Below are 105807 nucleotides of genomic sequence, written 5' to 3' on the forward strand. Positions count from 1 at the left end.
AGGCTCTGAGAGCGCCAGGGTGGGTGAGCGAAGATCTTTTATTGGTACAGCCCTTCCGCTGGTGAGAGACAGGAGCTTTCCAGCTACACAGAGCTCTTCTTCAGAACTACACTCCCCTGTTCCTGCCTCTCCTCTTGGCTACACTGGCAGGAAGCCCAGGCCAGCCCTAACCCAGCCTACAGTGCTTGTTTTGAAGAAGCACTCGCTCCTCTGCGACATAGGGTGGGTCACTTTCCTGTGCTCCAGGGAGGCTGTGCACTGAACTGTTTGCGAATTGCTCCTTGAAGGGCGGGCTTCACCAGGCTGCAAGTTTGTTATTGTTCCAGGGAGCAAAAGTCCACAGCCGAGGCTGCTGCAGCGGAGTTTGTCCCCCCCCCCGATTCTGCCTCTCTCTTCCCAGCCCCCCCACCACAAAAGCCACCGAGCAGGCTCCGAGGTGGGGCTAAGGCCTTGCAAACAGGCCACCCCTCCCCCCTTTCCAGCCCCGGGGTCCTTCAGCCAACAAACACCAGAGCCCAGCGTGTGTCGGTGCAGGGTGCAGGCGGGGGCGGGGTTCTCCGCTGTCCCGCCCCGCCGGCCGCGCCCGCCGCTTCGCCTCCCAGTGACTGCAGCCGGGAGGCGGCTGTTCGCCCAGCGCGGCGCCAGCCCCCGGGAGAGGAACGCGCCAGCCCCGGCCGCGAGTGGCTGCTGCCCACGCCGCTCCCAGCGCCTCCGCCAACCGCGGGCTATAAATACCGGCGGGCGGGCCGCCGCCGCCGCCGCTGCTGCTGCTCCCCGAGCCCCGGCAGACGCGTGAGCAGCCGCCCCGAGACCGGGTAGGTGGCCGCCTGCTGCTCGCTGAGCATCCCCCCGGGGGGCGCCCTGGGCTGCGGGGAGAGCTGGGACCCGCCCCTGGCCCCCCTGTCCCCACTGCCCCACACCCTGTTTATGGAGGGGGTCGCCCCCCCCAAAGCACCCTGCGTGCACCCCTTGGAGAGGGTGGGGGTCCCCACACCCCATCCAGCCCTGCCCTTTTCTATCCCCAGGTGCTCCCCCCATTTATAGGCGGGGCAGAGGGAGGGGTCCCCTCCCGGGATCACCCAACCCTTCCCCTGCGGGGTGGCGAGGGAGCCCATCTCCAGCCCCCGTGGGGTGGGTGAGAGACCCCCCCCGGGCCCCCTTTCCCAGCCAGCTGAGTGTACCCCAAGGAGGGGAGCAGTCGGGGCTGAGCCTGTGTCCTACCCCCCCCCCCCCCCCCCCCCCCCGCAGCCCTGGGCCTGCAGAGATGTCGCGCCCACTGACCGACCAGGAGAAGAGGAAGCAGATCAGCATCCGTGGCATCGTGGGGGTGGAGAATGTGGCCGAGCTGAAGAAGGGCTTCAACCGGCACCTGCACTTCACCCTGGTCAAGGACCGCAATGTGGCCACCACCCGTGACTACTACTTCGCCCTGGCGCACACCGTGCGCGACCACTTGGTGGGCAGGTGGATCCGCACCCAGCAGTACTACTACGAGAAGGACCCCAAGGTGAGCTGGGGAAGCACAATGTTGGGGGGGGGGGTGCACTGGGTCTGCTGGCGAGTAGGTCCCCAAGGTTCAGGGAACCCAGTCCAGGATTACCAGGGGTACATGAGCCCCAGATGTGCACCAGGGAGGGCCACTCAGTAGGTGGGTAGCTAAGGGCCAAGGGGAGCATACTGGTGTGCAAGGTACCCAGGGCACAGTGGGGAGGGGGAAGGCACTGTGAGTTTGGGACCACTTCCTTGGGCAGGTCCCCAAGTCGGGGGACAGCTGTATAAATCCCTCAAATTATGGGAAGGGTGGGTAGCTTCTGCCTCAACATCAGGAGTGCTGGAACAACTTGTCTAGTGGGGGTGCTGAGAGCCATCGAATGAAACTGCAAAACCTGTATATGATGGAAACCACTTCAAGCCAGGGGTGCCTGTGTTCATGCTCAAGACCCTCCAAGGTTCAGGAGTGGGGAGGCTACTTCATGTCTGGCACAGGGCCAGCCCTGAGTAGATGCTGGCGATTAGGAGGAGGCATTACTGTCCTATCTTAAACCCCTCATGAGCAAACCTTGCTAAATCGCTCCTTGCTCTTGCTTTGCATTCAGCTGGAACTAGATGTTTTTAGGGAGAGAAGTGATCTGCTTCCTGATTCCAGGAGCTGGATTTAAACAAACTAGGCCACTTTTACTTGTTTTGCCAGTTGAACAAAACTTGGCTGCAAACACCGATATCCAACGCTTGGAAAGAAAGTGGTTTGCTGTATTGTACCGCAGCATTTCTTCCTGTGTATTCCCGCCCCCTTTTGTATTGTCCAATGGGTCTGGTCTTCCAACAAATATCTGGAAACCCTTTTAGGGTAAATTAGTTTAAGGGATCAAAAAGGCCAGAGTCTAGCTGACAATTGTGCTCAAAATAAAAGCAAAACTAATGGGCAGTGACAGAACTTCAAAGCTGTACGTGCTATAGTACTAGAGTTTAAAACTTTCTTTGAGCATTTTTGGAACACTTTACACGAGCCATTGCAAAAGTATAAGGAGCCTCTTTTTATGACTGTTGTGAAAGTGCCGTGTTAGCCATGGTTCACCATTGTTTATATATAAACTCTCACTTTCTTATATTGCTCTCAGAGTAGCAGCCGTGTTAGTCTGTATCTGCAAAAAGAACAGGAGGACTTGTGGCACCTTAGAGACTAACAAATTTATTTGTTAGTCTCTAAGGTGCCACAAGTCCTCCTGTGCTTCTTTTTATATTGCTCTGAACTTCAACTGAAGAAGACAGCCAAGCCAAAGTACATCTTTCTTACTCCCTGGCTATATTTCTTAACTCTGATCCTTATAATGTGGCAATAAGAAACCAAAAAGTGCAGAACATGTGTAACCAGAATTGAAAAGGTAATAGACAACTGTCATATCTCAAGAGACTTGTGTAGTGCTTCCTGTGGTCTGCAGCATTGCACATACAGATGGCATTTTTTTCTAGGAAAACCCAGGCCCTGTCATTCAAAAATTTCTAGAGTAGATGAGGCTTTTAGCAGCATACATGTTCTTCATGGAGACCCAGGGACTTTAGGTACTTGTGGGAACTAGGAGCATTGTTGGATCAAATGTAGCGGAGGAGGATGAGAACTCATGTATCCCATGACCAAGTGTGACATGTCCATCCTCTGAGCCCTCGGGCTCCTCTGAGAAGGAAGGGACTGAAGTAAAAAGGTCAAGCAGTCTCAAGTGAATTGGCTTAACATTCCTCTAGGGTCATTGCTTGTCCACTTTGGTTTATACTGAACACAGAACTGCGCTTGCTAGTGGATTAAACCGTAATCCTGTTTGTGACATCATTTGAAAGCCCCTCCCAATCTATCCAGTCTAATTACGTATCACAAGGCTGACCCTACCTTTGCTCAGCCAATGATGATTTCTCATATGTCTGCTTTTTCGACATGCACCTTTGCGCTCTTTCCCACACCGTGGCTTACATGTGGAAGGAACCCCCTGTCAAAATTCACAAAACTGCCACCTTCTCCTCTTCTAAATCCCTCCTTAAACCCAACCTCTGCTGTGATGCTCACAGATCGCTAGCAGGCATTGGCTCGAGTGGCATGAAGCTGTGACCACTGTGACCAGTTATGTAAATGTACTTGTCTTTACTGTTACCTTGCCTCCCACCTGTTGCATACTGTTAGTCCTAGATTGTGAGCTCTCTGGGGCAGGGGGACAAGTCTGAGTCATTTTGTGCAGCACCTAGCACCGCAGAGCCATGATCCCGGACTAGAGTCTCTTAGCACGACTGCAATAAAAATAACAAGCCTCGGAGGAAATTAAATTTCAGGGAACAAAGACTTGTATTATTTAGACTGTTTGCATCAAGGGAGATTATATCTAGATGTTTTGTTCAGGAAGCAGGAGTAGCTCTTAAAAGCACTCTGTGCACTGGAGTCTGGTCACTTGTTTGGCGTTTTTAAAGCCTGGTTTAATTTGAAAGGGCTGTTTCATTTACGTTTTAACTCTGTTTCATAAATAGACATGGGGCCCTTGACCTGAACATGCATACCTCTCATTGATACAATGAAACTGTCGGTCACAGGTTAAGGCTCTTGGAGGAGTTCTGATACCTTGTTCAAACAAAACTCAACCTCTTCCACCCCTGGACCTACCAGGCCCCTCTCCTCTCCCTGTGTGAGCATTAATTGTTTAAAAATAGCAGTGAGGCTGTAGAACACAGGGTTGGAAGTTGTTCGGCCTTTCCTCCATGTTACATGGCATGCTTTATAATTTTTTTTCCCAGCATCCACCCTAGTTCCAGCCTTTCCTTTGGTTACATGTACAGCATATTAGCAAAGGCCTGAAGCGGTCTGTCTGCAGACTCAGGAAGAGAGTGCTGTGTGGGGTTATCTCTACAATCCTAAAGGCTGAAAATGCCTTTTTTTTAAAGTGAAATCAGTGGGTTAGGATCCCTTACCCTCTGCCCAAAGTGGCTTTAAAAATTCATAAGCCGTGCTTATTTTAAATCAAGGCATCAGCTAATAATCAGGATTTTCTATTCAAGGTGTTACCTTAATAAAGACTTAAGAGTACTCCTGATTGATGATGAGAAGCTGGTTTTATTACTCTTGGATTTAGAAGATGCCAAAATAATGTTTCTAGATCTTGAACATTTTTGAGGAGACTGTTTCTATGTTTCAGTAAGATTTGTTTTCATTTTTCTTTGTTTCAGAGAGTTTACTATCTCTCTCTAGAATTTTATATGGGCCGTACCTTACAGAACACCATGATAAACCTTGGATTGCAGAATGCTTGTGATGAGGCAATTTATCAGGTAGGTGTGTTTATATTATGGTTTAGCTGACTAATATTTAGTCACTAGGGTTGGTTTGTTTGTTTGTTTTGCAGGGGGTGGAGAATATTGTAGACCAAGAATTCAATTGATCGACACCGTTTTAAATGGCCAAAGTAAAGGTCTTGGAAGAATGTTAACTGACTGGGTGTTCAGTGGGTTGGCTACATAAGGAAATGTCTTTGCTTTTGGCACCATCGGTTGACAGGATGTTACTGCATTTACAAAATTTCAGCATCAGAATAAACCTCGGGGTAAAATTCAACTTCCCCTTTTAACAGGAACAGAAATGTTACTTGTCACTGCTGTCTGAGGCTTGTGGGCTGGTCGCAGAGTAGGCGGCGTACAATAGTTACTTCTTAGCTAACAAGAGCATGTATGTAAACTATTAAGTGTTCTCTAAATCCAGAGTGACTCATGATTGTTTAGTAAAACGGAGGCATGCTGTATATTGATTTATTACTACCAGAGCTTCAAATCTTAACATTACATTAGTCTGTGTTTTGAGCATAATATTCCAAGACTTTGGGCCAAATGCCTCCTTACACCAGGGAGAAACAACTCCATCAGCTCCGGTGGACCAAGGTTATCTCTGGTCTGCAGTTAGCAGTGTTACTCATACTTGTGGTTGTGATCCCATGTGATACAGAAAGTGATCTTAAAATCAGCCAATAAACAATCAGCCTGTATTCTACCTGAAAATGTAGTACCCAGGTACAGCAGTGTATGTAAAACATATGCTCTGATACCATGGACATGTAAATCCTAATACTAAAGAGATGGAATCCACTTAATGTCACAACTTGCTGGAGTCTCAAAATTCTGTGGTCCTGATTCTCAGAGGTACAGAGTTCTCTCAGTTCTAACTGAGGTCAGTGGAAGTCTTGGGTTCTCAGCATATCTGAAAATCCAGGCCCTAAATCAGACTATTAAACTTTGGAAAAACAGAAACTTGTCCATTAGATGGTTCTACATAGAATCAATAGCGAAGAGTGGCATAAAACTAAAACATTTAGGATGGGCTTGAGATGACTAATGCAAACCCACTCATGGCTTGGCTTTGTTCCACCATTCATCATTGTACGACTGCTACTGTCGTTCCAAAGTTTTGAAAGTGGCTTTATTCCATTCTGCCCTTCACTGTCCTTGTACTCTTAACAGTATGCTCTCTAGTGTGTGGCATTTTTAAGCAGTTACACAGCAGGAGAGAGATCCTTCAAACAAATGGCTCTCCTTTTGAAACATATTTATTTCTGAATTTTTCACTTATACTTCACTCTTTCACACTACAAAGAGAATAGCAGTAAGGTGTGGGACTTGTTTTCAAAGAGGAATGTGTTTAGATTCTTTGTTCAAATATATCTTATGTTAATGTACCTCTGGAGTTACTGGAATGTACTGTTCTGGTTGATTGGAAAAGATATTGTTTAAATGTGTTTTTGTAACATGGATGATAGGGCCTGTAAGGTTTTATTCTGGGAAATTTTCAGCCTTGGTACTTGATTATTGATATGAACTGAGTAATAATGATTTTATAAAATATTCTTTAGGTTTTTTCTCAATAACTAAAAAGTTAATAATTTAACTAGCAGTAGGTGCTAACTTAAATAGATTTTCTATAGTATCTAAAGAAGTCTCTTTGTAAAATGTAATGCTGAAATATAACTGTAATCTAGTGCAAATGCTAGGTCCCTGCCCCATAGATTGCTAGGCCTAGTTTCATGTGGCATAAACTCTTTCAGAGTTTTCATACAGAGTACAGCATTTTCAAAAATTTTCTATATGTAGGCACAGCAACTTATTTACCCCCAAATGCCTAGCAAATTTCCATGTTAGAATCCAGTTCGTGTCCTAAAACTACTTCTTAGTATGTACCATGAGTTGAGCGGTTACCTTGTTAGATCCAAGCAATGCAGGATCAGATTTGGTCTGTATTTGGATGGGAAACCTTTGCAAAAATTGTAAAGTAGTATGTGTCACATAGACTATACTGCCAGAAATAAAGCAATGCCACAACCCGGTGTGAGGGGGCACTGTGCTTCTGGAGGCACTGTCTTTTGAATGAGATCTAAGGCCGATGTCCTGACAGCTGAAGATCATAAAAATTCTCTGGAAGAATAAGTGTGTTAGCCCTGGTGCCCTGGCTAACAACCAATGAAGTATTGATGCTTTTCATGCTCCGTTACCCTAGTAGTTTCAGGTGGATAAGCTATTCATTTAACGTCCTGAACTCTTGTGTAGTGTTCTTGTTATAGGTGGTTACCATCCTCCAAAAGTAGCGGTGTTTCACCGGTGGGCGAAATGTTTCTCTTCTATATTGTGAAGTTTTGATGAGCATGTTGGCACCTTCCGATGAAAGGTGCTATATAAGTCGGTTCCTTAGTTCAAGAACAGAAAGTGCAAGTGGGCGGGGGTTGAGGGGCTTACCTTGCTATTGTCCACAGTGCCTGGAACGGGTAGGGCAGCAAAGGTGCTTTGGGGGAAATTCACTGTTGCAGCTGCAGAGAGGAGTCTGGTTAAGCTTGGACTCCAATAAACAAGTTCCTTCTTGAGCACCTGCCTGCCAGGATAGGAACAAGGGATGATGTCGCAGTGCTGAATGAATTGTGTTCAGAGCTCCTTGTAGATGGGTTCTTTCCAATAGCTCTGTTTGCATCTTCGCTCCTGTGTTTCTCCTGCTCCCTCGTGGCAGGGTGGATGTTGTAAATGTTCATTCTGTCACACGGTTCAAGAGCACCAGAGCTCATCTCTCTTCTGTGTATATTTAGCTAGGGCTGGATATAGAAGAGCTGGAGGACATTGAAGAAGATGCTGGCCTTGGCAACGGAGGTCTTGGAAGACTGGCTGGTAAGTGAGTTTCCGGGATGTTATGATTTGAGAACATACCAAGCAGTTCAGTCCACATTGGCATTCTTCCCATGAACACTAGGAGCACTTGTCTGCCTGCATTGTGGTAGTACTTAGGCTCCAACCAGGGCCACGGTGTGACAGTTGCTGGCACACATATAGTACAAGTACAGTCCTTGCCCTGAAGCGCTTGCGATCTTAGCTGTTGATGAGACACCACAAGCAGACACAACCAAGGAGAGACAAGGTAACACCATAGTCATCCCAACTAGCATAATAAGGAGCAGTCTCAGCACATAACTACCTAATTATAAGTGTAAATTAAATACTCATGCCGCCTTGAACGTTGTGGACAATGCTGGTGGTAGGAAAATGAGTTTACTATGTAGGGCACTAATTTGTCCCATCTAGGTGATCTCCCTGCCTTTCCCTCACACCCCTCCCCTAATAAAAATGATTTCCTTTCATTCACTAAGCTGTCAGCCAAATAGTTTAGATATAGTCTGTTTCACTCTTGGACTCCACCTGTCATCTTCAGTCTGGCCTCTCCTTCACAGAAGCTCACTATCTCCTCTCTTCAGCCAGGCACTAATTGTAACTTGCAAAATGTTGACTCCAGAAAGTAGAGACACTGGCTGAATAATAGGATAAGAGACATGCAGATATATGACTTTGCTATAGTCGAACCAGTGGCCCTGCAAATGCTGTCTGTAGCACAGGACTGTTTTGGAGGAAGGTGCATGTCGGGGGAGGGAGGGACGGACTACAATACTCTTGGCTCGTATTGGTGCAGTATTGCATATGGGTCTGATGGAAAAGGAAGCAGGGCTGACTTCCAGACCCCGGTGATGATCCTCAGTTGCTTGAGTATCAGATCAACCTTGGGCTTCATTGTCTACTCAGAACGCTCTCCAAGGCCAGCTGTATCTTGACTCCCATCCACACCTGCTTTCAACCGGTGTGTGTTTAGTCCTCCAAGTACTTGGTTCCGTAGCATGGGAGGTGGTACGTGTGGTGTGGCAGGCATGGAGTTGGAGCCATATACACAATGTGGGAGGCGGTATGTGGTGATGCGTGTTATGCAGACAAGGAGTTAGAGCAATGGGAAGACGTGGAATGGAACAGAGATTGACTGATGGTCTCTAAGCCAGGCCTGCATAAGCATGCTGTGTCAATGTACCATTCAGCTTAGCGTGAAGTAGGGAGCTCTGTGGTTTTTATATTTGTGATGCTTTGTAAGCTTGTTGCTTTTGGGGGCTGATGAAATCATCATGGGAAACGTCGCTAAATACGTCCCTAAATTGTCTGTCCTTAACAGCCTGCTTCCTTGACTCAATGGCGACACTTGGGCTTGCTGCATACGGGTATGGCATCCGATACGAATATGGAATCTTCAACCAGAAGATCCGAGATGGATGGCAGGTACACATAAGCAGCACCCTGCTGCTTCCCTTCCCTCCTTCTAGAAGAAAAGAATGCGTCCTTTAAACACCGCCACTGGGGGCATGGGTCACTTGAGATGTTTTGTCCAGTTTATCACGTGTTGTCCAAGTCTGAGTACTTTAGATCTCTTGGGTTAGATTAATGTAGGCAGTGAAGTTCTTCAATACAAGATGCAGCATTCTATTAACTGGAGAAACATGCCCTGAAAGTCTGAAATGTGATTTTTATTATTTTATTTTTTTTGCGAGGGGGAAGGTGGTGTTCCCCATCCCCTGTAAAAGCTCTTCTAAATCCCGCCCCCTGCAATTGGCTTATTGATAAGTATGCCTTAAATCCTAAAACATGAGTTACTCTTGCTTGTAACATGGGGAAATAGAGGGTCATTCCTCCAGCAAAATACCCTCTTCCCCCCCCCCCCCCCAAAAAAAACCACACAAACAAAACTATTTGTGATGGTTGGGTGGGGATGGGGTTATGTTGCCTCTTTCTTCCATTTCCATGTCAAGACAGAGAGAATCCTTTCTACCCACCCCTCTGCAGCCACCACATAATGCCTCAGTGGACCAAAACCTAAGTCTGCCTGCCCTTGTGTCTGTAGTTATTTAACCTGATGCATTGTCAGGCCGCACTCCAGGCTGTTACATTAGATGGCTAGTGTACAGGAACTTAAGCCTTTAGAAAAAAATGCTAAATTTGATGTTTCTACTGTTGCAAAAACATGTGCTTAATGTAGAATTATTAAAGTTTCAGCTGCTTAAGAAGGTGAGTTTGCAGGATGTATTTAATGGTAGCCAGGGGACCGGCTGGGATGCTTGGAATTTCAGCATATCAAAATCACACACACACACACACACACACACACACACACACACACACACACACACACACACACACACACACACACACACACACACACACACACACACACACACACACACAAACTTTTTTTAGAATCATCTAACCAAATTGCTTCTCCAGTGACTTCAAAGTGCCTCCCCTTGCTTCTCCCGACAGTAGTACAATGTCTAAGCCGTGGTGTCAATACAAATATCAGCTGCTCACTGACCACTGAGGCGAACATTAAAAAAAAAAAAAGTCAGAAGTCCAGGTGGAGTTTATTTTAATACCTGAATCATTCAGTCACTATTTAAAACCTCAATGAAGCTACCTTAGATTCCAGCCTGTCCCACCAAACTGTGATGGAATTCAGGGAGCTTACGGCAGCTTTTAAATCTAGCTTGCTGGGGAGCGTGGGGTTGGTATTACAGTAGGTTGTAGGGGCCCTGACTGAAATCAGGGCCTGTTGCATTGATTTAGATGGAATATTTGGGCCAGGGTCAAAGGTATTAACATAACCTAGTCGTTGTCCAAAATTAACCTGTTTGGAACTAGGTTCAGGGTTTGGTATTCAGGGACCTCAGCCCACTTAGTACCATGGCAAACATGCCATTAAAAATCCTTATAACCTTTTACTAAAGATAAATCACTTGAAATGTCAAGTATTAAATAAGGCTTTCATTTTAATAACATCCCTTGTTTCTTTTAGCTAGAGAAGTTTTTTTTTAAAAAGAAATAAACCCGTCCCACTTTTGTTTGACAAAGTCTTAGATAGTAATAACTGTCCTTTTTGGTGAAGAAACAAAAGTTTGTTGAGATGGGCTGGAGCTGTCCTTGCTTGTTTAAAGCCCAATCCAGTCTCCTGGAAGATGAGACCAAACAAACACAAGGGGAAAGAAAAGAACAGCCAAGATAGAAAATGCAGCTTCTGGCTCTGACGTTGACTTTCACTTGCAATCTCCCTGCCGGAAAAACACAGGCCCTGAAGACTTATCAGCCCCTCCAAACATGGGCAAACATGTTTATGGCATTGCTTTTAGTTGCCACTCTGGTCATATGCTTACAGCAATGTTGTAAAATACGCAGTCTTGGCCGGCTAAGCTAGACTCTTATTAAACAGAAGGCAAAAGGAGAGAGAGGAAAGAAAATAAGGTGGGGAAGGAAAAGGACACACTGAAGGGAAAAGGGGACAAAGTCTCACATCCCAGGCTGTGGTTGGAATTTAGCCAGCGACAACATCATCTGGGGCCTTCTCTGTGGCCTGGTCTGATCAGGACATCTCTCAGAATTAGGACAAAGAAGGTCCAAGGTCCCAGGGGATGATGTGGGTGACAGCCATGATAAGGCTTGCTGCAGTGTTTGTTGGCAGACAGCTGCTGCTTTTACTAATTTTTCCCAATAGTCTTCTCGTTGTGAGAGCCCCTAAACGGAGTGGTGACTGGAATACTCCATCCTCTCTTTACTTTGTTCACCAATAGGTCTAATTTGAACACACTAGTTTGGGGATTTTTTTTTTTAACCTTACCAGTTATAATTTTAACACAGTCCTTGAGTGGCATTAGTAAAAACCTTTCTAAATTACATCTGTTTTTTTGTCTCCTTTTTGCATCCTTCTTTTAAACAATTTTATATAGGTAATTGTGACAATTTATGAACATTCACTCGCTCTTAGCAGTTGAGTTTAGAGTCAGGGTAAATTTGTAGGCCCAGTTATAACAGGCCTCATTGTAATAGGCATGGCATGGAGACACGCCCAGTAAGACAGTCACTGCCCTGAAGAGTTTGTCTGCCTTGTATATCTAAAGCTGTAAGGGTGGCAGAAAGGAAGTACCATCCCTGTTTGACAGATGGGGTGCTGGAGCACAGAGGGATTAAATGACTTGCCCAAGGTCACAAGGAGTCCATGGCAGAGCCAGGACATGAAGCCAGGTCTCCTGAGTCCCGTCCAGTACCCTAGCCACGTAACCCGCCTTCTCTCTGTTATGCAGGGTTGGCCCAAAAAGCATGAAACGATTTAGAAAATGACAAATGCAATTCTATTTGGACACCAGTATTGTAGGTTGGTAATGTTGACTTGTTGGTGCTTGCAGAATACTAATCTGTTTACAGCATATCTTGGCATAGCTGTGTTGCACGGAGAAACAATGGGCCCTTTGAGTTCACCCAAATGAATCGTCTGTGGAGCAGCGACTGGCCAGACTGAGGTGTTCCTGCCTCGCTGCTCTAAAATTATACTCCGGGCTGACAAAAGACACTTCCTTGTTGAACTTTGCAGTGTTTGAATAATAAATGGCTCATTTATTTTGCCCATATTTGAAACCTGTGCGCACACTGCAGTTAAAGTGCAGTTAGATGCCAATGTGTAGCTGTAAACTGTGGGGTTTGGTGAGTAGCGTGCGGTGGAGGAACGGCACCAAGGGAAGATGCCTAATTGTGGCACTGCCATGCTGGAGAAGCCATTTATAGTCCTGGGGCTAAATTGAGCCATAATATAAAAAGGCCTAAATCTCATTGACCTCACTGGAAGCTGCACCCACCCATGCTGGGATTGAATTTGGTGTCTCGTGCTCATTGGGCAGTGGAATTGGAAGAGTGATAAGGGCAGTGCACCTCTTCCTGAGGCAGGGAAGGGTTACTTTTACATGGCCGAGGAGCAGCATCGACTGACCCCCAACAGAAGGATTGGGACGACCCAGGGCCACAAGGAGGGAAAGGAGAAGATTCTTGGGTCTTTCTCAGACAGAGAAGCCCCCCTTTCTTTTTACCCCATAAAGGAGAAAGCTGAGGTGGGGAGAAAGAAAGATGCACTTGCAGGGACAAAATATCAGTGAGCGCTGGCCTGAGTGGAAATGAGGTGATGGAGGTTAGAGATTGAAAGACCCAGGCCAATCCCACCCATCCTCCAAGAAAGGAGGTTCTTTCCTGGCTCCTGAGCTCAAAGGTGCCCATTCTTATTAGGGGACAGCTTCAATCCTTTGGGTTATGGGTCCTGGCTTCTGGCTCTTTGCAAACTGGGAAAGTCCTTTCTTTGTGACAGGCCTAGCTGTCCTCTGCCAGCTGCAGTGCTCCAGTCTTCCTGTTTCTTGTGTTAAGCTTTCACCTGGAGCTGTAATCTGAAACTCTCCTTTATTAGCATAAATCTGTGGTATCCAGCTCTTCTAATGGCCCTGGAAAATTTGTATACATTTGTGTGTAAATATATATTTATTTTAAAGTCTAGTCAACATTTCACGTTTGGCCTGGCCTCTTATCTGCCCTGCAGTTGATTATACAGAATTCCATCTGACTCATGGAAAGGGAGCAGTGACTAATTGTAGGAACAACCAGCCGTCCTCAGCGTGCAGTTTATAACTTCTTTCCTATTAAAGAGCTGCTAGTTAAACAGCAGGGCAACGATTTTTCTTCCTCACTCTTTGGTTGCTTTGTCTGAACATGGCCTTGTCCTCTACTCCTATGACCTGTATGGAATTGCTGTCTCCCCTACAGCTCTAACACAGCAGCATTAAGGCAGTGTCTAATCTATATTCTTCCATTTAGCAGCACTTCTTCATTGAGGTGCCAACCTGCTTCATTAGCAGGTCTCCAGGATGAGGTTTAAATTCTGATTAAATCTATTCCTGTCTCATCACACTCACAAGATCCAGTTGAGTTGGTGAGCAAACAGGGAACCAATTATCTTGTAAACCGATCTGGTCTTAGACTATTCTAATCTTTGTCTAGAAGAAAGCATATTAAAAGGAATGTTTCTCTGTCAATGGTCATCTGCCTCTCATGGAGCTCCAGTGCTCTTATAGCTCTAAAAATACTCTGATATATTTGGAGCTGTACGGTCTTGAATTGATGTTGAAAGCCAGGTTTTCCACAACTTTTTTTTTTTTTTTTAAGCAAGTGAGTTGTTGAAATTGGGGAAATCATTAACTGAAGGTCTTGCAAACTGATAACCAGGGTTCAATGTAGAGATTACAAAACAGAGATGCCCAGGCTAACCCATGACTGTCAACATGAGCAGTTATTGGGATGTTAAAAAACTTGAAATAAAGCCTTTTACTGGTTGATGTTGCATGAAATTAAAAATGTAACTATGTAAAGCGATCCTAAATGTTTCTTCTTTTAGTTTTATTTAAAGTGAACATTAAGGGTCAGATTAGAGATGCCTGATGTGGGTATAAGTGTCTTTTGAATTTTCATGTGCAGTTACCATAACTGGACATGCAAGTCAGGCTTTGTGCCGGAGAATGCACAGAATTCTAGATGCCCAGTTTGCACATCAGCTCACAGACTGTGCATTTTTAAAGAAAATCTTCAGGCCTCTGTTCTGACAATCTGTCCCCGAATCTCTGAACAATGTGGTTCTCCAACTCTCCTGTGCATGGATTCTCCCAAAGAAATCAGGCTCTCCAGCTAATGAACTTGGCAACTCTTTGTGCATCTATAGATCAGCTGCCACAAAGCCTCATCCAAGAGCCATGTGAACAAATGATTAAACCAATTGTAATGGAATGTTAACCTGTATATACTGGTCAGCCACTAGGTGGTACAGTGTGTAAAATGCCTTATTTAAAGGAACCTCACCCAGACCTGCCTTCCTCAGCATGCACAGTTGACAACTTCTTTAGTTAAAAGCAGGGCGGTGACTTTTGTTCCTCACTCTTTGGTTGCTTTATCTTAACATGGCCCTGTACTCTACTCCTATGTATTTAAAGCATCTTATGATTAACTCATCTGGTGTGTGCAAGCTCTGTAGCCAGACCATATCTGGCACAGGAACATGACATGGTGTCAGGAATAAACGGAGAACAGAAATAGAAGGAAAACAGCAACAAAGGTTGCAGGATCTCATCAACATGCCACTCTTCAATGCCCCAGAGAACTTCAGCTTTAGCAAGCCGTCACAATGGATCATAGAATCATAGAATATCAGAGCTGGAAGGGACCTCAAGAGGGCATCTAGTCCAACCCCCTACTCAAAGCAGGACCAATTCCCAGCTAAATCATCCCAGCCAGGGCTTTGTCAAGCTGGGCCTTAAAAACCTCCAAGGAAGGAGACTCCACCACCTCCCTAGGTAACGCATTCCAGTGTTTCACCACCCTCCTACTGAAATAGTTTTTCCTGATATCCAACCTGGACCTCCCCCACTGCGACTTGAGACCATTGCTCCTTGTTCTGCCATCTGCCACCATGGAGAACAGCCGAGCTCCATCCTCTTTGGAACCCCCCTTCAGGTAGTTAAAGGCTGCTGTCAAATCCCCCCTCATTCTTCTCTTCTGGAGACTAAACAATCCCAGTTCCCTCAGCCTCTCCTCATAAGTCATGTGCTCCAGACCCCTAATCATTTTTGTTGCCCTCCGCTGGACTCTTTCCAATTTTTCCACATCCTTCTTGTAGTGTGGGGCCCAAAACTGGACACAGTATTCCAGATGAGGCAACTTACCAAGACAAAAGCTTTGCATTCAGTGTGTGAGTGATCAAAGACAGCCAGGCAACCATGATGGGCCTAGTGAGAAAGATGGAAGAACTCAGTGGGGAGTTTGATGATATTGGACTCTTGAGAGGAGATCCAGTACAAAGCAAGTTGAGAGAGAATGCTGAACCATACAGTGTACCAACACCCCTACCAGAGAGACCTTGGAAAAGACTAGCTGCAGATTTATGCAAATTCAGAGGACATCATTACCTGGTCATTGTGGAATATTCTTGAATGACATAAGATGTTGCAGTGTCATTGAGAAGCTGAAATGCACTCTTGCTCACTTCGGTATTACAGAACAACTGTGACGGACAACAGACCACAATTTACTGCAGCGGAATGCAAGTCTTTCTGAACAAAATAAGATTTTGATCATATTACTAGCAGCCTACCTTAGGCACAAGTGAATGGAGAGGCTGAGAGAGCTGTACTGACAGCCAAGAAAATCCTACAGCAGGAAGATGCATTCCTTGCTCTTCTGAGTTACAGATCAACACCCCCAACCGCTACTGGATATAGTCCAGCACAACTCCTGAGGGGAAGACAACTCAGATTCTTTTCCAAAGTTGGACCAGTAGTTCTGTCTCCAAAGTGAAGAGAGTAGTCCAGTTGAATAAAAAGGCTAAGGGAGTTTATGAACACTTCTGCAACAGACCTCACTCCAAGAACTGCCAGGTCTAGAATCTGTTGATGGTATTTGTGTCAAATTGAATGGAGAAAATGGACAACTCCAGCTGTTGTAAAGAAAAAGAATTTTGTACCTAGATCATGTGATTGAGAACAACAATGAAGAGTTCAACAGAAACTGTCAACTTCTTCTATGGTTTGCTCTGTTGATTGTTGAGGAACAAACTCTACAGATGGCCGATGCAGAACAAAAAAACTCTCAAGGATTCCAAGTGAGAGTCAGTCGTTGCAACTAATGGACAGCCCGATGACCATGTTACACATTCAGGCCATGTGACTAGAAAACAGTACGATTTAGAGACCGTTAACGGACTGATACATTGAACAGACTATCTCGCTGTCTGAGGTTTAAAAGTGTAAATGGTAGGAACGTAGAACTTAAAGGAGGAGAGATAATGGAATGCTAAAGTATAAAACTGTTCAGCCACTAGGAGGCACTGTGTCTAAAATACCATATTTAAACAAATCTCAGCCAGCATTAAAGGGTCTTATGATGATCCCATCTGGTGTGTATAAGGAACCTGTTGACCAGTCTATATCTGGTACTGGAACGTGGCACTAGTGTGTCCCTTACTGTCCATGGCTGCAGCACCCCTTTAGTTTAGGGCTTTCTAAGATGGGGACCTCTTGGGAGGGCTTCCTTTTGAAGTATGACCCATGGGAGGGCCAAGAGGCAGGGTGTGGTTCTGCTTAGTCCTAACCTTTTAGGAGTTTATCAAAGGCATAAATGGGAGATGGAGGTCCTCTTTCCACTGGCTTTCGATGAAGGATGGGTGCCTAAGGTCTGCACCTAAGATATTGCGTCGGTATAACTAGGTTGCTCGGGTGTGAAAAATGGACACCCCTGAGCGACACAGTTAAACCAACCTAACCCCCAGTGTAGTTACCGCGAAGTCAACAGGAGAATTCTCCTGTCAACCTAGCTGCTGCCTCTCAGGGAGGTGGATTATTCCCATTGGCGTAGGGAGCATCTTCGCTGGAGCGCTGCCGTGGCGCTGCTGGAGCATCTTAAGTGTAGATGAGCCCTAAGAGAACTCTCTGCCCCATGCGTTAAGTGCTCCCTCTTATGTGTTAAGGAATCATGCCTGGGGCGTGTCTTTGTTGATCATTTTAATTAGGCTATGTCTGCGCTACAGCCTGTACCAGAAAAACTTATGTCACTCAGGGGTGTGAATATTCCACCCCACTGAGCGACATAAATTACACCGGCACATCGGCGAGAGAACCACTGGCAAAGAGCATCTTCGCCACATGCAGTGCAGCTGTAACTATTGACAGGGCCTTATAGAATGCTTGCCAAACCCTGTATTCTCTAGAAAGTGCTGCAGAAGGGAGAAGTAGACTGGAAAATAAGAATGCAATAGTTGAGGGGGAAGTGAGGCAAACCAGGAGTGTCCACATAAGACGATAAATCCAGAGTCCCCTAGGTGCCAGTCAGTGCATGGACAGAGCCTCCCCCAGATTTGTCCAAAGTTACCCCCCTTATTGCCCTTCATCTTCAACAGGTCCCTGGGTATCTATTTGCTTCCTGCCTCCTGTGCCACTGAGCTCCTGTGACCTAGCGCTGTCTGACCTTGTTACACAGCTAGAGATCAGGATATAGAAGGGGGGTAATAGCAAAAGCCACTGGTAATAATACAATTAGATTGTAGCTCTCTTGTCTTACTGACCAAAACTGACACCTAATCAGGCTGAGGATCAGGTTAAGTAGAAGACTTCCGCTCCCTTGTCTTCTGCATGATGTGACAGAATGACCAGCCAGCCCTTTTGCTCCAGCCGTGGGGTGAGAGAGAACACTCGCTCTTCTGCAGCGCAGCAGGGAAGGGTCTGCTGACCCTGTGAAATGTGCAGTTGATATAACCACCATATACTGCATTACCTTAATGCATTGTAGTGTTTAAGGTAGTTGCCTGCAGCATAGATGTATTGCTGTTGCCCAGAGTTTGCTTCAATTAAGAGATGGGGGGGGGAGGGGTAAAAGTCCCCCCGCTCCTGTAGTAAACATTTTTTTATCAAAATAAAATGTAAAAATTGCTGCTACTTCCTTTCCTCTTCTCTCATGTCCCAGGTTAGCAGAGGTACAAAGACAGTGTAGAGACTACACTGGCATAATTCAGGGTATGTCTACACTTACATTTTATAGCACTCTAACTTGCCAGCTCAGGGGGGTGAAAAATCACCCCCCTGAGCGCAGCAAGTCTGAGCGCTTTAAAGCGCGCGTGTAGACAGGCTCCCAGCGCTCAGAGCGAATCCCCTCGTGGAGGTGTATTACCAGGAGCGCTGGGAGAGCTCTCTCCTAGTGGTTGCGCGCGACCACACTCACACTTCAAAGCGCTGCCGCGGGAGCGTTCCCACGGCAGCGCTTTGAGGCTTCCAGCGTAGACATACCCGTAGTCTTCCAATTCTTTGAGTCCCAATTGCCATGTCCCTTTCACAGTGGCAAATGCCCTATTTCTATAAAAGATGAGTGAGTTCCAATTGTCCGCATATGTGGAGTCTACTTACCCTTGATATTAAGTTTTTGGCAGTAGGACAGTGATATGCAGAGTTGCCTTCCACTGTTAATACTGGAAAATAACATTTCCCCCCCCCCTTTTTTTTTTTTTTTGTTTTGTTCTGAAATGAATCAAATGCTGAGAGAAACACACAGCTCCAAGGAATAACCTGAAGCACGACTGTTTTTAAACTCCCCCCCTCCCCCCCGAATTTTCCTAGGACTGTGCTCAATATTGATAAAACCATCGGTGAACAAAAAAGCAGCCCTATTCTTTCCAGGATTCAGTAACTTCTTCACAATTCTCTGTACTCTTTAGGCCTCATCCCAGTATCTAAATCGGAAGCAAGAACTGAGGCATTTTTCTCTGGTTGTCTTTGACCCATTACAGCCCTGAGTCCACTTATTAGATTTCTCTAACTTATTCATATGCTTCCCATTCACTTTTACGTTCGTGGGCTGGCTTCCTAGCAAAGAGAAACCTGTGGGGCACAGTCTGAGCCCAGGGCAGTTGGTTCGGGCTTGTGTGACTGGGTCTGCAGAGCTAAAAACAGTAGTAGGTGCCTGGGCTCCAAGACTCCCCACACACTGGGTTTGAGTCCAGGCGCTGCTGTTTTTAGCCTTGCAGCCGGAGGCCCACGAGCCAGTCAGTTGACCCGGGCTCTGAGACTCTGCACCATGTGTCTTTCTTTGCAGCACAGACCTACCCTAAGAGCCCTCCAACTCCATCCAAACACTTGGATGTACACTCTATTCCGTGCCCTAAAAATATCACCTCTTCGATCCCAAATGTTTCCTTGTTGCATTAGTGCAAACGGTGGCATTTAGTTCGTTTGCTTCGCCTTGCACAAGATGCGGGTAAAAATGGTTCTGTTTAACTATCCCCCTTCTAGGTGGAAGAAGCCGACGACTGGCTTAGACACGGCAACCCTTGGGAGAAAGCCCGTCCCGAGTACATGCTGCCTGTCCACTTTTATGGAAGAGTGGAACACACCAAGAGTGGACTGAAGTGGGTCGATACGCAGGTACTGACGAGAGCTGGGTCGTGCACAGGCACTCCTGGGCTGTTGAAGGAAATGCATCCTCTTTTTTATTTATTTATTTTTCATAAGCTAGAAACTTTGAGTATTTTATCCTGAAAGAAAACTTCCTGCAGTTCCAGTGCAGGAAAACTGATGCCTGTCGTTCCTTTGCTGTTGTTTAAGGGACACTGTGGCTTGCCAGCAGAGGGGTCTGTTTAGGAAGGATATAAACTGGGATAAATCTGTGGTGGCACCGACATCTTGGTGGCTTATTCCTGCCATAAACTGCAAGGCAGCTCAACGTGACAGATCTGTGATTACTCCTGAATTCTACTGCAGCTCTTTTTGGCCCTCCTTAACCCGGAATCCTCTTTCGAGTTCAATACAAAGTCTGTGGAAACTGCCACAGAGCTTTGAACGTCCCACCTGCATTTAATGGCCAGTTTAAAGTGGAGCAATTATATGGTGGGAGCCTGCCACCAGATGAAGAAGCTGTAGACATCTGGGGGGGAAGTGGAGGTGGGGAAAGATATTTCTTTAGAAACTGCTCTACATGAAGGTTAAAAAAAATCTTATTACTTAATGTAATTAGTAGAAATGGAGGAAGTTAGTAAGATTCAGCAGGTTGTAAAGTAGCGTTCTTCTCTTACTGGTGTGTGTGTGTGTGTGTGTGTGTGTGTGTGTGTGTGTTTTCATCGTTTCCTTCAGCATATTTGTTCAGCTGTTTATGTCCACGGAAATGAACTGACGCTCTGTACTGTGGTCAGAGAAGAAGTCTGCAAGATGCAGCACATTCGTGTTGCTGACAGGAAACGAGCCATAATCCTCTAAGAGACCACAGCTGAGCGAAGGCTGGCCTTGCAAAGAAATTAACCAAACATTTTAAAGCGCCTCCTAGCCCTGGCCTTGCAGTCTGGGCTGATACCAGTACTGGGAGTGGGAAGGAAAACTTCACCTTCACCCCTGAGCACAAACAACCCTGGCAAAATATCTAGTGAGCTAGTAATGGGCAAACATCTGACCAGGCCTCCGTGCTGGTAACTGCTCAGCCTACAGATACCATATGGTATCTCTGCTGACAGTGCAATCTGTCTGTGTGGAGCTGGCAGGGAAATTGTGGGGGGTTTCCCAGACACCCCATCTTCAGATCGAAGTCTGAGCAACTTCTCTTTGCAGGCTGGAGAGGATGAGTGCTGATTAGCTTTCCCATAACACTAACACTCCCCCTCTTCTTCCTCCCAACCCTGTGTCCTGCATTCAAGCACTTTCCAAAATCTAGATGGTTGCAATGGGTGTATAAGGGCAGGGAGCAATGTTCCCAAGCATATTTCTAGAATATATTCTACACCCCCCCCCCCCTTTAAAGGTATAAATGAGTGATTCCTATTGCTGTCGTTGGAGACCTAATTGCAAATTCTCCCTTTTAAGGAGCGGTCAGTATTCAACCTGGTTAGCCATGACTTGCTTTTCTAACTCTATTTCTAACCGGTTTTTGTGCATTTCAAGCACGATATCTTTATGGCAACCTTGTCGGGTTTTTTTTAAGTTAGCAAGAGAATCCCACCAATGTTCTGAGCAACGAATAATTTGTATACTTAGTGGGGTGTCAAACGGACTATTAAGGGCCCGATCTACAGCCTGTTGAAGTCAGTGGAAAGACACTTACTGATGCCATTGGGCTCTGAATTCCATGTCGTTTCAACATACGCTTTCCATGGGCCTGATCCATTGTGCTTTGAAGTCAATGGGAATCCTTTTATTGACTTCAGGTGGTTTTGGTCAGGCCCCATGTGTAGCCTTGACCGACACATCTAAGGGTGTGCTGTGTTTCTGGGAATAGTAGGAATATCGCAGGAAGTCACGCTTTAATTCCAGCCTCTCCTCTATAAAAGACCTTCAAATCTGGCTCACCACAGGTCATACTGTAACCCCTGTGTAATAGGTGGTCCTTGCCTTGCCCTACGATACCCCTGTGCCTGGATACATGAATAACACCGTCAACACCATGCGGCTGTGGTCTGCTCGGGCACCTAATGACTTCAACCTCCGAGACTGTGAGTACCTCTTCTGTGAAGTATTCGCTTCGGTCTGAATCTCCCCACATCTGAGGCCAATCACATGCTTTGCGGTGAGGGGGGAGGAAGAGGCGGGCTGCCAGGGAGAGTAGTGAAATGACATGGATGATGGAATGCTGCTGGGACAAGGACTGGAACTTACTATTTAACCATCTATAAATGGAAGTTACTGGGGGGGAGGTAGTCAAGGAGGAAGGATCCAGTTTGAATAGCCCAGTAACCGGGCCTGCTCCTGACTCACCTGTTTTTGACAGTCAAGCTTGTGTTGCTTTATTGTCCGATTTTCCCCCATCTTTCTGTAATTCCTCTGACTGTTCTTAACTGTGTGCAACCCATCAAGCCTCTTGTGCAACATGCGCTTGCACTGACTCAACCCTTCCCTTGTAGTTAACGTTGGAGACTACATTCAAGCCGTCTTGGACAGAAATGTGGCTGAGAACATAACCCGTGTCCTCTATCCGAACGATAACGTAAGTCATCCAAAAACTGCTAAAGGTTTCACTGCTTGAGGCTGTTGCTCGTTCCAGTTTGACTAGTTAGCTGAAGCAAAACCTCCTCATGCCCAGACAGGGAAACAGATTACTCCTGCTCTCAGTGTTAGACTACTGGAGCAGTGGGTGTATCCGAAACGTACCAACAAAAGAACAATGCCTCCGTGCACTGTGGGCAGCGAACACTGAGCAGTTTCAATCAGCATCACTTCATGGCTTTCTTATGTTAGCCTGATACTATGTTGGGGTTCCAAACACTGCAGAGGAGTATTTTAAAATATTCATTGCAAAGAGGGACGGGGGGGGTTAAAAGCATCTAAGAAATTTAGGAGCACAAGTTTTACTGAAGGCTGTGACTTGTGCTCCTAAATCACGTGGGCACTTGAAAACACCACCCGAAATTTTAAAGAGCGAGAAATGAAGTTATGCATGTTGTAAAAGGCTGCCTTTCATAAACCCTGAATTCTTGTGACTAATTTGATCTGACAAGGCCCTTTAAAGAGAGAAATCAACAAACCCGGGTTAGGGAATACGTCTTAAATCCAAAACCAGTCAGGCTGACGATGCTCCAGCCGAACTCACCCAAGGTCAAAAAATGGCATGAGGTTAAATTCATTGTTCCTTTGCTATTAGTGTGCATTGGGTCACTTTTGTTTTGAAGCCTAATATTAGGCACCCGATTTTGAAAATGTTGGCCTAAGATGTGTTTGGCTTCCTATGTGTTTCATTGCCAGAACTCCCTTTAACTGCCTCAAAGCAGAGAACTGGCCCCAGTAGGGATGGGATTTGACATGCTGTCCAAGTAAGGCATGCTGGTGCCCTGCCTAGGAGTGTGAAGAGTTACTCCCACCTCAGTTCAGCACAAGGAGTCCATAGTTACAGGTTAAAACCAATCGCGGGGATTATAACACTGAAAAGAATCCGTACAAATGAACTTTCTTCTTGTCCTTTTCTGCCTTTTCCCTTTGGCGATTTCACGCACTGAAGGCAAGGGAAAACAAACTGGACAGCTTCCTTCTTTCTAGTCAGGTTCAGTTTTTCATTCTTCTGCATTGGCACAATGCTGCAATGTTGAAGTTGCAAATGCTGCTGGGGAAATACCAAAACCAAAAAGTAATGTCATCTTTAAAAAAAAAAAAATTACAGTTTTTTGAGCAAATTACCTAGGAAGAAGTCCTTTTAAAACCAGTCAATTTGACTGGGTTGCATAGTACAAATGTCAAGTATCAGAGAGGTAGCCATGTTAGTCTGGATCTGTAAAAAGTGACAGAGTCCTGGGGCACCTTATAGACTAACAGAAGTTTTGGAGCATGAGCTTTCATGGGTGAATACCCACTTCGTCAGACGCATGCTCCAATACACGTGTCTGACGAAGTGGGTATTCACCCACGAAAGCTTAAGCTCCAATACTTCTGTTAGTCTATAAGGTGCCACAGGACTCTTTGTCGCATAGTACAAATGGTATTCAGCAAGACAGCACTGTAAGGTTAGAACAACCCAGATCAATTAAGCTCAAACCAACTGAGAATTCAGCCCTGTTTGTACTGCATCTGTCCCTTAAAGGTTCAGATTGTGTAGCATTCCTGTCTGTTCTTGCTTGTAGTTTTTCGAAGGCAAAGAGCTGCGGCTGAAGCAGGAGTACTTTGTTGTGGCTGCCACCCTCCAGGATATCATCCGACGTTTCAAAGCATCCAAATTTGGAAGCACGGAAAGCGTTCGAACTATGTTTGATTCTTTTCCAGATCAGGTAAACATCATGGGATAATGGCCGAGTGAAGTCTGTAATGATTGAGTTTCAAAGCATGCGTTCCACTTCCTCATAAATGTTTTGGTGGTGAGGACCAACTGGGCTTCTCAGGATCTGATATGATATTTCCTAGACTAAGAACTCGCTTTCAAACCACCCAGCTTCAATGGAGGGAACAAATTCGTGGAAAGGTAGCACATTTGATGTGTCTGGAAGCAGTTAGCTGAGAGGCAAAATGAAGGATTACAGGTTTGGTTGCTTGAATTTTGTATTTTTATAGGTAGCGATACAGCTGAATGACACTCACCCTGCACTGGCCATTCCCGAATTGATGAGGGTTTTTGTGGACATTGAAAAACTGCCATGGACTAAGGTTTGGAAAATCATCTCTGTGCTTTTTCTGTTTTCTGTGATAGAGAATACCAAACGTTGCAAACGTAGCCTTGCTAAAGAGCCACTGCCTAGATAATACCTTAACTTTCTCATGGTGTATGATATAATATTGACAAGCTTCTTGGATTTACCCCTGTAATCTAGCTAAACTGTGATCAAGACCACAAAGTTGAAGAAAGTGATAGGGAGCAGGCCTTGTCAGTACAGCTTTAGGGACTTACGGAGGTCAATTTTGTAACTGCGCATTTCAAGTTTATCTTTAAGTTGTAAAATGTTTTATAGATTCTAGGACTGGAAAGGACCTCAAGAGGTCATAGAGTCCAGTCCCCTGCCCTCATGGCAGGACTAAATACTGTCTAGACCATCCCTGATAGACATTTATCTAACCTACTCTTAAATATCTCCAGAGATGGAGATTCCACAACCTCCCTAGGCAATTTATTCCAGTGTTTAACCACCCTGACAGTTAGGAACTTTTTCCTAATGTCCAACCTAAACCTCCCTTGCTGCAGTTTAAGCCCATTGTTTCTTGCTCTATCCTTAGAGGCTAAGGTGGACAAGTTTTCTCCCTCCTCCTTATGACACCCTTTTAGATACCTGAAAACTGCTATCATGTCACCTCTCAGTCTTCTCTTTTCCAAACTAAACAAACCCAATTCTTTCAGCCTTCCTTCATAGGTCATGTTCTCAAGATCTTTAATCATTCTTGTTGCTCTTCTCTGGACCCTCTCCAATTTCTCCACATCTTTCTTAAAATGCAGTGTCCAGAACTGGACACAATACTCCAGTTGAGACCTAACCAGCGCAGAGTAGAACGGAAGAATGACTTCTCATGTCTTGCTCACAACACACCTGTTAATACATCCCAGAATCATGTGGTGTTGTTTTTTTTGTTTTTGTTTTGTTTTGTTTTGTTTTTTTGCAACAGCATCACACTGTTGACTCATATTTAGCTTGTGGTCCACTATAACCCCTAGATCCCTTTCTGGTGTACTCCTTCCTAGACAGTCTCTTCCCATTCTGTATGTGTGAAACTGATTTTTCCTTCCTAAGTGGAGCACTTTGCATTTGTCTTTGTTAAACTTCATCCTGTTTACCTCAGACCATTTCTCCAATTTGTCCAGATCATTTTGAATTATGACCCTGTCCTCCAAAGCAGTTGCAATCCCTCCCAGTTTGGTATCATCCACAAACTTAATAAGCGTACTTTCTATGCCAATATCTAAATCGTTAATGAAGATGTTGAACAGAGCCGGTCTCAAAACAGACCCCTGCAGAACCCCACTTGTTATGCCTTTCCAGCAGGATTGGGAACCATTAATAACAACTCTCTGAGTACGGTTATCCAGCCAGTTATGCATCCACCTTATAGTAGCCCCATCTAAATTGTATTTGCCTAGTTTATCGATAAGAATATCATGCGAGACCATATCAAATGCCTTACTAAAGTCTAGGTATACCACATCCACAGCTTCTCCCTTATCCACAAGACTCGTTATCCTATCAAAGAAAGCTATCAGATTGGTTTGACACGATTTGTTCTTTACAAATCCATGCTATCTGTTCCCTATCACCTTACCACCTTCCAAGTGTTTGCAGATGATTTCCTTAATTACTTGCTCCATTATCTTCCCTAGCACAGAAGTTAAACTAACTGGTCTGTTGTTTCCTGGGTTGTTTTTATTTCCCTTTTTATAGATGGGCACTATATTTGCCCTTTTCCAGTCTTCTGGAATCTCTCCCGTCTCCCATGATTTTCCAAAGATAATAGCTAGAGGCTCAGATACCTCCTCTATTAGCTCCTTAAGTATTCTAGGATGCATTTCATCAGGCCCTGGTGACTTGCAGGCATCTAACTTTTCTAAGTGATTTTTAACTTGTTCTTTTTTTATTTTATCTGCTAAACCTACCCCCTTCCCATTAGCATTCACTATGTTAGGCATTCCTTCAGACTTCTCGGTGAAGACCGAAACAAAGAAGACATTAGGCATCTCTGCCATTTCCAAGTTTCCTGTTACTGTTTCTCCCTCTTCACTGAGCAGTGGGCCTACCCTGTCTTTGGTCTTCCTCTTGCTTCTAATGTATTGATAAAGTCTTCTTGTTTCCCTTTATTCCTGTAGCTAGTTTGAGCTCATTTTGTGCCTTTGCCTTTCTAATCTTGCCCCTGCATTCCTGTGTTGTTTGCCTATATTCATCCTTTGTAATCTGTCCTAGTTTCCATTTTTTATATGACTCCTTTTTATTTTTTAGATCATGCAAGATCTCGTGGTTAAGCCAAGCTGGTCTTTTGCCACATTTTCTATCTTTCCTAACCAGCGGAATAGCTTGGTTTTGGGCCCTTAATAGTGTCCTTTTGAAAAACTGCCAACTCTCCTCAGTTGTTTTTCCCTTCAGTCTTGATTTCCATGGGACCTTACCTATCAGCTCTCTGAGCTTATCAAAATCTGCCTTCCTGAAATCCATTGTCTCTATTTTGCTGTACTCCTTTCTACCCTTCCTTAGAATTGCAAACTCTAGGATTTCATGATCACTTTCACCCAAGCTGCCTTCTACTTTCAAATTCTCAATGAGTTCCTCCCTGTTTGTTAAAATCAAGTCTAGAACAGCTTCCCCCCAGTAGCTTTTTCAACCTTCCGAAATAAAAAGTTGTCTGCAATGCAGTCTAAGAATTCGTTGGATAGTCTGTGCCCTGCTGTGTTATTTTCCCAACGTATATTTGGATAGTTGAAGTCCCCCATCACCACCAAATCTTGGGCTTTAGGTGATTTTGTTAGTTGCTTAAAAAAAGCCTCATCCACTTCTTCTATCTAGTTAGGTGACCTGTAGTAGACTCCTAGCATGACATCACCCTTGTTTTTTACCCCTTTTAGCTTAACCCAGAGACTCTCAACACTTCCGTCTCCTATGTCCCTCTCCACCTCAGTCCAAGTGTGTACATTTTTAATATATAAGGCAACACCTCCTCCCTTTTTCCCCTGTCTATCCTTCCTGAGCAAGCTGTACCCATCCACACCAACATTCCAATCATGTGTATTATCCCACCAAGTTTCAGTGATGCCAACAATGTCATAGTTGTATTTATTTATTAGCACTTCCAGTTCTTCCTGCTTATTATCCATACTTCTCGCATCTAAGATACTGGTTTGATCTTGCCTCCCAGTTTTGCCCTGACCCTCCTTTCTCTCTGCCATTATAGCCCACACACCCTCTTGTTTCAGACCCATCTCCCAGGTCTCCATGTTCTCCACTTACCTGTGGGCTTGGCTCACCTGTCCCCATCGAACCTAGTTTAAAGCCCTCCTCACTAGGTTAGCTCGTCTGTGTCCAAATAGGATCTTTCCCCTCCTCGAAAGGTGAACGCCATCTTTGCCTAGCAGTCCTTCCTCGAATAGCATCCCATGATTCGAGGAAGAGTAAGCCAAAGCCCTCCTGGCAACACCATCTTCGCAGCCAGGCATTCACCTCCATGATGCATCTGTCTCTGCCCGGGCCCCTACCTTTGACAGGAAGAATCGAAGAGAATACCACCTGCACTCCAAACTCCTTCACCCGTACTCCCAGAGCCCTGTAGTCACTCTTGATCCACTCAGTGTCACACCTCACAGTATCATTTGTGCCCACATGGATGAGTAGCGTGGGGTAGTAGTCAGAGGGCTGGATAATCCTCGACAATGCCTCCATAACGTCTCTGATACGGGCCCCGGCAGGCAGCATACCTCCCGAGATGAAATGTCAGGGCGACAGATGGGCGCCTCCGTCCCCCTCAGCAGAGAGTCTCCGACCACCACTACCCTACGTTTCCTATTCGCAGAAGTGGCAGCAGACCTCCCAGCCTTAGGGGTACAAGGCTTCTCCTCCTTTACTGTAGGGGGCGATTCCTTCTCTCCTGTATCAAGAAGAGCATAAGTTACCTATTACCAAGGCGGGAGGGTTCAGAGCAGGGGTGGAGCACTGCCTGCTGCCAGAAGTAACCAGCTGCCAGTGTCCACCCTGAGCCATCTCCTCCTCCACCAGTGGTGTATCAGCAGTCCTGTGTACTGGGACAGCTACCTCAACAGCTACCACAACTCCCTTGCGAAACTCCCTGTTAGCAGCCCCTGTTAGCAAAAGCTCCCTGGTCGCTTGTGCGCTGCTTTATAAAGCCCTGGCCTTTGTGAATGCCCCGCCCACTGATTAAGGCTCAGCCAATTACCAAAGGCTTCTAACTTTCAGACCTTCCTTTGAAGCTCACAGCTTCCAACTGCCAGCCACAGCACACGGTCCTTCAAACAAACAGACTGACCAACACAAGCTCAGCACACAGCAAGTAACCCCCAAACACAAACAAACACACACTACAGACAGTCATTTACCCCAAGGGTGCTGTATTGCTCCTCCACCTGGAGAACTCCCTTGCGAAACTCCCTGTTAGCAGCCCCTGTTCGCAAAAGCGTAAGATTTCTGCTATAAAAGAATGGACCTGTTCAGAAATCAATAAAATAAATGACTACTGAAGAGGTAGTAGCCCTACATTTTCAAGAGTCTAACACTTTTGCATGTGTCAACATCAGATCTATAGATCTAGATATGCCTTTATTTTGGTTTTTTTTATATATATATGTGTGTGTGTGTATGCAACCCAACTTGTGCATTATATTATATGTACAGATGTCAATGATCCATTATTTTTATATATATATATATATATATATATATATATATATATATATATATATATATATAATGCACAAGTTGGGTTGCATACACACAAGTGCATACACAAATCCTCACACTGCGCTTGCTCAGTGGGTGTGGCACACATGCCAGTCAGATGTTCACCGATGTGTGTATTCTTTATACATACTCTTCTGACCACTTCTCTTGTGGCACTTGTAAGCTAACTGACTACCAACCATTTGGAAACTGAATCCTTTCCTGTGCAGCACAAAGCCATCTATGCAAAGATGCTCATTCTATAATATGGTAACAGCCTGTTAAATAGAGACAGCTGACGACTATAGTACTGTATGCTTCTCTAAACAAAGGCTCATTGTTGTAATGATTGTCTGATATTTGTGGCAAGGATTTGTAAACCTGCTAAAACTTCTTAGATAAAATTAGTAGTTAAAAGTGGCTATTAGGACACGTTAACTTTCTCATGCAGGATATGGAACTACTGCTGTCTAGAGCAGTGGTCTCCAAACTTTTTTTGATCGTGCACCCCTATCAATAAAAAATGTTTGAGCACGCCCCCCTGCCACGCCACAGGGCCAGCGCTACCATTTTTGCCGCTCCAAGCGCGCCAAAAAAAAAAAAGCCGCCCAGACTGCCAAAGCGGTGCTGCTCCTGCCACGCACCCCGAAGGATCCTCTTGCGCACCCCATTTTGGAGACCACTGGTCTAGAATAACTTCATCAATAATCTGCATCTTTAGAGCAGTCACTAAGCTAGGATTTATGGAACCAATAACTAGCAGCCACAGACTAATGTTCTGTTTGACCAGTACAATCTGGAACTCTCTTATATAGGAGTTTAATAAAATGCCAACTTAAAAAAAGTTCACCATTCCATATCAGAATTCATGGGAGTTTAAAAAGCCTGTTTCTTCTTATCTGAAAGAAACCAGCATAGCATTAAGGATCTGCAAAATGAGTCTTCCTGCTGGAAGCGTATAGGTGTATTGCAAGGAACTGAATTTCCCTTTGTTCAACAATGTTCTTGCTTGTCAGAAAGGCTTGTTTCATCATAGGTCATGAAGAGAGACCATTGGAGTGACCAGCATAGATTGACAAGTTGTTTATTGGTGTGTTCTCCAAGAGACCCCAAATGAGAACATAGCCCTGTTGTGCTAGGTGGTGTACATTTACCTAATAAGAGCTTACCATTTACAGAGGAGACACAGGAGGGGGCATCACCCCCATTTTACAGATGGCAAATGCACATACAGGGCTTGTCTACACTTGAAATGCTACTGCTGCAGCTGCACCACTGTAGTGCTTCAGTGTAGCCAATGGGAGGGGTTCTCCTGTCGCTGTATTTAATCCACCTCCCTGAGAGGGGTCTGTCTACGTTAGATCCGCTTAACTCTACCACTCAGAGGTGTGGATTTTTCACACCCCTGAGCGATGTAGTCAAACGGATTTAACGTTCTAGTGTAGGCCAGGCTGCAGAGATTCAATTACTTTCCTGCTATGCTTCAGGGACTCTGAAGCAGAGCCAGCCCCCAAGCACATACACCCCTACCTCCACCTAGTGAGAGGACCATATGTATCCCAGGACTGGGCCTGAGTAAAGTTTTGTCAGAGTGGGTAGCATGTGGGTGTTGTACAGGTTTGAGGCGTCCTTGGCTTTACTCTTTTAACCGTTAACCCCCTCTATTCAACGCCAGGCCTGGGATATTACCAAGCAGACCTTCGCCTACACAAACCACACGGTGCTCCCTGAAGCTCTAGAGCGCTGGCCGGTCGATCTCGTGGAGAAGCTGCTGCCGAGACATCTGCAAATAATTTACGAAATAAACCAGAGGCATCTGGACGTAAGTAACTTGAAATGAAACTGACACTCGCTCTGAGTGCCGAACGCATCCCGCTGTGGGAGGGGAAAGGAAGCATCTGGTATCTTTCTGTGCTATGCCAGGGCATGGCGGTTGTAATGGACTGGCTTCTCTCTGACATGGGATGTGGGGCTGTGGGGATCTGTGCTTAATTTTTTCAACAGAGGGTAGGGAAAAGAAGGGGGTCCTTGACATAAGGATTGGGCTAAACCACAGGCAATCCTTTTCTGTGCTTGCTCTTTATCCCAGACTGGCTGTTGTTTGATCTATCTATTTTTAACGAGAAGTCCCTCTGAGGAACATTGTTTTCCTCCTGAAATATTAAGCTCACTCTAAACAAGATGCGGCTGACCCAGAAGTGTAAAATAAGCAAGGGAGGGCTTAAATCTCATGCACAATAAGGCCTCTTTGCACTCTGGCAGCACAAAGGGGCCTTTAATGTAAATGTGAATCCAAGCCAGGATGCACTTTAACAAAATCTGTCTCTCTATTCCCGCCTCCCCTCTGCACCCCCTGTGGAATGTTTGTTTTTGCATCATGCTGTATCAGTGGCCCTATAAGAAAGTTGAGTGTGTGGAGGGGGGGAGGGAATCACAAACAGTAAATTGGTTCCTAAAGGAAAAACTGGTGAATCAAACCACTTTGCCAATGGGTAAAGGTGCTTTGCCCCAACACATGGAATATTTATTTGTGGGAGCAGGGGAGGCCGGATAATGTATTCGATTTACCAGAGAGGGCAGAGACAAGGACTTGCAGATGTCAATGATCCAAACTCTTCACAAGGCTTCAAATGCAGTAAATGATGGGAAGGAGAGAGGAGAGGAACAAAACCGCTAGAATGGCAGTGTAACAGGGCAGACTCACCACCGCGGCGCCTCCTGCTGGTTGGTTTGGGAATTAGCTCTTTCAGCAGAGCGTCTTCACTAGTGCTGTCTTGCCCTCTGTTACTTTCTCAGTCTCCACCGTCCTCAGAGTCGAACCCACGTCACTCCCAGACTGCGGTGTCCGCTTCTGGACACTGCCCTCCGGCTGTGCCCGCTCCACTGGCGTGCGCGCGCTCTCTCACTCACACACACCCCTTCTGGGGGACCAGCAGCTTCTGGTTCTACCACTCGCCTCAGTGGCTCACGGTAGTCCTCTGTCTAGCCCCTTCCTCTAAGGGCAAACTGCAGTCTGGCTTGGCCACTCATCACTGGCGGGAGAAAGCAGGGGACCCAGGCCTGCCTGCTACTCTTGGCCCTGACCCAGGGACCCTCTAGCAACAGCCACTTACTGCCCCCTCCAACTCTCCTCTACTGCCCGCTTCCTTGGGCCACTTCCCCATTGCCTCAGCACTTTCTCTGCTGCTTTGTGTCAGGGCCCCAGTATGGCAGTTGTCCACCTGGAACTCCCCCAGCCTCTGCTGACCCTGCCCAGCCCTGCTCTGTCTTAGGTGCTTCTCTAAGAGCCAGTTCTCGCTTTGCCCTCCAGGGAGAGACGGGCCGGCTCCAGGCACCAGCGGAGGAAGCACCCGCCCGGGGCGGCACATGCTAAGGGGCGGCATGCCATCCAGTCTTGGGGCGGCACAGTCCAAGCGGCTGTCTTTTTTTGTTTTTTTTGCTTGGGGTGGCAAAAATGGTAGAGCTGGCCCTGGGGAGAGACTGTGCTCCTCACTGCCCTGCAGCCTTCTTATAGGGCCCAGCCTGGCCCTGATTGGCTCTCAATAAGCCCTTCCATGATTGGCTGGGGCTCTGCGCAGCCTCTCTGGCTTGCTTTAACCCCTTCCATGCCGGAGTGGGGCAGCTCCCCCACTACAGGCAGCAACAGAACTCAAAGCAGAATTCACTTGTATCGCCATCCTGACTGCCTGGAACGTGGTGGTGGTGTTATAACTCCTGTAGAGGATGATAACGTGCAGCCATTCCTAAACAAGGCCCGTTAAACGCTTCATCCGGCCCATACAGGGGGCTGCTCTTATTTGTAGTCGGGGATGGCTGCTTTTCTTGGTTCTGATTTTGGGATTGATTGAGGTGTAGAGTGACTAAGCTTATTGATGCTCTAACGTATCCGTGATCTAGTTGCTGTGGATTTTTTTTCTTAAAAATCATTACAGCACATTTTTGAATTTGTCATCTGGACGGCACTTGAACAGAATGCAGCTGAACCCCATATTTGTTTTCCAAAATTTAGATCTATCCCCATATCAAAACTGAAGCTGTTCTTTATCAACCCAAATTTTACAAAGGTTTCAGATGGCCCCAGAGACCTTCATAGGATTGGGTTTTACCGTATAGCAGTCCTTGCATTGACCAGAACCCAGATGCTATTGGGCAGGGGGTGTGCTTTCCCTCTGCTGGCTCAGAGAGCACCTGATCTTAATTTATAACTGGCCTTTATCCCATCTCCAACCTCACAGAAAGTCAGAGCCCTGTTTCCTAATGATCTTGACCGTCTGAGAAGAATGTCCCTGATCGAGGAAGGAGGCGTCAAAAGAATCAACATGGCCCATCTCTGCATCATTGGCTCGCATGCTGTTAATGGCGTAGCAAAGATCCACTCTGATATCGTGAAGAATCAGGTGTAAGTTAGAAAAAACAATAAATATGGCTGATGGATGAATTGCAAAGTACAGCAGTGCCTGCCCCTGTTTAGTAAGATGTCTGAAATCGTGACACTCAGGTTCACCAAACTAAGATTGGCGTACAACTAAGTTAAATTCTTATAAAATGGAAAATCGTGTTTGTCTGAGTCAGGATCAAATCAGCACAGTGCAAAGCAAGAATGCAAAGCATTTGTGAATGATGCCGAGAGCAAGCCAGGATTGGCAATTGTTACATTTAACAGTCATTCATAAATAAATGTAATAGAAATAGCCGTAAAATTAGCCTTTTTCCCCTTAATTCCCCACCATTGCAACTCCCACTTCTAATGGTGCAGAAAGTGAGATTCTGACGGTAAGGGACTAGCTGAGGGCCATGCAGTGAGTCACCCATGGTCAGAGCTGGGGGTAGAATTTGTATCTTCCGCCACCTAATCTTGTGCTCTAAACACTAGACAACGCTGCCTGTATGCAGTGATACCCACTCCCATAATGGCTTTGCACTGAGCATGGAGGAATAGCCTCTCAGAATAAGACCGTTCCCTTGTCCTTGTCCTAGATTCAAGGACTTTGCTGACCTGGAACCAGAGAAGTTTCAGAATAAGACCAATGGAATCACCCCCAGGCGCTGGCTCTTGCTTTGCAACCCAGGACTGGCAGAGCTCATAGCAGAGGTAACGACAGCACCTCCGTATGCACGTGTCCTGGGAGCATGTGGGAGCAGGGCTGGGGCACAAGGCAATGTGTTAAAATGGTAACTAGCGCTTTCTGCGAGTGAGACACCGCTTCGGGAATGCTCTCTGCATCCTCACTGAATGCGGCAGCTGGATGCCTCTGCGTCTTGGGGGGAACCAACCCCCATCCCCCATGGGGCAGCACTAGATCCAAGAGCTGGAAAGAAAAGAAAAAGCGGCAACTCCACTCCAGTTCCACACGCTGGTCACCCTGTCCCCCCCTCCTCTCCCGGCCTCTCTCAGCGTGCCTGGCTCCTGGGAAACCTGCCCAGAAGGCCTTACGCCATCAAATGCCTGCTTAAAATACTGGTCCCCCATCTCATGAGATGCTATCAAGAGGGTTCCTGTGTTTCTCTTTGAGAGTATTCCTGCCCCCCCCCCACCCGTAACAATAGTCTCCGTGAGCCAGAGTGAGTGTTTGCAGGGTGCACCCACCTTGTTCTCTAATGCTGCAGCCAGAGTGAGCAGTGAAAGTGGGTTTTTTTTTTTTAATTTAGGAGCTTTGGAGAATTGAAAACTACATTGGGTTTCTTACTCCTTTTCCCTTTGTAGGGGGTAGAAGGACATGCACAGGACTCGTGCCCCAGTACACTTCCCCCAAAGGGAATAAAACAATAGCTGTGCCTTTCAAAATACTGCTACAGATTGACAAGCCCAGCATTCAAAAATGTTTGAGGCTCTGCCTTTTAACTCCCGTTTTTGGAGGGACCTCTTAAGAGCAGGGGCCTATTGGAATAAGCCCTAGTTAGGAGAGTCCTAAATCCCAAACCACTCAAGCCCAGATCCTAGGCTCTTGACCACATTGCTAGTGAAGCCAAGCTGGCAAATGTGTTTTGAAAAACTCTGCGGGAGAGGGATTTGAGGAAAGGGTGGGGGGGTTAACCTTGGACCTCTAACTCCTTCAATTTTTATAATTGGCCAACCTTTTTCAAACCTTGTTTGTCATTTTAGTTTTCAGCCTGTTGAGTTAAAATTTCTTGAACAAAAGTGCTGCCTTTAGAAAATATTGATTCCTCTGGAAGTTAGAATACCGTGTGTTCTGTATATGTCTGCATGGACTGAGCTAAATTTGCAGCACCTGTGTAAAAAGGCTATTCAGTAACTGTAGAGATGAATGTATTGAATTATTTTATTATTATTACAGAAAATAGGAGAGGACTATGTGAAAGATCTAAGTCAGCTGACAAAGTTGCATAAGTTTGTTAATGACGATATCTTTATTCGGGAGATTTCCAAAGTGAAACAGGTAAGGGATTAGGGAATCTCTGGACGAGCCATGGGATGGTGTGAACTTGGTTGTGTGCAATAATGCCTCTTTGAACTGCTCCGCAGGAGAATAAAGTCAAGTTTGCCCAGTTCTTGGAGAAGGAATACAACGTGAAGATTAACCCTTCCTCCATGTTTGATGTGCATGTGAAGAGAATCCATGAGTACAAACGTCAGCTCATGAACTGCCTGCACATTATCACCATGTACAACCGTAAGTCACTCACCCGGTGTCTGTCTTTCGGAAGGAGACAATCTGACCCGGGCATGCACTGAGAGGTACTGAAGATGGCAACAACTGTACTGAAAATGTTCAGTAATTTCGCCTTTCCTTTTTCTTTTAGGCATAAAGAGAGATCCTATGAAGCCATTTGTGCCTAGGACAGTTATTATTGGAGGCAAAGTAAGTTAATCCCACTGGCCTTTGTTTAAGGGTGGTGGTGGTTTGACGCTTTATGGGGGAGATTTTCAAAAGCACTTAAGGGATTTAGGAGCATAAAAGTCCCACTGACTTTCAATGGGATTTTCACTCTTGGAAAAATCTGCCTCTTGTGGTAGCATCTGAAAGGATTCAGCCGAGTCAGAGCCCCACTGAACTTGGCAAAGCACAAACAGGATAATGGACGGTCCCCGCCCAAGAGAGTTTACAGTTGAAATGACAAGCTAACAGGTGGACACAAGGAACAAGCGGGCTGGGGTGTGGAGGGGAAAAAGACAGGGTAACAAAAATAATAGTGTTCCACCAAACTAGCTGTGTGAGCAAAATGGCGGTCAACAAATGTGCATACAGTTATTAACAGCCTTCGCTTGTGGCTCTTTTCTAGGCTGCTCCAGGATACTACATGGCTAAAATGATCATCAGACTCATTACAGCTGTGGGTCATGTGGTGAACAATGACCCTGTGGTCGGAAACAAGTTGAAAGTCATCTTTCTGGAGAACTACCGAGTGTCCCTGGCTGAAAAAGGTAACATGCTGTACAGAGCCGTGGTAGAGGCTGCCCATGCAGTATGGTTTGGAGGATGACGTAACTGCCATTACAATAAAGCGGCCTATCTCATTGGGTGCAGTTAAGATTTTTCTTCCCCACTTAGAGCTTGGACACACTGCTGCTTGTATGTAGACCCATGAGCCAAAGCACGGCTGGTGGGGTTAACAGCAGTTTCCCTTTCAGAGTGAGTGAGTGGGGGGGTCTGTTCTTCCACTTTATTACCTGGATTGTCAAGCTGCTACTTTAACGCCTTTTCTTTTTGTGTGTGTTTTTTAAAACAAAACAAGGCCCTCCCATGGAGCTTACAACTGTAGTTTGTCTCTCATGGCCGTGTCAACATTGCAGGAGCTCTTGAGAGAGTTTAGAATCTTCTAGAGTTGGGTTATCTTGAAAATTCCAACTCTGTGCACATTGTGGTGGTAAAAGAAACCAGCAATTCAAACAGCAAGAATAAGTCTCCTAAACACGAACACAGCAGAAAAACTGCAGAGGAGAGTGGTCTCTGATCTAGAGTTCTCCAAGCAGTGTGCAATCTTACCTGGTATAAGGTTTTTATGATGATTTAGGGATGAAGCTACGGCCAGAATTCTAAGGAACTCTAAGGCCCTGCAAGTGGATCTATGCAGACCTCTGTATGGATTCAGCGTTCCAACTACCCAGAACCAGTTGTAGGATCAGGAGCCTAAGTGTGAAAACATGTATTCTGAAGGATGGATTTACAAAGTGTCCGTATTGATTAGGAAACTGCAACAGGCTGGTCTGTCCTGCCAATGTCTTTCTCAAGCTAGGTCCCCGTCTGCAGCAAACTTTTTGATCCGTGTAAATCCCTGGAACTAGGCGCCAACACAACACCCATCAGAGGACGCTAATGGATGTTGCTCTTAAACGGGGCAGTGATGCCAAGGATGGAGTCATGTTTAGACTTTAAATTGACTCAAGTGGAATTAGGAATGAAGCCAGTAGTTGTGAACCTCTTAATGCATTTTATTGGCAGTGATTCCAGCAACCGACCTGTCTGAACAGATTTCCACAGCAGGCACTGAAGCGTCTGGTACAGGAAACATGAAATTCATGCTGAATGGAGCCCTGACCATTGGGACCATGGATGGAGCAAACGTTGAAATGGCAGAGGAGGCTGGAGAAGAGAACTTGTTCATCTTTGGTATGAGGATCCAGGATGTCGAAGAGCTGGACAAGAAAGGGTGAGGTTCTTGTACAGCATTACATGAAGGAGAGCTTTGAGGGAAGGGAAAAAACAATAGACAGTCCCCTGGACTGGGCCTTTATACAAATGAAGCTTTGAATTACACTGCTGGCCAACAGCTCCAAAACTTGTCTCTTTCATCAGCAGCAGGTGATCCAATAAAAGGTATTACCTCACCCAGCTTGTGTCTCTCCTCTCCTGTTCCAACACAACTACAATAACTCTGAACTTCAGCCTTTGTGCATTCAGACTGCCGCTTGGCTCAGTAGCCCAGCCTTGGAGAGTAGCTTTCCAAGGGTAGCTCCAAAGAAAGGGCATTGCTGTAATCCAGTCTTAGAGGCAGCATAGGCATGGGTTTACCTTGGCAAGGAACAAAGCCATTAGGAAGTGGTGCAACTTCTGAATACCCTGTAGGTGGAAAGCGCTTCCGTTAAAGGGCTGTTGCATCAAAAGGACGACAGCAGTAGAGGGCGCCAGAGCACCAGACTAGTGTATTAACCACGGCAGTAAGTAAAATTTAGCTTTAGGATTCATCAGTTTTAGAATTTATAGACATTTTAAAATGGCTTGTTAAACAGCTTCCCTCTCTGCACCTCAGGTACAATGCTCAGGAATACTACGAGAAACTTCCTGAATTGAAGCAGGCCATTGATCTGATCAAGAGTGGCTTCTTCTCTCCAAAGCAACCTGACCTTTTCAATGAAGTGACCAACATGTTGTTCCACCATGACAGGTAGGAACCACCTCTGAAATACTAACTATGGGGCAGGAGATGGCTTAGTGCTATGAGCATTCAGTTCAAAATACCTGTCTTCCCTAGTACCAAGTAGAGACCCCAGCAGGGTCCATTTAGGCCTTTATCCTTCCAAGGATGTGTACATAAGAATGGCCCTACTGGGTCAGACCAAAGGTTCATCTTGCCCAGTATCCTTCTTCCGACAGTGGCCAATGCCAAGTGCCCAGTGCCCCAGAGAGAATGAACAGAGCAGGTAATCAAGTGATCCATCCCGTTGCTCATTCCCAGCTTCTGGCAAATAGAGGCTAGGGACACCATCCCTGCCCATCCTGGCTAATTGCCACTGATGGACCTATCCTCCATGAATTTATCTAGTTCTTTTTTCAACCCTGTTATAGTCTTGGGCTTCACAATATCCTCTGGCAAGGAGTGCCACAGGTTGACTGTTGTTGTGAAGAAATACTTCCTTTTGTTTTAAACCTGCTGCCTATTAATTTCATTTGGTGACCCCCTAGTTCTTGTGTTATGAGAAGTAGTGTGCGTGATTTTTCAGATGTGGCTTGAGGAGCTGAGGTCCCGTCTCCCCCATGCAGTCCATGGCACTTATCTATTTGCTGCAGTATCTTTAGCCAAAACTCTTTGGACACCAGATTTGCAATGTACTGGCTGCCACTTATCTGCCTTGCTGTCATGCTCTCCCCCGAGGTGACTGTATTTCAGAGTGCTGTATTGATGGAAAAGCCATGTCGGATTCTTTGGGAGTGAAAGGCTCTCTACAATTCTAATGTTAGAGAACTTGTTGGAATTGATTTCTGACTTTTTTTTTAATATTCCTATTGGGAACATAAAACTGATACATTTGGGCACATGCCTTTGTCACAAGTGTATACAGATGATGTTCCTCTGCTGTGAGGTTTCTTAATATACCTGTTGAATGGTACAGCCTGTAGTTCTCCTAGAATGTGAACAGTAACCAGGGTGTCACTTGCTGCTCTTTCCCTATTTCAGACCAGGAGGAGGGGGTTTCTCTGGCAGGGCTTGGATTAAAAGCGGTCTGACGGAGGATGCTGTACCTATTATGCGGGCAGCTACTTTGAAATTGTAGGCGCTATGGGACTACATAATAAATGTTAGTTCCCATGACATCTTGTCTTCCTTGAATGTCTTTGGCGTACCATTGTCTTGGATAGTCCGTACTATCCCTCTTTCCACTGACAACTGGATACAGGCTAGGATGGGGGTTAGTTCTAGGTGAACAAGTCTAAGACTTTCAAATAGGTCAGGAATACATGTTTCGTGAAGTATTTCCCTGTTTGTGTGTCAATTCTCAGCTCTAAACAGGGAAGACCAATGAGCATTATAGTTTTCTATTTAATGTTAGTCAGCTGTCACCCAGGTATTTAAAATGTCTGTAGGAGCAGGGTGAGTGACTTGCACTTTCTTCTTTGCTCCAATAGGTTTAAAGTATTTGCAGATTATGAGGCATATGTCAAATGCCAAGACACAGTCAGCCAGCTGTATATGGTAAGAATGGGGCAGGGAATGATCCGGGGGGGGCTGGAATGTGATTGGATCCTTACTGCAAAGTGGCCTTTGGGGACTTATTCCCTACTGCAAGTTAGAGCATCTTGAAAGCTGCTCTTAACTTGTGCCAGGGCCTACTGGGTTAGTCTGGTAAATCCACTGTATCTACTGGTTTGGGGGAGGTAGATCTAGCCCAGTGCATCTACCTGTAGTGACTTACCAGTTACTTGAATATAATGGCAGATTGAGTCACTGATCCTGAGCTGTGTGCAAAGCTTTTGTGTGTCCAAATACTGAACTATGAAAGTGACCTTCAGGCATGTCTTCCCTGGAACAGGATCATATGCTGTGCTAACCCTACCTCTCCAAGCTGCTGGCCTACACGTTTTTCTAAAATTGCCCTCACTCAAACTTTAGACACTTTCCCTCTTGGGTACTATAGTAATGCTGCTGTTCCCTTCAGGGCTGGTGTCCAACCATAGTCCTAGAGAGGAGTTTGCCAGTCATTTCAGGCACTCAGTAGAACAGACGCTGTGCTAGGCCTTGCAGGAATTGTATCTGCATTCAAGTGCTGTGATCTGGTCTATCCACAGAATGCTAAAGAGTGGACCAAACTGGTTATTAGAAACATAGCTGCCTCTGGGAAGTTCTCCAGTGACAGGACCATTAAGGAATATGCTCGGGACATCTGGAATGTGGAGCCTTCTGACATAAAGATTCCTCCACCTAATGAACCAAGGGATGTGGCTGATAAGAATCCCAATTGCACAACTCAAAAGCTGAAGATGTAGTTCTGAGAAGACTTTGCTGTGCAAGCTCTCTAGTAAGGATGTGGTGTTAGCATTGTTACATACATACATTCCCATAACTGTTTAGTGAATATCTTTTTATTGTCTTTCCTAACACCTTGAATGTTAGGAAACCTGAATGTTAGACTACAACTGCTTGCTTTCGGTGCTGGAATAAAAGTGCCAATTGAAATATCCAGTGCACTCACTGTAGTTTACTTAAGCCTAAAGTCAGAACCTGGGATTGCTTGTGTGGACTCCATCCAGGCTATTTTACTGTACCTGTCCTTAAGTTAGATGTTACATAAACTGTCGCAAGGAAAGTTGGGGGGAGGAGGGAGGAAAACAGACCTAACAAGTCTGTAAATACTAAGGGCTGGTCAGCCAGCAGTCAAGTGTTCTATATGCAGTGGCCATGAACAAGTAGTAATAGGCTTCCTCAGGAGCAAGGGTGACTTAGTTTCAGTATTAGGAAAAACTGACCTAAACCTCCCTTGCTGCAAAGTAAGCCCATTACGAAGTGGTCTAACTGCACTGGGCACAGAACACTGTCCTTTTGAACCAACCTTTAACAGTTGAAGACAGTCAAGTCCTGACTCAGTCATCTTTTCTCAAGACTGAGCATGCACAATTCTAACCTGTGATCACTTTTTGTTCTCCTGCGGGTTCTAATTTCCTAAAGAACTGGACTTAATACTCCTGCTGAGGCCTCATGAGTGCAGAGAGCTGGATAATTACCTCCCCACCTTAATACAACATTCAAGATCCTTTCCAGCCCTCTTCGGATTCTAAAAGATTTCATGGTTCGTGATGTAGTTAGCTGTTGGCATGGCCACCATAACTTAGTAACATCTTCCTATGAACACAGGTCAAATCACTACCCTATAGTCATACTCCAGATATTAAGCACTTTGTTCCTACTAAGGTGTTAAAGTCCAATTCTAGGCTAATAGGGCTTCAAGTGCTGACTCCTAATTGTGTAGTTAAGTTACTAGTTTCACAGATGTGATGTTTGTAAATAGCCCTGGAGAGGTTTATTGCTTCAAAAACAGCTCAAAATTAAGAGCTGCACTAAATGTAAGAGCACTTTAGAAGGAAAACAAAGCTTAAAGCAAACTATTTACCCTACCTGGGTACAGCTTGGGGGGGGGGTGTGTGTGCACAGGAGGGGGGGAGGTGTAAAGCTATGTTGGCAGTAGCTGGGTCTGTCTACACAAATGTATTCTAGTCCATTTGCTGATTAAAATCAAATTAAACTTTCTATTGTAGTTTTGTTGAAAGTCTCTGCCATGATGTGGCTTCAGCTGTAAGTGTGCCCAGGGTGATTAACGTACACGGCAGTAGCTGGTATCACTTGATGTTCTTCAGGAAGTCTCTGCAACAAAACAAGTGTAACATTAAACTATCCCCATCTAATGGCCAAGTGTTTAATATGCATCTTCCCCCTGAAAGAAGGTAAGTTCTAGAATAGACTAGATAAACTTGAGCCAGGTTGTGCAGTTTATACTTCATTGACTCTGGGGTATACAAATATGGGACTTGTTCTGCAGGGCCCCTAAGGACAGTGATCGTTACAGATACTGGGCTGAGTACTCCAGTAATTATTGAATTGCCCCTCAAAAGGAAGCAGCAGCCTACACTTGCTAGTTTACTGTGGCACAGGCCACGCTGGAGTCAGTGCTTCTGTAATACTAACCTGTGGAGTGCTGAGGGCTCCCGATGAAGTGTTACAAGAGCTAGGTATTAAACTATACCAGGGGTTCCCAAACTGGTACACAGCCCCCAGCGATCTTGGATGCAGGGTACAGGAGAGAAATCATAATGGTGGATTTTATTTATTGCATTTTCAGAATAGGTCTTCCAACTGAAGCTTTAAAACTGAATGTTAAATGCCAGTACTTAATTTACTTCATGTACCTTTGTGAACACCTACAGATGCTGCTGTACAGAGCCCTCCCTTCCAATCATGGTACAGTGCAGGTGCCCAGCAACTGTCCAATCTGAGCTCAGAACTGAACCAGGGACGTTTCTTGGTGCATGTGTTCCACTCTCTATAACATACGCCTGGGGGAATTCTGCATGTTTTGTCAACATAACACACTAATCGTTCATTTCAATTTTGGTAACTTTTCAAAATACCAGTCAGCAAGTATATCTAACAATGCCCCCAGGCGTAGTTTAAAAAAAACACCTACGACAACCCTGTTTCTATTTCTCTGCCCCCTTCCACGTCACAGCCCAGACAACTGCTCTAAGGAGGGGCTGCTCTTCCAGAGGAATCCTGCAAGCGGCGGACAAAGCAGGCAGCTGCCAAACATTATAAGGGAGCATTGCACAACTTTAAATGAGCATGTTCCCTAATAGATCAGCAATGTGACAACATTAAGTGAGGAGTTACTGTATTTGCGAGATGGACTCTGCCAGGTCCAGCAACCCCCTAGTGGTGGCCCACAGCTCTGCAGCCTATTGGGATTGTGCCTGCACAACTTAATTGCTGTGCAAATTCTACAGGGTGCAGTGATGCAGAATTGCCCCCTGAGTAAAGTGAAATATGCCCAGATGCTAACAGCAGCTCATGTTAACACACAGGGCAGAGGAGGAGAAGTGTACACAGTAGCTGGGAGATCTGGAAGGGGGTCTATAATAAGTTTAGCTGACCAATAGCACAGCTCTGTATGTCACAGGTAAGAACATGATCACTAGGCTTACCCAGGGAAGCCAGAGGACTCTTCCCAGCAGAGTGACTGGGATCTACACCAAGGGTGAGGAAAAGCAACAGGCCCATGGACTAGCATAAGCCCTTGCCCAAGGGTAAGTTTTTCTATAGATTTGACAAGGGAGAGGCAGCAGCATTATCCCCACTTGTAAAAAAGGAAAACAGACCCCAAGGGTGAAAGGACCTTGCTAAGCAGCAGCAGCCCCCATCAGAGGCTGGAACACAACACCCGTCTCCTCCTAAACGGCCCCATACTTCCCCCTTCAACAAGAATTGATGCCACTAAGCTGGGAAGAGTTCAAGTTACCATGGCCAGCAGCACTGCTAGCAGTTCCTACAGGCTCTGGCTTCCCCGTAGTCACTCGCTCAGATGTCCTAGTCTCCATCAGTTGAATTAGGACTTGGAGACTAACTTCCTGTTCAGCCGTGGAGCTAATGACAGCCCGGTGAACTGACCGATCCAGCTGTAGGGGTAATGTCGAAGCCTGTGCCCATTCACTGCTTTGCTCACCTGTTAAAGGTGCCAGTTGTGGTCTAAGGCTGCAAACCCCCTTCTACCTCCACAGCCAGCAGCTGCTAACTAGCTGGCTACAGACCTGGGCAGCTTCGAGCCCGTGACCTGCAGCTGAGAGGGACACTTGCCCACCCCCACCCCACAGAACAAGCTATTTTATAAACAAGCTTATTTGATAGCTGAAGAGTCACCTGCTGGCATTACTTACTTCACAATGTCTGGCAGTTCTGGATCTGAACAGATGTTTTCATGGGCTAAACCCAGCTTCTCTGGAAAGGCAACAAACTTGACCTTGTCTTTGTTCTCATAGGAGTGGAGAGCAATCTCAAAGAGCTTGGGGGGAGGGGGGGAAGAAGAGAGAGAGTGAGTCTCTTCTATGTATCCTTTAGAGTACAGTTAAGTGAATTCTAATGTCTTCTCTATGTAGGTAGTTTTACATGGCCCTCTTCTCTACAATATGAGCACTTAATGGATTACATTAACTCCTCTGGAACCTGGGGCAGAAGGATGGATCAGGCAAGTCACTTGCCCAAGGTCAGGCTGTGGTTGTCTTGGGAATTGAGGCTGGGTCACCTGCATAAATCCAGTGCTTTATCCACTAGACCTGCTTCTCTTCCTCAACCACCACCTAGCCCCCTGCTGATCCAGTTTCATGCACATAAGGGGTACACCCACTTCTCCCCCAAAGTAGCTAATAAAGGGGAAAACTGCACTGAAGGCTTCAACAAGAATTCTTTAGCATGCAGAAGCCTTGTTAGTTTTACTGGGCCTACAAGCTTTGGATATGGTCATTGAGCTGGAATATCAGGGTGTTTCCTTTGATAGGAGCCCCACAATCCCTTCGCCTTGAACCAATCAATTCATACACTGCCACTTATTGCAGCTGTGGTTACTTAGCTCACAGAACACGGGGCATGCTGGCTTTTTGAACACTGTGCTTACATCAGGCTTAAGTTCATGATCGTGACTGCTTTAGACTAAGGCTGTCAAACAATTAAAAATGGCAATTAATCAAGATTAAAAGTAGTTGCTGTTAATTGCACTGTTAAATAGAATACCAATTTTAAATTCAGCATAGAAGTATATCCTCTGGAATGATGGTTGCAGCACAAAGGGGCACATAAATACTTTGCAACACCAGCTACTACAATGCCATGTGAATGCTGCTTCTCGCTTTCAGGTGACATTGTAAAGAAGAAACTGGCAGCATCTCCCATAAATGTAAACAAACTTGTCTCTTAGCAATTGGCTGAAGAAGTAGGACTGAGTGGACTTGAAGGCTTTAAAGTTTTGTGTTTTGGGTGCAGTTGTGTAAAAAAAACAAGCCATGTGTAAGTTGCACTTTCACAATAAAAGTTTCACTATAGCACTTAGTATTTTTCAATTCACTTCATACATTTTTCCCAGGGCAAATTTTGTAATTAAAAATATAAAGTGAGCCCTGTACACGTCGTATTCTGTTGTAACTGAAATCCATCTATTTGAAAATGTAGAAAAACATCAAAATATAAATTTAAACTTAACAGTACAGTTAAAGCTGCAATTAATGTAGTTAATTTGTTTGGAGTTAATCACTTGTGTTAACTGCAATTGCTAGCCCTACTAGTATTACTTTCCATTTTCCAAACCATAGTGCAACATCAGGTTCCTTTCTGCAAGGTACTTCAAGAAAAATGTACCGACCTCCACGAAGAATAGCACCTTCACATTCCATGGGGGTGAACATTAAGGTTAAAGACAAAGCAGATCTAAAGGTTCCTCTATAGCCATGAAAGGTCTTTCAGAACTCTTAGAGACAAGGCCCAGACAGTTACTCACTTCTGAGGCAGCCTGGATGCCCTGCATCATGACTTGAGCTTAGACCTGACACACACTCTGAGGCAGGATTTCTCTGAACTAGTCTGCCTGCCTAAGGGTCCAGATGGACACACAGCTGTTCAGGCCACGGCAATTGTTTCTAGGTTGGAGGCAGCTGGATAAGGGGAATATTCAGTAGTTGAGGGAAGTGGCAAGACTCCAGGGTACTCGTCATGAGGGGAACTAAGAGATGTTGAAGGGGAAGAGGTGGCTATAGCGTAGCAGTGTGATAATGGGGGCTGTTAGCGCATCATACACACAGTGCACTTACCCAAGTTCCCTGTAAGCTGCGTGGCCGCGCAGCAGCCTATTTAGCACTGTGCAGGCACTCAGGGAACCCACCCAGGGACCTGCTGCAGGAGGGTGCCCCTCCCCCAGCCATGGGGGTTCAAGGAGGGGCACCCCTCCTGCAGCCCCAGAGCTGCCACAGCCAGGAGAGGTGCCTCTTCCTCCTCCCTCCCCCCCCCGGCCCAGGTGCTGCTGCAGGGAGCGAGAGCGGGGGGAGTCTTCTCTCCACACTGTAGTCCCTGAGCACCCCCCCATCTCCAGCCCCACCCCAGAGCCCTCACCCCCAGAAGGAGCCCTCACACCCCTGCACCCCAGCCCTGAGCCCCCTCCCACACTCCAAACCCCTTGGCCCCATCACATGAGTTTTGTTATGTGCACCAATATGAAGGTGATGTGTCATAGTGGTGCACATAATTCATTCCGCACATGGGTGGGAAAAGAATCGGCGGGAACACTGCTTACACCCGTAGGAGATACTGCTCTGTCATGCTGAAAGGGCTGCACTTCCCCCCCCACAATAAAAACCCATCTGTGGTGCATGGAATTTTTATGCACGGCCTTAAACACAGCACATAGGAAGTCAGAGATTCTTCTCAGTGAGCAGCACATGAAGGATTCTGTTCTACAGTTGATAAGTATAGGTGATGCCACTGCTGGTAACAGGGCCTGTTTGTAAAACAGAACAGTCTCCGACTTCCTTTGGCCTCACCTTTCCCCAATAACCTAACAGCATAAGATGTAAAGTTGGCTTGAACCATGAGAAAAGTTACCTTTCTACCCAGGTGGATGGGCAAGATAGGGTCATCTTCTGAATGCAAAATCAAAAGGGGACTAGACAGCACTTTAACACTAAGGAAAAAATAGAGTATGTTACAGAAATACACAGCTTCTGGTTATTTAACCTAGTGCTTACCAACAAGGGATCGAAGTTTGCTAGTAATATTGGTTTGAGGGGTCTCTCCCAGCCCAAAGTGCTATGCCATTTAGCTGCAGTTTGTACCTTTAAGATTTAAGAGGAGAGAGCACTGAGTTTTTAAAGCAGACAGGAGCAGAACATTGTCTGCACAAAGAGTGTGTAGAAACATCTGAATTTCAGGACACTGCAGGTACCAGAAATACCTTCCCCCCTACACACACTTGACAAATGCTGAAGACTAGAAGTCCTAAATACTATCCTCTTCGGAATCACTTGGAATAATGGACTTGACACTCAAACCCCTGGTGCTGCAGCTTGTAGCAAACGTCAAAGTGACAGAGCTCTGCAGCAGTTTGGTGGAGGAGTGCGTTCCTTCCCCCCTCAAGAGTGTGGAGGTCCAGGTAGCTGAGTTCGCTCTATGCTGTGTAGGGTGTTCCAGTCTTGGGATGGCCAGTTCACGCTTTGTAGTATACTTATGACAGAGACTCCATGGTAGGAAGAAAGCCTTAATATATAGTCGCTAGTCCTAGTGCAAAATATTTCTCAGTAGATCAGCCCTCTGTCTCCACCAAACACTTGACTATGGAAGCAAGGCTGAACATATGCCCTGGGCAAAATTGGTTTATTCTGCTTGACAGGGACTGATGTCATGCTTTTAGCTTCCCTCCCCACCCAAGTGTTTGGGTGAGTATCTCTGAATACGCAAGGCTTTAGACACAGTCCCACATGACATTCTGATAAGCAAGCTGGAGAAATGTGGACTCACTCAAACTACCATTAAGTGGCTATATAATTGGTTAAGCCAGAAAGAGTAACTTAATGGAATGATACAGATTGGAAGGAAGTCTCAAGTGGGGCTCCACCGGGATCTGTTCTGGGTCTGGTGTTATTTCACATCTCTATTAATGACCTGGAGGTAGGATTAGAGAGCACACTGATCAGATTTGCAAGCGAGACAAAGCTGGGGTGGGGGGTGCAAGCACTTTGGAGAATAGAGCTAAAATTCAAAGAGATCTTGATACACTGGAGAACTGGGCTATAGATGATTAAATGAAATTCAACAGAGACAAATGTAAGGGGCTATGCTTGGGGAAGAAAAACAAAATGAACAAATATAGAAAGGGGTAAATGACTTGGCAGCAGCACTGCCGAGAAGGATCTGGGAGTTGTGGTGGATCACAACCTCAACAGGAGTAAAAAACACAATGCTGTTGCAAAAAAATAAAAAATGCGATTTGAGGTTACATTAACAGAGGCAGAGCAGGCAAGTCACAGGAGGGGAGAGTACCGCTCTGCTGGACACAGGTTAGGCCTCAGCTGGAGTATTGTGTCCAATTTTGGTCACTGCTGTACAGAAAGGATGTGAAGAAACTGGAAAGGATCCAGAGGCAAGTGACAAAGATGATCAAAGGGATGGAATACAAGCCCTGTGAGCAAAGGCTGAAGGAACAGGATAGGTTTAGTTTGGAAAGGAGGAAATTAAGGGGGGATATGATAGCTGGCTTCAAGTACTAGAAAGTCTGCCATAAAAAAAAAAAAGAGATGGAGAAAAGTTGTTCTCTCTTGTCGCTGAAGGCAGGACAAGAGGCAATGGGTTCCAACTGCAGCACGGCAGATTAGATTCAATCTCAGGAGAAGTTTCCTGTCAGAACAGTAGGACAATGGAACAGACGCCTTGGGAAGTCATGGAAGCTCTTTCACGGGAGGTTTTCAAAAAGAGGCTGCTGTTGAGGGACGGGTGGTTTAGACCAGTGGTTTTCAACCTGTGGTCCACGGACTCCTGGAAGTCCGCAGGCTACGTCTAAGATTTCCAACTGGGTCCACACCTCCATTTGAAATTTTTTAGGGGTCCATAAATGAAAAAGGTTGAGACAGACAGACCGACCGACCCAGATGAGGGACGATGAGACTGACCTTGTCTAAACAGTGAAATCTACATCTGTCATTTTGTAGGTGACGAAAGCACATGTTTTAGGGGGTAGAAGTCTCTCAGAAAGCTAGTTAGCGAGACTAGCTAATTTCGATGGGAAAAGACAGTGTTGTAGGAAAATCTAGCTTCCAAGAGGCTGAGCCTCTCAGTGCAGCCAGTCTCAGTGATTTCTCCGCTGAACAGAAGACGGGTTGTACTGGAACCAGGAACAGGACTTTGTTCCTAGCAGCGAGCCAGTCCAGCAAGCTGACCAACATTCATGCTTCAAGCATAACAGTAGGTCCAGAAACATTACTCACTTCTCATCACTACGGAAAAACATGTCACCCAACGCCATTGAGTCGAGGATGAAGTACTCAAATCCTGGGAACGGACGGTAGATCTGTTAAAGAAAGAGGGAGAGTTCAGTGCAATACGCCACCTTTCATCTCACTTTTCATCCACTGCAAGAAAATCCCATTCCATCTGCTTCCACCAAAAGAACAAAGACGAATGAGGGAATCTCAACACAAACTGCACCAGCAAAGCCATAGTTGTGTGTAAACAAGTCTTGGGAGCAGGTCAGTTGTGCCAAGGAAAACAAAAACAAACTCCTGGCTTTTGGCTGCAGTATCAGACTGGGATAACGAGCATACCAGAGCAGGGGTGGGTGGGGTGGGGAGAATATAGGGGAGCCAGTAGCTACATGAGCTGTAGCTTGGTGTCAGACAGTCTGTTTGGGTCAGGAAGCAACAAGTTTTTCCAAGTGGACAAGTGAATTGTATCAGAAGAAAGAGCCTTTTACGGTATGTTTCAGCTTAACCCTTGGCTCTCACTGAGCCTGGGGCTGAATACTGAACTCAAGGGCAGAGGGCTCCCATCCACACCACACTGCAAAACAGTTCCCATGCCTGCATTTGTATGGAGCGGTGTCAGATGTAGACCACTGATTCTAGTCCTTGGCTTTTCAAATCAGGCCCCTCTCAGCCTCCTTCCCACAGTGCTAGCATGGGAGTGGGAGTCCCTCTTTACATTTTCACACGATGCACACAGTCAACCTGTGGAACTCCTTGCCAGAGGATGTTGTGAAGGCCAAGACTATAACAGGGTTCAAAAAAGAACTAGATAAATGTATGGAGGATAGGTCCATCAATAGCTATTAGCCAGGATGGGCAGGAATGGTGTCCCTAGCCTGTTTGCCAGAAGCTGGGGATGGGCAACAGGGGATGGATCACTTGATGATAACCTGTCTGTTCATTCCCTCTGGGGCCCCTGGCACTGGCCACTGTCAGAAGACAGGACACTGGGCTAGATGGACCTTTGGTCTGACCCAGTGTGGCCATTCTTATGTTCTTACATTAGGGTCCCTGTTGTACCTCTTAACTGTCCCTAGTTTTTCAGGGCTTTCGGTTTATCCCCCTGCACACTCCCACCCAAGGAATGGGTCCATACTTCCCATACATACAGCTTTTTCATTACAGTAAAACTGAACACGAAGAACAAAAAGCTCACCCAAGTCTGAGCACTACCAAGGTCACGTATTTACCCTGCCATTGCGACGTATCGCTGACCAGCATTTGACAAGTGCTATTTCTTCAGCACTGCCGACAGCTCTGTCTACCAGGGCTTCCCCCTCCTCACCACAACTGAGTCAGTCACTGGTTTTAAAGCCCACTATCTGGGAACAGAACATCTCCATTCCAAGTGGCACCTAAAACAAGAGCCCAGGCATGGTGTATCCTGGTGCTGTAGATCTCTTGACCAAATGACAAACATTTACCCCTCCCAAATCGACACACTAATTCATTAATAGTAAATGAGATTCTAGTGGGACCTCGTCGTGCCAGGTGCTGTACACACAGAACAATTAAGGCTAAGCAATCATCCAGGATTAGTCTAAATCCTATGCAGAGCTGAAGTTCTAGGACAGCATGCAGGGGGTTGACACATTTCAGAGCACTGCCTAAAGTCAGGAACGTGTGATTGCCATGTTACGGACAGGCACAGATTAAGTGATTTGCCTGTAGTTACACAGCGCAGCAGTGGGACCAGAACCCAGGTCACCTTGTGCCCGTTCCACTGAGACACAACAATCCTTCATGCTAAGGAAAGGCAGAATTTTCATCTACAGAATGTGTTAAGCAGCCTGACCATTCTAAGATGTCCCCCCTTCACGTGCGTTATCACCGGCTTTAATTCACCCCCCCTCCCTTACCTACTCTGCACGGAGAACGTTTACAAGACGTTCCTGAATAGGACCAAAAAGACACAAATGAGTGTTCTCCTCCCTAAGCAACACCAAGGCCCGGAAATGGGGCTACCGTGTCGTGTACCAAGAGTGAGGCTGACTCACATTCTGGGGTGAACTTGCAACCCAGGAAGGGGAGGAGTTCCTTAGAGACTGACCCACCTCTGCACTCTTCTAATCCCAGGCTGCTCTGGTAACTGGAGAGGACACCCAATAACAGACAGCTCTGGGAGCCCGTCTCAGTTACAGCAGCCTCCCCAGGTTGCCCTACAGGCCCCAGCACTGCCTAGAATCTCTGCAGCGCTCTGGGTTGCAGTCCTACCCCGACATGCTCCACCCACCACCACCCTCCCGCCCCCAGCATGCACCCTAGGCCAGGCAGCCTTATTGGCTTTCTTCCACAGTCACCGCATCACGTGAACGCCTCCCCAGCCCCTTGACACCACTCCAAGCATTTGACCCAGTGTGGAGCCAGAGCAGGGCGAGGATCTCCCCCTTGATCTTTTGTCCCTTGTTGATTTGCAGGCCAAGAGATGCTGTGTTTGGAGGCGGTGGAATACGGTATCATCTCCCATCGGACAGCAGATTTAGTGCCCACACGAGTTCATGGTGTCCCAAGACAGATTTCATCCCAGAGATTGCCTGAAGGACCTTCCCAGACAAGACTGCCATTGTGTTTCCCACTGCTGAACGCTGGTTGATAGCCAGGAGCTACACTAGGTGTCAGACATCTAAAGAACGCTCCCTTCCCAGTCCCACAAGGGAGATATAGGCAGGCTACTTAGAAAAAAAAATCTCACTGGCAACATGCACTTGCTTTCCACATGCAGCCATGCTAGGATGCAGAGAGTCTGTGGCCTTACTCTGGTAATGGGGATATGAGCTGCTGCCTCCCGAATGTTGGTGTAGGACGATTCCAGAACGATCAAGTCCACCTGGATGCCTTGGAAACAGTAAGGAGTGTGAAACGATCAGTTAGGTTACGGACCATTCAACATCCTTCACGCTGCCTCCACACACCACTGTGCGACTGTGCCTAATGCCTGACAAAGGTTGTTGGTGTCTTTCCAGTGACTGCAATGAGCTCTGGATGAGGCTCAATCGGCTTCAAAAATTAAAGAGGCTGGACAACCACTTCAAGTTACTGCAATTTCTAGGTCTGCCCTGCATGGCACTTGGACAGTGCCAAGGAAGCAGAGAGCAGCTGCCAACTCCCCTCCTATGGAGGGGGAGTTCCCAACAGAGCCAACTCCCTAGGCCACCCACCCACCCTGCATCCCCCAGCACCCAGGAAATGCCTGAAGCACAGTGCACTCCAGCAATCCCCGGCTGACAGCCCTTTGGAGCTGAACCTAGCCGATGTGGTGTAGACAAGCCCTTGGGTTGCTCTAAGTTTGGCTGTGGCCACAGCGAGCTGTGACCGACTCTTGCTCCTCTCAGCTCCACCCAGCTGATGGGCTAACCCTTGGTTATAAACATTTGAGAATTACCTTTTTCTTCAAGCAGTTTTCTTGCAACATTTGTTGCTACTCTAAGAAAGGAGAGGTGAGTCAGTGACTATGGGGGCAGTGCATTTTAAAAGGAGATGTATCGATTAAGACCAGAACTGACCATTGGGTTCATCTCACTTGACCTCCCGTATAACGCAGCCCAGTGGACTCCCCTGAACCAATTCCTGCTTCAAGTCTAACAGCTGTGGTTGAAATGAGATTTCTTTCAGAAAGAGATCCAATCTCGACTTAAGTATTTCCAGGGATGGAGAATCCATCACAACCCTTGGTAAATTGTTCCAATGGTTAATTACCCTCATTGTTAAGAATTTGCTCCTTATTTCTAGTCTAAGTTTCTCTAGCTTAATCTTCCAGCCATTGGATCTTGTTATATCTTTCTCTGATCGACTGGAGAGCCCTCTATCATCAGATTTCTGTTCCCCATGTCGATACTTTTAGACTAATCAAGACAGCCCTTTAACCTTTTCTTCGTTAAGTTAAATATATTGAGCTCCTTGAGTCTATCACTATCAAGCAGGTTTTCTCAATCCTTTAATCATTCTTGTGGCTCTTCTCTGAACCCTCTCCAATTTTTCCCAACATCCTTCTTGAATTGTTGACACCAGAGCTGAACACTATATATTCAAGCAGTGGTCACACGAGTGCCAGATAACCTCTGCTCCTATTCAAGATTCCCCTGTTTATACATTAGCATTTTTGGCCACTGCATTGTACTGGGAGCTCAGGTTCAGCTTGCATATCCACCATGACCCCAACAAGCCTTCCCGAGTCCCTGCTTTCCAGGATAGAGTCCCCCAGCCTAAACTATGGCCTACATTCTTTGTTCCTAGATGGTAGGACTTCACATTTGGTTGTACTGTAACATGTTTGCTTATGGCTGCCCAGTTTACAAGGTGACCGAGATCGCTCTGTATCAGTGACCTATACTCTTCAGTATTTACCACTCCCCCCAATGCCTAGGTCACCAGTAAGCTTTATCAGTAATTTTGTTTTCTTCCAGGTCATGGATAAAAATAAATAGAGCCAAGAACCAATCTCTGCAGAACCCTACTTAAAAAAAATAAATAAATAAAATACCCCATTCGCAATTACATTGAGATGTACCAGCTAGCCAGTTTAATCCATTTCGTATGTGCCATGTTGATTTTGTATCTTTCTAGTTTCTTAAACAAGATGTCATATGATACCAAATCAACTGCCTCACAAAAGTCTGTGCATCACAGCAGCATTACCTTTGTCAACTACAGTTGCAAGAAATAGTTTGCAGAAATCTATTTGCCCTAACCCCATGTTGATTGGCATTAATTATTTTACCTTCTTTTAATTCTTTATTAACAGAATCCCATATGAGCCATTCCATACATTTTGCCCAGGACCGATGTCAAGCTGACAGGCCTAGAGTCACCCAGATCACCCTGTTCACTCCTTAAAATGTTGGTACAACTTGAGCACTCTTCCAGTCCTCTGGGCCAGGACATTACCCCTCCTGTAGGCAGTCTATAGAGTTCAGTGCCTTACAAGTCACTGAAGAAGCGTGACTACAAAGACAAATTTCCCTACTTTAAACAAGGCCTAATGGGAGAAATAGGGGATTGGACAGGATTTTCCTTTATTAAAAAAGGAAGTTTTAGCAGTAGCCAAGATCAGAGGAGAGAGAGGAGATCTGCATTACATGTTTGCAATTAAAACCCACCCAGGTATTTTAGGTTATACAGCAACTCCCAATTTGTCCAGCAACACAAGGGATGCGTCACTACAATCCCTAGACTCTACACCCTTTGGCCGGTCTCCAGTACCACACTTACCCACTGCCCAAGGAGTGTCCCCAGAAGAGCACTGTGCTATTTCCACTCCGGGCTTTTACCCAGTCATAGAGGCACATGACGTCCGTAGTAAATCCCGTCTCACTTGGATAGCCACTCGAGTCCCCATACCCTGGGAGGCAGCAGATTAGGGGTTATAACATGAACAACAACATTTTAATAAATTGTGAGACAGCTTTCTTTGTTGTTTTTTGTTTTGTTAAGTTTACCTCTGTAGTCAAGAGCCAGTATATGGAAGCCTGCAGCACTCATCACCTGTTTAAGAAATCAAGCAACGTTACACTTCAAATGACAGACTAGGGCAGCCAATGTATTTATTGTACAAATGCTAAAGGAACCATCTGACAGTGGTGCATCCCCAATCCATGGAAAGAAAGGACTAGTACCAGCTAGATTCTACTCGCCCGACTCCTAGCCATCACTCCGATGTGCGCAATTGGCTTGCTTGTGTAAAAACAAACAAGATTTGATCCTACAAATCTTTGTTGGTGAGGTACACTCCCCTGGGAAGCAAGATAACAAGCAGTGTTCTGGGATACCATCTGAGCAAGTTCACCCCACACACTGAGCTGTGGGAGTCTCAATACCCACTCGGATCGGTCTGACCTACCTTCATCAAGGAAACTCGGTGCCCTGAAGCCCTGTAGGAGAGTTAAAAAAAGCTTTAACAAGGATTCATTGATTCTAAGACCAAGTCCCGTTTACCAGAGCACCCGAATTATAGGCAAAAGGAAGAAATGAAGCTTCTTTAACGACAACAGGAAGCTGAAGTGCTCTTCAGTGTTTTTAAAATGGATTTGTCTGTGCACTGTGGCCCTACGCTAGAGGATAGTTTTAAATCTGAGCACGACGTAGGAACCAACAGTTTGCAGCTGGCCACTTTCACAGATCAGTTGGCATCTATTTTCATTGAATCAGCCCCAGGACATTTTATTCACCTGCAATTAGATCCAAAATGGGTGTCCTGGCCTCAAGAGCACGATACGAGCAACCTTAACTAACGGAGGAGTTTAGAACAAACTTAACATTTCAAGTGCAAGTTATTTTATAGCAGAATTGTTTCATATTGATTAGCGGTCACGTTTGGGGGTGGGGGGGGTTGAGACAGCCACTACAAGATTTGGGAGTAAAGACAAAGCTTTACCAAGCAATGGGAAGCTAATAAACTACCTAATATTTTAGCACCCAAGATGCTATAAAAATTGATCATCACTAAAGACAAAGTGAGAGCCAGCAAGATGGAAGCCCAGCACTCTAGTTCAGGGCACGTGCACCAACTTGGAGCACACGGACGTATGGCCAAAGTCCACAGTTGCTGAAATACCAGAAAGAAACAAAAGAAGTCTCTGGCTATTTAATGTTGTTTAAAACAGGTCTGCCTCAAGGGAGAGGCGATTTCGATCAATAACTTATTTTCAGACTCAACAGCCAAATAAAGAGCATTGTTTAAAAGAAATCCAACCCAGTACACACGTTGCAACCATTCCAAGGGGATCGGAGGACAGCTCCTCAAGGCTGGCTATGATGGGGCTCACACAAACGACTGCAATACACGAGGTGGGACAAATCCTGACCTGACTCTCGCCATGAAATCAGTAGGTTCTACAGGTCCGGTCAGGGCAGGACTTGGTCAGGAAGGAGGCTCCAGGCATAGGGGGAGGCATGAATGGAGAAGGCACAAGGCAGACACAGGTGAAGGACAAAATGAGCAACTTGGACTGAGCAAAAGGGGGGGGGGGACATGGGAGGGGGAATGAAAGGAGACAGGAGCAAAGAGGGAGGAAGGAGCTAAGTTGCAGCAGGCCATGAAGGTGAGAAGGAGGAGCCTGACAGATCTGGAAGGACCAGGGAGTCAAGTGAAGGAATTTTAGGAAAGGCTGAACTTTGTCATAGCATCAGGCCAGGCAAAGGATCACCATGGTAGTATTTTGGAAGGCTTGGCAGGAAGGCCAGAAGGAGAAGTGGGCAGGAATCAAGGCAAGAGACAATCAAGGCCTGGAATAGAGTTTTGCAGTGGAAACAGGAGAGGCCATGCAGACAGAACTGGCAGGCGTGAGCGTGTGTTGTGGGGAGGAGATGCAGAGGGGAGTCAAAGAGGGAGGATGGAGAAGTTGTGCACAGTAATGGAGAAAGGACAGGCAGACACTTCAGTTTGACATGCTGAATTGACAGAATTCTCTTTATAGGAAAAAGTTAACTGTTCTTAAACCTTTCTATTGGGGAAGCACTGGGCTAGGTATTGTCCTGCCCCAAGAGCCTACAACCTAGAAGACATAAGAAGTGGTTGAGACAGAGTGGGTACCAAACAGTATTATAAGCCACATCATAAAACCACCAGAAAGTCAGGAACAAGTCTGCTGTCTCTCCACAAGAAAGGTCACAAGAGTGAAAGAGCAGTGTGTCAGCAGAGGGGGACTTCCAGAGTTTACAGCCAAACTATTCCTGCCTTCAGCTGACAGCAACAGATGTCACTGTCACGAGCAATACAATATACCCAACATAATGTAGAACAATCTACAAATGTAGTATTATTCATGTTAATCACCTGTTACCTCCATTGCCATGGAGATAAATTATAACAGGATTATCGTCTGCAAGAGTTTCTTCATACCAGCTGTGATCCTTCCCTTGAGCTTCTATCCCCCTGCTGCCAGGCAAAACATGCCTAAAAGAACCAAGAGTATGTAATTAACACGCCTGCTCAAGTGCACCTGGATATTCCATTGCTGATCAAAGGAGACATGCTACTGTTTCATGAATCAGACACTGGGAAGATGAATAACTGTATTTAGTTAATGGTCTTCAAAAACCAGGCAAGCACAGCCTCTTTTGTTAGGTAGAGTCCGGCCATTTCTCTGTCCACTACTCTACACGGAATACCCTTTGCAAAGGAAAAACAACTGTTAGACCAAATACTGTTTTTAATTCTGCAGAATATAACGCAGCATCATTTCTCGGTTTTAAAAATAGCCACATATCATCACAGTCCAGTAGCCAGGACCAGCTACACTGCGACAGATAAAGGGCTTAGGACACATCTGCTGGCAGCCAGTGTACAGGAATAATGGGGAAATACTGAACATCCAATGGAGGGAGCAACGCACACAGCACTCTGCAGCACACCACTGCTAGCTGACCCAGCTTGGCATTCAAGGCAGATTTTCACTACCACGCCCATGTGCACATGGACTTTGTACCTGCACTGTTGCACCTTGGTGTACATGGGCAGGTGGCGAAATAGCAGGCTATCTAGCCCCAGGCATGTAGGTGTGGGTGCATACACAGAACTGGTCAATGAGGAGTCAAGCCCTTTGCATCCAGATACAGTTGCTGTTTTTATTGTTCACTACTACAAAGTAAGTTCTGGAGACATGCAAACTAGTACTTTGCTTCATCGCTGAAGTGTACAGCTTTATGCAGAATGTAAGAATACAGTTTTAGCTGGAGAATCTAGAAAGTTTAAGTAGTGACAGATTTTTACATTGCATGCCACATGGTATCCAGGTGTCAACTACTAATAGAATTTGAGATTTGGAATTCTTAGACATCAGACCTCCCCTGGGTATCTGACAGTTCAAACACTTTCCTTCTGCTAGTCCATGAGAATCTGAATGATCTGGTTGTCTACTCACCAGACGCCGATGGTGACCTCCGGTTCGGTTGTGAGATAGAAGTTTACAGTATGGTTCAGCAGCAATTCAGGTTTCCCAAAGTCCACAAAGGGAAATGCCACTGAGAAAGACAAGTCACAAAATACTAAGTGGCAATTTCTCCCATACAGTGCAGTAATCATCCTATTGATAGCTAGTCAGGATTAGTTCACGTCCACAGTCACAAACTCAGCAGAGTCTCACCGGATTCCATGGAAGAGGTTTCATGTTATTGCGGGAAAACCCAATTCCCAACCTATCACCGGTGGAATCTTCTGCACTCGGCTAACTCCTCCCACCTTTGGCTTCAATGGGAGCCTAGGCAGACCAGTGCCAAGCAGTTCTGAAATCTTTCCCCCTTCAGGTGTATATTATACACAGCACTTCCACGTCGAGAAGTGATTGTACATATTTATATTACCTCTGCCAGCCTCAGGAGTTCATCTAGTATTCTAGCCTGTAGCGAGGCGGTGGGATACTCAACAGCCCCGCTGAGGGCCGAACCTCCCCTAATAACAACATGGGTGGAGCCACCGGGTCCGTCGGCCGCCCCTCCGAGGTCACGGCCCCGACCCGGAAGTATAAAAGCCCGCCTGCAGAGCTCAGTGGAGGCCAGGCCGGCAGAGAGAGCAGACGTCCGTGGCCGAGCTCCCGCTTCGGAAACAGCCGCAGGCCGCGACCGGCCTGCTGACGCACCAGGCCGGTCGAGCCTACCTCTCGCCAGGTACCCTGAGGAGGACTGGCCAAGTCTGCCCCGTGCCAGCTACCCTGAGGAGGAGGAGCCAAGCCTGCCCCATGCCAGCTACCCCGAGGAGGAGCAGAGCCTGCCCTTCGCTACCTAACCAGAGGACCCAATGCTGGTGGAGAGCACCGACGACACTAAGATGGCCCAGGTACCATCCGAGGGGGAGTGTGGAAGTAGCCCGGGGGCAGCCGATCCCAGTCTGGCTGCAGCACTGCCAGAGCCGATGTCAGTGTGTTGCGGCCAGGATCCCCACTGACAGCAGCGAGTTTCCGCCGCTGCTAGGGCCCCGGGCTGGGACGCAGTGGAGTGGGAGGGCCTGCGTCCCCCCTGCCACCCACTCCTTGGGTGGCAGACTCCCCCTGTTTCCCCTGGCCTAGAGAGGCTGGGTACTTAGGTGACTATTTGCTTGCTGCCCCGCCCTGACCTAGGCTGCCACAAACTGACCCAGCCCCTGCTTAAGGGCCTGGGTATCTAACTGACTATTTGCTACTGACCCAGCCCCTGCTGAAGGGCCTGGGCCGCCGATTGACTATTTGCTTGCTGCCCCGCCCTGATCCAGGGCCTGAGCTACTACAAACGGACCCAGCCCCTGCTTCAGCCCTTACTTAAGGGCCTGTGTTTGGACCTCTTGGCTCAGCCCCTGCTTACGGGCCTGAGCCCCTAACTGTGGGTCGGCGGTCCCTGACTGCTGCCGGACCAGAGCGAGGCAGTGGGATACCCCACAGCCCCGCTGAGGGCCGAACCTCAGCCCAAACCTACTACATAGCCCAACCCCCTGCTCAAAGCAGGATCAACCACAACTAAATCATCCGCCAGGGCTTTGTCAAGCCGGGTCTTAAAAACCTCTAAGGAAGGAGATTCCACCACCTCCCTAGGTAACCCATTCCAGTGCTTCACCACCCTCCTAGTGAAATAGTGTTTCCTAATATCCAGCCTAGACCTCCCCCACTGCAACTTGAGACCATTACTCCTTGTTCTGTCATCGACCACCACTGAGAACAGCCGAGCTCCATCCTCTTTGAACCCCCTTTTCAGGTAGTTGAAGGCTGCTATCAAATCCCCCCTCACTCTTCTCTTCTGCAGACTAAATAAGCCCAGAGCCCTCAGCCTCTCCTCGTAAGTCATGTGTCCCAGCCCCCTGATCATTTTTGTTGCCCTCCGCCGGACTCTCTCCAATTTTTCCACATCCCTTCTGTAGTGGGGGGCTCAAAACTGGATGCAATACTCCAGGTGTGGCCTCACCAGTGCCGAATAGAGGGGAATAATCACTTCCCTCAATCTGCTGGCAATTCTCCTACTAATGCAGCCCAATATGCTGTTGGCCTTCTTGGCAACAAGGGCACACTGTTGACTCATATCCAGCTTCTAATCCACGATAATCCCCAGGTCCTTTTCTGCAGAACTGCCACTTAGCCAGTCGGTCCCCAGCCTTTAGCAGTGCATGGGATTCTTCCGTCCTAAGTGCAGAGTCCTGCACTTATCCTTGTTGAAGCTCATCAGATTTCTTTTGGCCCAATCCTCCAATTTGTCTAGGTCACGCTGGACCCTATCCCTACCCTCCAGCGTATCTACCTCTCCCCCCAGCTTAGTTGTACCCTCAGCAAGTTCGCAGATGACATCCATCTCATCCTCCAGATCATTAATGAAGATGTTGAACAAAACCAGCCCCAGGACCGACCCCTGGGGCACTCTGATACCGGCTGCCCACTAGACGTCAAGCCATTGATCACTACCCATTGAGCCCAATGATCTAGCCAGCTTTCTATCCACTTTTAGTCCATCCATCCAATCCATACTACTTTAACTTGCTGGCAAGAATACTGTGGGAGACCATATCAAAAGCTTTGCTAAAGTCAAGATATATCACGTCCATCCCTTTACCCATATCCATAGAGCCAGTTATCTCATCATAGAAGGCAATCAGGTTGGTCAGGCATGACTTGCCCTTGGTGAATCCATGTTGACTGTTCCTGATCCCCTTCCTCTCCTCCAAGTGCTTCAGAATGGATTCCTTGAGGACCTGCTCCATGATTTTTCTGGGGACTGAGGTGAGGTTGACTGGCCTGTAGTTCCCCAGGCTCTCCTTCTTCCCTTTTTTAAAGATGGGCACTATATTTGCCTTTTTCCAATCGTCTGGGACCTCCCCTGATCGCCATGAGTTTTCAAAGATAATGGCCAATGGCTCTGCAATCACATCAGCCAACTCCCTCCAGCACCCTCGCATGCATTGCATCCAGCCCCATGGACTTCTGTATGTCCAGCTTTTCTAAATAGTCCTTAACCTGTTCTTTCACCACTGAGGGCTGCTCACCTCCTCCCCATATTGTGCTGCCCAGTGCAGCTGTCTGGGAGCTGACCTTGTCTGTGAAGACTGAGGCAAAAAAAAAAAAAAAGGCATTGAGTACTTCAGCTTTTTCCACATCATCACAAGGTTGTCTCCCCCATTCAGTAAACGTCCCACACTTTCCTTGACCACCTTCTTGTTGCTAACATATCTGTAGAAACCCTTCTTGTTACCCTTCATATCCCTTGCTAGCTGCAACTCCAGTTGTGCTTTGGCCTTCCTGATTACACCCCTGCATGCTCGAGCAATATTTTTATACTCCTCCCTAGCCATGTATCAAAGTTTCCACTTCTTGTAAGCTTCCTTTTTGTGTTTAAGCTCACCGAAGATTTCTCTGTTAAGTCAAGCTGGTCACCTGCCATATTTGCTATTCTTTCTGCACATCAGGATGGTTTATTCCTGCGCCCTCAATAAGACTTCTTTAAAATACAGCCAGCTCTCCTGGACTCCTTTCCCCCTCATATTAGCTTCCCAGGGGATCCTGCCCATCAGTTTTTCTGAAGTCCAGCATCTGTATTCTGCTGCTCTCCTTTCTTCCTTTTGTCAAGATCCTGAACTCAACCATCTCATGGTCACTGCTGCCCAGTGACCCACTTCTACTTCCCCTACCAATTCTTCCCTGTTTGTGAGCAGCAGATCAAGAGGAGCATGGCCCCTAACTGGTTCTTCCGGCACTTGCACTAGGAAATTGTCCCCAACACGCTCCAAAAACTTCCTGGATTGTCTGGATTGCATAACATAAGTTTCCTGCACTCTCTATGTAGAACAGCCTCAATGTTCCTGGCAAAGGCAGATCTTGCTCAGTAAGTTTGTGTAGCTTGTTCCAAGATACCTTAAGAAACTCGAGTTGACAGCAATCAGGAATATTTTTAAATCCTTTATTTTGGAAAGCCTGTGAGATGCAGAGTAAAAGGAGGCCCTAAAAATATGCCTGCAAAGTCTGAGGCATCAGAAACACAACCTCTCCCTTGTCCCTCCATTAGCTACTCAAGTGAATTCAAAGGTGCTCCAAGCTCCTTAAGCCTGGCCCTGTGATTGAGGCAATGACTGACTATAGGAGTACACACTTACTCCGGGGGAGGGGAGGGAGGGGGGGGGAGGATTCTGCACCACTGCACATGCTCCCAATTCATGTCGCCTGCAGATTTTTTTTCCTCCACAGAAAATACTTTCCGATGGAGAGGCACTGCAGTTATGCCTTTTGGCCGCCAGGGGCTGCCGTGGCACCAGAACAGCAGATGGCTCACTGTAGCAGCCAATGGAGCGGAGAAGAGGCTGCGTTCCTTACAGTGCCCTGCCTGGGGGGGAGGGGGGGGCAGGTGAAGAAACTTTGGGGAGGGCAGAATGGGGCACACAGGGCTGCTGGGGGGGTCACATCCTGGGGTTCAGAAGGATGGGAGTGGGGGTGCCTGGGGAAGGGGAGTCTCTGACTGAATGAGAGAGGCTAGGAGCCAGCCAGGGTCTGCATGAGGGAGGCTCCCCAACAACCCTTCCTCCCCCTCAAAAAAGAGTTCCATGTTTCTCCCTTTCATACCCAACCTCCCTCCAGGTTCACTCCCAGGCTCCTTCCCAGCAGTTACTTCCCTCTCCCTCAGCTCCTCTGTTACCCGACTCCCACAAGCCTTTGCACTGCTTCTGAGGGGTGTGGGCAATATGGTTCTGTATTGTAGTTTAAAGGAATTGTGACTCAAAGTTTTGTATTAATATGCCTAGTAAGAATCTATTTGTCAAAAACATTTCCTGAATCTTTTTTGTTGTCTGTATTGTTACAGACAAACTTGCTGACTAGTATTTTGAAATAAATTACCAAAATAATTGAAACTGACGTGATTATATTGTTTCAGAGGGATACCTGTGTTAGTCTGTATCAGTAAAAACAATGAGGAGTCCTTGTGGCACCTTATAGATTAACAAATTTATTTGGGCATAAGTTTTTGTGGGAATATAACCCACTTCATCAGATGCATGGAGTGGAAAATAGAGTAGGCAGGTATAAATATACAGCACATGAAAAGATGGGAGTTGCCTTACCAAGTGGGGGGTCAGTGCTAACGAGACCAATTCAATTAGGGTGGATGTGGCCCATTCTCAGCAGTTGACAAGGGGTGAATATCAACAGAGGGGAAATTACTTTTTGTAGTGCTAATTCAATCAAAGTGGATGTGGATTATATTGTGTTGTTTTGACAAATAAAATATGCAGAATTAAAAAAAAATATTGTGTGCAGAATTTAATTTTTTTGGCACAGTATTCCCCCAGGAGTAACAAATGTAATGCCACCAGGAAGGTCAGGCCAATTAGGGATCTCCCATTGTCCCTTGCCTTCATCTGAAGCTGCTATTCTCACTCATCAACCCCAATGCATTTCTCATGCCACCAAACCATCTGCACTGCAGAAGGGTAGTCTATCTACCCTTCTCACCACCACACTGCTTCAGGTTTACATAAAGGTTTTATTTCACATCCCAGAAATCTCTTGAAATTAGCCAGAATCTGCCAGACAGTTACTTTCAGTCTTAGCCCTTTGATACAATTTCATGTGTAGCTTTGATACTAGTAAAGCAACATGTACAGTTTTGCTCACCAGCTGCCCCTTTTGCTCTTTGATAATCAATAGAGAAAGAAATGCAATGAATTCCACAATTTCTTATCCACACAAGTAAGCGGGAGGAATACTTACCAATATTGAGAAAGACAAACTTGGCCAATAGTGCAGGAAAGAGACGTATAAGGAATGGTACGGAAACATAAATAACTAAGAGATGCAGGATTAGGGTTCTGAATAACCAGGATGCCCTCCTCCTGTAAGACAAATAAGTCCCATTAATATACATTACTTTAAGAAAACAATATTTAAAGTTAGTTTAGGTTTAGGTGTCTTTACAATCGGACTTGTGGGGAGGAGGGGTTGGGTCAAGTCTCTAGCTTATGGACATGATTAAAAAAGGGGACGTAGAGTTTTGCAGGGGTGGGTTTTCTTCCTCAGCAGAGGGAAAGTTAAGATTCTTTTAAAATAGCTTTTGCAAGAAGTCATTTCCCTGTCAGGCAGTACAGACCTAAGACCACCAATTGCCAGTGGGTAGCTTCAGGAGTGGCTTGATGTAAATCGGAGATGCCACTGGCAAGTGATCAAAGCGGACACTGACTTACAGTGTGGTCCACAGTTTGCAAGGGGTGTCCACAGACACACTGTGTTGTCTCCTCTTCCAAAAGGAGAGAGATGACAGCAGCTGCCACGCAACATTCTAAAGTGGTTCAGTGCGGACGACTGTCTCCAGGGTACACTGAAGCACAGCCGTTCCTTTGTGGGGTTGCCAATCAAGTGTTTGGGACATAAGCGTTGTCCCAGAATTTTTTCCACTGGGCCTCAGGATTGAATGAAGGCACTTTAAGAACTTTAGCCGGATCCCAAAAAAAGCCAATTAGATTTCAGGCATGCCTTCGGCAGGGTCTGGAAGTCTTCATGAATTGGTAAGCTCAGGTTGGCCATGGTTCAGTTGTATGTCTCTCTCCCTGGATTGGGGGGGTGGGGACGGAAGAGTATGTGCACTAGAGCGTGCATCCATTGAATGGGGTTGATTTTAATGTTCCCATTAGGATTCTAATTGTGACATTAATCTGCATGTCCAGAGATTTGGTACATGAGCTTCCCACCCAGACTGGTAGACAATATTCAGAGGCTGAGTATACCAGGGACAGTCTTGCTGTTCAGAGTGTGTGCACATCAGCGTCCCATGCTGTGCCTAAGTTTTCAGACCTGGCTAGTCCTCGCTTTTACCTTTTTACACATATTTTCCAGCAGGGCTTTAGAAGCCAAGTTTCTAAACCTCGATATTAAGTAACATACAATTATCTCCACTGCACACGCTACTCAGTTTTCACGTCTTATTGCTTTCCAAGAGGCAAGATGAAATAAGTATTTGCTGTTTGAGATAGTTGGGCTAACCTACATTTTTCCGCCCCACCATGCTGTGAGAGGACAAATCTTAATTAAATGCTACTTGATTTATTGAGGCTCATGCGTATCCTTCAAAATTGCAGAGTATTTTGATATATTACAAATGTGCACACAGAGTTTGGATCTTTAATGACTACAAAGAATAAAAAGAATCCTACAAAGTGTGGAAACATGGATGACTTGCTAAGGAAGGGTTCAAAAGAATAGCACACGCATGCAGGGACAAGTCAGGAAGGCTAAGGCACAATGTTACACATAGCAAGGGCCATAAAAAGAAATAAGAGGTTCTAGAACTACATTAAGAGAAAGATGAAACGCGTAGGTCCTCTACTTAGAGGGAAAGAGCTAATAAATGATGAAATCAAGAAGGCTGAGGTGCTTAATATCTACTTTGCTCAGTCTTCACTAAAAATGCTAATGGAGACCAGATATTCAACACGATATTAACAAGGGGAAAAGGAAGACAAGCCAACATAGGGAAAAAACATGTTAAAGAATATCTTACATAAGTTAGATGTATTCAAGTCAGCACAACCTGATAAAATTCATCTAAGGCAGGGGTGGGCAAACTTTTTGGCCCGAGGGCCACATCTGGGTATGGAAATTGTATGGGTGTGGGGGGGCATGAATGGGGTTGGGGTGCAGGAGGGGGCGAGGGCTCTGGGGTGGGGCCAGAAATGAGGAGTTCAGGGTGCAGAAAGGGACTCCAGGCTGGGGCAGGGGTGCGTGTGTGTGAGGGCTCCGGCAGGGGGTGCGGGCTCTGGGGTGGGGACGAGGCAGTGTGCTCCGGGCTAGGACTGAGGGATTCAGAGGGCAGGAGGGGGATCAGGGCTGGGGCAGGGGGTTGGGGCATGGGAGGGGGGGGGTCAGGGGTGTAGGCTCCAGGCAGTGCTACCCTCAAGCAGCTCCCAGAAGCAGTGGCATGTCCCCCCCTCCATCTCCTACATGGATCCCAGCCAATGGGAGCTGCGGGGGCGGCGCTTGGGGCAGGGACAGTATGCAGAGTCCCCTGGCTGCCCCTACATGTAGGAGCTGGAGGGGGCACATGCTGCTGCTTCCAGGAGCCACGGCATGCACAGAGTGGAGCAAGCCCTCAACCCCGCTCCCCAGCTGGAGCACCGGAGTGGGGCAAGCCCCAGATCCCACTCCCTGGTGGGAGCTCGAGGGCCAGATTAAAACATCTGAAGGGCTGGATGCAGCCCCCGGGCCGTAGTTTGCCCAGCCCTGATCGAAGGGAACTAGCTGAAGCACTCTTGGAACTGCTAGCAATGATCTTTGAGAACTCAAGAAGGATGGGCAAGGCCCCAGAGGACTGGAGCAGGGCAAAGGTAGCAGCTTTCTTTACAAAGAAAGCTATGGGGGAGGGATAGCTCAGTGATTTGAGCATTGGCCTGCTAAACCCAGGGTTGTGAGTTCAATCCTTGAGGGGGCCACTTGGGGATCTGGGGCAAAATCAGTACTTGGTCCTGCTAGTGAAGGCAGGGGGCTGGACTCGATGACCTTTCAGGGTCCCTTCCAGTTCTAGGAGATAAGATATCTCCATATATTATAAAGAGGAACAAAGCAGACCCAGGGCATTATAGACCAGTCAGCCTAACTTTGATACCTGGAAAGATACCAGTACAAACTGATAATAGTTTGTAAGCACCTAGAGGACAATAAGGAGTGAGGCTGTATGATCAAAGTATAAACATTTGTATCATTAACGTTGCCACTGTTATACAATTGCAACAAATGTACAAAGTATATCATGTAAGGTGTCAATGGAAAAGTTACAATTTGAAGTGTGATTATCCCATTTATAATCTAGTATCATCTTTGTATGTAAAGTGAGGACTATTGACTATGTACCAGTACTTCAAAGGTGTATGTCCTGGGGTAACACCCAGCGTGTAATTTACATCCCGTCTGGCCAGCACATTGTGAAGGAGCTATTCAAGTTGATGGCCCATTACACACTCAGCTTGTACAATGGGTCATAGAAAATGCCTATCCCCACCCAGTGAGCCTTCCTGTGGACACATGAGCCAAAATATGGGTAATGGCTGCTCCTATGAGTCCAAGCATGCAAGGGCATAGGACTTGCTCACCTGACCCTGGACTCCATCTTGTGCCTGTAATTTTCCCCACAAACTAAGGTCTGGTCTACACTACCCGCCTGAATCGGCGGGTAGAAATCGACCTCTCGGGGATCGATTTATCGCGTCCCAATCGATCCCCGAATCGACGCTCTTACTCCACCAGCGGAGGTGGTAGTAAGCGCCGCCGACAAAAAGCCGCAGAAGTAGATTTTGCCACCGTCCTCACAACGGGGTAAGTCGGCTGCAATACGTCGAATTCAGCTACGCTATTCACGTAGCTGAATTTGCATATCTTAAATCGACTCCCCGCTGTAGTGTAGATGTACCCTAAGACTGTGAGCTTTCCCTCCACACTGGGAGAAAATATAAAGGACTTTAGAAGCATCTGCATTTTGCCTCTTTCCTGCTCTGATCTGTGGACGTACACTAAAAGGAGCATTCCAACCTATGGACTAAGGACCTTCCAATCTTTTGGACATTACCAAAGACTTTACAAGCCAGCAGTTTATTCCACCACTGTTTCAAACGTGATACAAGAACTTTTCAATGATTGTATGTATAGGATTTTTGACCATTTGGACTCTTCTCTTACAACAATAGATTAGATACTAAAGGATTGGCAGCAGTATGATTATTGGGTAAGATCTGAGTTATATATTGACCTGGCTACGTGGCTGATCTTTTGAGATCAGAATTTCCTTCTTTGAAAGGATTATTTGCTTGATGGATGGGGGAAGCTGTAAATGGGATAAATCTTGATTTTAGGAAGGCTTTTGACAGTCCCACATGACATTCGCAAAAGCAGACTAGGAAAATGTGGTCTAAATGAAATTACTATATGAAAGAGTAGCTATCAAGGGTTTGCAATGAAACTGGGAGGACATATCTAGTGGGGTCCTGCAGTGGTCAGTCCTTTCATTATTGACTTGGATAATGGAGTGGAGAGAACACTTGTATCTGTGGATGACACCATGCTGGGAAGATTGCTAGCACTTTGGAGGACAGGAACAGAATTCAAAGCGACCTTGACAAGTCACAGTATTGACTTTACCCTTGTTGATTTCAGATTAAGGTAAATGCAGAGTACTACACTCAGGAAGGAAAGATCTAATGCACAACTACAACACAGGGAATGTATTGCAACCCCCACCTTTTTTTAAATGGTGGGAGAGCACGGCTTCCTGTTTGTCACACACACACACACACACACACACACACACACACACACACACACACAGGCGCTGTTTGCTTACTAAGTTAGACCTCAGTGAAAGCAATATCCACATTGTAACAAAGGGAGAAAAGTTATCTTACTTTTCTTTGCTGTCTATGTGCACAATAAAACTTAACAGATTGAGGAGAAAAGGCTCTTTATTCATTCAAACACAGTGGTTGCTGGGGGTGGAGTTTACCGGGAAGAAAGTGCAATGGAGGGGACAGTTTGGTAAGGAACACCACAAGTAAGTGTCACAGTCCTCTGTCTCATTGCTGAAACAGGTTTTCAAAGCCTCACTGAGACACAGAGCCCCCTCGATGTGCTCTTCTTAGTGCCCTGGTTTCTGGCTGCTCAAAATTGGCTGCCAGGCAATCTGTCTCAACTCCCCACTCCAGCGGAAACTTTTCTCCCTTTGTTACAATGTGGATATTGCTTTCACTGAGGACTAACCTAGTCAGCAAACAGTGCCAGTGACCTTTTAAATGTCCAAAGGCACATTTCACCGCCATTCTGCACTTGCTCAGCTTATAGTTAAACCAGTCCACACTGCTGTGCAGGGGGCCGGTGTACAGCTCCATGAGCCATGGGAGCAAGAGGCAGGCTGGGACTCCCAGAATCATGATTGACATTTCAACATCACTAATGGTTATTTTGCAGTGTGGAAAGAGAGTCCCTGCTTGCAGCTTTCTGAACAGACCAGAGTTCCTAAAGATGTGCACGTCCTGCACCTTTCCTAACTGTACCATGTTGATGTCTGTGAAATGGCCCCTGCGATCTACCAGCACTTGCAACACCATTGAAAAGTACCCCTTTCGGTTTATGTACTCTTTAGCAAGGTGGTCTGGTGCCAAGATAGGGATGTGTGTTCTGTCTATCGCCCCACCACAGGTAGGGAACCCCATTGTGGCAAAACCATCCACTATGTCCTGCACCTTGCCCAGAGTCACTACCCTTCTTTGCAGAAGTCAGTAATCCCTGCAAACTTGGATCACAGCAGACCCCATGGTAGATTTACCCACTCTAAATTGATGCCCCACAGACAGTAGCAGTCTGGCATTGCAAGCTTCCACAGAGCTATCACCACTCGCTTCTCCACTATCAGAGCAGCTCTCAGTTTAGTATAGCTGCACTTCAGGGCTGGGGAAAGCATTTCACACCGTTCCTGGAAAGTGGCCTTACACATTCGAAAGTTCTGCAGCCACTGCTAGTCATCTGCTAGCTGCCTAACAATGCAGTCCCACCAGTCAGTGCTCGTTTCCCAGGCCCAGATGTGGCACTCAGCCATGTCAGGGTGATGAATGACTGTTGCCAGCAACTGCAAATTGCTCTGCACCTCCTGGCAGGGCTGCTTGCACATCATCATTCCATGCGGCAGCTCCTGTATTGGCTGTGTAAATACTGCAGGATAAGGCGTGAGGTGTTTGTAATGCTCACAACAGTGTACAGCTGAGCGGGGTTCATGCTTATCGTGCTATAGCAGCTGCGCGGGTAACCCAGGCTTATGAAAAAAGGTCGGGGGAGGGGGGGGAAGGCCTTGGTTTGTCTGCTGTTGATTGGAGGGAAAAAGGGAGGGAAGTGCATCATGGGAGGCTAATACCATGCTTCCATAACCACCCCCTGCAACTAATTTGGTCCCAACCCAAAATTCCACTTGGCTACATGAACTGTGGGATAGCTACCCACAGTGCAGTGCTCTGTGCGGCAATGCTAGTGAGGATGCACTCCTCTGACACTATGAGGATAGGCAAGACTGACTTGCTTAAATCAGAGGCTCGATGTCGACTTACATAACGTCAACTTAACTTTGTAGTGTAGACATGGCCTAACTATAGGGATAGTTAAGGACTGAACAGGCTTCCAAGGGAAGTTTTGGAATCCCCATCATTGGAGGATATTAAGAACAGGATAGACAAACTGTCAGAGATGGTCTATGTCTGTGGCTCTCAACCTTTCCAGACTACTGTACCCCTTTCAAGAGTCTGATTTGTCTTGTGTAACCCCAAGCTTCACCTCACTTAAAGACTACTTGCTTACAAAATCAGACAAAAATACAAAAGCGTCACAGCACAGTATCACTGAAAAATTGCTTACATACTCATCATAGAATTATAAATCAATTGGAATATAAATACTGTACTTACATTTCAGTATATAGAGCAGTATAAACAAGTCATTCTCTGTATGACATTTTAGTTTGTACTGACTTTGCTAGTGCTTTTTATGGAGCCGGTTGTAAAACTAGGCAAATATCTAGATGAGTTGATTTATCCCCTGGAAGATCTACGAGTACCCCCAGGGGTACGTGTACCCCTGGTTGAGAACCACTGCTCTAGGTATACCTGGTCCTGCCTCACAGCAGAGAGATTAGATGCTCCCTTTAAGTCCCCTCCAGCCCTACAATTCTATGAGACAAAAAGAAGATGGGTACAGACCAACAGGAGAGTACAAGGAAACAGTGAGACAACATTGGCAATAGGTAGCAGTAGCCTAATACTGCTAATACCAGTAGCCTAATAGTCAAGTTTTTTTTGCAGGCCTCGCAGCATAGGTGAGTTTTGAGGAGGGAGCTGAAGGAGGTTAGGGAGGTAGCTTTGTGGACGTTCACAGGGAGCTCCTCCCACGTTTGAGGGGCAGCCAAGGAGAAACCAGGAAGGGACTTGTTTGAAAGTTTAACGACTGGGCAGCACAGGCTGACATGATGGGCCAATCGGAGGCAAGCACTGACAGCTCAATAGCAAATGACAGAGGATAGGCAGGGTGGGGACTGACTATTTCCCCCCACCCTATCAGATGGGGATAGACACAGCCTGTCTTGCATAGGCTCCAATAAAGGAGCACCCCCTGGCAACTCAAAGGCACCTATGCAGCGACACAGCGAGCTGGGGGCCCCCATTTGAAAAGCAGCATTCTTCTTTAGAAAGAATTTGACCATGCTGTGAGCAAACATGGATTACTGCTCTAGCCATTGTTCTGCAAATGCAATCAGCCTGCGCATTCAACACCCAGGGGTTGGAGAGAGCCTGGAAGCACCTATTAATTGCTTCAGCTTTATCAGTTAGGTGAGTGCAGCACAAAGCTACCTCTGAAATGTATTAATACCCAAAAGAGGATGAGTACACCAAGAACTAGGGGAGATTTTCCAGAGTTACAGTCCCAGGTTGGGAGAGAAAGTTCACATGATCCCTGGGGAAATATGGAGTCTTGCAAGCGAATGATGCTGGATCATGATGCAACTGTTGAGTCAGGCAAAAGGGCTTCCCACGCACACCCAGTCACACACTAACAGGAATTACCCAAAACCTTCCCAGAAGATGCTGTTCTGATTGGATGTGGCTCTAGCCTTTGAGGGCGCTGTCCAAACATGTTCAGACACCCCTCAACATGACAGGATACTCATCAGAAAGCAAGCTAGCTACTTGCCAACGTGAGCCTAGCGATATTGCTGCAGTCCATTGAGATTGCCAGAGTGTGAATATCTCAGAGGCCACAGGAGGTTTTTAACTTCAAACCAGAGCTCTGTTAACACACCTCCCATTGGAGGAAGGACACTAATTATGGAAAGGGAGGAAGAGAGCTAGATGTTTGAGTATAAAGGGCCAGCGTCTTCAGTTCACGTAAGCTAGAGACTCTCAACTGGAGTCATTGGAGTTACACCAGCTGAGGGTATGGCTCAGAGTAGAAGACAGTTGAGTTAACGGGTACAAATTCACTGTACGTCTAAAAAACAGGGCAGATTTTCCAGAAAGCAAGTGGAGACACTGAGGACGAAAGTCAAGGAAGAAGGGATAGTGCTGGGAAAGTGATATGGCAGGAAAGATATCAGAAGTGGGGTAAATGCTGTGGATGGAGGAAGAGTTTTTACAGAAGACATTGAGACATTAATAATCACCCTGGAACAAGACAGAAGCTTTTGACCGAATGTTCTGACCAGCCTTGTGGTAGGCTGAATGATGCCAGCAGTTATTGCTACCCTAATGAAGGGGTCAGCCGTTATTAACTAATCGTAATTAACATTGTAATTGTTGATACCTGGCTAGGGCCTGAACATACAAACGCATCTATGACATTTCGGGTCACAACATTAGAGCCAAGTTCTTTCTATCCCATCCTTCACTTCATGCAGCCTCCCTGTGAAGTCAGAGCTGCACACAGGTGCGAGAGCAGAAATCAACCAGGCACCAAGAATTTATCATCTAGAGCGGGAATGGCTCTCAGATAGGAATGGGGGAAAACTTGCTTAAGAAAGTAGCTGGATGGGAACTGAATGTTAACGTATTATATGGGTGATGCTTTTGTTTTAGACTAAGAATGCTTTTCTTTTTATAGAAACAAGAAACACGTGCCAACATACAGTTTAATAAAAAAAAAAAAATCATAGAATATCAGGGTTGGAAGGGGCCTCAGGAGATCATCTAGTCCAGATCTGTACTGGGATAAAGAGCTGTCGTGACCCTCAGTACTTCAAGGGAGCCCATCCACTACCACTATTTGTGCCGTATTTGGTGTGTGACTGGGCAAGGGGACTTCAGTCTCCTTTACTGTCAGTTTGCCACTTTTCACAGGCACTAGATACCAAGGAGGCAGGAAGTTACAGGCCACTACATTTGATCCAAGAAAAATCAAAGCAATTCAGTCTATTTTATGGTTTTATGATCCTAGACATTCATAGTTGTAGACTCTCAGATTAAACGACTCAAAAGAAGGTACTTTCAGACCATGTGAATTTACACAGAATGCTGAATTGGATGGCCTAGCTCTCCACATGTTGGTGCCACACAACCAAGACAATTCCTGTCCTGAAAAGTCTGCAACATAAGAGACTCCCAAGGCAATTCGATCTAGAAAGGGTAGAACCACAGACAGGAAAAGGCCTAACTGGGGACTTGTTTACATTGAAATGGAAAGTGAGAATGTCTGTTTTAATAAGCTCTCTAGAAGACAGAGCAGGAAAATCTAGGAAACTGTCTTGTCATCCCCTTTCCCTGACCTATGTTGACCCAGTCCTTAGACTAAGCCCCTGGAGGATTACCCACACTTTGTGTGTTTATTGAGTGCCAAGCACATCTTGGCAACTACTAATCAAAAATAATAAGGTCAGCACAACATACATCAGAAAAACAAGCAGAATATTGGATGCATTGGCAGCTCAGAACAGTGGTGAGAATTGCTCAACGCAGACGCCATGAAGAGTCATCTTAGACGAGACCGATTGCACTACTGTGCCTAGATTTCGGATAAGAGTTTATCAACCTATTCTGATCTCTACAGAGATGAAACAATAATTAAAGATAGGGTGGGAAGTGATTAATGTATGCAGAAAGCTAGAAAAAAAAACAGGATGGAATTTGTAGTAGATGGGAGAAGAGCCAACGCAGCTCCAAATGGATGAATACTAAGGAGGATTGTGAAAGCAGAAGTATCAAGTATAGTCTATGTTCTTAATTTAAGTAAATATCAGCAGCAATTGGTTATTATTTGGGGTTGAACAACATGCTCTAACCCTCCTTTCAGATCTGCAGTGGTCCTCTAAGCAATTTGTACCCCTTGTACAGAACACCTATATAGCTTTTGCTTCAATAAGCAAAACTGAACTGGCAGTGGGTGTAATACAATGCAAGCCAAACTTTTTATTAAAGAGTTTTTAAAAGATACCTGTTGTGACGCTGCAGTCTATATGATTTTATAAAAATTTGATAATGAGTGAATATAATGTAACTGGGATATGCTTCATGCAAAAGGTCTCTTGTAAGGTATCATTACAAAGCTTATTAGCTACTAAATGTGATCATCCTATTTGTAGAAATGTACCACTCTTGTATCTGAAACTAGAAATATGAAATATAACTCTGAGGTCCTACTGTAATTATGCAAAGTGTGGGCCATTAATGGTGGTTTGGAATCTTGATGACTCCCATTAACAAGGACCATTGTCTGCAGATGGCTGTGTTTACCTGTAAGTCTTCCTATATACCTGTGTGCTGGCAAGTGGGTAATGAAGTCTTGCAGTGACATGTGATCATGTTACCTGAACTAGAATCCATCTTTAACCTGGTGCTTTTCCATTGAGAAGGACGGGGTCAGAACCCAGAGAGGGACAAAGGATTCCCGCCTAATGCAAAAGATATATAAAGGGATGAACAGAACAAAGAGGAGAGAGGGAACCATCATGAAGAATCCCCTAGCTATCACCTGAGCTGGAACAAGAGCTGTACCAGGGAAAGAATTGTGCCCAGGACTGGAAGGTGTCTAGTCTGAGGAGAAAAAACAAAAACAAAAAACAAAACAAAAAACACTTACTGAAGCATCTCTGAGGGTGAGATTATCTGTATTTAGTTTGATTAGACATAGATTTGCGCATTTTATTTTATTTTGCTTGGTGACTTGCTTTGTTCTGTCTGTTACTACTTGGAACCACTTAAATCCTACTGTCTGTATTTAATAAAATCACCTTTTCTTTATTAATTAATTCAGAGTATGTATTAATACCTGGGGGAGCAAACAACTGTGCATCTCTCTCTCTCTATCAGTGTTATAGAGGGCGAACAATTTATGAGTTTGCCCTGCATAAGCTTTATACAGGGTAAAAAGGATTTATTTGGGTTTAGACCCTATTGGGAGTTGGGCATCCGAGTGTTAAAGACAGGAACACTTTGGTTAGCTGCTTTCAGGTAAACCTGCAGCTCTGGGGCAAGTAATTCAGACCCTGGGTCTGTGTTGGAGCAGACAGGAGTGCTGGACAGGGTGCTGGAGTCCTGAGCTGGCAGGGAAAACAGGGATAGAAGTAGTCTTGGCACATCGGGTGGCAGCTCCCAAGCGGGTTTTTGTGATCCAACCCATCACACCTGTGCATAAAGTAACCCTAGCAGGTGCGGCTAGTCAGGGCCAGACTTAGGTAAAATGGCACCCTGGCTGAATTTGTATTTTGGCAGCCCGATCCCCATGGGCATAGCACCTCTTCCATCGCCCTGGCCCCTGTGGGCTCCTCCCCCCTCCTGCACCCCCAATAGGGTGAGTAGATAGCAAGTGTGAAAGATCAGGACAAGGGGTAATAGGCACCTATATCAGTCAAAGCCCTATCAGGACTGTCCCTATAAAAACAGGGCATCTGGTGACCCCAGCCCCCAACACTCACCTCCTGCACCCACATGGGGAAACTGACTTAGACGCACAGAACACCTGGCAACGCTGCTCCTCCACACCCCGAGGAGGCTGGGGAGCAAGGCCAGGGCTCCCCGCCTCCAGGTCACTGTCCCCACCAGGGCTGGGTAAGGGGAGGCCAGGAGAGCATCCGCTCCTGCTGCCTCACAGCCCAGCCCAGGTGGGGACAGTGACCTAGAGGCACAGAGAGCTTGGGGGATGCTCTTCACTCGCCCCTTCCCCCCCTCACAGGCCCCTAGTGGGGCAACAAGCCGTGGCTGTGCATCACCGCTCCCCCGCCCCATTCCTCCACTGGGGGGAAGCAGGGAGACCCCTGGGCACCCCCGAGCAGCCCTCCCCTGCCAGCCGCGAGCCGGTTCGGACACGACACGCCTGGCATCACTTCACTCGGAGCAGGGATAAGGGGGCGGGTGCCGCGCAGGGCTAGGCGAAGAGGAGACCCCCGGCAGGTGGGGACCTGCCCAGGTGCACAGGAGCGCGAGGGAGACACCCCCACAGGGGGCGCACAGCAGCGGGGGGGGGGAGGGGAGAGCCGCCCCCTCCCCCAGCGGAGCGGGACTTACCGCCTGGGCCGCGGGGAGCCCGCAGGGGGGTCTCCAGCCCGGGCCGCGGGACCCTCCCCCTGGGGCCCGGGCGGCGGCGCGACGCCCCGCTCGCTGCGCCGCTTCATCCTGCGCTCTGCGCCGGCCGCTGCCGCCCGCCGCCTTATCTGCGGGGGCGGGGCCAGGCCGGCTCGGACCCGCCCCCTCCGCCGCTTTGGCCCCTAGCCCCTGCTAGGAGGCGGGGCTATAACCCGGTTAGCCCCGCCCCTCCCTGTGCCCCGCCCGCTGGCTGCCCTCTCCATGCAGCTGCCGCCCAGGTCTGGGGTGCAGGATTAGCTGCGATGGGGCCTCCTCTGCCCCACCCGCTGGGGGGACAGGGCAGCTCTGGGGCAGTCCCACCCCCTCACCTTCGTGTCCTCTCTCTGCTAGGGTGACCAGATGTCCCGATTTTATAGGGACAGTCCCGATATTTGGGACTTTGTCTTATATAGGTTCCTATTACCCCCCACTCCCTGTCCCGATTTTTCACACTTGCTGTCTGGTCACCCTACTCTCTGCTGCATCTGCTGGGGAGGGGTAGCACGGCTCGGGGCTATGCCCCTTCTTCCCCTCCCTGCCGCACAGGCTGGGGGAGCAGGTTCAGTCACAGCCCCACCGGGGCGCCAATTGGGGGGGCAGGCAGGGGTGAAAGTGGGCCCATACAGACCGGTACGGCGTACTGGTAAGAAGCCGGTACTGGCCCGTACCCAGCCGACGTTAAAGCACTGCCGCGGCAAAGAACCCTCCTTAAAGTGCTGCTGCTAATGTCGCTGCCCCTTTTCCCCCCCCCACCACCACCATAGGGATGTGGATGGGGGGGAGCAAAAGGGGCAGCCGCTCCAGGGCCAATGATTTAAAAGGGCCCAGAGCTCCTGGCCGCTACTGCTACGGTGGCAGTGGCTGGAGCCCTGGGCCCCTTCAAATCGCCACCGGAGCCCCAGGTGGTGTGGGCCAGGCAGCAAGGATGGGCGGCTGAGGGAGGCTGACCCCCCAGTCCCGCGCCTTCTGTCCGACACCTCTACAGTCCCAGACAGGTACGGTATAAACTCATGGGGCCTTGCCCTAGTAGGCTGTTTTCAAAGTTAAATGATCTATTCCAGGCTTGACGAACTGCAAAAAAGTGATAGAAAGTCATCTAGATTTTTCTACAATTGTTTCAATTGTTGTATTCAAGAGTTAGTAACAAAGTAAGAATATACATTAAAATTTTAACCTAACCAGTGTCCCTTAAGTGACTTGACACAAGATGTGAGAACATGTTAGTATTAGAGCTGAGTGGGTCTAATATTTATTTAATCCTCTTTTTTTAAATAGGAATTAGATACAGTGCCCTATCACCTAATTTCTAAGTTACTATTTGGGGGAAAAAATAGAGTTTTCAGGTGTCCTGGAATCATGGTTAAAGTTGTCCCCTCCCCCACCAAAATCTAAAATGGCACCCCTGTGGCCCAAGTGTCTGCCCAAGCAGCATTTTGTCAAAGTGTGTGAGTCATCCAGTTACAGAGAAATGCAAAAGCCAAATTCATGGTCACCAAGCTCCTCCACTAATTATACAACTGGGAAAGGAGCTGGGTCTCTAGCTACATTTGCGACACAACGTTTTACAACAGATTGGGTTATGAAATGGACATTTGGCTCACTCATTTTCAGTGTCACAACCAAAACTGCAGCAGAGGGTAGTGTAATCACAACCAGCACATATAAATAGATTGGTGACCAGCACTGTTAAAAATAAAAGTTAAGCTTGATTTTCACCGGAGTCACAAAATGAACAATACGGCACTGCCAGCCTGGATGTGTGCTTGGGCTAAAGAGCGCTCTGGAAATGTAGGGAAACTAAGGAGTATAACTTGGCTAGCAAACACTGTTGAATTATAATAACTTGTTTCAGTGTGTAATTAACTAGGATTCGTTACAGATATAATCTAGCACCTTGAGCTAGATCCCTGTATGCTGCCAAACTACCTGCGGCCCATGGGACATTTTCTGCCCAATCAGCACAGAGCTGCGGCCCATGTAAAATCCTCAGGGCCACACAGGTCCATTGGATGCAGCCCACACAACACATTGTGGGGCACATATGCGGCCCACAATAGTAAATAGGTTGAGAATTACTCAGCTAGATGAAAGCCAGCTAAGGTATCCCTTCAAGACTCCTGGCTGCAGTGTTGACATACCCTGAGCCACTTAACAGGGCTGTCACTGTAATAAAACCAAACAAGCTAAGAATCCAAAAGGTTTTTAATAAGAATGCAAATGTGAATGGTACTTGAATAGCTGAGGAGAGAATGTCTAGACTTCACAATGGAGAAATTTGAGCTGATCTGACTAGATACCAGGGGAATGGAAGGAGCAGAGTTTTGCATTGTAGGTATCAAGTCAGACCTACCCAAGAAAGTAGAGGCAAATGGACAAATACATTAAAAACCCCAATACCGTGGGCAGCGGGTATCAAAGGCCAGAGGACACTAAGCCTCTCCTAACCCAGGCCTTGGCCCCACCCACACTCTGCCCTGAGGCTCCACCCTCACTCCCCCTGTCCCCTGAAGCCGGCAGGGGCTCAGCTTGGGCCAGGCTTGGCTGGCCAGCAGCCGGGGCAGCCCAGGGCAGCTCAGGCCAGTGGGCGGCTTAGGCTGGCTGGCAGCCTGGGGTGGCTCGGCCAGAGGCGGCTTGGGCCAGCCAGCAGTGGCTCAGACTGGCCCAGGAGTTGGGCTGGAGTTTGGGGCTGGCTGGCGGCCCAGGGGTCGGGCCGGTGCTCAGGGCCAGGCAAAGGCCCAGGGGTAGGGGCAGCCAGTGCAGCTGGGATGGGCTGGCTGGCAGCCCAGGGCAGCTGGAACAGGTGGGCCAGTGCTCGGGGTGTTTTGGCCAAGCCACAGTAGGGCTCAGGGTTCTGGCGGGCAAGGGGGGCAGAAGGGGTGGGGAAGGGGCAGGGGCAGGGCTGGGGGCTAGTCTCCCCAAAGGGGGAGTTCACATGCTGCCCATGCCCAATACTGAGGCGTTACAATGATTCATGGGCCTGTTAACATCCCTAGTCTGCGAAAGGGGATGCACTTGGGGGACAGTTCAGAATGTACTGTGATGGAAGGAGAAAAGCTTTGAGTAGTTTAAAAGCTGCTACAGAAGTGCCTGTACTGAAATATTTTGGGATTCATAAAAGAGCCTAATACCTCAATCAATACAGCTTCACATGTGTTCGGGGCCGTCCTCCGGCAAGATGATCAGTTAGTGGCACTAGCTAAAATGCAGAAGAACTATGCTTAGATTGCAAAAGAAAAGCTAATGTCTTCGGTTGTGAGCAGTGTTGTAAGTATGTTTATGGGCAGAAGTCAATGGAGATGGGAAAGAAACCATCAACTTTTTCAAGTCATATCACAGAAACCATGGTGCAAAGCACTTCTGGACTTTAGAAAATGGTCATAAAATAGCAGAGGTCTGATGAAGTGGAAATTCTTATAGTGCACATGCTTTCAAATACAAATAGTTTTGACCGGCTCTAGTTATAATACCAATCAGCGTCTATTATTTGAGGATATAATATACTATTGTCCAGAAGTATCTGAATACCTTCCATGTAAAATCAATAGTAATGGTATATTAATAATATGAGGTCAGAAATGGTAATCTGAATATGGAGAATTATAAGATCAGAGCCCATGAATCCTATTCTGGTCAGGTGAAGATACGATATCCAGCTGTGAAATCTGCAATACATACAGGAAACAGAATGTAAATAAATAAAATATGGAGATATACCAATCTCATAGAGCTGTAAGGGATCCTGAAAGGTCATCAAGTCCAACCCCCACTAGCAGGACCAAATACTGATTTTGCCCTAGCTCTGTAAGTGGCCCCCCCTTAAGGATTGAACTTACACCTCTGGGTTTAGCAGGCCAATGCTCAAACCACTGAGCTACCCTCCCATCCCTAAAAGTCCCTGCAATCACTTGGGATTGTAAAAATCTACTTGACTCTGGTATAACACATGGTTACAGTTTTTGGAATTAGAGCAAATTAAATACACCAATAAAGATAAAAAGTTGACGAAGCGCAAATGGATCTTTGGTAACATAAAGGCTGTGAATAAGATTTCATTAATACTTGTATGCAGAGTTCATAGGATCATAGAACTACAGGGCTGGAAGAGAGATCATCTAGTCCAGTCTCCTGTGCTGAGGCAGGACCAGGTACACCTAGACCATCTCTCTTGTTTTCAGGTGCAATTCCGACTAGTAAGGGGTTCTGTCACCTCTTGTCCCGTAACCAAGTGCCTTAAAATGCTCTGCTGCTGTCGCTCCCTGTCTGGACGCACCCAGCCAGCATTCAAGCATGCACTGAGTGTCTGTGTGTTCAGCAACTCACACTCCAGCAGCCTGCTTATTATACCACAGCCACACTCTGGTCTCCACCACCCTTAGTTACTACTGTCCGAGAGACCCCAACACACCCCCAGTCCTGAATTTCCCCAAAACTGCCCTGGCGTGTCCAGCCCTCTCCTGGAACACTCTGAGAAGTAAATGTGGTTCGTTTGCTCCTTTAGAGAGACAAAAGCACATTACAGCTTATGAACATAACTGGGGTAAATACACCCTTCCCTTCAAGCACAGCACTGAGCTGGTTTATTGAAAAAATAAAATAAGTGTATTAAGAAAATGACATAGGGTAAGAGATACCAAATAGAAGGAATACAGTGAGAAAGGATTACAAACAAAGAAAAGTAAACATATGCTTTCTAATGGCTAAAATCTAACTTAATGAGCTACAGTCTTTGGTGAGGAAACTACCTTGAACAATCTTCCAGTCCCAGAGACTTCAACCCCCTTGACTCCAGGACCTGTCTTTCTCCACTTGCAAGAGCTCTGCCCCTGTGTCTGTCTAGTGACTGATGCCAAGATGGCTTCTTCTCTCACACACTTTCCCAAACTCACGGTTTTGTCCCCAGACTCAGGATGTCCTCATGCTGTTCTTCCCTTCCTCTGGATGTCCCATTCCCCCTGCTGATTCATATGTAAATGGCGCTTCAATTGTTTTGATTTCACAATGCTACTTTCCCTCCTGGGGGAGGAATTTGTTTTTCTCTGGGTTTGGTCACAGCCTAATACCACTGAGTATCCATATTGCCTCATATAGTGTAATACACATATTTCACAATGATACGAACCATCACTTTTATTGATATTGTATGCAAGCAGTTGATTCAATTGCTTATCCTTTGAGATCAGACCCCAGCAAGAGGATATTTCCTCCACTCGCTAGGTTCATGGTTTTGTTTACCTTTTACGTAAATGTCCTTAATTGTCTCTGCCTGACGACCAGGCTGGTCAGACAAACAAATACACATTCCTTTGTCTAGGGCACACTGAGCTTATGCATTGCTTGCCAAACACAATTTAATAATTCTAGCACATATCAATAACTCTTTGTACGCACCATGCTCACGCAGCACGCAAGAATATTAACGATCACTGAGTTTTCCATTTTCCAATAATATCTTTCATGCCACCTTTTGGGTATATATCAGGACAACCGTGTGTTAGGTGTAATGAATATGTCAGGCCTGATAAGAGTTGCTGACACAGAGTAGTGAGGCACAAATGGGCCTCTGTGTCACACCATCCCTGACAGGTGTTTGTCTAACCTGTTCTTAAAAGCAGAAAATCCACAACTTCCCTTGGAAGCCTATTCTAGAACTTAACTACTCTTACAATTAAACAGTTTTTCCTAATATCTAACCTAAGTCTCCCTTGCTGCAGATTAAATTAATTACTTCTTGATCTACTTTCAGTGGACATGGAGAACAACTGATCACCATCCCCTTTATATCAGGTCCCGCATCAATCTGCTTTAGTCAAGACTAAACATGCCCAAGACTGGGGTTTTTTTTAACCTTTCCTCATAGCTCAGGTTTTCTACATTTTTATAAAATTTTTTGCTCTCCTATGACTGCTCTCAAATTTGTTCACATCTTTCTTAAAGTGTGGTGTCCAGAGTTAGATGCAATACTCCAGGTGAGGCCTCACCAAGGCTGAATAGCATCAGACAATTATCTCCCATGTCTTACATACAACACTCCTGTTAATACATCCCAGAATGATATTAGCCTTTTTTTGCAACTGCATCACATTGTTGACTCATGTTCAATTTGTGATCCACTATCACCCCCAGATCCTTTTCAGCAGTACTACTCACCACGGTTATTCCCCATTTTGTAGTTATGCATTTGATTTTTCCTTCCTAAGTATAGTGCTTTGCATGTGTAGGGTTACCATACGTCCGGATTTTCCCGGACATGTCCGGCTTTTTGGTCCTCAAATCCCCGTCCGGGGGGAAATTCCAAAAAGCTGGACATGTCCGGGAAAATAGGGAGGGGTCATGGGGCTTGGATCCGGGCTGGAGCCGCTGGGGCCGGAGCTGGAGCTGCTGTGGCCGGCGGTGCTCGGCTGCCGGCCAGGTCTGGGGCGGGCCGGGGCCGGCGCCCCAAGGCCCAAGCCGGGCCAGGCCGGAGCCACCGGGGCCAGAACCGCTCGGCCGGGGGGCCGGACTGGGTCGCGCCTCCTCGCGCCCCCGCCCCAGCTTACCTGCTGCCTGCCTGTTTCAGGCTTCCCTTGAACATTTGATTCGCGGGAAGCAGGGGAGGGGGAGGAGCTGGGGGTGGAGCGTTCAGGGGAGGGGGCGGAGTTGGGGCGGGGACTTTGGGAAAGGGGCGGAGTTGGGGTGGGACCGGGGCGGGGAAGGGGGCGGAGCTGGGGGCAGGGGTGGGGCCCCTTGGAGTGTCCTCTTTTTGTTATTTTAAAATATGGTAACCCTATGCATGTGTCTTTACTGAATTTCATCTCGTCGATTTCAGACCAATTCTTCAGTTTGTCAAGGTCATTCTGAATTCTAATCCTATCCTCCAAAATACTTACAGCCCCTCCCAGTTTGGTGTCATCCACAGATTTTATAAGCACACTCTCCACTCCATTATCCAAATCATTAATGAAAATATTGACTAATACTGGACCCAGGACAGACCTCTGTGTAACCCCACTCGATACAGCCTCCCAGATTGACAGTGAACCATTGATAACTATTCTTTGAGTACGATCTTCCAATCACTTTTGCACCCACTGTCACATTCTGGGGTGTAGTCCAGACCAGCAAGAGGTTGTGTCACCACTTGCCCGGCAACCTTGGATGCCTAACAATGCTTTGTTGTTGTAGCTCCCAACTTTGGTCATTCACAATCAGCCTACCAGCATGCAGGTCTCACCTGATTGACTGTGCATTGCCATAACCCTGGTCCAGCGGCTGTAACCCCAGCAGCCTCTCAGCAACACATCAGCCACATTCTGGCTTCCAGCAGCTTTGGCTACTACTTGCAGGGTGACCCCAGCACTCTCCTTATCCTGACTTTTCCCCCCAAAATGCGTTCTGCACGGTCCCATCCTCTCCTGGACAGTTCAGATAGTAGAGGTCCAGTTTACCTGTAAGGCGCCAATATACAACAGTGTACTACTACTTAGCAAAAGTTATCAAACAATCCACTTTAAACACAACACTGCATTAGTTTTGATTAAAGAATAAAACAAGTTTATTTAACTACAAAGAGATATCTTTTAAGTGAGGACAAGTATAAGGTATTAAAGTCAGAAATGGTTACAAGGGAAATAAAGATAAAATGCTTCCTAGTAGCTAAAACTTAACCAGCTAGACTTGGTTCAATGTAAAATCCTTACCACATGTTCCCAGCAACAGGGCTAATCAAATTCTCAGGTCATAACCCCTCCCAGACTCCAAAGGCTGGTTCCTTTGTCTTCGTAAGTGAATTAGAAAGAAAGAAAGAAAGAAAGAAAGAAAGAAAGAAAGAAAGAAAGAAAATCTGGGGTGGTTTTGCCCCTCACTTTTATAGTTCAACCACCCTTTGAAATGAATTTGCCAGAACTTTACCCCTAGATATATTTCCTTCCAACTATGAGGATAGAGACACGGAGTATCGTGGTGAAAGAGGTTCCATGTTGTTTGTTAAATGCAGATCGATTTGTCCCTTTCCCCGTCCGTTGCCATAGAATGGCCACTTGACCAGTGATTGCCAATCAACTTTGATGACACCTGCCTAGAGGCGTTTGTTTGTCCTTTGTCTTTGAGGAACAGGTTTACACCCTCCCCCAGACCCTTTGTCTGGTAAACACATTTCAGTCATAATTTCAGCTTTTGTTCATAACTTTACATATAATGTTGCTACGCATATTTCACCATGATATTACTGACCACCAAGTTCTTAGTTTTCCAATGACACCTCACAAGGCATATTTTATACAAAGATTATTACAATAATGTGTAGAGTATGATTAGTGGGTGCGTTCAGTCACACCCCCCCTTATAGTAAATTAATCTAGGCTACATTTCCCTACTTTGCTTATGAGAACTTCATGTTGGGCTGTGTCAAAAGCCTTACTAAAATCTCGATATATCCCATCTACAGCTTCCCCACTATCCACTAGGTTAGTAACCCTGTCAAAGACAGAAATTAGATTGGCTTGGCATGATCTGTCCATGATCTATCAAAATTAGGCTGACTGGTCTATAATTCCCCGGGTCTTCTTTGTTCTCCTTTTAAAGGCAGGTATTCGTCCTTGTCCAGGCCTCTGGGACTTCACCCATCATCCACGAGTTCTCAACGATAATTACTAACAGTTCCAAGATTGCTTCAGCTAGTTCCTTGAGTACCCTAGAATGAATTTCATCAGGCCCTATTGACTTTAATACATTTAATTAACTTATCTAAACATTCTTTAACCTGTTCTCTCCCTATTTTGGTTTGTGTTCATTCTCTCTTGTTGTTAATATTAATTGTCACACTTTAACTTTTTCCTAAAGACTGAAGCAAATAAGTATTCAACACCCCAGCTTTGATGTAATCTGTTATTAGCTCTCCTTCCCTGCTAAGTAGAGGACCTACGCTTTCTTTCATCTTTTTCTTGCTCTTAATGTATTTATAGAATCTTTTATGGCCTTTTAAGTCCCTTGCTAACTATAATTTGTTTTGTGCCTTAGCCTTTCTTATTTTCTGCCAACATGCTTGTGCTATTCTTTTGTACTCATCTGTGATGTTGTATGATTGAAATATGACCATTTATATAATTAATGTTGCCGCTGTTAAACAATTGCAACAAAACTTGCACAAAGTATATCATGTAAGGTGTCAGTGGAAAAGTTAGGGTTAGCTAAAGATGATTATCCTGTTTAAATCTATGTACCATCACTGTATCTGAAGTGGTGAATGTTGGCTATACATCTGTATCCCAAATGTGTTTATTCCTGGAGTAACACCCACCAGGTAAAATCTATATTGAAGCCAGACAGCTTTGTGTTGATGGTCCATCAAAGGCAATTAACTCTCACAATAGGCCATAGACAAAGCTTGTCCCACCAGGTGAGCCTTCCTGTGGACGCCCCCCCCCAGGCAGAATATGGGTAATGGCTGCCCCTGTGAGTCAGCAAGCCACGTAAGGGCATGTGACTTGCTCATGTGATCCTTGACTCCATCTTGTGCCTGTAATTTTCCACAAATGGAGACTGTGAGCTTTGTCTGAAACATAACATTTCCAGGCACATGGCAAAGGGAATGAAAGACCCTGGGAACATCTCCATCTTGTCTCTTTTCTGCTCTGATTCTCTGGACTGTGGATTTACAACTCTAAGGAGCACTCTAAGGCCAGGTCTACACTAACCCCCTAATTCGAACTAAGGTACACAACTTCAGCTACGTGAATAACGTAGCTGAAGTTCGAAGTACCTTAGTTCGAACTTACCTCGGTCCACACGCAGCAGGCAGGCTCCCCCGTCGACTCCGCGGTACTCCTCTCGTCTAGCTGGAGTACCGCAGTCGACGGCGAGCACTTCTGGGTTCGACTTATCGCGTCCAGACAAGATGCGATAAGTCGAACCCAGAAGTTCGATCGCTCGCCGCCGAACTACCGGGTAAGTGTAGACCTACCCTAAGCTATGGACTGAGGACCTTCCAATCTTTTGGAAATTACCAGAGACTTTACAAACTAGCAGTCTGTAACATCCCTGTTCCTGCTACCACTGAGATAAGAACTTTGCAATGGTTATATGTATATGATCTATTAACCATTTTAACTCTCTCCTTCTTTTCTTTATAAATAAGCCTTTAGATTTTAGCTATCAAAGGATTGACAACAGCATGATTACTGGGTAAGATCTGAGTTACAAAGTGATCTGGCCATATGGCTGATCTCTTGAGATCAGAAGACCCCCTGGCTTGATGAAATTAATTAAATTTATTTAATTTAAACACTTGTCATAAAAGTCCAGAGTCTGGGTGGTGAAATCAGTGCTGGAATGCCTAAAGAGACTGCAGTTTGGACTTCTTGTGATCCAATGAAGTTTACTTTTGTTACAGGCTTGGTAGAATAACCACCAGTTTGGGGTGAGTCTGCCCTATTTCTCAGCAGTTTGTCCTGAATCTAGGGTTGCCAGGTGTCCGGAAAGTCCAGTTGAAAAGGGAGCCTGGCAGCGTCTGGTCAGCACAGTTGGCCCCAGTAACCTGCCTCCACCACTGGGTGAGGGGGGGACCGGGAAGAACAGCCGCTGCGGCTGGGGACTCATGGAGGAACTTCTCTCTGCTCAGTTGCTGATGCCTGACAGAGAGCAGTGGCTGGCATCCGGACGGACTCCAAGAGGTAGGTGCCACCACCCGGGGTGGGGGAGGGATCCTGTTCACCCCCCATTCTGCCCCAGCATGCCCCGATTTCCCCGGCCCTGGCCCCTCGCTACAGGGACCGACCCCCCACCGGCGCCCCTATTGGGCAGGATCTGTGTGACGGGGCAGACCTGCCCCACACTAGCCCCAGCAAAGTCAGACCAGTAGCTCTGACAGAGGAAGTCCCGCCCCATTCGAACTGGGCATGCTCCAGATGCTCACTGAGTATAAAAGGAGGGAACTCAGCTCAGTCGGGGCTGGCGGCCGCAGGGGAAGGACCTAACTGGGAAGCTCCTGCAGAGGACCAGCCAACGCTCTTGAAGCTGGCAGGACCAGAGGCTTCTACAGGCCGGCACGAACCCCTACTGCGGGAGGAACCAGAGGAGGCGACGGATCCGGAGACTTGCGGAGAACCCTGGGATCCGTGGGAGACCCCAAGCCGGTGGGGAGTGACCCGGGGGAGGTGACGGACTGGTACCTTGACCCCGGTAAGCCTCTGCGTGTTTCGGTAGGACCCCCTCGCTGAGCCAGTAGTAAGTTCCTACGGCCCTGCAACCAGGGGCCCTTATATGGACTTTGGCCACTAGGCCCTGCTACCCTGCGACAAGTGTTTATCCTATGGACTCTGGCCACTAGGCCGTGCTGCCCTGTAAGGAGGGGCGTAAGCCTTCACAGTCTGCATCAGCTCTTCCCAGCCTGACTCTGCAGGCAGCAGGTGAGTCCTGGGAGAGTGGGGCGTGAGTGAAGGGGGGGGGATGGAGAGCATGTGACAGAGGGACGGAGAGAGAAGTGAGCAGGGCCAGGGCCTCTGCAGAAGAGGGGGGCAGGGCCTTGGGGGAAGAGGCGGGGCAGGGGGTGGGGCAAGGGTGTTTGGTTTTCAGCAATTAGAAAGTTGGCAACCCTACCAGAACCTGGCACGGTGACGTCTTCCTTAGCAATTTGTCCATGTTACCACTTTTTGATCTTCAGGTCATGAAAGAGCTCCTGATGGAGTCATACTGGCCTCTTACTATTCTTCCTATCTTTCCTTCTCTTTGGGATAGGTTGCTCTTGTGCCTTTAATATTGTCTCTTAGAGAAATTGCCAGCTCTCCTGAACGCCTTTTTCCCCTAAAATTTTCTTCCCATGGGGCCTCATCTAACAGTTCTCTGAGTTCATTAAAGTCTGCTTTTTTGAAGTCCATTGTTCTTATTCTGCTGCTTTCACTCCATTCCAAGAACTCATGTATGTTAATTTTTTTTTTAAAGTCCTGATCCCCCTGGGTCTCAGGTTGATGTGGATCTACTTGAATTAAAAGGGAAACTTTACCTCTAGTGAACTGCTACTCAACATGGGATTTTTAATCAAGCTGTTGCACAACACATTGAGTAACCATGTGATAACACATTGTCAATTGCAGTTTGCTCACCATGGGATTCCAGATGAATTAATAACTTAGAATGTCCCACAACCCACGATTAGCAAGTGATTTCTTCCAGCAATTCTCTTGGGAATATCCGTTCGATCACACCAACATTAAGCACTTACAATGCTCAGTCGAAAGGGTTTGCAGAAAAATCAGTACACGTAGCAAATAAATGATAAAAGAAAGCCCAAGTGGATTCATGGGGTCCGTGCTTAGCAGTATTAACCCACCTCAACGCACCTCACAATGCTCTGTTGGAATCACCAGTGCCGAGACAGAAGGACAAAAAAATGTAGCATCACCATCTAACAAGTTATTGAGCCAAAGCCCCTCAAGTAGCTGAACAAGAGTTGTATCTAAGGAAACTAGAACAGATGAAACACTGTGATAAAGAAACCAAATAGGCACTTCAGATACAAGCGGGAAGGGATGTTAGTTCCAAACAAAATGCCAAGATAACAGCTATACCACAGGCGGCAAGATTATAGCTCATCGACTACTGTGAGAGTTAACCTTACAGGAGGAACAGAAAACTGCTCAACAAAACCAAAGGCTCCTTGGAGTCTAATCCAAGGTGCACTGAAGACAGTAAAATTATTTCGATTGAGTTTGAGGGGCTCTGGGTCAGGCCCTAGGTCTCTGTTTCTTGAGGACATCCAAATAGTGGCAGCATGCTGCACAGATGATAATTAACATATGTTTATTCAATCATTGACCATTAAAATAAATGCACAAACCGGGAGCCGCAAACACAGGTTCCATGTGGCAGATCCACCTCAGTGGTCAAACAGGCCAGGGCAGAAGGGGAGCACGAAAGGGGTTATGTGGCCAGAAAGCTATAGAGTGTCAGAAGAGTAATGATGGGCAGATGTCCAATCAGAGACAGAATGATCCTGCCCCCTGTTGGGAGGTTCAGGTCATCATCAACCGTGATCTGCAACCTCCGTGTCTCCATTTGTGTGTTCTATTAACTAGCAGTGTTAGTTTGTTATTGTTAGTTGCTATTATGTTTTATTTGCATTTGATTTTCAAAAATGAAGAAAAAAAAAGGTATGTGGGGGGGCAGGGAGAAGATAGCAAATATTGAGTCCTGTCATCTGACCAGCATATAATCTTTAGTACTCCTCTTCCATGCCAGGTGACTGGAGCCAAGAAATAAATTTCAGTCACTCACCAGCATTTCTGTGTGTCACATCTTTATTACAGTATTGGTTGGCAGAACTTCAAGTGCAGCGCTTTTGTTGGTGTCTTGTGCCATTCAGTATAGTCTCTCCCGATACAGCTGGGTCTTTTTGTATAGATGGCTCCCAGACTTTGATTTGCTGTAGTGAAATGGGCTGAATTAAACTACTGAACAATTTTAGCAGTAGTCTTATTGGGGTGTAGTATTTCAATAGTTGGTGGTACGGAATGCTTTTCTTGCAATGGTTTTATAACCAGCTGGAAACGCCCTCTTGCATATAACATATAGTTCACGTTCTTTGTTAAATAACATTTTCATTTGTTTTGTTATCATGGAGCTTTTTCTGAAGCATCCTGGATTTGACCATTCCTCAGGTTGACTTGTAGGGTCCATGAGCTGCAGCATGTCCCCTATCCAGTATAAGGTCCTTCAGAAGCGATCACAAGTAGGTGATAGGAATTATGTGCAGGGGATTTATTTCAGAGTCCTGAATTTGGCAACTGCTTTTTGAAGTAGAACATTGGTGTATATATGGAAAAGGGGTAGGATTGAGGCAACACACCCCTGCCTTACTGCTCTTTCTTTGCCTGAAGGTGTCAGCATGTCGTTTATATTTACATGACAGATGGTGGGTTGGCAATGATTTAAATGACTACATGCCACGTTTTTCCATTTTGTCCCAGTTTAAGTTTCAGCCCAGAAAGAATAAAATGCTTTTGCTCAGATCAGAAAGCAGGCAGATCTCTGGCCCCCGCTGGTATTTTGTCTACAATTATTCAGCAGGAGCTGGAGATTAACCAAGATTTTTAAAAACGACTAGTGATTTTGGGTGCCTCCAGTTTTTGGATGCGCAACTTGACACATTTTAAAGGGGCCTGATTTTAAGAGAATGGGTGATCAGCACTTTGGGGAAAATCAGGAATCTCTAAGAGATCTCAAGTTGGGTACCCAGGAACAGAGGCACCCAAAATCTCTAGTCTATGCCAGAGCTGGTGTTCATAGAACGTCAGGGTTGGAAGGAACTTCAGGAGAGCATCTAGTCCAACTCCCTGCTCAAAGCAGGACCAATCCCCAGACAGATTTTTGCCCCAGATCCCTAAATGGCCCCCTCAAGGATTGAACTCACACCTCTGGGTTTAGCAGGCCAATGCGCAAACCACTGAGCTATCCCTCCACCCCTTCAGTCTAGAGAAGGAATCAAATGTAGTTGTCTCGTATTACACCGCTAATAGATACTAACTGAAGTATTCTTTTACTGAGGACACTGCAGACAAGTTCACTGATGCACCGGCTAACACACAAACTTCTGCAGATGTTTGGATTGAGAGCATCTCCATTGTTATGGTTTAGGGTCCCAATCCAGCACCTACTAAAGCCAATGGAAAACACTCCTGTTGATATCAATGGGAATTGGATCAGCAATGGGTTAATTAGTCCTTCTGAGTCTGACCATATCTCACAAAAGTGTCCAGACTGGGGAAAGAATCTGATCTGGTGTTGTAAGACTTCCTGGCAATGCACATGCATCCCGCCTGAACTTTGTTCTGGATGTTTTCTTTGCTTTCTTGTGTTATGAGTGCAGAAGCTGAAAATATTTAATGGCGTTTACACTACTTTTGATCTTATGTGACACTTATTTATATAGCGTCTGTCCAGATTTTACCATTCTGAATTGCTAGATGTTTATATTTGATTTCCTGCCTGCCCCCGCCCCCCATGTGACAGCTGCTCTCCATTACCTCTTTTGGTTCTGTGATGGTCGCTTTTCCTTCCATGTGGTGTGACAGCTTTTGATGAGGGGGCCTGATCCTGATCTCACTGAAGCCTTTAATTTGCAATGTGATATTGTGTGTCCACACAGTTATTGAAGAGCTGTGACTATTTGCATATTTACCTACCTTCCTTTCACTGCTCATTTTCAAACTATCACAGGCCTATATTTTGCAAACAAAAGTCCCTTGTGACATTCATACTAGTCAGCTTAAAGTTCAAAGATTTGTCTGAAATTACATGTTTAAAACAATATGAGGCCATATCGAGTTTTAGCAGTAGTATTGAAATAGTCCCCTTGTAATAGGACCTAGTGGGAGACAGACCCCACCCCAGAGAGTTTACACAATCTAAGAGATAGTGGCAGTAAGAGGATTGTAGGGGGAAAATGAGGGCAAGTGATTTATGTAAGGTCACCCAGCCTGCGATAGAACGCAGGTAACCTGACTCAGCCTACTGCCACATTCACTGGGTCACATGGTCTCTGCAGGGAAACTCACCAAAGTCTGCAGCTGTTTCCATCACCTACATGTGATGCTTATAAGCTCCTTGGGGGCTTGGCTTCCTTTATCTCTCTCTCTCTGCCATAAGCTCAGCTACTTTCCAGAGCTGACATTGCCCAATGGAACTTTGGACTGATTTCCTGTTCCCTGTACCTTGGACTGTCCTGCAGCCCTTTGTCCACTTCCCTTTGCCCTCTTGTGTCTCTAGGAAGTACCCATGGGGCCCTACGGACATCACAAGACCTGCATGCTCATGCCAAAGAAACAGGCTGACTTTTGTTAGCAGGTCTTTCTCCATAGTCAGATTACTGTATTAACCGTGGGAAGCTGAACTGCCAAGATGCTTTTAGTTAGAGGGCCCTGTGGAGGTTAGACGCCGTAAACTGGCAATCTCACTTAACAGAGCAGGTGCTGCCAGCCACAAGCGTTTCTCAGAGAAGAAGGTTCATGACCTGAAATCAAAACAAGGGAACACAAACTACAAGTAGTAACATGAAACTTCCCACCCACGGGCCAAGGATCCAATCCCTTGCTATGTCCAGGGGTGCACAGCCCTGCTTTCCCACGGGTGGTGGCTTCTCTGTCTCCTAAGTAGCCAGTCCACAGTCCTTCTCCAGAGCCTAGCAGCTGTTAATCCCTCATCGTTGTCAGAGCTGGTCTTTGGGTCTCCCTGGAGAATCAGGAAAGAAATAGCAGGTCCCGAGCCCTGGTGAAGCCAGCCTTGAGAACGGAAACTGACACCCCAGCTACTCGATAACCCCGACCAACCAAAAGACTAGAGAATAAAATCTTTTTTAAAAAAATCCAAACCGAAAACCAAGGTTTCCCCAACCTGAGATTTTACCCCATAAAGTGAGATGTTCCAGAGACTTCACGAAGTCCACTAGCAGCTTCACTCTTGCCATGGATTATATAAGGAACATGCTCAGACATCAGAGTAGCAGCCGTGTTAGTCTGTATCCGCAAAAAGAAGAACAGGAGGACTTGTGGCACCTTAGCTTATGCTCTAATAAATTTGTTAGTCTCTAAGGTGCCACAAGTCCTCCTGTTCTTCTTTATGCTCAGACATGACAGTGATGGGCAGCCATATAAAACCCTAAATTAAATAAACTGATCACTAGAGTTGAAAGGAGTGAGCAGCTGAGCTCCCCTCCTGTATGTAAAGTTAGCCAGTGAATTGGGGTGGGCATCCCCGAGAACTGTCTCACCAGCCTTCCCAGGAAATACGTGGGCTGGTAGCATGCTGAATGGGGACGCTATGGTGGATCAAGAGAGGTGATGTTTTTGGCAGGGGGAGGGTGGCAGCAAAGGGTGGCTTCCTGGCTGGCTGGCTCTGTTCCCTGGGAATAGGAGGTGCCCCACACTCACTGTACAAATAATAGTTTAAAATGTCAGCCCAGATTTGCAAAGCTGGGAGCCTCAAGTTAGATTCTTAATACAATGGTCTGGTTTTCAGATGTGCTGAGTGTGCCCATTGAAGTCAATGGAAACTGGGGGTTTTAGCACCTCTGTTTGCAAGCAGAACAATTATTCATTAACAAGCCTGTAAAGCCAGAACCACAATTCTGCTCCCTTTGCCCCACAAGCAGATCGCCCTGCGGATCGAGATGAGGAAAAACTTGGCGCCACACTGACTAGCGCAGCTGGGAAAACCCACCCATCCCTCCAGGAGAAATTTCAAATGAAAAACCTTTGTTGGAAGTTTTCCAGTTGAAACATTTCCGTTTTCTCAAGCCGATTCTAGACAGAAACTGTCATTCTCTTTAGACTTCGACTGTTTCAATCTTTCAGTTTAAACAAAGTTGCATTGGAACTAAAATTGTAGTTTCCAGTTAACATTTGGACTTAAAATGTCATTTTTGTTTGGCTGGGGAACACTTCTGGTTCTGATTAGACTGTTTGGGGAGAGGGGTGTGGGACACTTTCCTCCAAAAAGTATTCCATCCAGCTCCAGTCATGACATGAAGACAGATAGTTAAATCTCCTTGAAAACTTGTGCCTGGGCTACATGTGTAGAAAACAGGTTATAATTAAGCAAAACTATTTAACAATTGTCTCATCTAAGGTGTATGTCTGTATAAGGGCAGTTTGCTCTTTGACTGGTTGCAGCTTAGAAAGAACATAAAAAACTATGTGTAAAGTTTGAAGGGATGGCAACCTGGGTGGCGGGTGAACCCTCACTTTGGGGAGGCTAGCCCCCCGGCCTTGCCCCTTACGCCTGAGGCTCCGTCCCCCGCCCGCCACAGCCCCAAGTGCCCCCCCTGCAGCCGGAGCTCTGAGCCCACCCCCTGCGGCTGGAAGTGCCCCTGACTGGTCCAATCCCTGGGCCGTCCCAAGGTGCCCCAGGCATGCCAGCTAGCCCCGACCCCTGGGCCACCCTGAGTACCGGCCCAAGCTGCCCCTGGCAGCTAGCCCCTGGCCGCCAGTCTGAACCCCAAGCCACCGGCTGGAGCTGAGCCCCCACCAGCTTCAGGGGAGAGGAGGAGCGAGGGAGGGGCCATGGCCTGGGTTAGCCTCCCCTGGTCTTCAATATCTGCTGCCTATGGGTGGCAACAAATTGTCTGAGCTGGAGGAACACAAAGAAACAATAGACCCAACAGGGGCACAACCAAAGATTTTTCTAAGGGGGGGGCTCAGAGTCTCCCTCCCCCGCCCTGTACCCAGACCCCACAGACCCCCCAGCTGCCTCCTTTAGGCCCAAGCTCTTTCCCCCCTGCACCCAGCCCCAAGCTCACCTCTGTCACTCCCTCTTATCCAGTCCTGAGGTGCCTCATGCTACCTCTGCACCCAGCCCTGCCCTCTCCTCCCGGCACTCAGCTCTATACACACTCCCCTCCTGCTGCCCCACACTGCCCCACACTCACCCCCCCCCCATTCTTCCCACCCCACCCCCGTGCTCTTCACCCCTCACTGCCCCGCACTCACCCCCTGCTCTTCCCATCCCCAGCCCTGTGCTCTTCCCCCCCCCCCACTGCCCCGCACTCACCCTCCCATTCTTCCCACCTCACCCCCACCTATGGGCTGTTCACTGGTCACACAGATTCGGCAGCATGCCTGCGGGAGGTCCGCCGGTGCCGTGCGTTCAGCGTCCCCTCCGCCGAATTGCCGCCAAAGCCGCGGGACTGGCGGAACCTCCTGCAGGCATGCTGCCAAAGACAGCCTGACTGCTGCCCTCAGAGCAACCGGCAGGCCGCCCCCCGCGCTTGCCGCCCCAGCACGCGCTTGCTGCGCTGGTGCCTGCCTCACGCCCCTACCCGCACTCACCCCCCGTTCTTCCCACCCCACCCCCAGTCCTGTGCTCTTCCCCCCCTCACTGCCCCGCACTCACCCCCCGTTCTTCCCACCCCACCCCTAGCCCTGTGCTCTTCCCCCCACACTGCCCTGCACTCACCCACCCCACATTCTTCCTCCCCCACGCTCAGCCTGAAGCTCCTCCCCAGAGAGGTGGTCAGCACCATCCCCCCCCCCCCCTCCGGGCCAAACCCAAACTGTTCTGGGAGCCCCATGTCCCAACCCCCTTCTGCATCGCTGCTTCCCCAGGAAGCACCAAAAGCCCCACTCCAAACCTCCCACCCTCCAGGGATTGGAGTCTCTGTGGCCCGGGGCGCTGAAAGGCCTGTAAAAGTGGAGGGATCACCACTCAGATTTGGCCCAGTCGCTCCTCCCCAGGGGCAGCCAGGGCACACTTCCAGCTCCAGTCAGAGGATGGGGCCTGGGCCCAAGTCATCATTCTGATCCCCTAGTTAGTTGAATGGTCTTGAACTCGAAAATAATTGTGCTAATTTTTTTCCCCACACTTTGCATAATTTTTTTTTCCTTTTTCTTCCCAGTCACCTTGGAGATTTGTTAGCCAAAGTCCTGAGGTGGAGGGAGGACAAAAGCAGGGCTGGTCATGGAACGAGGAGGCAGGCTTAATTATGGTGCAATTCCCGCCGTGTAGGCATAGCTGTGCCGTCTGGGAGCGGGCGGTGGGAACACACAGCTCAGTCGAGTTGGCTGGAAAATAAACATCTTCAGGGCAGTTCGTGTTTCCGTCTGTCAGGTTTGCTGTCAGTGAGTCAGAAGGGCGCAGTAGAACCTGGCTGGATCCACTGCCGGTGTAAGTCCGGACAGCTCTGCTGAAGGAGAAGCTGTGTCAGGCAAGTGATTACGACAAGCAACAGGCAGTGTCCATAACACCACAAGGGGAAGCAGGAGTCCCACAGGCTAGAGTGCAGGAGAACTCCAGGTCCCCAGGAAGCAAGGAGCTAACTTCTGGCTCCAGAAATGGGTGTGAGGCTGGGGAAAGGCCTAAGGGAAAGCAGGACTTGATGTGTAGCTACTGAGGCTTCAAGGGATTCTTGGGTTGTGTCACTTTGGGCTGAGTTGGGTGGATTTATGGGATCGAGGCTCCTTCCTGCTGAGGGACCGGGCTGGTCTGCGCTGGGTCACCCCACACTCTCAACTGCTCATCGGCTGTGTCCGGGGGGATGCAGGCTTCCGGCCCTGTTGCTGGGAGAGCCCCAGGGAGGATTTGCAGAACCGGGGACAAGCTGTCGAAGGGCCTGAGTGAGATCGATAAAGCTCCTTCTGACTGACCCAGCGGGAGCTAGTCTCTGCGTACCCCACAGCAAGCCTGTCCCGAGGCTCCTGCATTCAGCACTACCCAGTGCAGAAGGCCGGGGACTCTGCAACTGTTACCCACATATCTAGGGCACCCTCCTTTCCCCAGTTCCTAAGGCTCAAGGCATAACTTGGTTGATTTAGGCTCCCCCCACACACCCTTGCCCAGTTCCTAGGGCTCTGGAGGAAAGGCACCTACCCTTGCAGGACCAATTACTGTCTAGACCATCCCTGTTAGAACTTTGATATGTGAACCTCATTACTCAATGAGGGGGGAAAGACAAAAACAGAAAATGTGGAAATGGCAGAGGTGCTTAATGACTTCTTTGTTGCGGTTTTCACTAAGAAGGTTGGTGGCGATTGGATATCTAACAGTGAATGCCAGTGAAAATGTGGTAGGATCAGAGTCTAAAATAGAGAAAGAACAAGTCAAAAATTACTTAGACAAGTTAGATGTCTTCAAATCACCAGGGTCTGATGAAATGCATCCTACAATACTCAAGGAGCTGACTGAGGAGATATCTGAGCCATTAGCAATTATTTTTGAAAAGTCATGGAAGACAGGAGACATTCCTGAAGACTGAAAATTGCAAATCAAGTGCCCATCTATAAAAAGGAAAATAAGGACAACCCGGGGAATTACAGATCAGTCAGCTTAACTTCTGTACCTGGAAAGATAATGGAGCAAATAATTAAGAAATCAATTTGCAAACACCTAGAAGATAATGAGGTGTTAAGTAACAGTCGGCATGGATTTGTCAAGAACAAATCGAGTCAAACCAACCTGATAGCTTTCTTTGACAGGGTAGCAAGCCTTGTGGATGGGGGGAAATGGTAGATGTGGTATATCTTGACTTTAGTAAGGCTTTTGATACTGTCTTGCATGACCTTCTCATAAACAAACTAGGGAAATACAACCTAGATGGAGCTACTATAAGGTGGATGAATAACTGGTTGGACAATCATTCCCAGAGAGTAGTTATCAGTGGTTCACAGTCATGCTGGAAGGGCATAACGAGTGGGGTCCCACAGGGATCGGTTCTGGGTCCGGTTCTGTTCAATATCTTCATCAATGATTTAGATAATGGCATAGAGAGTACACTTATCAAGTCTGCGGATGATACCAAGCTGGAGGGGTTGCAAGTGCTTTGGAGGATAGGATTAAAATTCAAAATGTTCTGGACAAACTGGAGAAATGGTCTGAAGTAAATAGGATGAAATTCAACCAGGACAAATGCAAAGTACTCCACTTAGGAAGGCACAATCAATTGCACACATACAAAATGGGAAATGACTGCTTAGGAAGGAGTTCTGCGGAAAGGGATCTGGGGGTCTGTAGCGAGGTCAAGACTCACCGGTGCGGCGCCTCCTGCTGGTCATCTGGGAATTAGCTCTTGTCCAGTTCTGGAGCGCCACCTTGTGGCTGGTGTCTCACCTGCCTTAGGCCCCTGTGTCCCTCCTGGACCCCGGTGCCCCTTTACCTCAGGGGTCTGCCCCACAGTACCCCCACACTCTGGGTCTCTCCTCCCAGGGGAACCCCCAACCGTCTATCCCTACCTCGCCTCAGTGGCTACTGCCAGTCGTCATCTAGCCCCCTCTCACTGGGGCAGACTGCAGTGTAATGGCCACTCATCGTTGGCAAGGGGGGGTTGGACCAGCTGTCTCTGCCTATCCCCAGGCTGCACCTCTGCAACCCCAGTACCCGCTTAGGCCTTACCCAAGGCCTCAGCCTAGGGAGTTTCCAGGCTGGAGCTCCCCAGCTCCTCTTGCCTTTCCCTAGGGGTCGTCAACGTTTGGCACGCAGCCCGCCAGGGTAAGCCCCCTGGCAGGCCGGGCCAGTTTGTTTACCTGCCGCGTCTGCAGGTTCAGCCAATCACAGCTCCCACTGGCCACGGTTCGCTGCTCCAGGCCAATGGGGGCTGCAGGAAGGGCGGCCAGCACGTCCCTTGGCCCATTCCACTTCCCACAGCTCCCCATTGGCCTGGAGCAGTGAACCTGTGACAATGCGGTTCTGGCGGAACCCAACTGAGAGTGCCAACTCAGGACAAATTGCTCAAATAGGGCAGTTACAGCCCAAGGCTGGGGTTTTTCCACCTCTAAGGCAAACCAAACCAGCCAGACTAAGACTTCGATCTCACCCCACTGGCTAACCGCAAGTCTCACAAGCAATCTCCTTAGACACTCCAGTCACCCAGTATTACCACCAGTGCCACACGTTATGGGGACAAATGGTTATAAAAACCAATACCCCAGTAAAAGAAAATGGTTCTCCCGATCCCAAAGGACCAAGCCCCAGACCCAGGTCAATGTACAAGTCAGACCTTACCCACAAATCACGCTACTGCCAATCCTTTAGAATCTAAAATCTAAAGGTTTATTCATAAAAGGAAAAAGATAGAGATGAGAGTTAGAATTGGTTAAATGGAATCAATTACATACAGTAATGGCACAGTTCTCGGTTCAGGCTTGCAGCAGCGATGGAATAAACTGCAGGTTCAAATCAAGTCTCTGGAATACATCCCCAGCTGGGATGGGTCATTCAGTCCTTTGTTCAGAGCTTCAGTTTGTAGCAAAGTCCCTCCAGAGGTAAGAAGCAGGATTGAAGACCAGATGGAGATCAGGCATCAACCTTAAATAGTCTTTTCCAGGTGTAAGAACACTCTTTGTTCCTACTGTGGAAAATTACAACAAAATGGAGTCTGGAGTCACATGGGCCAGTCCCTGCATACTTTGCTGAGGTACAAGGCGTATCTGCCTTCTCTCAATGGGTCCATTGTATAGCTGATGGTCCTTAATGGGCCATCAAGCAGGCTAGGCAGAGCTAATCTCAGCTTGTCTGGGATGTCACCCAGAAGCATAGCATAAGTTTGCCATACAGACAGTATAGAGCCAATATTCATAACTTTGACTACAAAACTGATACATACATATAGACAGCATAATCATAACCAGTAAACCATAACCTTGTCCTAGACACCCCATTTGACCCCCTTTATACAAGATTTGGGTGCCACTACAGGACCTTGGTTGCAACAATGATCTATATGGTCCCAGTTTATGTCAATAACATCACACCCCCAACGCAAAATTGATGCAGGAAGGGATGACACAAACATCACTGACTGCATCCCAAGAGCTCCCCATCCTGGGTTCTGTCTCACTACAGCTAGTATTGGGTTAGAAGCCGTACCAGTGTATAACAGAAATGGTTTATTAAAATCATGTTCAACCACATGATTGAACCTCTTTACAAACTCAAGGTAACACTTAGTTAGAACAATAGTGGATTGGATCTGCTCTGGCAGCATGGTTCCTGTATGTGCCATGTGATCTTGCCAAGAGCTAAAGAAAACTGCTACTTTATTCATACAAGCTCGGGCAAATGTTTGGAACCCAATTAACATCGAATAAATGCAGATATTAATGTTCTTCATAGTCCAGGAATCTTGGCATTTAGCCATGAAAGCAATACGGTAGTGTGCCTCAGTCTCCCTTTTCATACAGCACATTAGGTCTGGAATGTCCTTTCCCCTGTGAAAAGTTCCCATATTGTTTATAGGCATGAACTGTGAAACCCCAGTGTAACAAGGCCTTTTAACATAACGTGTGTTTTCATGTATTCCTTTTAACATGTTCAAGGGATTCTCCAAAATATTAGGCACATTGTTAATTACAAAATTTAGTAATAACAACAAGTTCATTGCAAGTGTCCATCTACAGTCATGTTTGTCATGCCACACCTTTGGCTCAATACCATTGGAGTTTGGGCATTTTAGGGTTAACCTGTGGCTTCCCTTTGCAAAATTCAGTGTTCTCTTTCCTCCTTGTCCTGCAGGATCAAACCCCGATTTCTCTTGCTTAACAGAATTCACTGGCTGATGGGGTGGGCCCTCTGTGCTAACAGCTATTAGCAAGTCCTTCCTTTCCCAGCCAGGCAAGTAATTTGCACTACCCCAGACCAGAGCCAGTTCACCAGTTTTCATATTCGTAACTGCTATCATCTCCAAGGCTGGACTCTGTCTTAAAGAGATACCACACAAATCCAAAGAGTCTGCGGGTGAGAGTTTGCTTGCTCTCCCCCGCATCCTCAAGCATTTAGCCACAAAACTGCTCTGCTCTGACACGTCAGTAACCAAATTTGTCCTCAAACCCTGAAGCACAAACTGCTCATTTAAAGAATCAGAAAGGAGACATTCCTGTTCCAACACCATTGTCTCCCCAACAAGTTGGTCCCACACAGCCACTTGGTTATAGGGATGCCTCAGTTCCTTAACAACTTTTACTTCCTCTGAGACCTTCTCAAAGCTACCCACACTGGATCTTTTAAAAGGAAAGTCAGAGGATCCATTCACAACAGACATTTTTTGGCTGCTAGGAACTGAAACTTTCTTGATTAAATCACTCTCACACCCTTCAGTTGCAGGGAACTGCTTGCACCGAGTACCATGAGGATTCCTTTCTCCAGGAGCTTTTCTAAGCAGCAATTCACCCCTCACAGAAATTCTGCCCTTACCCTCTTCACCTAGGGCTTGCTCTAAAGGCACACTTTCCTGAGCAACAACAGACTCTGTCTGAGTCTTACTTACATTCAGGATCACCTTTGGCCCATCAGGCAGATCTCTACACAATCCCCTTTCAGGCGAACCCATAGACTTCCTAGATAAAAGGTTAGAAATACTTCCCTTCTCTTTGCCACACACCAGCTTAGGAATTTTTTCCTTTTTGCTACAAGTTGTTAAACTGTCCGTAGGTAACACAACCAAATTACCTTTCTGCTCTCCTTGTGCCCTGGCTAGGGTATTACCCTGATCAGACAGAGTTGTTACACCCTTCTCCAACCACACATGAGCAACAGGCCCAATACAAGCATCAGAATTGTCTGGTCTCTGGGATTTTGCTAAGACACTACCTGGATGCAACCCAGTTACGGTGCCATTCTCCCCAGCAGATGCAAACTTAGGACCATTCCCTTCCTGGGCTTTAGTTGAATCCAGAACCCACTCTGAGACAACTAAATTACTCTCAACCATCACAGGCCGAAAGGCACCTTCTGTCTGCTCCACAGACAAAAAAGAGTTGGAGACGCATTTTCCTTTACTAGACATACAGTTTGGGATTTCATTTCCCTTGTCCCAGCACACCGGGCTGTTCACAGACAACTGCTTGGAGACTGGGGTAGCTTCCTCCATAGGCAAGTCAATACCCCTGACAGACACAGGCACATTTCCTCCACTGTCACTATTCTTCGCACAGGAAACAGATAAGGTATAGGGACACTCATCTTCCACTCTCCTTGCCTTCCCAAACTGCTGACTAGATAAAGCCATCAGCTCACAAGACTGCCTAGGCTCATCCAAAATCTCCTTGTTCTTCTCTCCCTTCGCTTGATCTAATTCCAGATTTACTTCTGAGACATTAGATAGATATTCAGAAACTTCATTCACAGCCAAACAGCTACTTTCCAAAGACAAACTTTTGGAGAAACCCTCCATAGGCACAACCTTAGGATCAATCCTCTCTTGTGCCTGGTTTGTATTAACTTGACTGACCATAGCTTTAATATCATTTCCAATCATAATATCCTTAGGGATTATGTCTTTTACTCCCACAACCATGGTGCCCTCCAATCCCTTCCATTTCAGGTGGATTTTAGCCAAAGGCACCCTGACAAAATACTTAGACAAGGCTACAACAGTTACATCTTCACCTGGCAAATAATCTTCCTTCCTGACAAGACTTGCTTTAACCAGAGTAATATCTGCTGCGGTGTCCCTCCATGCCATACACCTCACTCCATTAACTTCTGCACTGCTAATAAACTCTGCATTATTTCCCCCATATTTAGCTCTAATGTGAGTTTTAAGGTCAAATTCTTCCGAGACCACAGAAACAGCATTTGCACACAGGGCACCAATGCTGGGCTCTGTGTGGCTTGCCTGTGAGTTTACAACAACAGGGTTAGCATTGGCCGTGGCATTTGGGGTTGCTGGTTTTGGGCCGCCCTTCAGTGTCGGGCAGTCTGGTCTCATGTGGCCCCGCATACCACAGTGATAGCATGTAACCTGTTCCGTTCTGGGATGTGAGTTCCTACCCCCCAGGCCCCCTTGAACTCCTTTAGAAGAGTCAGGTTTAATTTTAAATCCTTCCCTCCTCTTGAACTGGGGAGAATGGTGATCAGTTTTCCCTGGGGTTTTACACCTTTCTCGAGCCCTGTTTTGGGTATGGGCATCTGCAATCTCTGCTGCCCGTAGGACTGACTCAGGGTCCCTGTCACACACAGCTGCTCTCACATTGTCCGGCACAATGTCTAAGAACTGTTCCAAAGTTATTAAATCCAGCAGTTTTTCAAAACTCCCCTGAACCTTGGCTCCCATAACCCACTTTTTAACAAAACCCATCAGCTTATGAGCACATTCTACAAAAGTACAATCCTTAGACATTTTAAACTCTCTAAACTTAACTCTGTAAGATTCAGGAGTAACCTTGAACCGCCTTAACACAGAATCCTTAAACCGCTCATAATCTAAGGCTTCTTGTTCCCCCAAGTCATTAAATACCTCCCTGGCTTTTCCAGTCAGTCTGGTCAGCAGGACAGGCATTCGCTGACCCTCAGGGATCTGGTACAGATTGCAGAGGCGTTCAAAGGTAGACAAAAACTCCTCTATATCCTCAGTATCATTGTAAATGGGACACATCCTTTCCCAGTTTTTCTCATGGTGGGGGGGAAGTGGAGTACCAGGTGGGGATGACTTTCTCCGCTCTTCCATTACTTGGAGCTGAAGTCTGGCCGTTTCCTGTTCCATCTTGTGAGTCTCCTGTTCCATCCTGTGAGTCTCCTGCTCAGCAGCGAGCAGCTCTAGACGTCCCTTACGAGCTCTCTCTTCTGCCTCCTTCTTTCTTTGATCAGCCTCTTTCTCTCTCTCAGCAGCCTCTTTCTCTCTCTCTCTTTCTAACTCTGCTATTTTTTGCTTCTCCAGCAATCGAAGCTCTGCTAGCTTCTGTTCATGCTCAAATTGCAGTTTACTTGTCACCCTTTGCATCCTAATTTTTTCTGCATCTTCTGCAGCCTCAGGTAAGGGCTGTGCTCTTGCCCCCTGATCACTGGCTATTAACAGATTTCTCAGTTCTTCCTTTGTAGCTTTCTTTCTAAAGCATATCCTCTTTTCTGAACACAAATTTTCCAGGGCTTTTTTGCCAAGTCCCTCATATGCTCTTTGCTCAGCCATTGCAGCAGCTCTTTAACCAACAAAACTCTCAATCCCAAAATTCAAATTTGGATAGCGTGGGGTTCTGACCCAAAGCTTAATTGACCTGGTTCTGTGGATCCAAGCACGACTACGCCACTGTGACAATGCGGTTCTGGCGGAACCCAACTGAGAGTGCCAACTCAGGACAAATTGCTCAAATAGGGCAGTTACAGCCCAAGGCTGGGGTTTTTCCACCTCTAAGGCAAACCAAACCAGCCAGACTAAGACTTCGATCTCACCCCACTGGCTAACCGCAAGTCTCACAAGCAATCTCCTTAGACACTCCAGTCACCCAGTATTACCACCAGTGCCACACGTTATGGGGACAAATGGTTATAAAAACCAATACCCCAGTAAAAGAAAATGGTTCTCCCGATCCCAAAGGACCAAGCCCCAGACCCAGGTCAATGTACAAGTCAGACCTTACCCACAAATCACGCTACTGCCAATCCTTTAGAATCTAAAATCTAAAGGTTTATTCATAAAAGGAAAAAGATAGAGATGAGAGTTAGAATTGGTTAAATGGAATCAATTACATACAGTAATGGCACAGTTCTCGGTTCAGGCTTGCAGCAGCGATGGAATAAACTGCAGGTTCAAATCAAGTCTCTGGAATACATCCCCAGCTGGGATGGGTCATTCAGTCCTTTGTTCAGAGCTTCAGTTTGTAGCAAAGTCCCTCCAGAGGTAAGAAGCAGGATTGAAGACCAGATGGAGATCAGGCATCAACCTTATATAGTCTTTTCCAGGTGTAAGAACACTCTTTGTTCCTACTGTGGAAAATTACAACAAAATGGAGTCTGGAGTCACATGGGCCAGTCCCTGCATACTTTGCTGAGTTACAAGGCGTATCTGCCTTTTCTCAATGAGTCCATTGTATAGCTGATGGTCCTTAATGGGCCATCAAGCAGGCTAGGCAGAGCTAATCTCAGCTTGTCTGGGATGTCACCCAGAAGCATAGCATAAGTTTGCCATACAGACAGTATAGAGCCAATATTCATAACTTTGACTACAAAACTGATACATACATATAGACAGCATAATCATAACCAGTAAACCATAACCTTGTCCTAGACACCCCATTTGACCCCCTTTATACAAGATTTGGGTGCCACTACAGGACCTTGGTTGCAACAATGATCTATATGGTCCCAGTTTATGTCAATAACGTCACAGAACCGCAGCCAGTGGGAGCTGCAATCAGCCAAACCTGCAGACTCAGCAGGTAAACAAACCGGCCCGGCCCGCCAGGGGGCTTACCCTAGTTTGCCGTGGGCCAAACATTGCCAATCCCTGGTCTAGATAATACTTAGTCCTGCCTTGAGTGCAGGGGACTGGACTAGATGACCTCTCGAGGTCCCTTCCAGTTCTGAGTCTATATTGTTAGAAATTAGAGGTGATACTAATTGTATGGGTTTACTTATTAATCTTTTAAATGTTAGCCATGTAAACAGACAGTTCCTGTCTGTCACTATAGCTTTGATTCAGAGATCAAAAGGACATATTAACATATAGATGAACTGTAAACATAGTAACATCACTCTGTTCGTCTCTCTTTGAAATGAATAGCAAATCATCTGAGAATGATGGAAAACAGGCAATTGCCTTATGTTAATCTTTGTAGATAAATACCGGTGATGCTTAAGAAATGGGCTCACTTCAAAGTCCCCAGAAGTGCCTATTGTTCGCCTAAGGACCCCAAGCTGTCACAAGAAGGCCTGAAACGATATAAAGATGTCTTGGGTCCCAATTCTTTTTATCTCAGATCTGCTTAAGCTTCAACGGGGGAAGTTTGAGTCACAAGATTGAGATCCCAGTCCTAAGCTGGAACGCCCGGAATAAGATATTGGACGTTGGACTATAACCTATGGACTAAATTCTAAAAGAACTCTTTACAACTACAAAGCTCACCATCTCTGCTATGAATCTGAATCTCAAGAACTGTACTCATGTCTGTACGTACACTGATCTTTTAACCAATACTCTCTCTCTTTTCTTTTTTAATAAATTGTAGTTTAGTTAATAAGAATTGGCTGTAGCGTGTGTTTGGGTGGGATCTGGAATATTCATTAACCTGGGAGATAATGTGTGTGATCCATTGGGACTGGTAGAACTTTTTTATATGATGAATAAGATTTTCAGTAATCCTCATCATATTTGACTTGGGTGTCTAGGGGGGGAGGGATAGCTCAGTGGTTTG

At 46.7% G+C, this 105807-nt stretch overlaps 2 protein-coding genes across 6 annotated transcripts; one reads left to right on the top strand and one right to left on the bottom strand.

Moving 5' to 3' along the window:
• Positions 1-570: 570 nt before the first annotated feature.
• On the top strand, positions 571-41938 carry PYGL (glycogen phosphorylase L). 2 transcript variants are annotated; one of them, XM_065593965.1, is made up of 21 exons: positions 571-792; positions 1249-1507; positions 4702-4803; positions 7590-7668; positions 8987-9090; positions 19491-19622; positions 21562-21673; positions 22082-22164; positions 23789-23932; positions 24213-24305; positions 30693-30839; positions 33253-33416; positions 33995-34109; positions 35314-35415; positions 35502-35649; positions 35780-35838; positions 36260-36401; positions 37420-37627; positions 38228-38362; positions 39823-39889; positions 40483-41938. In XM_065593965.1, exons 2-21 carry the CDS (start codon positions 1265-1267, stop codon positions 40678-40680), a joined length of 2577 nt encoding a protein of 858 aa, XP_065450037.1. In that variant the 5' UTR covers positions 571-792; positions 1249-1264; the 3' UTR covers positions 40681-41938. The 2 variants fall into 2 exon arrangements, with proteins under 2 accessions (XP_065450037.1, XP_065450036.1); XM_065593964.1 differs by having other exon boundaries at positions 572-815.
• ABHD12B (abhydrolase domain containing 12B) lies at positions 40755-76349 on the bottom strand. Of its 4 annotated transcripts, none has more exons than XM_065593966.1 (13): positions 76175-76346; positions 63879-64000; positions 58092-58191; positions 57005-57124; positions 55070-55100; positions 54669-54714; positions 54442-54571; positions 52616-52656; positions 51926-52068; positions 49198-49280; positions 46823-46901; positions 44116-44240; positions 40755-42052 (listed from the first exon to the last, which is right to left on the bottom strand). In XM_065593966.1, the coding sequence occupies exons 1-13, from the start codon at positions 76279-76281 to the stop codon at positions 42028-42030; spliced, it is 1152 nt and encodes a 383-aa protein (XP_065450038.1). In that variant the 5' UTR covers positions 76282-76346; the 3' UTR covers positions 40755-42027. The 4 variants fall into 4 exon arrangements, with proteins under 4 accessions (XP_065450038.1, XP_008166810.3, XP_042703893.2 ...); XM_008168588.4 differs by having other exon boundaries at positions 51989-52068; positions 76175-76343; XM_042847959.2 differs by lacking the exon at positions 46823-46901 and having other exon boundaries at positions 51989-52068.
• Positions 76350-105807: the final 29458 nt, after the last annotated feature.

Source organism: Chrysemys picta, chromosome 4, assembly GCF_011386835.1.
Source record: "Chrysemys picta bellii isolate R12L10 chromosome 4, ASM1138683v2, whole genome shotgun sequence".
Taxonomy (NCBI): domain Eukaryota; kingdom Metazoa; phylum Chordata; order Testudines; family Emydidae; genus Chrysemys; species Chrysemys picta.

Excerpts from the sequence above, each read along its gene's own strand:
- PYGL (XM_065593965.1), top strand. The coding sequence starts at position 1,265 with ATGTCGCGCCCACTGACCGACCAGGAGAAGAGGAAGCAGATCAGCATC. Across the intron at positions 35,416-35,501 it reads AGATTTCCAAAGTGAAACAG|GAGAATAAAGTCAAGTTTGC; the intron begins GTAAGGGATTAG and ends ACTGCTCCGCAG. Across the intron at positions 35,839-36,259 it reads CAGTTATTATTGGAGGCAAA|GCTGCTCCAGGATACTACAT; the intron begins GTAAGTTAATCC and ends GCTCTTTTCTAG.
- ABHD12B (XM_065593966.1), bottom strand. The coding sequence starts at position 76,281 with ATGAAGCGGCGCAGCGAGCGGGGCGTCGCGCCGCCGCCCGGGCCCCAG. Across the intron at positions 58,192-63,878 it reads GTTTGTCTTTCTCAATATTG|TGGCATTTCCCTTTGTGGAC; the intron begins GTAAGTATTCCT and ends TGTCTTTCTCAG. Across the intron at positions 52,069-52,615 it reads AAAACTGCTTGAAGAAAAAG|GCATCCAGGTGGACTTGATC; the intron begins GTAATTCTCAAA and ends ACTGTTTCCAAG.